This window comes from Pipistrellus hanaki (assembly GCF_964339955.1).
Source record: "Pipistrellus hanaki genome assembly, chromosome: 3".
In the NCBI taxonomy this organism is placed as follows: Eukaryota; Metazoa; Chordata; class Mammalia; order Chiroptera; family Vespertilionidae; genus Pipistrellus; species Pipistrellus hanaki.
Genome location: NC_140505.1, coordinates 25,241,044 through 25,362,613, shown reverse-complemented (window position 1 = coordinate 25,362,613; position 121,570 = coordinate 25,241,044). Strand labels below are relative to the sequence as shown.

Here is a 121,570-nt window from a genome sequence, read left to right as displayed (position 1 = left end):
GCCCCATGTATTCACACATAGGCAATCAAAAGTCACTTTCTTTTTAAAAAACTTTTAAGCCCAGCCAGTGTGGTTCAGTGGTTGAGCAACAACCTGTCAACCAGGAGGTCATGATTTGATTCCCAGTCAGGGCACAATGCCTGGGTGCTGGCTCAGTCCCCAGAGTGGGGCGTGCAGGAGGCAGCTGATCAATAATTCTCTCTCATCATTGATGTTTCTATCTCTATCTCTCCCTCTCCCCTCCTCTCTGAAATCAATAAAAATATATTTAAAAACAAAAATACACACCTTTAAAACAAAATTTCACATAGGGAGAACGAATTCTGGATGCCCAGTCAATGACGATACTGTGACACCTAGAGACGCCCCAGAGGTGCAAGAACCAGGACCCTACAGGCACCCCTCCCAGCCCGGTGCCCCCTCCCTGCTGCTCCCCTGCCCAGAGGTGACCACGCTTCTGCCTAACATGAATTTTATAGATATAATTACCTTACATAAGCTCAGCCAGACTGAGCCTTAGAAAGGCTAAGCACTGGGGAGCATCTGTAATAGTGTCAACAATAAAAATAAAAACAAAAAAAAAAAAAGAAAGAAAGAAAAAGAAAAGAAAGTTTGGGCACACCTCCTTTATCTCATAGCAGGGTCCTCCCCTCTGGTGAGGGTTCAGACACACAGTGGGCCTCAATGGGAAGCAAAACACATATTGCAGGCATTGTGCCAGCTGATAGAACAGTTTTGAAGGAGAAAAAAACTCAATTTGAAAACATCAAATTGAAAAATGAAAAAGATAGACACTGAGGTAATGCCCAACAATTTAAAATGAAGATAAGAGGGCTTGATTTGATTGTATAAAAATCAAACCTCAGTTCCCCAGTTACAGTAGAAAAACGTTCTTTCACGTTCAACCCTCTCACTTGGGAGATCAATGGGCGGAGGGATACAGGTTATTAAGGGCGAATGCATGGGGTGGGGTTTAATGGAAACACATGGGGAGTGCTGCAGCCTGACTTCAGACCTTCCCTCTCTCCCCTCCCCAGGCCTGGGTGAGAGTGCTCATTGTCCTGGTTCCTGTCCTGTCCCTGTGGTTCCGGGGAAGCTTGGGGCATCTGTCCCTCCTGGGCACAGTATTCAATCTGCCTGTAGGTAAGGGGGGTGGGTGTGCAGGGGGCATGGTTCTCTCCTTCCAACAGGGCAACTATCGGGCTGCTGAGACGTGCCCTTGGCAGTTGTTTGACTAAAACAGGAGACACTGGGCAAGCCTGTGATTGCAAATCCAAGACCAGGAAGGCACTCTTGCTCCGAGGAGTCATGGGAGGTCTGACTTGCAACATGAGATGTCTTGGACAGTAGAACCTTCCTGCTTGGGCTCATTAGAGCGATCTGGATCCGGGAGATCATGGTTACAAAGCCTTCTAGCAAAGCCAGGGAGTGTTTTTAATTTAAAAAATGTATGTCTCTGAGAACATCTCCCGTCTCGTCTTTGCTGCCTCACCCACCTCATCTGCGTGGACAGACCAGCGGGGGCCACCTGTCGCTTCCCTCGTTGCTTGTCTGCATTATTCATCCCCTGAGCATCCTCTCGGGGCTATTTGGTTACAGGAAGGAGTCGTGTTCTGTTCTCTGCGGTCCACTAACCCTTGAGAGCCCAGGGTCGGGCTGTGTACACACACACACTCCCTTGATGACTCGCACCTGCCCAGGGACCACGAGGCCGGTGGTTCTGGAACAAACCGGACGGACCAAACTATGCCTATGGCTGACCAAGGTGGCCTTGGGGTTCATTCCTCTCTTGGTAGAGCCCATGTCCTTGTTGTGAGAGCCCGTTGACCCCTCTCTGCTCAAATAAACAAGTTTTCCCATCAGTCAGACGGAAGTGATGGCTCTTCCAACGAGTTCTCCAGCCGGTGGGTCTGAGGAGGTGAGGCTGCAGGTGGGAGAGGGCCGAGGTGTCCAGCATGTGGCCCGACCTGGCAGGGAGCAGGTGCTAAGTGGTGTTTGGGAATCCGGTGTATTCAGTCTTCCTTCCATGTATTTTTATTGAGTGCCTGCCATGAGCTGGACAGGGTTTGAAGCACGGGACCAAAGGGCACAAGTCCCTGCTGTCGGTGAACTTATTTTCATAATAGAACTGAGTAAGTGTTGCAGCCATCCCTGCCCACCACCCCCTCACACCTGCTTTTATCCAAAAGGGGCAAAGCTTTTCGTTCTTACTGTGTGGCAAGGCCCTTCCCTGGCTCTCTGTCAACTGTCCTGGCCAGCTTCTGCCTTGGCAGTGGCCGGGGCAACTGAGAGGGTCTGTGTGCATCCACTCCTTGGGTAGTTAATCCTATGTTTTTTTTTTTTGTTTGTTTGTTTTTTGTTTTGTTTTTTTAAATCACCTTGAGTTCTAAATTCTCTTCTACTTCCGTCCCCACTTCAAGCTGGAGCCTGTGACATTCATGGCTGTAGGGAGGAAGCTGTGGCTTCTAGAAAGCCTAAACCCAGGAACCTGAGGGCAGTGACAGAGGGGGAGGGGAGAGGTCAGTCAGAGCCCAGAGTGGTCAGTGCCCTGCTTCCAGGCCAGCCTTTCTGCAATAGGACTGGGCAGTGGGCACAGGGTCACCCAGACCCCACCCTCTCACCTGGCAGGGAGGATACAGAGGCATCTGGCCACAGCCGCCTGGGCTCAGGGGCAGGCAGGGGGCAACTGGTGAAGACTAATGGCCGGATATACCTCCTTCCCCACCCTATCATTCATCTGCCACTGTGACATAGCACTGTCTAGGCTGGAACTGGGGCCAACCTGATGTGTGTGTGTGTGTGTGTGTGTGTGCACTGACATGATTGTGTGGGGCCCACAAAGACAATGAACTGACCTGGGATTCAGGAAGATTAGTCTGGGTTGGAACTAGCCTCTCCTATCAGCTCTTCCATGCTCGACGGGTCTCCAGGGACATTAGCAGGCCACGCTGGCCTTCATCGGGGAAAAGTATACCACCAGGTGTGAGCAGGATGCAAGGAGACCTATGGCCCAGAATTGTGAGATTTAATGGGATTTTCCACCTCTCTGACTCAGCTTTGCTCCAGAGTCTCTGAAACTCCCCTCCCACCCCCCCACCCGCCACTACCCCTCCCCAACTCCATCCTCCAAGTCTGAAACAAACACCACCTCTTCCTGGAACCACTTATCCTCCACTTCTCTCCCTTAGCATCCTATCGGTCCTGAACGCAGTGGTTCCCAGTCCGGCTGATCATGGACCCACTCGGGAACTTCAAGTGCTTCCCACCTCCAGAGGCTCTGGTCGAATTGTTCTGAGCACCAGGCCAGTGGGAGGCAAGGTTGAGGATCACTGTGCTGGTCACCAGAAAGGCCTTGGTCTCTGCACGTGCAGGGCCATGCCCAGGGGGATGCTGGTAGTGTTCTCATAAGGTAATTGCACTTACAGATGCTATCATCACTGTCTGCTTTATAGTATAGCTAGTGGCCTGGTGCATTAATTCATGCACATTGAAAGAAAATTAATTAGAAGAAATATTTTACTATCACTATTCACCCTTTCTCTATAATAGAAGTGTCAACTAAATTCACAATTGACAATAACAGATGGAAACACATGTGTGTGATTGGTGCCAGTGAGAGCTTTGTATGTATCATGCATGCACAAGTCAACTTAGCCATATATATATATATATATATTAAACTTGCTTAATTAAACCTGCTTTCTGATTTAGCTAAACTTTTTCCAGTCCAGTGAAGCACCCCAACTTCTCTTTCAGGTAATTGTCAGCAATACAGCAGTAAATATCAACATGAAGCAGATTATTATTGTAGATCATGCAGGGAGAACAAAGGGTGAAATATTTAAGTACAGCAGTGTTTGGCTATATTTTGCACAATGAGAAAACCTAAAGTCATTTTCAAGGTCCACCATTTCTTACTTTTTTTCAGGCGGGTCAAGTTTCTAAGCTTTCTAAATCTCCATTTTCTGGCTATGAAAAGAAAGTAGGATTCCACTGAGTCTCCTATCCACCTACTACAGGACTTCTGTGAAGATCAAATGAGATGAGGCACTGGAAAACGCTTCACAGACATTTGGTTACAGTGCAAAATGTTTCCACCTGGTAATAAAGCAAGCCATGCTCCTGGGCTGAAGAAACTGCAAGGAGGCTAGTTGCCAGGGAGAGGAAGTTGGGCGTTGCTATGTGGCATCATTACCTGGACAGACACTTAGCATATTAGCCTTTTATATATACAGGTAGTACATTGTTTCCCCCATTTCTCACTTTTATTTATGAATTCCTTAAAGGGCATGTCTGTATGATTCATCTTTTCAGCTCCTTTAGTATGTTGCATATAGAGGAAATGCAGTAAATACATGTTGATTGCATCAATTAAAAATTAAACTAAAGGTCTGTACTCAGGTAAATTAATACATTCTTTCCCATTTGGAAGATATAATTGTGCTTTGAAATTATACTGACCTGTTTTATATCTTGTTTCTGTCATTGACCAGCTATTTGACTTTGGAAAAATTATTTAAGTTCTCATTGCCTCAGTTTCTTCACCTGTGAAATGGGAATAATACTGCATGGCTTAAAGAAGGCAGCATTTGAACAGTGGCAATTACATTGCAAGACATAGTAGGTGCACAAGAGTAGGCACAGGGTAGTCCCACCCTCATTCCTATTGGACAAGTGCCTCCGGGTGAGAGCCTCAGAGGAGACTGTTGTTTCTGGGGCTGGCTGGGACCTGTGTTCATGTAAGGGCAGTCAAGGTTGGACACTGTAGGGTATTTTACTTCATTAAAAAAATATATATTTTATTGATTTTTTTACGGAGAGGAAAAGAGAGGGATGGAGAGTTAGAAACATTGATGAAAGAGAATCGTCGATCAGCTGCCTCTTGCATACCCCCTACTGGGGATATGCCCGCAACTAAGATACATGCCCTTGACTGGAATTGAACCTGGGACCTTTCAGTCCACAGGCCAATGTCTATCCACTGAGCCAAACCGGTTTTGGCCACTGTAGGGTATTTTAAACATTTACTCTAAGCAGGAGGAATTTGGTATTAGGGAGGACAGCAGACATTTATCATAACTGTGTTAATAGGTTATCTTCATGTCAATAATAATTTGTTCAGTCCCTCTGATTATCCTCAGACTAGTATAAGACAGATTTCCTCTTCTTTTCATAATTGCCTTTGTAAGAGCTAAATTACATTACATTTTAAAAATAACCTGGTCCCAGACTACTGCTCCTTGCAGAGTTCAGTCTGCTACAGGCCTCCTGTGTCGGCCCGAGGCAGTGTGCAATACCAGCTGTCAACTGGTATAACTGGCAGCAACGCACCTCACACACGTGGGGCAGGGAGGGGTTCTAAGGAGTAAATTCTAACTGATGTCCCTCCAATAATTAAACTCGCAGGCTTTGTAGGAACTCTGGATCTGCTCTTGGTCACACCAGTTAACCCCCTGGATCCTCCTTTTCCTCACCTGTGAAAGGGGAATGATCCTGAGATTGTTGGAGGATGAGGGGATGTAGGTGAGGTGGGGCCACTGAACTTTGGGGTGCACTTACACCTGCCACGGCCCTTTAGAGTGAGATTCGTGGCTCATTAGCCCAAACACATTTTCAAAACCTTGCTCCTTCAAGTTTGCATCTGAGATTTTCTGTGACAAATGTATTCGTTGGAAAAGGATATCATTCCTGGCGATACACACATTTTAAAAACGTATTTTCAGTAAGCCTTTGGGAGCCCCTCCCGCTTCTGGAATAGGCTGTGCCCAGCGGGGTGGGTGTGAGCTGGGCCGGCCTGCCTGGGTCTCAGGGCTCTGCTGCTTACCAGCTGTGTGGCCTTGGGCTACTTACCTGGAGCCTCAGTTTCTTCATCTTAAAATGTTACCAGTTATTCAATCCGGACAAGTGGGCATCTCCATGACAACCACTCACTTCTGAATTTACTTCTCCTGGCCCCAGGGGTGGGCACACAGGCCGGAAATCCACAAGTGTGCTCCACCCTGGGTCTGTCTCCGGCTCCCGGCACCCAGCTGGAGGGTCTGATTCCTTCCTTCCTTCCTTCCTTCCTTCCTTCCTTCCTTCCTTCCTTCCTTCCTTCCTTCCTTCCTTCCTTCCTTCCTTCCTTCCTTCCTCCCTCCCTCCCTCCCTCCCTCCCTCCCTCCCTTCCTTCCTGAGGAAGAGAGGGATAGAGAGTTAGAAACATAGATCAGCTGCCTCTTGCACACCCCACACTGGGAATGCGCCCGCAACCAAGGTACATGCCCTTGGCCGGAATCGAACCTGGGACCCTTCATTCCGCAGGCGGAAGCTCTATCCACTGAGCCAAACCGGTTTTGGCGAGGGTCTGATTTCCGTAAAAGCTAGAGGGGGCTGGAGGCTGGGGCCAGAGGAGAAGGCGGAGGAGACCTGGGGAGAAAGGGGGAAGGAGGAGGGGCGGGGGGAGAGGAGAAAGGAGGGGACCGAGGAAGGGGCGGGGAGCAGGTGGGAAGGGAGCCCACAGACGCGGACAGGCAGAGAAGGGCGGCGCTCAGGGGCGGCAGAGCTCCAGCCACCGCGCAGCACCTCCACCGTCGCTGTCGCCTTGGGAGAGCCAACCCCGAGGAGCAGCCGGGGATGCAGCCGCCCCCGCTGCCGGTGCCGGGGCCCCTGGCCCTGCTGGACACCACAGGTGAGCGGCCCGAGCATTCTCCAAGGCGCCCGCCGGCCCCAGCCCCCGGGGAGTGCAGGTCTCGTCCTTCCCGCCTCCGTTAGCCGCGGGACCCTGGCACCCGCACAGGCCCCTCTTCATTCATAGTCTCTCTCCTCCCGCTCTCTCTGTGCGTCTCCCCCTGTCTCTCCCTACTATCTTTCATCAGGAACAATGGACCACCCGATGTAGGAATGGGATCACCCACCCTGCCCTCCTCTCCCTCTCTACCCTGTTTCAGCCTCTCAGCATTTCTTCCCGGTCCTTCCGAGGAGCCAGTCAGCTTCTTCTTGCTTGAGAGCGACAGAGGCACCACTTTTTTCTTTTCTTCTTTTTTCTTCTCCATTGCAATGCGCCCTCCCACAGACTTCAACCCCACCGATTCTCAGAATCTCTAATCCTTGAATTTCTGGAATCAAGACCGATGCAGGCTGGAAGGCAGGCGTGAGCAGGAAGGCAGGAAACCTGTTGCACATCGCAAGTTGGGGAACTGGCCTAGATTCTCCACTGGGAAGTGGCTGATAGGGGGTCATGTTGAATGTGTTTTCCTGGAGGGAAGAGGGCAGAGAAGATTTTGAAAATAAGGGGGAAATGTTGCACAGTGAGGGATGCTCTGACAGCTGCAGTGAGGGGCCGCGGGCGGTCTCCTGGGGCCCTGCCCCTTGCTTCAGAAATGATCGCATTGAAAGCTATAGGTTTTTAACCTCATAATCGTGTTTGGGGTATCTATGGAAAATCTCTTTTTAAAAACCAGATTAGAAATGTTGTTTGATTTTTAAATAATAGTCAAGGACTCCGGCTTCTTCTTCAAAGAAACAATTCTATTTCCCCCCCACTCTCTAAAGCAAAATACTCTATTGCAAAACTTATGTACATGCATTTTCATCCTCCAGGAAATGAATTAGTTATTAATAGCTTTGTGTTATTAACTAGTTATTATATATTATTATACTAGAATGACTTGATAGTTTAAAAATAGCATTTGACTTTTTTTTTTTTCTTGTGAGGAAGAATTATAAATTTTAAGAAACACTAGGAGTTGGTCTTTTATGTCAAAACACAAAACCTTAGTGTAGCTGGGTGGGATTATGGGTATTTTCTTTCTTACATTTCTGTGTTCACCATCTTGGGCACATATTACAGTAAAATCAGGAAAAAAAAGGGGGAGATTGATGTCTGGGGGTGTATCATTTCGCCTTGGTCTACTTTCCCAGGGACTGTCACTTCATCTCCACAACTGGGTATCCCCCCATGATTAAAAGAACTCATTCGGGGAGGCCTGGGCCCTGCCAGCACATAGGCCATGACTTTGAACACCCCTACTACCCCCCCCCCCAAAGTCTTTATGAGGACCCCCCCCCCTCCCTTCCTGCTTTACTAAGTGGAGAAAGTGCTGTGACGGAGACAGATTCTGTTCTCCCACTTCCCCACCCCCAGCCTTGCACTTCTTCCAGACCAGACCAGGTTGTCACAGGAGCCATGGTTTGGCAATTCTGGCCAAGGCTGGGTGTAGGGACAGGTAGGGGCGAGAGAACTGGGAGTGACAAGGTGATATTCTGAGATATTCTAGATAGGACGCACAGGGGGACAGTCTGGAGTTTGGAAAAACAGGGATCAAGACAGGTGAGACGTAGCTGTTGGCCCATTCAGCGTCACACGTCAGAAATACTTCCCTCAGCTCCCAATTGGAGAAACACTGGTTAAGAACAAGTGCTATGCCATCTTAACATTAACACTACCATGATTAATATATTTATTAACGCCATGATTAATATATTCATTACTCTCATATAAATATATAAGGACCTTTCACATATATGCTCTCACTGGATCCTCGTAACAGTCTTATGAGGTGGGCAAAGTAGGTGGTTATTATTACCTCAACTTCACAGATCATCCAGTATGAGGAAACATGCTATATCCTAGGGGGAGCTCGCCCTGGAGTCCAGCACGCAACAAGACAGACACAGCCCCTGCTCTCATGGAGTTCTCCTTCGGCTGGGCTCAGAGAGGGTGGCTGGCTGCCTAAGATCACACAACTGGTCTGTGTAAGCTGTCACCACAGTTACACACTTAATAGTAGGTACTTTAGTTCACAGGCACTGTCTTCAGAGCGCTTTAATTGTAGCAATGCACATAATAATGGTCTTGCTAACGGGATAGGGGAATCTAGGGAACAATTCAGGTAATTCTAGTTGTCTTTCTCCAATTCAAAATCTCCTTTCTCTCCAAAATCTGATCTAAAAATGAATCTGTCGCCGAAACCGGTTTGGCTCAGTGGTAGAGCGTCGGTCTGCGGACTGAAAGGTCCCAGGTTCGATTCTGGTCAGGGGCATGTACTTTGGTTGTGGGTACATCCCCAGTAGGATGTGTGCAAGAGGCAGCTGGTCGATGTTTCTCTCTCATTGACGTTTCTAGCTCTCTACCTCTCTCCCTTCCTCTCTGTAAAAAATCAATAAAAAAAAGATAAAAATGCATCTTTCTTATGGTAATTATAAGGCAATCTCAACCTATTCTTACCTTTTTTGAACTAATATTTTGATTATTATTTTTTTTGCACTATCCTATATTTATAAAGAATAAGGTTACGATTTTTCTTTTTGTTAGCTCTGTTGTACTTGGAGTCTGCATGTGACATTATGTGTGAATAGAAGATTGTCAGAACCATTTGTCCCCAGCGTCCCATATGAATTATGCTGGCTCTCTTTCCCAGCCTGGTATGAACCTGGGAACCTGTGATAGAAATGCTGATAAAAGGGGATAGCTTACACCTTCTGCTTTTTATCATGTAGCCACTTCAGATGAAGAGTCCAACTTGGGAAAAAGTGGTGAAATAGTAAAGTTATATTGAAAAAGACTCATGGGAAGATTTTCACGAGCTCAGAGTTGTGTTTAACATTTTACTCTGTGATTAGAAGTCAGGATGTCACTAATTAATTTGACAGGGGCTGACCAAACGCTGCTAGCTTAGTGGATCTGATCCTCAGTCATCAGGCCAGCATCTCTGAGGGGATGAATAAGAAACAGAATTACAAACTTGAAGAATCAGGATGTTGTCGAGGGGCTTCTGCAGACAGACTTCTAAAGGAGCTAAGAGATGAGGCACAGAGAAGGTTATCACTGTGGTTTGAAGTAAATGCTGGGGCACTTAGCGAATTATTTTGGGCATAACAGACATGCAAAGCACTTAATTAAGAAAACTAACAAAACAAAATCCTTTGAGGAGGAGGGCATTTGTCTGATAATTTTCTCAAATACTTAGTCCCATAGAATTTAGTTTACAAGTCCTATGGATCTTGAATCACATTTTAACCATCACAACATTAAAATGCGAAACTAAGGGAAAAAATAGTCAAGGAAGAATAGCTGAAGAGGAAAGTGCACCAATTAAAAGCCATCAGCATGTGGCTCTGTTCACAGATAAGTGGAGGCTGGGAAGGGTAGCACTGGAATCAGGAGAGATTAATCCTCTCATCTTCATTGAATGAGACGAGAGTTAGAGAAAAGCCGAAGTTGCTACCCAGTATTGTTATTGTTAATATGATTATTTTGTGAACATTCACAAGAACAATCACATTAACTTCCAAAATGTAAAAGATATATTTTTAACTTTTTAAAAAATATGTTCTTGTTGATTTTTAGAGAGAGAGAGGAAGGGAGAGGGATAGAGAGATAGAAACATCAATGAGGGAGAAATATCATTGATTGGCCGCCTCTTGCACCTCCTCCCTATCCCACGGCCTGTGCTGGGGACCAAGCCCGCAACCCCGGCAGGTGCCCTGACCAGGAAGCAAATCGGTGACCTCTTGGTTCCTGGGCCAACACTCAATTGCTGAGCCACACCAGTTGGCATATATATTTTTAACTTTTGTGTCCTTTTTTTTTTTTTTTTTTAAATGTTCCTATCATTCTAAAATTAATAATCCAGAGCAGAATTTCACCCCCGGGGAGGTTTCTTTCTTTTGCTTTCTCTATTGGCCACTTGTTCTCAAAATGGCATTGCCATTTCAGGCCTCTGTTTTCCCACAGATGCCCCACATCTGCTGCCACCATTCTCGGAACTGCTCATCTATCTGACTCCCAGGCACACTACCTTGTACAGGTGGCCTTGGTTTCAGGCTTTAAACAAATGCAAGAAAAAAAGGGTCATTCTATCTGCACGCACCCTTCTTTGCAAGTAAGATGCTATAAATGTTAGTCAAGGGAAAGTCCACTATAGGGAACTCCCAGAGCAGATGCAAATGCAGTGTCCCAAGGACATCGAGTATCTGCTTGCACTTGTGGCTGTGTTTTCCCATGGAACACTCCCACACATGTGCCACCCTCAACAATTCCATGTTTGTAGTAAAAACTACTAGAAAACAACAATGAGAGCAGCAATTTAACAACAACCAGATAAAGCCATATACACTTCTCTTGCTTGTAAACGAAGGATTCTGTGGAGCCACAGAGAATTCTTTCCAAAGCTTGTACTAGGACTGTAGGATTATCTTCTGCTTTGTAAAGTTAAGTTTTACTTTAAAACTTTTACTTTGTCCTTCAAAATATTTTGCTTTCTTGCCATAAAATTCCCTTTGTAGAAATTTATCCTAAAAAGGTGTTTATCATATTGTGTTTTTCTTTTTTAAAACCGTATTTCATTTTTTGGAGCAGTTTTAGGTTTATAGCAAAATTGAGGGGAAGATACAGAGAATTCTCATATGCCCTCGTTCCCTCATATGCACAGCCTCCCCCCGCTATCAACATTTGTTACAATCAATGAGTCATTGATACATCATTATCACCAGAATCCATACTGCACATTAGGGCTCACTCTTGGTGTTGTACATTCTACCGTTTTGGACAAATTTATAATGACATGTATAGTATCTTTCAGAACAGTTTCACTGCTGTCAAATCCCCTGTGCTCTGCATTGTGTTTTAATAATAACCAATTAGAAACAACCCAAATATACAACAGTAGGGATAGGTTAATTGACACATCCATTTAGTGGAATACACATTATCAATAAAAATTATGTTTAGAACAGTATTTTAAAAGCTGGACAAATCCTTATAATTTATTAGTTAAAAGAAACATATTTTTTTTTTATTTTTATTTTTTAAATATATTTTATTAATTTTTTACAGAGAGGAAGAGAGAGGGATAGAGAGTTAGAAACATCGATGAGAGAAGATCATTGATCAGCTGCCTCTTGCACAACCCCTACTGGGGATGTGCCCTCAACCAAGGTACATGCCCTTGACCGGAATTGAACCCGGGCCTTTCAGTCCGCAGGCCGACACTATCCACTGAGCCAAACGGTTTTGGCTTTTATTTTATTTTTTAATTAAATGTATTGGGGTGACATTGGTTAATATGATCACATAGGTTTCAGGTATGGGTTTCTATGTTACAAGATCTGTGTATGGCACCGTGTGCCCACCACCCAAAGTCAAATTGTCTTCTATCATCATATATTAGGACCCCTTCCTTCCCCCTCCCCATTCCCTTCCCTCTGTCAACCACTGCACTGATGTCTGTGTTCATGAGTTTCAGTTTTATATCCCACATATGCGTGAAATCATATTGTTCTTAGCTTTTTCTGACTGGCTTATTTCACTTAGCATACTATTCTCCAGGTCCATCCATGTTGTTGCAAGTGGCAGTAATTTTGAAAACATTTTGGTCCCAATTTAAGAAAGACCATAAGGCTATATGCCTACTTGGCAAATTTGGGTCTAAAGATACTGGGCCAGGGCTTGCAGAGCAGAGTCTTGCAGGCGACATCAGGGACAGGGCCACTGTGCAGAGGGGAGCCCCTCCTGACTCCGCCCTGCCATGCCCAGGTCCTGGGTGCTGCATCTGGGCCCAGACCTTCCGCTCTCTGGTAGTTTATTCTCTTAGTGAATGAGTTGATCTCGTCCCCTCCAGGGTGAAGGTGATAGGTGGTTGAGGATGAGATTCTTGGGAGAAGTGTCTTCCCAAGAGTCTGGAGGGAGTGGGCTGTGCCGAGGGCTGGGTTGAGTCTGGCAGAGGTGCTGGTGAAGGGAAGGGGGGTGGGGGCGGGTCTTGCATGAGGTTCCCTCTGCCTCCGGAATGAAGTGTCCTTCCTAAGACATATACCCTTGCTAGGTGTGTGAACTCAGTTGAGCTAAGTTTTTCTGAATTTTCGCATCGATTTACAGTTTCGTGCAATCTGTTCTTGGGTGTTCTAACCTTGAATTAACCTTAAGCTTTGCTGTTAGGACTGCAGAAGTGCAAATCTTTGGAGGCAAACCGTCTAGAGCCAGGGATGGGGAACACCCAGCCTGCAGGCTGTGTAAGGCCCGGGAAATCATTTGGTCTGGCCCTGCCAAGGCATTAGGGGTGAGTTAATTAAATGTTTGACCAAATGTAGCAGGCTGATTTTTAAGTTGATAATTTTATATGGGCTGCAAATGATGTTATAAATATCCAAATGGCCCTTGCAGAAAAAAAGTTTTCCCACCCCTTCCTTATAGTGGGAACAATGTCTGCAATTCAGGCGGTCATCTGAGCTAGTGGTTGCAGTCAGATATTAAGTTGTTTTCCCCATTAAACACATGTGTGTGGTTAGACACCTTTGGCACCAGAAGAAACACCATGTGTTTCTTTTTTTAAATTTTTATTGATTTTTTACAGAGAGGAAGAGAGAGGGATAGAGAGTTAGAAACATCGATGAGAGAGAGAATCATCGATCAGCTGCCTCTTGCACACCCCCTACTGGGGATGTGCCCACAACCAAGGTACATGCCCTTTACCGCAGTGTTTTTCAACCGTTTTTGGGCAAAGGCACACTTGTTTCATGAAAAAAATCACGAGGCACACCACCATTAGAAAATGTTAAAAAATTTAACTCTGTGCCTATATTGACTATATATAAAGTAATTCTCTTGAATAGGAATCAAATAAACACAAAGAAAGTATTTTATAATTACTTTATTATGAAATATTAAGTAAACAAAATAGTGAAAAATTATAAAATTCTTGTCTTGTCTGCACCTACGGCACACCAGGCAACATCTCGCGGCACACTAGTGTGCCGCGGAACAGCGGTTGAAAAACGCTGCTTTACCGGAATCTAACCTTGGACCTTTCAGTCTGCAGGCGGATGCTCTATCCACTGAGCCAAACCGGTTTCGGCCCATGTGTTTCTTTCATTTCCTGTTTTGTGGGGTTATAGGGATTGAGATGGTTAAGCTTCAGTGCCCCTGAGGTGGGCCCTGACAAAGGAGAGAGCAGTGGGCATGCGCCGCTGGCTTTAGGACAGAGAGGCCTCCCAGAGCCTGTAGGGCTCAGAGACAAATGCAGACACCGAATGCGCTCATGTTTCCCCTCGGAGCCTGCCCCCTACTAACAGCTTCCTCGTTTATCCTCCTCCCAGAAGGGTTTGGGAGAAGAAAGAAGACTTCCCTCTGGTTTGTGGGGTCTCTGCTTGTGGTGTCTGTCTTCATCCTGACCATCGGCCTCGCTGCCATCACCAGGACGGAGAATGTGACCGTGGGGGGCTACTACCCAGGGATCATTGTGAGTGACGGGCCCAGGGGTCTGGGGGGGGGGCACTGGGCACCACAGATGTCTGTGTGGTGGTGACACACTTCGCTCCAGCCCCCCAGAGCTGGAGGTTTAGGGCTTGGAAACTTGTTTTGGTGGTTATTGTTGGCAGAATGATGACCTCAAAGGATCCTGGGTCCTATTCCTTGTGAATGTGGTGGGCTACACAGCAACGGGGGTCCAGGGTGTGGACGATGATCCTGCATCATCCAGGTGGCCAGTGTTAGCACAGGGTCCTTAGAAGTGGGGGAGGGCACAGGAGAGGCCTCACCGTGTGATGGGAGAAGTTGATGATGGATGAAGGGCCATGAACCAAGGGGTGCATCAGCTCTGGACATGGGAAAGGCATGGCCAGATTCTCCCACAGAGCTTCCAGAGGCAACCAGTTCCGTGACACCTAGATTTTAGCCCCGTGAGACCACGCTGACTGAACTAGTCCTCAGAAAACGGACATGTAGCTTTAAAAGATACCTGCCAAGAAGTCTTGATGGATGATTACAACTGATTCTCAGGAGCCTCTAGGCACCCTCACCCCTTCTTCCTCTCTTCTTCCCCAAGGTCATCTGCTTGTCTGCTCACCTGAGTCAAAAGCTTATCTGTGAGTGGTGTCAGCCATGTCCACAGGTGATGGGTAACCCTTCTTCTGAAACACCCATAGTTCTAGTTTCCTGATATCTTACTGGAGGAGTCCTTCTCTGACTACGGGACTTGAGACAGGCCCAGTGGAAATATCAGGTGGGCCTCTCCCCTGAGGCCCAGATGCAGAAGATGAGCTGTGAGTGGTCTGGGCTACCATAAAGAGGTTGTCCTCCATGAGGAGAAAAGGGGGCACACAATGCTATCTTTTCCTGTAATCTCTTCCTGACCTAAGGGTTAAAATGTTTGAACATAAAAGATGAGATGGATCCAGTGGTCCCACTTCTAGGAATATATCCCAAGAAATCAGAAACACCAATCAGAGAAAATATATGCACCCCTATGCTCATTGCAGTGCAATTTACAATAGTTAAGATTTGGAAACAGCCCAAGTGCCCACCAACAGAGGAGTGGATAAAAAAGCTGTGGTAAATCTATACAATGGTATGCTATGCACTATAAAAAAGAAAGAACTCCTACCATTTACAACAGCATGGATGGACCTGGAGAGTATTATGCTAAGTGAAATAAGCCGATCAGAGAAAGACAAGTATCATACGATCTCACTCATATGTGGGATCTAATGAACAAAATTAACTGATGAACAAAATAGAACGAGAGACACAGGAGCATGGAACAGACTGTGGAACCTCAGAAGGCAGGCAGGGGAGGGTGGGTAGGTGGGAAGAAGTCAACGGAAGAACTTGTATGCATATATGCATAACCCATGGACACTAGGGTGGTGAAGGCCTGGGGTATGGAGCAGGGGTGGGGTAGAAGAGGTTAATGGGGGAAGAAGGGGAGACATATGTAATTCTTTCAACAATAAAGATTAAAAAAAAGAAGAGATGGATCATGACTCCGAAGTTTCTATTCCAATCACTGGCTTCCATTGAGCCTGAGGAGCCCACCCAAATGTACATGGATCCATCTGCCACTTAGTGGTCAGAACTTGGAGAAGTGGCTCGCCTTGGCCCTTAGATAAGATGTTTTATGGGCAGCAGTCTCCTATGCACTCTGTACTGTTAAAAGTCAGCATCAAGCCACCAGGTGTGCTAACTGGGTGCTTTCTCCTTGTTTTCCCCTTGCTCTCAGCTGGGCTTCGGATCTTTCTTAGGAATTATTGGCATCAACCTGGTGGAGAATCGAAGGCAAATGGTAAGAAAATACATTGTTATGTTCAAATGGCAATACTTCATCTCTTTCTTTCTTTCTTTCTTTCTTTCTTTCTTTCTTTCTTTTTTTTTTTTTGGCTGAATAGTATGGATCTGTTTTCTTAACTTCCTTTTTGGGGTTGTTTATTGCAAATGTATAAAAATACAATTGGTTTTTTTATTTAGTCTTGTTATCAATGAGACCTAATAAATGTTGAATTCATTTATTAGGTCACATAGTTTTTATTTTTAGTGGATTTCTTAGAATTTTCCATATATAAGATTAGATCACCTGCAAATATAGATAGTTTTGCTTATTTTTTCCCCACAGTCTGGGTACTGAAAGTTCATTTTTATGGCTTTAGTAGAAGAAATGTGAGCCTTGGAATGGAAGGATGAAAATCTGGAATCGATAGCAGCTGCCAAAGCAGTGTGGGCTCCCACTCCCCTATTAGCTTCCCTGTACACCCGGCAAGTTAGGGTCCCCCAGGTTCCTCAGAGCACAGCCCTCTGACTGGCATTGTCTGCGATGCCTCCACAATCTGATTTCTGCCTTTTCAAGGAAAGCTTTCTTCCAAGGCTAACTTTGAATGATACACATATATTTCACCATCTAACACTTAATTTAATGGCTGTAAAGCTAAAATCTGTGTCCATCACCAGCAGCGGCATGATCTAGGGAAACTTAACTTGGCAGACTTGAACCCCAGTGCCCGCATTCTCAGGGGTGCCTGGAGCATCTGAGCTAATGCACGTGAGGATATCCAGCACACGCTGGTCAATGGCAGGTGTTCAGAGAATAGTAGCCATGGTTGAATATCGTGTTTAAGCACATAGGTTAGTCAGAGCAAGTTTTTTTCAAAAAGGGACAATAGCAGGCTGAGAAAATGTTAGCCGAAGAGAGAATACTTGTGTTTCACATGCTCCTAAATATAAAGAATGCTTTATTTTTCTCTTGAATAATTTTAATTTTTTACTACAGAAATATTTAAACATATTGCAAGCTAGACAGACTGGTAGAATGAGCCCCACTGTACTCATCTTCCAACATCATCAACTGTTGACTCAGGGCCAGTCTTGCTTCGGCTCACACCCATTTCTTCCCTTCTCATGTTATTTTGAAACTAATCCCAGACATGGTCTCATTTCGTCTATAATGATATCATTACGTGGTATCATTTCACCCTGTTCAATCTAATCATTGGAAGTGGCTTCACCATTATCTCTGCCCGTTATTATGTTGGTCTCCAGTGATATCTAAAGAATGCTCCAAACTGAGTCAGCTTTTGAGACTTTTCCATTGATGAGTGAGTTATTACTTTGTAGTCACCAAAACAGACACATGAATCACTGGTTTCACTAATATCCCCGTAGCTTAACATGGTCCCAAAGGCAGAGATGGAGAAGTTAAAGGCCTAAAAATGGGCTAGCTGCTATCTTCTCCCCACCATATGTGCATACACACACACACACATACACACACACACGGATCTTCCTGGATTATAGTTTAAAAACCACTGAAGTAGAAGAACCAATAAGGACTAGTAAGTAACTTATAGATGAAAAACATTTCCTGGGAATGGTTAGGGCATCATCCTTTGTCTGTCTGGTCTAGAGACACCATTATTTTTTCTCTTCCACTGAGTGTTGTGTGAGAGAGGCTCCTGTTGTCTCCTCTCCTCTGCCTAAGGTCAGCTTTTGTTCCGTTGGGGAGGGGCTGAAGAACAAGGGACCCTGAGGGATACCTTCCCCTGAAGATGCTGCCACCTACACCTTCCAGAAGTGTGGTTAACTTCAGGAGAAGGCGGGGAGAGTTTGGGGTGAGGAGGGTGAATGGAGAAGCCACCGGAGTGGCCCACCTTTCCTGCCATCTGGCCACCTGGGGCGTGTGTGACAGAAACTAGATCTGAATATAGAAAACAGGTCAAGTTCCAGTATGTAAGCACCCGAGTGTTGGCGCTTTTGAGTGTGTGTACCTGCTACCGAGGAGGCTCAGCACTCTGTTCACACAACAACTATTGCTTTGGTGTCACCTGTCTTCTCACACTTGCTGGGGTGTGACCTCTGAGGACCAGCCTTCATCCCACCCTCATGGTCTTGGCCTCTGCACCCTGGGCCCTCTGTTCCTTCTTGTTTGAAGGATCCAGCCACAGGGGCTGAGGGCCATCCTTTCCCAGCACGCGAGGCTGGCTGTGCAACGCAGAACATGGTTCGCTGCACTAACCTGGAGCTCCCCACGCTGCGGCTGTGAGTGTGTGTCAGGATGTGGCTCTCTGGCCAGCAGCTCCCTAGCAGCCCGTTCTTTTTTCCTTTTCTGCAAAAAGCTTTAGTGTTTCATTTGGTCCAGTGTGTGGGAGAGGGCTCCAGGGTGGTTGAAAGAATGGCTAGTAGTTTCTGGGAGAGGCTCAGATAAAAGCCAGAGACACCCGGGGAGATGCAGAGGGGCCTCTGGAAGGCCTCTGGGCCCCAAAGGCTCCTGGTCGTGCTTGAGGGTGAGCCTTTCGAAGAGATGCTCGCCCAGCCTGGGGGCCGGCAGCCTGGGATGTGAGTCAGGTGTCGCCCATCTTCTTGATCAGTTTCACCTCCTCATCCAGGAAGTGGTTCTCCAGGAAGTCACAGAGCTGAGGGCCTGCACAGGTAGAACCCAAGGAGCAGCTCCAAAAGGGCCTGGTCAGGTTCCTCTCCACGGCCAGGGCGGCCTCCATGGCGTCCTGAGTTTTCCCCCTCATCTTGGGAAAGCTTCGGCACTTCCTGGAAGAGAATGCGGCTGCCACGCTTGTTTTGCTACTTTAAGAGATGCTCAGCGCCCTCGTGCTTCTCCGCCAACTCAGGGAAGAAGTGGTCCACACCCTGCAGAGCCACATCGTCAAGGTCAAAATAGAAGCCCAGAGAGAGGAGGGGTGGGAGGCCCGCAGATACAGGTTGGCCAGGCGGTTGACCGAAGCCTCCCCCTCGGTGGAATAATTCTGACGAATTTGGGAGCTCATGGTTGTTCAGCAATAAGGAGTTAAGAAAGAAAAAACAAAACAAACAAACAAACAACACCCAAAACTGGTGTGTTGGCTGGTCCTGGCGGTGGTTCTGAGGGTGGTGACTGGGTAAGGCACAGGAGAGTGTCCGGAGGCTGGAAAAGGGGCGTCCCTGGATCTAGTCCTGTCCAGACACCGTGGAAGCAAGAGACAGATCCAGGACTGTCAAGGGCACTTCCAGCCTGTTCTTGGTCTCCCCTTGACCACCAGCTCCTCTGAAGCGACATTGTCCTGAAGTCCAACTCAGAAGGGCGAAGGTGGACAGGTGGGCGTGAGAGAGTGCCTCACTCTGTGCTCCGCGGGGGACCTGGGAGCATACCTCTCAGGAGGCAGTGATGAGGTCTATCGTGGCCACGTGGGGAGAACTTATGTAGGGCCACATGCTCTGGATCCCCTCTGTTTGTGCAGCCATGAACTCACAAAAGTGCTCTGTCTGAAACAAATGCCGGAACTTTTATTTTTACTGCTATGTAAGCCATGTCCATGAGTGGCCTGTTGGGAAAAACTAATCAATTTCTGGATGGATCCAAGTATCTGCCTCTTAAGAAAGGGCCCTGGGAATTTGCTGATGCTAAGCTACAACCAGGTCTGTTTTTGCTGCCGCTCCACCCACAATATCAGGCAACTACAGCCTCCTGTCTTAGAAGTTGCAGGTGTGCGCATGAGCATATCTGGAGGGAAAACAAAATTATTGATTCCACCCCAAAGGGCGTGGAAGGGCTCCCTCCCCAATCTCAGGAGGGTTTCATGACCCCACTGGCATCTTTTCCCATTTATCATCTCCTCCTCTTTGACCTTGACCCTCGTTATTACTTCAAATGTCAGCTGAAATCCTCCTTGTTCCATTTCCTGTCTCCCTTCACCTGTTTCTGTGATTATAGACAAGATCCCACTTCAGGCAACTGATCATTGCAAAGATGTCATCTCTATGTCCTATAAGAATAATACATAGTAGATTAGATAAGACAAATTCCCATGACAGATTATCCTAGGGAACATATAGGAGTGTTTGGTCTCCTCTCAGGTAATGAAAATCCTCCATCTTATCCTACAAGACAGGTTCTGCCTTTGACATGTGTGGTCAGTTCTGAAGAGGGGGAGGGTGGGAAAGACAAGAGGAGGGCCACCTCCAGCTTCCTTTCACCTTGAGCAGAGCTGACTGAGCCTTTGATTTATTCCTGTTAGGAGTTTTACTTACAGGCTTAGGTCACCAAAGCCACCTCCTGGGAGAGCTGGAGAGGTCAGGGGACATTCCAGGCAGTCCTCCTGATCGTCTCTGTGTGCTGAGGGAAGGAATAAACACTTAATGAGTGCCACTCCTTGCCAAGCTCCTGCTAGCTGAGCTGTCTCCCTCTCTTGTTTCTCCCTCTCTGTCTCTGTCTCTCTCTATGCCCCATCCTCCACCTCCACCTTCTTCCAGTTAATTAACTCCAGTTCCTTCTTCATATCTCAGCAGTTGAAAATCAATTGGACATAGGTGTTTGGGTTTATTTCTGAATTTTAATCTCTGATATATAGACTGGAGTCTATATGTCTAGCCTTATGCCAACATCACATTGCTCTGATAACTGTAGATTGCTAGCAATTTTTGTAATCAGGAAGCATGAGTCCTCTCATGATGTTTTTCTTTTTTAGGATCGTGTTGTCTATTTAGAGCTCCTTGCATATGGCTTTTCCATTTCTGCAAAAAGGCCATTGATATTTTGCTAGGGGTTGCATTGAATCTCTAGATTGCTTTGGAGAGAGTATTTCCATCTTAGCAATATTAAGTCATCCTATCCATGAACACGGGATTCTTTCCATTTAATTAGGTCTTTTAAATTTTTTCTCAGCAAGTTTTTGTATTTCTTTTTTTTTTGAAATATATATTTTATTGATTTTTAACAGAGAGAAAGGGAGAGAGATAGAGAGCTAGAAATGTCGATGAGAGAGAAACATCGACCAGCTGCCTCTTGCATACCCCCTACCAGGGATGTGCCCGCAACCAAGGTACATGCCCTTGACCAGAATCAAACCTGGGACCTTTCAGCCTGCAGACCGACCCTCTACCACTGAGCCAAACCAACTTCGGCAAGTTTTTGTATTTTTTAGAGTGCAAGTCCTTTACCTCCTCAATTAAACTTATTTTTAATTATTTTATTTTTTTGGATATTATAAATGGATTTTTTCCCTTAATTTTATTTTTAACTTGTTCATTGATGGTGTATAGAAACCACTTATTTTTTGTATATTGATCTTGAACCTTGCAACTTTGCTGAATTCATTCATTATTTGTAGTAATTTTTTTTGTGGATTATTTGGTATTTTATATACTTGGGATCATGTGAATAGAGATAGTTTTACTTCTTCCTTTCCAATGTAGGTGCCTTGTTTTTCTTTTTTTTTCTAATTTTTCCTGGTAAGGACTTGCAGGAAAATATTGAACATTAGTGGTGAAAGTGGGCATCCTAGTCCTGTTGCTTAAATTATGGAGAAAGCTTTTAATCTTTTACCATTGAGTATGATGTTTGCTGGAGGACAATACCTTTTATCATGTTAAGGGAATTCTCTTCTATTTCTAATTTGCTGAGTGTTTATATCATAAAAGAATTTGGATTTTGTTAAGTGCTTTTCCTGTATTAATTGAAATGACAATTAAAAAATTTTTTTGTCTTCATTCTTTTATTTATTTTTATTTTTATTTTTTAAAAATATATTTTATTGATTTTTCACAGAGATGAAGAGAGAGGGATAGAAAGTTAGAAACATCGATGAGAGAGAATCATCAATCAGCTGCCTCTTGCACACCCCCTACTGGGGATGTGCCTGCAACCAAGGTACATGCCCTTGCCTGGAATCAAACCCAGGACCTTTCAGTCCGCAGGCCGATGCTCTATCCACTGAGCCAAACCGGTCCTGGCTGTCTTCATTCTTTTAATGTGCCACATTACATTGATTGGTTTTCTTGTGTTGAACCACTCCTGCATTCCTGGACCTGGGATGTGATCCTTTTCATGTGCTGTTGGGTTCAGTTTGCTAGTATTTGAGTGAGGAGTTCCATAAGGGATGTGGTCTGCTGTTTATCCTGTCTTTGCATATTTTTGTCTGGCTTAGGTATTAGGCTAATGCTGCCCTCACTGAGTGTCAGGAGTGTTGCCTCCTTTCCTACTTTTGGGAAGAGTTGGAGTAGGATTGATGGCATTCTTCTTTAACTATCTGGTGTAATTTACCAGTGAAGCCACCTGGTCCTGGGCTTTTCTTTGTTGGGAGGTTTTTGGTTACGGATTCAACCTCTTTACTTCTTATGGGTTTATTGAGAACTTCTATTTTTTTCTTAAGTTAATTTTGGTGATTTGTGAGCCTTTCATCAATTTGTCCATATCATTTGGATAATCAAATTTGTTTGTGTATAATAATTCATTGTATTTTCTTACAGTTCTTTTAAAGTTGGTATAATGCTCCCACTTTCACTTCTGATTTTAGTCTTTTGCTTTTTTTCTAGTTTTTGTAGTCAGTTTAGCTAAACATGTGTCAATATTGTTAATCTTTTCAAAGAACCAACTTTTAGTAACATTGACTCTACTGTTTTTCTATCTTCTATTGTATACCTGCTTTATCCTTTATTATTTCCTTTCTTTTGCTGGCTTTGGGTTTAGTTTGCTGTTATTTTTCAAGTTCTTAAAGTGTTAGATTACTAATTTGAAATCTTTCTCATTTTTTAATGAGCGTTGTGTTTGCTATGTCCCTTGAGTTTGGCTGTTTTTGTTTTCATTTTTGTTCATCTCAAAGTGTTTTTAAATTTCCCTTGAGATTTCTAAATTGAGCCATTGGTTTAAGAGGGTGTTTTTAATTTTCACATATTTGTGGATTGTCCATTTGTTATTGATTTTTAGCTTTATTGACTGTGGTCGAGAGGAGGAAAGGTAGCGGCAAAGATGAAGAGACAAAGGGTGGGGGTACAGATGGAGGAACGAGTGCAGGGGTGAAGATGGAGTAGACACGTGCAGGTGATGGCTAACAAGGGACAGACTCTGGTGTGCAGACAGCAACATCAGCAGCTTTTTGAAGGTTAAGGGAAGCTGAAAGGAGGAGGAGCTACAGGGGAGTGGACATCAAGGAAATGGTTTGTGGTTTGAGAAAGGAGGAATCCTGGCATGTCTGTGCTGAAGGAAGGTCTAGTGGAGGTGAAGACAGGAGGCTGTAGGGGAGGAGGCAGGGCTGGTGGTGCGGTGTTTGTGGAGCAGGAAGGCGTGGAGCTGCTGGTCCTGGTAGGCGCGCAGCCCTGAGTGTGGGGCCGGTGCAGGGCTGGCAGGTACAAGTTCTCTTCTGATGGCTTCTGCTTTCCCAGGGAACTGAGCAAAGGGTCATCTGCTGCTGGGAGGAGGGATGTGTGGGGCTGGTTGGAGGAGTAGGTATGGTCCTCAGATATGTGAGGACAGGTCCCCATGCTCACCTGTTTAGGTGTGAAGTGGGAGAGCAGTATTTAACTAAGTTTGGGTTTTGGCAAGTGAATACAAGACTGCAAGGGAGGAGCAAGGGGTTGTGGGTATTCACAGCGTCTGTAAGCTGGGAAATGTGTACACAGTTCAGATGGTGACCAGTGTGGGACCAGGGTGAAGGGCCGGGTGGGTGGAGGGTTGGTGCCTGTGTGGCAGTGCTGAGTGGGAAGTAAGACCGTGCAGGGCATGTGGCCAGCACTGAGAGGGGCTGTGTGCTGAGGAAGGCCGTGAACATGGGCCAGGCGCTGAGAGCCAGGGCAGTGGAAGGGTCACCCTGGGCCTCAGAGTCACCACGGAGCGAGGCTGTGGTCACACTGGTGAGGGTGACTGAGAGCCAGGAAAGAGAGGGAATGACCTGGAGGTCTGTGAATGAGAGCTACCAGGAGGAGTGAGTCAGGGACCTGGACTTACATCTGGGGTGGTGGGAGGTGAAAAGAGAATGGTCTCCATGGTGATATGTGCCAAGGGCACCAAGAATGGGGCACAAGGACCCAATCAGAGCCAGTGGGGAGAAGTTACAAAGGGGCTCGGGCTTATTGGAATTTACCAATGATACCAGAGGGCACAGCGGAAAGTTTTAGGAGGCTGGTTTAGAGAAAAAGATGGAGGGCTACCTAGGGGTGAGGGGCATGCAGAGTCCTGACCGCCCCAGTGACAGCCTTCCCAGCAACACGTTCTCACTTTCCTCCGTTTTCTTTCTGACCCCTCTTATCACCACAGCCTTATCGGTCTATTTGGCATTTGTTTTTTTAATCTACTTTCCCTGTTGAAATGCAGATCGGTGAGCCCAGCAGGGATTTGAAGGTGACTTTCCCCTACGCAATAACCTGGTTGCCCTTCTCCCAAGAGAAGAGACCCCTAAATGGTGCAATGAAATACTAATAAGTAATTATCAAAATGTTAATAATTAAATTAAAATATCAGTCTAGAGCCTTTCAGAGTTGCTAGAGTAACAGACAGTTTTTATTTGCAAAATCCATAGGTTCTGGCAGTCCTCACATATGGGAAATGATTGGTTTGTACTTTTAAAGAACTGATCAAGTTTCTGCTTTGCATTGTCAGACTCATTACTAGCTTGAAGGAGAGTTAGAGAAGGAGTGAAGTAGCTGTTACAGGAAACCCACCTCAGTTTTCCCCAAGAGGCAGCTCTCCCGTTGCTGATTCTGGCAAGTTCTCCGTTTCCATTCAGAAGAGTTGGAGGTGATAATTTTCAGCGTCCTTCCCAACACTCTCACCCAGACTCTGGGGCTTACCCACCAACGAAGTTCTTCGTGTGTGATCATCCCAGCACTGTATTGATGATGCATGTGATCTTGCTAGCACTGAATTTATCACACATGTGATCATGAGTTTACCATGTGAATGGTCTTGCTAGCACTAAACTTGACTTTTCTGGTGGTTGGAGCAGGAAAGGCCACAAGGTCAGACCCACTGAGAATTGATGGGGACAGTTTGTGCAAGACCAAATCAGAGCACGGTTATAAATCTGCACAGTTGAGGGCAGTCCTGCTGTGTTAAAGGATACTTTGGACATTTTGTGCTTTCTGTGAATTTCTGGATGAAATTGGGTGAAGGTAGAGATGAGTGTCTCTCGACAGTCCCAGCTGTGACCAGGCATGTAGGGCCAGGGCTGGCCACCTGACCAGGACATGTGAGGTTCTCTGAGGAGTCATTGAGTTGGTTCATCATAAACTCACAGGGCAGCAGGTCTTGACATGGCTCAGAAAATGACAGGGCATTAGGTTGGGGGAGGGGAGGTCATGTGCAGTGTTGTTTCTGGAAGTTTCTCAGGTAATAACATCACAGTTGTCAGAATTAGATGGGATGCTCTGTGCTAAAGGACTTTGGGAACTCCAAAGTGATTTTGTTCATCATTGAGTCTCTTCTCCTTCACCCTCTTTGGCTGCAAATTCTGCCCAACAAGAATTAGGGGTTGGGAATGCAGGTTGGTGCAGCCACTGTGGAAAACAGTATGGAGTTTCCTCAAAAAATTAAAAATGGAACTTCAATTTGATCTAGAAATCCCACTTCTAGGAATATATCCCAAGTTCATAGCAGCACAATTTACAACAGCTAAGATTTGGAAACAGCCTAAATGCCATCAGCAGATGAGTGGATTAAAAAACTGTGATACATCTACACAATGGAATACTATGCCCCTATAAAAAAAAGAAAGGACCCTTACCATTCGCAACAGCATAGATGAACATGGAAAGCATTGTGCTAAGGGAAATAAGCCAGCCAGAGAAAGATAAATATCACATGATCTCACTCATCTGTGGAATATAATGAACAACATAAACTGATGAACAAAAATAGATCCAGAGAAAGAGAAGCATCAAATTGACCATCAAACTTCAGGCAGAAGGCAGGGGAGGTTGGTGGGGATAAGAGATCAACCAAAGGACTTGTATGCATGCATAAAAACATAACCAAATGGACACAGACATAAGGGGGTGAGGGCATGTGCTGGGGGATGAAGGTGGCTCAGGAGAGGTCAATGGGAGGAGAAGAAGACATATGTAATATTATATGTAATACTTTAAACAATAAAAAAATATAAAACAAACAAAAAACCAAACCATGTACAAGAGCTTAAATTCAAGCTCCGAAGTAAAACAAACAAACAAACAAACAAAAACAAAATAAAAAGAATTAGGGGTGCCCTTATGGGACAGTGTGAGCTACGTCTGTCCCCTGTGCTGTGTTGAGGGCCCTTGCGTTAACCACAGAAGCATCCTTGGCAGGAATAATGGTGACATACCACCATTCTCTCCCAGCTGATTAAAATGAGCTGCAGTGACCTGGGATTCAAGGCCAGTATGAAAGAAAAGCATAGATCATGGCAATGCCAGTGTGTGTTTCTCGGCATCTAGAAGGGTTCAAAAATCTGGAGAAGTAGCTGTGAGTAAATTAATGAAGAATACAGAGATGAAACATAATTTGGAAGGCATTTGGGGAGCTGAAGAAGACTTTGCTAAAGGAACTAAGTTCTTCCTTGTCTTAGGATCCCTTGCTTTTTATTAACACAAATTGTCCTAAGACAAGGTAGATGTACACATCAAAGGGTAAAGTTTGGTATACAGAATTCATCGTCAGATTGGAAAAACTGCCTAGGGCTATTCAGATGTTTGGTCAGCAGGAGGCAATAACATGTAGATTGAAATGCCCTCAGCTGTTTGGCAGCAAGCAATCATTTATGCACCCTTTTCAAGTCTGGGGAAATGCCTCAGCCATTCCCAGATGATTCAGCCCTATTGACATGCTAGAATTCGCTTCCAGCACCATGGGGCTTCGTCTTTCATCTTTGAAGGGTGTGCACTGAGTGAGGACAAAAATCATCCATTTGGAAGTAGCAGGAAGGTCAAAGGAAGAGGCTGGGAGGACAGGCCGCCAAATTAGAGGCAGGCTTTTTTTCTCCTTCAGAAAAGCAAAGGTCCCTGACCTCCCACTGGGAAATCTAAAAGTTGCCTTCTGAATCTTTTAAAACAACAAGTTTTATTGTTATTTTAAAAATAACAACAATACACATGTGGGAAAGTTAGGCTAGATATAATTCTTCAAAAGATTCTTACGTAACTCTTTACATCATGGCAGCAACACAGGATGGGGGCAGGAGTCGGGGGTGAGGGAAGGGGCTGTGTCCAAGGCAGGCCTGGGAACCAGCGGGCCTCCTTTCACCTTGGACAGCAGCATGGATGGCACTGCTTGTCTCGGCATCTGTCCCCTTGTTCACATCAAAACTGAACTCAAAGTTCTGGGGTGTCCGGGCAGGCAACGTTTCTGACCAACTCCCTGTATACTTTGTTGGATATATAAATAATGCAGATTCACAAGGATGGAGAGGGAGAGGGCCATATGGACTATATCACCTGTGAGCCTGACTGCATTATTAATGATAACTCAGCCACAGGGGAGGGAACCAACCTGTCACGCTGGGAAACAGGTTTTGACCATATTCTCTAAGGCTGGAGGCAAAAATAACTGCACACAAATATTGGACTCTAAGTAGTAGCTTGTTTTTCACAAGGTTTGGGTTTGTAATTCCAAAACTAGTGCACATTCTAGGGGCAAGGAAATGCATATATTGTGGCTCACAAAAGTGGGGTTCTCATTGAGGGAGAGAGGAGTTATGATAAGGAAAGTCATTAAGGTGGTTTTGAAAGGGTTGGAATTGGAGAGAAGGACACAGGATCCCTTGTACGGTTGTTGCTATTTGTTTTGGTGAACTTGAAATTATTTCACAAGCAAAAATTTAAAGAAATGGCCAACAACTGTAAAAAAAAAAAAAAAAAAAAAAAAAAAAAAAGATCATCAACCTCAGATTGGTAAAACATAAAAGGTTAATACTATGAAATGTTGTTTGGGATCTAAGGAGATGGGTGATAGGCTATCAGCGGGAGGGAGTCAAATTGGCCAAGCCGCTTTATAGGGCAATGTAGCCTTCTCACTCAGAGTCCAAGGCAGAGATCCTAAATAGATCCCATCTAAAAGTATGGGTCCTTGAATGTTCTAGGAATCTATTCTACTCATACATTAATATGAATAATACTCATACAGATTTTATATAGGGAACAAATTTAGGGTATTTGTAGCAGAGTGTGTAATAGCAAGAAATTGGAAACTGCTTAAATACCCATTGTAAAGAAAATAAATAAATAAATACCCATTGTAGGCGCTGGTTAAATAATCTGATTATTCGTGAGGATTGTGCAGAGGGGCGGGGAACTGCAGATCCCCACCCACACAGCAGCCTATTTATTGTGTGAAATACAATCAGTAAGAATGTCCCTTGTAGGGGGTGAGCGCTGGCCCAGGGTCTGTATGAGGCTGTGAGTCACTGAGGACAGAGGTGGCAGTGAAGAAGGGAGAATTCTGCAAAAGGCAGGGCTAACATCAGGGCGGGACTTTGAACTGGTCTGTATTTGAAAAAAGGTTTTTGCTAAGCACTGGACGCCCACACCCTCCTCTTGTCTTCTGCTTCCAGCTGGTGGCAGCCATTGTGTTTATCAGCTTCGGCGTGGTGGCCGCCTTCTGCTGTGCCATCGTGGACGGCGTGTTTGCCGCTCGGCACATAGTGAGTTCCATCTTTTTCATTTTGTTCTCAATCCCTTTCCTGGGTTCGAAAGATCTATATACAAAAATAACTTCCCAAAGCTCAGAGACCTTTGTTGTTTCTCCCTCCATTTCTGTTTGTCAACTGATGTCCTTCCTTCTCTCACTTTTCTTTATTGCCTGCAACACACACACACACACACACACACACACACACACACACCCCATTCTATCAGTCAGAATCAAATCAAACTTCCCAAGTAACTTTCCTTAGGTTGTTCTCTAACAAGGTGAAATACATCCCGAAATCTGCTGACTCATACCTTCCCAGGTTTTTATAGTTCAAATTTGTTTCTCTTAAAAGGTTATGACAGAATTTTCCAGCTTGACCCTGTAGCCTGTGAAATCCTTATAGGTTTACGTAATGGTGTGGAAGCCCGAGATGGAAGATGCTGTCCATGGTACAGTCACACACCACATAATGATGTTTCAGTCAGTGACCGGGTGCATGTATGATGGTCTCATAAGATTACAATGGAGCTGAAATGTTCCTATCACCTAGTGACTTCATAGCCATCATCATGTCATAGTGCAACGAAGTACTCACATGTTTGTGGTGATGCTGATGTAAACAAGCCTACTGTGGTGCCTGTGGTAAGACTGAGGCTGAGGAAAACACAGCAGAACCTCCCAGGGAGCCATCCTCCTGCGGAGTGAGCTGGGTCCCTGCAGGGATCATAGAGAGGCCCCAGGTCCTGTGGGCTAGAGAGCCACCTGGAAGAGGTGGAGGCCTAACACCCCCAGCCAAGGTCAGAACTGTACCACAAATATCCTTCTAGGTTATTCACTGTCTGTTGAATATTTACATTTATAGCACTTTTTAGGAAATGATGTATACTTTGTCCCAGACTCCCCGATGTTTCCTATTTTTTGAAAGATAATTGAACTAGGTGTCCCCGGCCCATATTTGTTGTCATGGTTTCAGCACACTGTTTGGTTGGAACTGAAAGCATATTCTTTGATCTGAACCTGATTTCCCATCCAGTGCTAAGTTACTAAGGTCAGCAGGTTGCTTTGGTGTTGGACTGTCTTACCTGCATTTTTCTCAAGTGTCACTCAATCAGCAATATTGATCCAGGGCCTCACCTGAGCTGAGGGTGCAAAGATGGGCATGCCTGGGCCCTTTCCTCGAAGAGCAAGTGTCCTAGTGCTCAAACCCATGCCAGCTGGGGGTTGACAATCCCAAGGTCTTCTACGAGAAAATGCCATGTCTGCCCTCAGGATGCTGGTGTGGGAGGAGTGCCCGGAGCCCGATGTGTACTTGTGGCAGTGTTAGCGCATGGACCTGGACATCTGCTTACAGGGGCATACGAGTGTTGCTACCTGACCTCGAGCCAGCTGGTTACCTCTCACCACGAGGCAGCCTGTGTGAAGCCCGAGTGGGACATGAGGACCCTTAGTACCAGGAGCAACTCTGACCGTGTGTCTGTGGCTGCTCACAAACCCATCCCTCGCTCTCAACGGAGATGGAGAACAACTGGTCAATGTAATTTCGTAAGAGCATTTCCAAAATGAGATCATTTTAAGGTTTTTACCCTCCCCACCAAATTGAAGGCTTGGGTCTGCAAGGTGGTTTTGGAAACTCTGGTTTTGAAGGAAAAACCAGCCTTGCCTTCCTGAGAAAAGGTAGTTTTTTATACTCTTTTCTTAGGTCAGAAGTAGGACTGCTTTGAGAATTACAGCTAACATAATACAGTATTAGGCCTAAATATGGTTGTTGGGATTCTAACTCATTTTATAACTTACAGATTATATAGTTTCATGGCATTTTATAGCTGTTCTCTACCAGAGATTATAAGCACTTTATAATTATCAGTGTTTTTGTTTTGTATTGGTCTGTCTTCTTCTAATTCCCTAAGGGCAGGAACTACACCCTTATAATTTGGCTCTGAGTCTGCTTGATGGATGTTAGGGAGAGACTGATGGATGAATAGTTATGTAGGGCGATAGGTGGATGTATGCCTGGGTGGTTGGTGGGTGGATGGATGGAGATGATTGGATGGATTGATAGAGAATAGATAGGTGAAGGGATGGAGGATAGATGTATAGATGCATAGATAATTAAATGATTAAATGATTAGGTGGATGGTTGGGTGGGTGGGTGGGTGATTGGCTTGATGAGTAAATTAGTCTGAAATTCATCTTGCTCCCTTCCTAGTGGAAAAGTATATTTTGCTTTCTGAGAAAGAGACAGGAGCCAAGGGGTCAGCTTGTTGAGAGTGTACCTCAAAAAGTCCTGCAATCCCCTCCCGTCAGCTGCCCTGTGCTGACCGATGAGAGCTGTGTCAGCCCCGCCTGCAGGGATAGGGTGCCTGCTCTGCTGGGAGCTTCTACTCACCTGCCTCCCGGATGCAGGAGCCGGCTGCTCTGGAGCGAGGTGTGGCATTTCCTGCTGGGTGCTCTGCGTGGGCAGGCTGTTGGTTGGCATTGGCGTCTCTCCTTTAGAGAGGCCTGAACACGGCAGACAGGTCTGAAATTGCCTCCGGCCACGGGCGATGTAGAGATGAAACTCTGAATTCCATCTTGTGTTTGTCTCTAGGACACAAGACCCCTCACCACGGGAAGATGCCAGTTCTACTCCAGTGGGGTGGGATACTTGCCCGACGTCTACCAGACCGAGGTAAGCAAGAGCACTGGCTGGTGTGTCTGGCTTCACCCTGCTCCTCCGTGGATCCCTCCGCGCCTGCATCCCTATTAAAATCCAAACGTCTGGATTCTTTCCGTTCTCCCGGTCACATCGGCCCGCTGTGCCTCGGTGAGACTTTGTTTTGAGCTAGCTTTGACATCTTAATGTGTTGTATTTATGCTGGAATCACAGCTGCTGACTTGGTTGCTTTGACACACAACAGTCCTACAATTCACTAGTCCAGTGCGTTGTGACCTATCTGATGAGCCTTTTTATTGACTTAATCGCTGCAATAAAAAGCTGGTACACTGCACTTGCATTGGCCAAGGAACTCCTCCACGGTCCCTGGGCCAAGGACATCTGCAGGGTGATTTCATTTCTATTTCTAGCCGCTTGGAATGCCAGGAGTAGCAAAATGCCCCACGGCGTGCTGTCTTCCCTCAGGCCCAGGAGGGTATGTCTCCCTGTGTCACTTCAGCTCTGCGCAGATTTGCTGGCTTACCTCAACACGGGCTCTCAAACTGCATACAAATGTCAGAGAAGGGACAGAGTAGCCAGGAGAAGCAGGAGAACACCGGAGAGCAAACAGCATGGTTAACGCCCTGCAGGGTGGATGAGGTGCTCTGAGAACCATGGGAGGAGAAGATGCATTCTGGATGCTGTAGTGTGAGTCCTGAGTGGCCAGTGGCCAGGTCCCTGCTGCTGGCCCGAGGCTCCCTGTTGCCCTCTCCAAGCAGGCAGCCCTGTACTTCCCCAAAGGCCAATCCTGGCACGTGTGGCCTTTCTCCCAGCCGGCCGGAGCCTTGGGACCTGTCCTGTTCAGAGTGGTCATGGGCTCCCAGGCCCTCCAAGTGCACCCCTGCCCCTCAGAGGCCCTGGCGCTGCTCTTCCCCTCCTTCTACTCAGGTGTTCAATCCAGTTCAAGGTCAACTTTCCCCTCTGCTCCTGGGATCATGGAGGAGCATGGCGCCCTCCAGACCAGATTTGTCAGACCTTTTTTTATTTTATTTTTATTTTAAAAAAAATATATTTTATTGATTTTCCACAGAGAGGAAGGGAGAAGGATAGAGAGCTAGAAATGTCGATGAGAGAGAAACATCGTCCAGCTGCCTCCTGCACACCCCCCACTGGGAATGTGCCTGCAACCAAGGTACATGCCCTTGACTGGGAATCGAACCTGGGACCTCTCAGTCTGCAGACCGATGCTCTATCCACTGAGCCAAACCGGTTTCGGCTTATCAGACCTTTTGACTACAAGCCCATGTGCGGGGCTGGCGCAGGTTCACCTCTCCACCAGGGCTTCTCAAAACCCCTGCCCATGGGACTCAGCCCAGGAGCTTGAGCAGGTCCTGATGCTGAGTCTCATCCTAGGGAGGAAGGTTAGGGGACCTGGGGATTTAAAAGCTTCCCAAAGCCTGGATGGTGTGGCTCAGTTGTTGAACATCCATCAATGAACCAGGAGGTCACAGTTCCGTTCCTGGTCGGGACACATGCCCGTTTTGTGGGCTTGATCCCCAGTGGGGGTGTGCAGGAGGCAGGCGATCAATGATTCTCTCTCTCATCATTGTTGTTTCTATCTCCCTCTCCCTCTCCCTTCTTCTCTGAAATCCATAAAAATATATGTTAAGCCAAAACCGGTTTGGCTCAGTGGTAGAGCGTTGGTCTGCAGACTGAGAGGTCCCAGGTTCGATTCCAGTCAAGGGCATGTATCTTGGTTGCGGGCACATCCCCAGTGGGGGATGTGTAGGAGGCAGCTGGCCGAGGTTTCTCTCTCATCGATGTTTCTACCTCTCTATCCCTCTCTCCCTTCCTCTCTGTAAAAAATCAATAAAATATATTTTAAAAAATTATCTATATATATTAAAAACAAATAAATAAAAATTCCCCGAAGATAATGGGGAAGAAGCCGCCCACATGGTTCCAACAAGGGGTCAGCAACGTTCTCCATAGAGGGTCAGTAGTATTTTAGGATTTACAAGCCAGCTACTCTGTCGCAGTTATTCAGCTCCATCTCTCCGTCTCTCCCACAGGAGTAGCCACGGTGATGCAGCCACGGAGGAGTGTGGCTGTGCAGAGCTCCACCTGAGAGAGTGGGTGGACTGGGCTTGACTCCAGACCCCTAGTGGCTGACCCTGGTCTAAGCCACCGTACCCTGCCGTTGCTCTCCACACTTGCCAGGAGGGCACACCTCCCAGGAGGGGGCACTTAGGGTTAGTGTCAGGCCTTTGGACCTCCAACTCCCCAGGCCGTGGCTCTGACCTTCCCGCGAGCTGGTTGCTGGGCTCAGAGCCACACCTGGCCCCTGCTCCCTCCTTCCCCGTGCCCTGTGCCTGCTCGGGACTGTTGTCTTTCTAGTCCGCCCATTTGACCTGTCGTCACACCTCCCGGCCCCAGTCTCCTTCCGGGTCTGAGTCACATCGGTGCTGCTTTCATGGCTACTCCCTGGCCTGTCTCTGGTGTCCACCCCGTCGGGACTGTTTCCCAAAGCCATTTCCAGATTAATCTTTCTGCAGCGCTCCTCAGGAGCTCCAGAGTGCCCATTGCCAGTGCGGGTGGTTTCCAGAAGTTAACCCCCGAACTCTGAAGGAAGGCCGTGTGCCCAATGGGTCGCTTGAGCTTGCTGACCCATGGGGCCCCAGAGCGGCTCTGAGGACCTCTAGGGTGTGGTGTGCCCAGGGCTCTGCCCCTCAGAGCCACGTCAGCTCCTGCGGAAAGAGGGTGGAGAGTTTGCTCAAACCTCCATCCATCACTCGGTGTACGATCCTCCCTTGGAAGCTCTTTCCCCCCAAATGCCACTGTCTTCTTTCCGAAGTGAGGGTGGTCTCTGCCCTGCTTACCTCCTAATTGAGGGTGGCGTGTCTCAGGCCCCCACATTGAATAGCACTGGGGGAAGGAGAAAGGCATCTATTTTCCCCTAATCTTGCATTAAAAAAAAAAAAAAATCAAATGTCCTCCAAACGTTTGTAGCCTAAGGGGAGGCCTCTGTGTGGCTTAGGCAGCGGGCGGTCAGATCAGGCTGCTGGGAGTGGTTCTCTGTGTTGTCAGGAAGGGGCCTCCCTGGAGGGGTCTCACCGGGAGGAGGTGCACCCTAGCTGGAGGTATCCCCACGTGCAGAAATCCCTTCCTGGAGGGCTCTTTCCCTGCAGGAATCTCTGCCTGGAGGCCCGGTGCTCAGAACCCTCTCCCTTTCCTTATCTATCAATCGTTGTCCGCCTGGACACCCTGGTGTGACTGAGCCTGGTCCTCTAACTCCTCCTGCAGGCCAGAGTCCTGTCATGTCCCAACTCCGAAGCACCTGGGACAGGGGGATGAAGGGAAAGGCCAAGAAATGTGAGCTCATGCCCTAACCGGTTTGGCTCAGTGGATAGAGCGTCGGCCTGCGGACTGAAGGGTCCCAGGTTTGATTCTGGTCAAGGGCATGTACCTTGGTTGCAGGCACATCCCCAGTAGGGGGCTTGCAGGAGGCAGCTGATTGATGTTTCTCATCGATGTTTCTAGCTCTCTACCCCTCTCCCTACCTCTCTGTAAAAAAAATTAAGAAAATATATTTTTTTTAAAAGAAAAAGAAATGTGGGCTCAGGAGGGAGAACTGCCTGACTGACCAGGGTGCAGCCCTGCTCACTGTGGGGAGAGAATGAGCGGGCGCACAGGGGACAGGCCTTTCTGCTTGTAGGTCACCTGTCACTCCCTGAACGGCAAGTGCCAGCTGAAGGTGAAGAGCAACACCTGCTATTGCTGTGACCTCTACAACTGCCAAAGGTGAGTCCGGCAGGGAGTGGGGTGGGGGAGAGTGCCTCATGGGAGGAGGGGGGCCCTTTTCCCATGCCTCCCTCCTCCCCGCTCCTCTGCTCTTCCCTGTCCTCGGACACTGCTCCTACATCATCGCCTTCGGTCTTTAGGTGAGGGAAGGGAGTTAGCTCCATTTCGCAGATGAGAAAACCGAGGCTCAGTGATGTGGTGAGGTGTGGGGAGGGGAAGTGTTCTATAAGCCCCATGATTATGTCTCTGTAGTGAGCCTGTGCCTCTGGCCTGTGGAATTCACCAGCCTTGCTTAGTGTCGTCCCCCTCTCCCCCCACCAGCTGGGACAAATGGCTAAACAGGGCCGGAGTTGGGTATTTCCCTTGATAACACTCCAGCAGGTTAGGCCCTGGGTACCAGCGCCCCCGAGGCCAGGCCTTGTTGAGGAGAAAGCAGCTCTGGCTGGTTCAGAACTGTCCCTTTCCCTCCCCCTGCTGGAAGCCCGAGAGCATTTTCCTGGGTGTTTCGTGTGGGAACCAGGTTGAGCTCCGGAAGGTGAATCTCACAGCATTGTGGGGCCCCATGACCCGGTCCCCGCAGGTTTCAACGCTGACTTACTCACAGCCCCTCACTCACTGCAGGCCCGCTTTCTACCCCGGCCCCTGGGGCCCAGGGGTTTCCGCTCTGGGTGTCTCTCCGGGGAGCAGGGTTCCCTGTACCCGCCTGTCTGCATCTCCAATCTGGGAGCAGCCGTGAGTCCTGCATCCTCCCCTCTTATGACTCAATCGAGTTGTTGATTTTTCAGGCTGTTCGGCTTTTTACTTCTTGTTGGGACCGAGTGTGAGTTCCTAGCCGGAACTGGAACCCTCCCCACATCGTCTTCTACATTTGTATTAATAGCCTGAACACTTACGTGAAAGCCAGAGGGAACTTTAATGCTTGCTCCTGGGGTACTCGCCCCTGCATTGTTGGAAATTCCCAGGGTTCAAGCTGCACCCCCTTCCCCGAGAAAAGGGTCCATCCTATTTCCAAGCCGAAAAGGAGGAGCAGCGTGTGTGGGTCACGGTGACAGCCCAGCAGCTTCCTGTAGCCAGGATGCAGGCTCACGGCCAGGAGGCTGGTTCGGATTCTCCCTGTACAGCCCCTCTCAGCCCATCAGTGGGCGCCAGGACGAACCCCTCCACCAGCGTGGCCGCTTGCTGAAGGCCGACTCAGCTGGGGCCCCACTGGTGGGGCGCTGGGGTCTGCATTCTCCCTGGGCAGGGCCTGTGTTTGGGGCGTGGGCAAGGGGATGGTGCCATCCTCTCTGCTCGGAGCCCGGGGCTCCTTCCCTGGGTGGGGACAGCCTTGCTCAGGGTGCCATTGGGCTGCTGCCTCTCTCTGGCATGGCCAAGGGGGCCCTCGGGGCCTTGGAGAGCAGAGACCGCGGCCGGTCTGGATTCAGTTCGCCTGGCCCAGCCCCGCATCCTCCCAGCCCGGCTGTCACCTGGCAGGTCCTCTCCTCGCAGGCGCAGGTGACACTCCCGTCTCCTCCCCGCGTGCAGCACCGAGTACTCTCCCACCTACTACGAGTTCGTGGGCGTGAGCGGCTGCCACGACGTGCTCCACCTCTACCGGCTGCTCTGGGCCTCGACGGTGCTCAACGTGCTGGGCCTGTTCCTGGGCATCGTCACCGCGGCGGTGCTGGGGGCCTTCAAGGACATGGTGAGCAGTGCCGCCCGCCGGGCTGGGCAGCGACGGCGCTCGGGACGGACCAGGGCTTTGGGCCCACGTCCTCAGAGGCACACAAGGCAGGCCTCCAGATCCCCCTTCACAGCTGGGGAACTGAGGCTCATGGACACGGCCCGCCATACATTTTTTTAAAAATATATATATATATATATATTTTATTGATTTTGTACAGAGAGGAAGGGAGAGAGATAGAAAGTTAGAAACATCGATGAAAGAGAGTCATCGATCAGCTGCCTCTTGCACACCCCCTACTGGTACCAAGCCCGCAACCAAGGTACATGCCCTTGACCAGAATCGAACCTGGGACCCTTCAGTCCCCAAGCTGATGCTCTATCCATTGAGCCAAACTGGTTTCGGCCCGCCATACATTTTAATGGCAGCCAGCCTTTGCGGTCGTTTCTGGAAGCAGAGTCTGTTCCGGCACTCGCCTCCACCCTCTGAGGAAGAGCCTGAACTTGACGCTTAGAGGTGTCTGTCTCCACCCCCTCTCACCCCGACTGCATGTGGAATCATTGGTAGGTCCGATTTGGTAGATCTGGGTGGGTGGGTGGGGGTGGTTCTGGGGTCTGCACTCTCCAAACACATAGGTAATTCTGATGCAGGACCTCAGAGAGCAGGTGCTTAGCGTGTGCCAGAGCTCCAGGAAGGGCAGTGACTGCAGGCCTCACGTGAAGGCTGCTCTGAGTCCTCACCTCAACATGTTCCCTTTTCATAGGCAAAGAGCCCTGCTTGGGGCTGGGCCCAGCAGGATTTCCCTTCTCCAGTCCTCTCCCTGTGGCACCTCTTTGTTTCAAACTAGAAATTCTCACACCTATCACCTCCTGCAACAACCCTCCCTTCATCCATGAGGTGCCGCAGGCGCAGGGCAGTCCCCCGAGTCCCCAGTTGCGAACCCCACGGCATGCACACAACAGCTCAGAGAGAGCAGCTACCCACCCGTCACCCAGTTTTAGTTTTAAGACCAGTGTGAACACACCTGCAGGCCAGTCACCTGCCCCCATAGTAGCCAGAGCTCTTTCTGCGTCTCTTGCTGCCCAGCTGTTCTGGACACTTTGGTCAGTGACCATTTTTAGTAGCTGAGCCTGGAGCCCTCCCGAGATCTGTGATTTTTCTAAAAGGTTTTGTTTCTCTAGATAAAATCTGAAATAACATGGGGCATCCGGGTATCCCCTAGGGCAGTGGTTGGCAAACTCATTAGTCAACAGAGCCAAATATCAACAGTACAAGGATTGACATTTCTTTGGAGAGCCACATTTTTTTAAACTTAAAATTCTAACACCACGTCTTCAAAATAGACTCGCTCAGGCCATGGTATTTGTGGAAGAGCCACACTCAAGGGGCCAAAGAGCCGTGGTTTGCAGACCACTACCCTAGGGTCCAAACCTTTCTCCTGGCTGCCACCCTGGAGGGGGCAGACCGCCTAGCCAAGCTTTGGCTGTGGCCGTAAGATTCTTTACGTTCATGAAAAAGACAAGCACCCTCCAAGAATGAAAGTTGCTGGGCCCCATGCCTTCAGCAAAGTTTCCAGTGGGTGTCCCAGCTCTCCCAGGGGGCCTGGGGTCTGCAGAGGGTCCCTCAGGGCGCCCTCTGTGAAGACCCTCAGTAGAGGTGTTCTGTCGGGAATGTAGCAATGCCCCCAGAAGGGCCACTATTTCCCACCCGACTGCGGCGTTGTGCCTAAACTCTGCTCTGGACAATCTCCAACCCAAAGCTCTGCGGTCCTGAGGGAAGCAAAAAGCGTGGTTCCTTTAACATGTTACACCTACCGAGTACATACCCTTATAAGTTTAATGTGTCTTATAATTTAAAATTATTTTAAGGAACGCAGGCCCTTCAGGAACCAGCCCAAAGCTGTGTGTGCCCTCTCAGCGTCCGAGAGCTTCCTATGCAGGTCACGCATGCTCCTCACACTGGGTGCAGAGGAAGTCCCTTTGCCCAGCAGGGGGCGCAGGGGAGTCTGGGGTCTGCAGCGGGGCTCCTGCGTCCGGAGCCCGGGTACCGTGACTAGGCTTACAGACACAGTCGTTTAAACCCTGCCTGGAAGATTTGTGGACTGTGGACTGACAATTCTCAGGGGGAAGGGGGTGTGAGGGGTTCGGGAAGAGATTGGACAAAAATCTTACACCTTTGGATGAAGACAGTGGCAGGGGGTAAGGGCATGGGGCGGGGTGGGGAATCAGGTGGAGGGGAGCTATGGGGGGTAAAAAAAGAGGAACACCTGTAATAATCTGAACAATAAAGATTTATTATAAAATAACATTAAAAATTAAAAAATTAAAAAAAATAAATAAAATAGTCATGAAGGCCAAATGTAAATAATAATAATAATAATAATAATAATAATAAAAATAAATGAAGCCTGCCTGCACTGAGCCTCGGGTGTACTGAGAAAGGAGGTGGACAGTCCTGCTGGCCCAGTTTGGGGCTCCTGGAGGTCACCCACACAGAAAGGTAGACAGGGGGTCAGGGCAAGCCCGGCAGATGCAGGCAGCCAGGGCCACATCGGGGCGGGGCCTCCCAGCGCCTCCTGCAGACAGAGGGAAGCGGCCCATGCCAAAAGGTTTAGCTCCCTCAGGGGAGGACCCCCAGCCCTGGCCTGTCTTTCCTAAAACCCCAAGTGGCAAAAATGCGGAACAAGGCCAGGCGGGTTCTTTTTGGGCCCATGAGATCACCTATGAACCTTGACCTTCAACCTCCATCACCCCTGCTCAGACCAAGCCCCCAGGCCTCTGGCTGCAGCTGTTTCCTCTGGCCAGGAGGCTCCCCTCGCCCCCTGCCCTCTGTGGGGCCCAGGACCTGCTGTGCCAGCCCAGAAACCCCTGGGCTGTGTCCCCGGGGCTGGCACATGAGGGAAGCAAGCCTTGTACCGTGGCCGAGCATGGAAGCCAGTCCACCCGCTGTGACCAGAGCTGCATGGGAGATGGGTGTTACACTGCATCACCCGCAGGGGAGGGACCAGGGGTTTCCGTGCTTTTTCAAAAACAGCACCAAAGAGGGCCTGGGCCTAATCTGGAATCTTGGGGGATACCTGAGACAAATTAAAAAAATAAAAAGCAAAAATAAGTCCTGCTTTTCAGGTGTTGAGTTCCGGTCCGAGAGATATTGATCTGAGGACTCGTGGCCTCTCCCCCTGGCAGATCTGATAGGACCTCACCTTCCTGGATGGCTTGAGGATGGGGCTCCCTGGAGGGACTGCTCGGGGCTAAAGGTGCCAGGCTTTGGGGGGCTGGCTGATGCACCTCCATTCTCTGTGGCAGGTCCCTCTGTCCCAGCTGGCCTACAGACCCTCTGCTCCACCTCAGATCCTCTACAACCCTGCCCAGCAGATCCTGGCCTACTCCGGCTTCTGCCCAGCACCGGCAACCCTCCCCACCTGCTCGTCCTACCCTCTGCCGCTCCAGGTAGGCTGAGCATCACCTGCCAGAAGCCGGGGCGCTCACATCGCGGGCGGCAGTCCTGCAGGACAGCGCTGGTCAGAGGGGACGTGGAGAGGGGCTGGGGTGGAAGGAAGACCAGGGCTTCCCCTCTCCTCATGCGGGTGGTGTGGGGGCGGAGCAGGCACGGACTGGGAAAGGGGCTGGGATCATCCGAGGGGTGATCTGGCTGGTAACACCCGGCCTCTCACGGGGACGTTCCAGTCAAACTTGGCAGTTTGGACATCTTTTGCTCCCCACATGGTCATGATCATGGCGGCCAATTGTTGGTATCCTTCGAGACTATAACCTTTTCTTTCTTTTTTAAGAAATATGTTTTTATTGATTTTAGACAGAGAGGAAGGGAGAGACAGGGGGAGAGAGAGAGAGAGAGAGAGAGAGAGAGAGAGAGAGAGAGAGAGAGAGAGAGGCACGTAGATCAGCTGCCTCTTGCATACCCTTTACTGGGGATCAAGCCCACAATCTGGGCATGTGCCCTGACCAGGAGTGGAACTGGTGACTTTTTGGTGTAATGGGACAACACTCAACTGAGCCACTCACTTCCACCGGCCAGGGCTAACCTTTCTCAGTTCACAAAAGTTCACTGCAATTTCCTGGCCAGAGAGACTGGGAACATACCACCATGTGCCCATGTCCCGTCAACATAGCACAGTTAGGCGGAGCCATGTGAATTTGCCAGTGTCCAACCACACTGCCCACAGCAACAACGATGTCGTAGATTCACCCTAAAATACCGCTGCTGGCCTTGAAGTGGTTGTGGGGCACCTGGTGGGGGCGAGACCTTGTTTGTAGAGCGGCGTTTGCTTTGCCCTTCTGTTTCCATTTGTGGTTTTGGCTTTTTCCTTCTTTATATGCTGGGAAGCTTCTGGTTGAAATAGACCCTAATCATCTGTCACCTTCATGTACTCCAGACCTCAACTGTGGCACTACTGACACTGGAGCCAGATATCTCCGAGGGGTGACGCTGCCATGTGCACTATAGGATGTTGAGCAGCGTCCCTGGCCTCCACCCACCAGCTGCCAGTCTAAGGTGACCAGACGTCCCGCTTTTGGCGAGACAGTCCCTATTTTTAACAATCTGTCCCGTGCTCCTTTTTTAAAATGCCGCAGGACGCGGGACATGGGACAATTTGTTAAAAATCGGGACTGTCCCGCCAAAAGCGGGACGTCTGGTTACCTTATAGTACACCCTGTTGTGACAACCCAAAGTGTATCTAGAAGTTGCCCAGTGTCCTCAGGGGGTCAAAGATGAGAACTACTGGTCCACACAGCTCACCTAGGTTTCCATTTTGGGGTGGGACAAGCAGATGGGTTTAGCATTCTCTTGCCTAAACTAACACGCCGGAAGCAAGTGCGAGTTGTGTTTCTGTGCTTGGTTGGACGATGGGGTGCTGCGGGGGGGCTCAGACCCGATCCCTTGCTATGAAGTCAAACATCTTTGTGTGTCAGCTGGTGGATGCATGAGCGGTCCTTGGGGGTGGGCCGCAGCCAGGGCTCTCGGCAAGCCTGGAGCCTGATTTCGGGGTGCCGGGCGATGTCCTGCTCTCGCAGGCCCGCCGTGTTCCCCCAGGAGATGGCTCCTCGCAGGAGTGGGATGTGGCGGATAGTCTTCCATCCCTAAAACCCGGTGCTGGCGAGTGGATCCGCTCAATTCCAGTGTCATATTCCGTCCTTCGGGGGCTCTGGCTCTTCACAAACAGCAGATGCCCCCGCTTCACCCCCCCGGGGGAGGCCTGGGCTCTCGTCCCGATGGCCTAATCAGCCATTATCGCCAGCACATGCAGGGGCATAATTACATATATGTCCATAATTGGGTTTTGAGGAGAGGACAAATCAATGAGGTTCCTGTGTTTCCGTAGCAGAAAAACAACAGGACGGATGCTCCTGTTCCTGCCCACAGCCGCGAGGGAGGGAACGCTGGTGTCCTGCGGACGCTCCCGCACAGCGGGGGTGGGACGGCTGGCTGCCGGGCTGTTTGGGGCAGCTGGCCCAAAGACAATCTTCTGAAGAGAACCCACCGTCCTTGCTCCTAGGAGATGATTAGTCAGGAAAGTCAGGGAAGGGGTTGGTGTTGATGAGTTTTGTGAACAAGGACACAAGGAGAGATCTCACTCCCCTCCTGTGGTTAAGGGATTTCTTGTTCACACCCCTGATCCAGCCCTGCCTGTCGGTGTAGTTTACTCTATAGTTACTGGTGGTTTACACCACAGTTCATGGTGCTTTATCCTGTGGTTCGTGGTGGTTTATCCTGTGGTTTGTGGTGCTTTATTCTGTGGTTTGTGGTGTTTTACTCTGTGGTTTGTGGTGGTTTACCTGTGGTTTATGGAGTTTTACTCTATGGTTTGTGGTTTTTTACTCTGAGGTTTGGGTGTTTTACTCTGAGGTTTGGGTGTTTTACTCCGTGGTTTGTGGTGGTTTACTCTGTGGTTTGTGGTGTTTTACTCTGTGGTTTGGGTGTTTTACTCTGTGGTTTGTGGTGTTTTACTCTGTGGTTTGTGGTGTTTTACCCTGTGGTTTGTGGTGGTTTACCCTGTGGTTTGTGGTGGTTTACTATGTGGTTTGTGGTGGTTTACTCCGTAGTTTGTGGTGGTTTACCTGTGGTTTATGGAGTTTTACTCTATGGTTTGTGGTTTTTTACTCCGAGGTTTGGGTGTTTTACTCTGTGGTTTGGGTGTTTTACTCTGTGGTTTGTAGTGTTTTACCCTGTGGTTTGTGGTGTTTTACTCCGTGGTTTGTGGTGGTTTACTATGTGGTTTGTGGTGGTTCACTCCATGGTTCATGGTGGTTAAGTCTGTGGTTCATGGTGTTTTACTCTGTGTTCAGGTGTTAGTTCCTGGTTCCTGGCAAGTTACTCTGCGATTGGTGGTGGTTTACTTCAGGGTTCCTTCTGGTTTACTGCCTGGTTCCCGGTGATTTACTCTATGGTCTGGGGTGGTTTATGCTGTGGCTTTCCTAGGTGCTCATTTCCAGTGAAGGCTGGACACACACATGGTGGGGTCTGGGAGCTCCCAGCAGACCCCAGAGAATGTTCTCTAGAGGTTTTCTTTGTCCCTGTGGTAAGAGTGTGAGTTTGAGAGAAAGAGAGAAACAAAGGTGGGCAGGGGCCCTGGGCTGTCAGATCCTGGAAACTCAGGCTGTTGACCCTGAGCAAGGGGACATTCTTGGCTTCAGGGACAGCTTGTGGGGAAACCCTCCTTTCAGAACCCCGAGGTTCTGGGGCTCCTGGACTCCTTTGTGGGGAAGTCTCCAGGGAAGGAAAAGGCAGACAGGTCGGCCTCTCGGGGGCCCTGAGGCACTTGGTGGGCCAAGAGCAAAGGAATTACACAGCACTGCCAGGAGACAGGGCCCTACACCCTCACCCTGAGACATTTCACAGAAGGGCCTGTGTGCTTTGTTTATTTAAATACGGTTTTAAGTAGGCATTTCCAACTCTTAGAACTTGAAAAAGAAAAACATGTAGGAGGTTTGTTGGCAGGTGGAGAAAAACTGGAAAAACATTTTTCTTCTCAATCACTTTTACTTGAGTCTACGTCAGGGTTCTCCAGAGAAACAGAACCAATAGGATGGATGGATGCACATATAAGTAGACATAGATGTAGATTAGACATGTAGACAGAGAAATAGAGAGGTAGGCACAGAGCCAGGTGTCCTGGGTGGGACAGAGCAAGGTCCTGAGCAGGGCAGGACTGCAGGTGGGAGACCCAGGAAAGAATGGATCTTGCAGTTTCAAGCCCAAGGTCAGTCTCCTGGGAGAATTCCCTCTTTCCTGGAAACCTCAGTCTTGTTCTCTTAAGGCCTGCCACTGATTGGAGGAGGCTTACTGACATCATGGCGAGTGACCTGCGTTACTCAAGTCTACTGATTGCAATGTCAAAATACCGTCACAGCCACATCTGGGCACCGAGGCCTGGCCACGTTGACACATAAAATTAATGGTCACACTAGGTGAAAAATGCTGAGCTCTTGTTTTTTTCCTTAATGTGTGACATGTGGGGTGAACCCAGGGGCCCCCAAAGGAGCCAGGCAGCCTTCTCCTTGGACATGCTTGCACTGGTGTGCATCATGGTGTCAGTTGAGTAAAAGGCCACCCCCTTGAAAGACAAGACTCTCATGCAGAGCAGGCGTGAGGGCTGGGAAGTCTGAGGAATTCCCCAGCTGGGTGTCTCCACGGGCGGCTGCAGGAGCGGCCTTTGTGGAAAGGAGGCCCCCGCTGGGCAGGGCCAGGCCCTCCCCCTGGCCTCCCTGAGAACACACTTTGGTCAGGGCATGTTCCCACCTGCAGGGCCTTGGTCAGGCGGGCGACCCTGGATCTGGGGGAGCCCAAGCCCCAGGTGGGCTCTGTGAGGGGTGCCCCGCGTGGACTGCGTGTGGCAGGGCCCTCTCCGCAGACTGAGGAAGCCTTTTCTGTTCCATTGCAGCCATCCAGCAGCTTCCCAGCCTCGTCCTCCACTGACCTCTCTCTGTCTGAGGACACGCAGCCTCCGTCCCAGTCCAGCTCCAGCTTCGGGCTCCCGCCCAACGCCCCGCCTCTCTATGCTCCAGCCCCTTTACTCCCCGGGGAGAAGCCTCCCCCCTACGCCCCATGACAGAGGGCGTAGATTGAAAAAAACTCCCTTTTGATTTGTGTTTGCAAAAAGCAGCCTCCACAACGCCTGCTTCTGTGGCCAACCTCCTGGAGACACCAGGAGGACGTTTCTGAAGTCTGTGTCCTCCTTCCCTCCCCGGGCACTTGTGAGGCAAGGAGAGGCCAGGACCAGGGTCGGGGACAGAGCCCCAGGTGACCCAGGTCCCGGTGGCACTTCTGCTTGGTCGCTTTGCCCAGCCCAGCGTGTAAACCAGACGCCAAACAGCACTGAAAGTTCTACCCGGGGCTTCCTTGCTCTGGTGTCTGTCACCACTTACAAAAAACCCGGTCCCTTGTCCCTACACATTCTCATCTCCTCCTACCTACCTAGTTATTTCTATTATTATTTTGCGAAGAGAACACGACCGGGGCATCCATGTGTGAGGACCATTTTGAAGGAAACGTGTTGAATGTTTCTATATTGACGTGAGTCCTCCAGAAGGGGCAGGGTCTCCGCCCCAGGGCTGTGTTCTCCTGGCATTTATTTGCTCAAATGAAAAGACGCTCTGGCTCAAATATAAAGCGCTATTTCCAAGGCCTGCGGTGCCTCTGGTCTGTGTGTGTGCCTCTGTCTTTTACAGTTTTGCCATCACACCTGGAGGGTTTTGCTACCTGAGGCAGCGTGCTTCCTATTTAACTTCTGGGCTTCCAATGGCCATCCTTCATGGGGCGCTCCGGAGGCACCTGGTGCAGGGGGGCTGTTTCTCTGTTTTCCGTGTCCATCACGAAAAACGACAGGTTCCTGAGTGGAGGAGCCGGAGATTAATAAATTAAAGAAAGAAAGAGACCAATAGGCCGAAATAGATTCATCAAGCTGGGCGCTAGGTGGGCGCCATCCTCTCTGATGGAGAGGCAGCGAGCGATGAGCCACGCAGCAGGTTTATTTTATAGGGTCAAAAGAGCTTATTTGCATTCTTAACTAGACCCTAGCATTACTGGATTTACATATCTAGACCCGCCCCTGCTGACACCTGGACAAAGGTACTCTGCCAGTGCCTCAGGCTCAGCTAACAATTTAAAGAATGTCCATGTGCCTTCTCAGGCGGCCCTCTACAGCCTGGTCTGCTCCCTGGGCACCCGGTGTGGTTACCCTACTAGAGTGGGTGGCTTCTGAGGCCCCACAGCCAGAGCCTGGGGTGCATGCAGCCCCGCCTATCACAGACCAACAGCTAGTGGCTCAGGGCTCAGTGTGTATCCACCTGCTGCCAAACACACCTGAGGCAGCAGGTGAGCACAGTCCTTGGACGTGACCCAATCCTTGCTGAGTGACAGGCCAGAGCCCCTATATGCCAGTCCTGGGTCACTGGGGGAAAGAGCTAAGGGAAGGGGAGAGAAAAGAGGGGGAGAGAAAGGGGTGAGGAGGGGAGCGTTTTAAAAGGACAAGGTCTCATGCTCCCTGTTGCTGGCTGTGAAGGGAAATCTGGCTAACAGACAAGACATTCTCAGCCCCACACAGAAGTATCTCATTTAATTTCCTGAGCATAGAGGACGCTTCCTGTAAAGAAGGTAAACACACTCGTCACACAAGGAAGTGATGCACATGGAATATTGCAAACTCGGGTAGTTTACAGACCAGGAAGCGAAAGGCCGGCTGCTGGTCTGGTGAGCCATCTTTAGTAAGAGTGCCATTTTGTTAAATTTAGACTCACATGCCCTAGTGTTTGTCCAGGAAACCCTGATCTGATGGTGACCCAGCATAGCACTGTTCTCTGCAGGACAGGTTTGAGGCCCCTCACTTCCCTTTTGCAAAGACAGGTGGGGCCCACCCTCGGGGTTCCTACATAGGAAAGAAGGCACTGTGTCATTAAGAGGAAAATCCCTTTATTAATAAGTGAGACCATGGAGAGTGGAAGTGCAGCCCATGAAGACAGACTAACACAGTGTGAGAGCTCAGGAGCCAGCATCTGACCAAGGGTCTGGGGAGCAGAAACCAGAGCAGGGCCATGAGGCACAAAGGGCTGACCCTCGCCTCTGCCCGAAACACCCGACTGGATGTTGGCAGTAATGGGACCCTGGCAGAGCCACCAAGCTGCCCTGGGGCTGGCACGTCTGGGCTCACACAGCAAGTGCCTCAAAGAGCAACACTCCTCTGCCCTGAGTCCACGAACCAAACTGCTCACCCGAGTCTGGAGGCCTTTGCGATCTAAACGCTGAACTCACGGGGTGAGTTTCCTATTGCATGAGCCCCTGGACAGGGAGAAAGGAATCCTGAGGCCACAGGAATCCTGAGCGTGCACCGAGCACCCGCTGGGCCTTGGGGGCAGCATCAGGCCCATGCGGCCCCGCTGCTGACAGCAGAGAAGCTGAGTTGCAGATCTGGCAGCGAGCCTGTGCCGACTGGACAGGCCACCAACCCCGGGAGATGACCGGGAGCCAGAGATCACGGGGACAACCCGTCCTCCACACATGCCCCTGGCCAGAGACACTCAGCGGCGTCACTGTCCCCAGACTGCTCACACTGGCGTCGCCCAAACCCGCTCTGTCTGTCCTGCAGCCTTTTCATCTAACCTAGAGCCAAGACTGATAAACGGTATTAAGCTCCAAGGCCAGCAATGTTGCTCTTGCCCACAAAAATGTCTTTCTCCCTTGATCCAGCCACAAAAAAATGTGAACAATTCAACTTCCAGTCTGGGGGTGGCTCCCACACAACCAAGCCCCACCCCCCCTGGTCCCCAGAACACCTCCCCCACGCCCTGCACCCTGCAGACACCCAGACCTGGTTGCCCAGTCTGCAGGCACAGCTTCTCCACCCCTGGCACACGGCGTCTGGCCACACCCGGCCTGGCCCTGTGCTCTGGTGCCACGCCCCGGTGCGTGTGGGGGACCATCTCTGCCAAAGCCGTTGCCTCCGTGCAGCGGATCCTGACCTGGCTCTGCCTGAGTCTTGATGCTCCACAGAGCTGGACCGAAGCTCTGAGGGGCTCCTCCATGGGGCGGGTCTTCTGTTGAATTTATCCCTCCTCATTCCTGATCACAGATGGCCGTGGGTGCTGGAGGCTGGTGGGGTGGGGGTGTCAAGAAGGCTGCTAATGGGCGCAGGGCTCCCTTGTGGGGTGATGGAAACATTCTGGAACTAAGTAGTGGTGATGGGGGCACAATCGTTAGTGGGTGAACTAGAACTCACCTAATTGTATGCTCTTAAAGGGTGGATATCATGGTATGTGAATTGTATCTCCATGAAAAAGGGTGGGACAGGAATGCAGGTGAAGCACTTAGAGCAGCCAGGGACCAGCACATGCTGTGTTAACACGCCACTTGCCATCATCGTCACCGTAAAGTACCACCTCTGAGTGGGTCTCAGCAGCCTGTCACCCAGCACTGTTCTGCCTCCCCACTCCCGCCTGGTCCCAAACTTCCGCAGCTTGATTCCCTCACCTCTGGGCACGGGGATGAAAACACCAGGTGGCAGGAGCAGAGATGGCCTCTGAATTTTGGGGGAAGTGTCCGGCTGAGCTGTTTTGACCACAGAAGCAGAAGAAAGTCCAGGAGGCATGGCCCTCACTCAATCAGCAACTTCTTGAGGGGCAATAGCTATCTATGCAGATATATTTTCCTTTTCTAAAAACTTTTAAATCAATGAACCTACATTGATGCAGCATTATCACCCAAAGCCTGCAGTGTACGCTAAGGTTCACTTTTGGCGTGTGCATTCTGTGGGTTTGGGCAAATATATAATGACACGCATCCGCCTTGTGGTGTGATGGGAATGTTACAGGGTCATGCAGAATATTTCCACTCCCCTAACAATCCTTTGTGTTTCACCAATTCATCCCTCCCTCTCCCCTCACCCCTGGTGATCTTCTTGCCGTCTCTGTAGTTTTGCCTTTTCCAGAATGTCATAGAGTTGGAATCACAGAGTACGTAGCCTTTCAGATTACATAAGATCCTTTCACTTAGTGACATGCATTTAAGGATGCTCCATGTCGTCACAGAGCTTGATAACTCATTTCTTCTTAGCACTAATAATATTTCATTGTCCAGATGCACCACAGTTTATCCACTCACCTACCGAAGGGCATCTCGGCTGCTTCCAAGTTTGGGCAATTAAGAATAAAGCTGCTATAAGCATCCACATGCAGGTTTTTCTCTGGACATAATTTTCAACTCCTTCGGGTAAATATTAAGGAGTGTGACTGCTGGACCATAAGGTGAGAGTATGTTACGTTTGGTAAGAAACCACCAGCTGTCTCCTAAAGTGGCTGTAGCATTTTACATTCCCTCCAGCAATGAATGGGAGTGCCCGATGCTCTGCATTTGGTGTTGCCAGGATTCTGGATTTTGGTTATTCTGGTAGGTGTTTAGTGGTCGCTTGTTGTTTTAATTTGCATTTCCCTGATGACATAGGAGGTGGAGCATTTTTCTTCATGTGCTTATTTCTCATCTGCATATTTTGTTTGGTGAGGTATCTGTTAAGTTCTTTGGCCCGTTCTTTTTAACTGTGTTGTTTGTTTTCTTATGGTTGAGTTTTAAGAGTTCTCTGTGTATGTGGGGTAACAGTCCTTTTTCATATATGTCCTTTGCAAATGTTTTCTCCTAGTCTACGGCTGTCCTTTTGTTTTTGTAATAGTGCTTTTTGCAGAGCAGAAGTTTTAACTTTAATGAAGTCCAGCTCATCAGTTCTTTCTTTCATGGGTCATGCCTCTGATGTATTTAAAAAGATATCGCCACATCCAAGGTCATCTAGATTTTCTTCTATGTCATCTTCTAGGAGTTTTATGTTCTTTGTGTGTTTATTTATACATTTAGGTCTGTGGTCCATTTTGAGGTAATTTCTATGAGAGGTATAAGGTCTGTGTCTGGATTCATTTTTTTTGCCTGTGGATGGCTGTCCAGTTGTTCCAGCACCATTTGTTGAAAAGACTGTCTTTGTTCCATTGTATTGTCTTTGCACCTTTGTCAGAAATTATTTGGCTATATTTCTGTGGGTCTATTTCTGGAGTTTCTATTCTGTCTGTTCTTTTTAAAAAAAATTATTCTCTGGGACACTTTTTAATAATTTTTAAAATTGGTTCTAGAGAGAGAGTGAAACACTGAATGTCTGCCTCCTGCATGCCCATCAACCAGGGGTCAAACTCACAACTTGGTTATGTGCCCTGACTGGGAATTGAACCCGCCACCGTTTGGTGCACGCGATGACGTTCCTACCCATTGAGCAACACGGGCCAGGGCTAGTTGTCTATTCTGTTCGTAATACTGGGATGTACTGATTACTGTTGCTTTATAGTAAGTCTTGAAGTCAGGTAGCATCAGTCTTCCAACTTTGTTCTTGATTTTTTTGTTTTTTGTTCTTGAAATTATTACTTTTTGTTTGTTTGTTGTTGTTAATCCTCACCTGAGGATATTTTTCCATTGTTTTTAGATAGAGTGTAAGGGAGGGAGGATGGGAGGAAAGAAAGGAGGGATGGAGAGAGGGAGAGAGGGAGGGAGAGAAACATCAATATGAGTGAGACACTGATGGGTTGCCTCCCACACATGCCCTGACTGGGGCCGGATCGAACCTGCAACCCAGGTACATGCCCTTAACCAGAAATTGAATCTACAACCCTTCAGTGTGTAGGGCGGTGCTCTAAACAGTGAGCACACTGGCCAGGGTGAAATTCTTGATTTTACCATAGCCCAATTTTATAATCTTTTCCCTTCTCATTAAAGCATTCATCTACACAGTTCACACCCAGAACCCTCTAGCTCAGTCTCCACAATGCACATTCAGAATCCTCCCAGCTCTGCTGAAACCGGTTTTGCTCAGTGGATAAAGCATCGGCCTGTGGACTGAAAGATCCCAGGTTCAATTCCGGTCAAGAGCATGTACCTTGGTTGAGGGCACATCCCCAGTAGAGGGTGTGCGGGGGGCAGCTGATCGATGTTTCTCTCTCATCAATGTTTCTAACTCTCTATACCTCTCTCTTCCTCTCTGTGAAATCAATAAAATATATTAAAAAAAAAAAAAAGAAAGAATCCTCCCAGCTCCATGTCCATAACTCACACCCAGAACCCTCCCAGCTCCTTGTCATAGCCCACCTTTGGAGGATATGGGACTCTCTGTCACAACCTCCTCTGCAGTCTGGCCCTGTCTGGGCTGGAGCGTGGCAAGGACGCCAACCTGGCTGGCACAGCTGGGGAATGTATTGCAGCATTTGGTTCTGTACTTGCTATAAGCTTTTTCTTGGCAATAGTTAGAATAACCTCTGGCAGCCAGTGGAGGGCTAAGGAAGCCACACCAGGAGACATAGATGTGCCTAGCTTGTCCTGGACAGAAAGCCTCTAAGATGCTGGTCTCTGTTGTGTTTCTGTGGGGGTTCCAAAGTGTCTAGTCCAGAGCTCAGCATGTATCCTTCCTGGTCTTGGCCCTTCTGGCCTTCTCGAGAGAACTGGGGCTGGCTGGAGGAGACTCCTCGCCGGCCAGGAGAGCATTCCACAAGAAGGGACAAAAATCAGAGAACACCGCGGGGAATGCTGCAGTGACAGGGCTGAGAAATGGATGAGGCCCCCGAAGTGGCTTGGGGCTCCCATAGCTTTATGAGCTGGAGCTATGCATCCCAAGCTTCTCAGAGCTGTGCTTCTGGGTTGGGGTGAGACCTCCTGCTTCTTGAGCAGAGGGCATCCCTGCCTGAGTCCTCCTGTTCAATGCCAGAGTCCTCAGGAACTGAGCTCTCATGCTCTGATGGACAGCTGGAGGCTAAGTCCTTCAGCTCCAAGCTCTGCCCGTCCAGAGCCAGCACCCGGTGCCTGGGCTTGGGGCCCACGTACAGTGTGAGCCAGCACACACATCCACCTGGTCACAGACGGAGAGTGGGGAGACCCCAGAGCTGGGAGAAGAGGCTGGTGAGGACACTCCTTCCACAAGGACCTTGGCTGGTGATGGGTATTTCACAAGGACACGGTGGGTTGAAGTGGCTCAGGGACAGCCTGCCTGCCGCGCTCTCTGCGTCTTTTATTTCTCATGCACCAATGTGGAAAATTACCCGGAGAACCTTTTAGACTCGTTTTCTGAAGACCCGAGTCAACAAAACTTCCAACCAGATGCTGCGTAAAGGGCTCGGCCAGCACAGCCTGAGCGAGCTGTGCCCCTGATGGCGGGGCAGGGGGACATGGTGCCGGACATCCACAGGGGGTTGTAGGACGGGTCAGAAAGCAGAAATGTGGGTGTGAGCCAGCAGGAGCCCCAAGGACACAGTGAGTGTGTGAAGGACCCACAGTGACCCTCAGTGGAGGGTCAGCCCTGTCGGGACCTGGGGGCCTACACACCTCTGCCTTCCTGTGTCCTTGCCAAGTCACCCTTGTGCCTTCATGCCTCAGTCTGGTCCTCTCAGGTGACCTTGGCCCAGGAGGTCCCTCGGGATGGGTGTCTGTGCTTGCCAACTCCTTCCAGTGACACGGGGACCCCTGCCCCTTCAAGGGGGAGCCAGGCCTCTGGTAAAAGGGACTATTGCTTCCCCCCACGAGGTGCACTCGGGGTCACCCACCTGGCCCACCCAGCCAGGCGGGGCCTCGCACACCGTCCTCGAGGCCACCCTCCTCTTCCTCAGAAAGTCAGAGGGGCGAAACCCACTGCACGTTTCACGTTCATTATTTAGCTGTGAGTGGATTCTTCAGGCTCCGTCCACCCTCCCGAACCCTGCTTATCTCTGAGTCAAGTTGTGACTTATAAACTCACGCTCAGCGGCCAGGAGGACGCAAAGACACCGACACCTGAGCCGCCTGACTCTGTGCTGGGCTAATGCGGCTTTTGGGAGCTAATTCCATCCTGGAGGAATGACGGAGCCATGGACACTTGGCTGCCATCTGAGGAACAAGGTCTGAAAGGAAGCACAACCCGAACCTGCCCGACCTCCTCCTCCGACCACACACTGGAGTTTGGTACTAAAAATAAAAGAAACTCAGTCTTCCAGTGCAGCCCCCACCAGATGTCGAAAGCTCCTCTGGGGCCCTCTGCTTGAACATCACTGTGATGGCGCCCCCGGCTGTCGGGATCAGGTACAGCATGGACATGTCCCACTGTACTCTCCCAGGCTGGGTCCTGGTCTCCTGCTCAGGACCGCAGGCCACAGTGACCTCTGCTGTGTGTGTAGGGCTCCCGGCACCCACGTGCACTTCCCCACAGCTGGCGTTGTCATGGCTCCTGGCTCTCCCGGGGTCAAGGTGAGGTCTGTCTGCTCCATCCCCTGATGGGCCAGGGGCACCAGGAGCGAGGCCCAGGGGGAGCCGGATGCAGGGCCCACCTCCTGGCTCCGTTCCAGCTGTTCCCAGCCTCAGAGAAGATATGGGACGGAGGGGCCGGCCCTATGCTTCCATTTACCCCACTGCCCTGCTCGGGAGGGCGCCCAGGGCCAGCCGGTCCCTTCCCCAGCGAGGTGGGCTCATTTCTCTTACAGAGCCCAGCTCCACCCAGGACTGGAGCTCAGGTGGGCACCAGGGAGATGCCGGTGAGCGAGCAGAGGTGAGGTCCGTGCACGAGGCCTCCCTCGGCCTCAGACCCTTGATTCCTTCAGTCGTCTCACCCCGAGCTGTCGAGCACTGAGGCTGCAAGGAGCAGAGACCGCCAACACAGAGTTAAAAAGGTTTCTGTAAATAGTTTATTTCCCCATAGTTTTAGGTCAGAAAGAAGCATCTGGTAATAAAAATAACAGAGAATTATGTTCCTGGGTCCCCTCGGGCCGGTGCGGGCCCCCTACCTCCACCCTCAGGCCGGCTCCTCCGAGCCCAGCTTCACGCAGGACGCTCTGGGGGGTCGGGGTGTGCTTCTGGGTCATTAACATTAGTCTTCTCACGTATTTACACATATATTACAAGGCAAAGAAGGTCTCCAAAGGAACTCAGCTGGCGAGGAGGATTCAGTGTTTCAGGGAGCTAGCTGCTCGCGGGGCGGGCTGGGGTGACTGCCGCCTTCCCGTCTGGCTTGCTTTGGGAAGAAAGCGTGATGGGGGCTCTGGGGCCGCTCCCCTCGCAGCAGCCGTCACTCTAGGGGCTGGCCGGCTTGACGGGGGGACAGGAGTGCGACGAGATGTCGCTGTGCTTGTAGGAGGCCTCGTCCAGGTCCAGCGCCTTCTGGTTGACCTCGAGCGTCATGCAGCCGTGGTAGAAAGCCGTGACCGGCGCTGAGGTCACCGGCACATCTGGGCAAGAACAAACACTGTCTCAGGAGGCTGGGCTCCCCACCCTGGCGTGCCCACCGCAGCCACAGCGCTCAGTCCCGGCCTTCCTCCTCAAGGACACCGATTCCTTTTCTCCAGGACATCACTGTCCCTCGTATGTGCCCACAGGCAAGCACGGACCATCTGCCAGCCAGGCTCTGGCAAGAAACCCTCCTCTGCCCCACAAGGAAGTGCACTCAGATAATCACGTCGGTTAAATAAATATCATCTCCTTGGCCCGAATGAATCATTCATGCTGCAGGGCCGCCGGGCCCTTTCTCTGTTTAAAAAAAGCTCTGTTTATGAAAACTAGATGGGAGTTTGTGTCTGGTAGCCAAGACCGAAATCTGCTGTCCCCAGCATGGGAAGACAGGCCGGGGCCACGGGGGCACACGGAGACCGGCTTACGTCATCGGCACCTGGCTCTCACCTGCCCTGATCATTTTGCCCTGACCATTCGGCTCATGGCAGGCCCCAGGGGCAAGGCCACTCTCCGTCTGATCAGAAACAGGTCCAGCCCCTCCTGTGGGCGGCAGCTGTGCACTGCCCTCCCCACTCCGAGCCCTCTGCCCGACTCAGGAGGGGTTGGTGATTCCTCGGCTCACTGCTGCAGCAGCGGGGCACCAGGACCCAGGGGGAAACCGGCCTGGGGCACTGGCACCTGGCTCCAGCCTGCTTCAGGTCAGCTGGGCCTTCCCATGGGCATTGGCTGGAGTCACCGCCTGATGTATGTTCCTAGGGGCATGTTCTCAACCTCAGCCAATAAGCTGCTAGGCTGGTGTTGGTGAACATGCATGCTCACAATGCCAGCCGATAAACCCACCTGTATTCTCTCTTGTTCAAAAGCAAAAGTGCATCTTCGTGCAGAAACTCCTAGGCTGTTGGGGGCATGCAAGTCGGGGGTGGTCAGAACAGCCAGTGCCCCCACCTCTGAGCCCGCAGCCCACAGGGAGCCCTACCTGGCAGTCCCCCGACGAAGGTGAGCAGAGGGCCCTGCAGGCGCCTCCCGAGGACAGCCAGCCTCTCCTGCAGCTCCACGGGGCTCACTTCACTCTGGCCTTTGGTGCCGTCCACAGCCAGGGTGGCCCCTCCCTCCGCCACGGAGATGTTCACCACATGCTCTTGGCTGTCACAGACCTTGATCTCCATCAGGGCCAGGGTGACGTTCTCCACAGCCAAGATGACCAGCTGCAAGGGAGAAGCACACCTGAGCACCCAGGGGTGGGTGTATGTGGGGGTGCAACCCAGCAACAACCCTGTGTGCCTTGTCCTGGGCTGGAGGCCTGCTGGCCTTCCCCATGCCCTGCCCTCTCCATGGGGGCAGGGGTCACCTGTTGGCCAGGAGGCATCACGGGAAGCCACCAGCACAGAACAGCAAGGGTGGGCAGCAAACATAAACAACCCAGCAGGCAGTGGGGCTCTGCAGTCTGGGATGCTCATGGCAGACATGCCTCTGACAACACGGGCCAGAAACACTGACAGCACAGAACAGAAACACACTCTATGACACGGATCAGAAACACACTCTATGTCATGGGTCAGAAACACACTCTATGACATGGGTCAGAAACACACTCTATGATATGCGTCAGAAACACACTCTGACAGGAGAAACCCTCCATAGCACAGGCAGTCTTGCCCTCTCCTCCTTCACTCTCCCCGCCTGGGTGGTCACCACAGCTGTTTATTGCGAACGCCGGGGACTGGTGTGAACGTGCACCTGTGCTTGGTGGTGGTAAGTGCGTATGGGCGTAAACCAAACCGGTCAGTGCCTAGTCCTGGTCAGCAGAAGAGCCTGACTGCCTTTGAGGACAGGGTGACTTGAACCCGCACCCCTGAGGGTCAGCCACGGCCCCCCCCCCCCCCCCCCCCCGCCGCCTTTGGACAGATACGAGTGAATAAAACCTACTTCCAGGGCCTCCTCTAAGAAAACAGTCAGCCCCAAGACCAGAGATAGTTGGCTTAGAGTCGGGGGGCAGTAGGGAGTGGTGGGGTCTGCGTCGAAGTGGACAGGGCAGGCTGGGTGGAGGGGCAGCTGTACTCAGAGCTCTGTTATAGTGTGTTTCTGACCCACGGTGTAGACTGTGTTTCTGTTCCGTGTTGTCAGAGGCCTGTTCTGCAGCACGAGCACCCTGGCTGCAGGGCCCGGCTGCCTGCTGGGATGTTTATGTTTGCTGCCCACCCTGCTGTTCTGTGGTGGTGGCTGCCAGAGAGCAATGTTCTCAGAGGGTTCGAGCTGTGTTTGCACATCTGACTTTTCAAGAGAAACTGGAAATCTGAGTTTGTTAGAGAAATCACCCGATTTAAATATGAGCAACCAATTCAAACAGTTCTAAACCGCAGAGCTGGCCAGCTGTATAGGCAGGACGGTCATCCCATCACACAGCTGCCTCAAAGGCCCCTGAGCTCCCCAGCCCACACTGCTCAGACGGACACTGTGTCAGGGGATCTATGTCAAGTGTCCCCAAGCCATGCACAGCTGGTTAGACTCTGGTGAGAGATGTGTGAGGTGGGTACAGAACTCCCAGGGCAGGGGATAGGTGACTGACCCCAGGAAGGACGCTGGGGTCCTGTGGGTGGACAGCCCTGGTTGCTTGCTGGACGCTGGGGCAGCCCCTCCACCCTGGGGGCGGGATGGGGGGTGGTACCTGCTTTTTGAGCTTCTTGGTGGAGTGGTAGTCGACCAGGGCCACGGAGAGGGCGACGGTGTGGTTGTCACCCACCAGCGCGAACAGCACCCCCGTGTCGGTGGCAGGGCGGATCTGAGCCACAACCTCTATTTCCCAGGTTGTTTCGGTCCCAACGTCCGGGGATGTTCGTGCTGCAATGAAGGCGGCGCATCAAGAGGCCATACAGACGCGGGAGAGGTGGGAGTGAGCAGAGAGCACCCGCAGCAGCCCCAGCCCTGCCTGGCGCCGCAGAGCAGCTGGGAAGCCGACCAAGGACTCAGCGCTGAGCTCTTAAGAAGCCATCACTGTTTGAGCCAACAGCCCACTGCTGGGAAGGGACAGGACAACCCAGGCACTTGATTCAGTCAAAAGGCACTGGGGCCACTGCTGGCAGCTGCTCCTTCCTGGGCAGGCCAGTGCCCTGGTCTCCCGAACGCCCCGGGAGTGACGGACTGACCACCAGACTGGACAGGCAGGCGTGCTGTGCTGTGTGGGCCTGGGCTCCCTCACTGTCTCTCCTGCAGGACTCAGCTCTTCCACAGAACGTGTTGGAGGCCACAGCCTCAGCACCGCTGCATCTGACCTGTGGCTTTCAGGCAGTTCTACAAGGTTGGCTGCACTTTGAAGGGTTTAAACTGCAATGCAAATGTGAGCTGCCACGAGCATCATCCCAACAGACCACATACAATTGTGTATTGTGAGCTGCAGCTTTCTTACTATTCCAATGCCTCAGTGGGGTGATTTTTATTTACATGCATCGTATGTCATATAAAAGTGATATGATATACCATATTTGATGCATCTAAAGGAAATCTAGAATAAAAGAGTGATATGCTAATTAGACCGGACAGCCAGATGATCTTCCAGACAACCTTCTGGATGAAGCCGGGGCTGTGAGAGTAGAGGCAAGCCGCTGTGGCTGCAAGGGCTGAGACCCTTGCAGAAATTTTGTGCATTGGGCCTCTAGTAGGTATATAATATGTCTATATCTTGCACAAACAGTTCCAAAAACCCCATTTTGGTGGGAAGGGCTGGATTGTGGTTCTCGGAGGGCAAATACCACCCCATGCTTCCTCCTTATGTTTGAATCACCTGCTCATGAAGAAGCAAGAGGAAGCCTCTGCCCTCTTGGTTTTAAGTGTTTCTATCTCACAAGAACTTGAAAATCCTGACGGAGGAGGGTGTTCAGGCAGAATGACACTGAAGCAATGTTGCACGCGTCCGAGCTCAGGTGAACCAAGGGTGAATCATGATGCTATTTTTGTCTCCCCACTGGACTGTGAGCTCCTCGGATTATCTGTGGGTCCCATCCCTAAGTGGGGTCAGTTCTCAATAACTGTCCATTGAATCGAGTGCACACAGAATTTAAAAATAACTATAAAATAATTACATTATACATTTTATACACACACACACACACACACACACACACACACACACACACACGTTCCTCTGTTGCCAAGTTTCCTTTTAGCTGTGAAGGGAGAGAGAAGAGTGTTCTCTGGTGTGTGAGTTTCTCCTCTGATGGTGTTTGGGCCCACGGCTGGTTGTTGGAGCATGTTGAAGGCACCAGTGCCTTCTGGGAACTGTTCTCAGACACCGGCTTCTCGGACCTCGAGACCTAGTGAGTCCACCCGGACTTTGAACTACTGCAGATTGAAAGAAAGAGTACGGAACCTGTGATTTCCCAATGAGTCCGTTATAAAGTGGACATTGATGGTATAGCTCAAGACTCATTAAAAATGCATAGATTCTGAATACTGTTTGGACTTGGCTGTCACAGAACTTACAGATAAAAACCACACAGCAAAGAGGGGAAGCAGACCAGGACGTGCACAGTAATGGGAATATTTGTAGTCACGGGAAGTTATGCCTGTAATGTCTCCGTTACACCTTGAAAAATGTTTATAATTCAAGTGAAAAAAGAAGTAAGCGTTTTATATTATATGATTTGATATTGAACATGATGATGTCCTCACTTTGTATGTATAAAGATGAAGACTAAAGGAACAATGTATGTATTATACTAGGAGGTACGATTAGGAGTGAATGGTTCTTTCTTCCAAAATACCTTTAATGACACGGTCGTGCTCTGGTCCTTAAAGCAAAGATACAAGGGGGCTGGTGATACAGGGTCCCGAGAGGAGGGCCTGTCTTGCTGAGGAGGAGAAGCAAGTCTCACCTCCTCCGAGCTGGATGGGCCCTCCTTTACCCAGAGGCCCCTCGGTGTGCTGGAGGTGATGTGAGGAGGTGAGGTCTGGAGGGAGCATGCTGCCGGCCCTGGGCTGAAGAGCAGGGGAAAGGCCAAGTATGGAAGTTTAATTATAAAAGGCCCAGAGTTTAGGGACAGAGAGGCTGGGACACCCCCATGGGACTCGTGCAAGGTGGGAATGAGAGTCAGGGCAAAGCCAGAAATGGCCCCAGGAGAGATGGCATTGCCATGATGCTGGGACCCTGGACCCGGTGGACTGTGGAAGAGAGAACATGAGGAATTCCCACAGAGCCTGCTTGGACCAGGTGTGGGCCCGGAGCCAGAGAGATGCAGGAAGCACCGGTAAGAGCCATCACACAGAGAAGGCTCTGGACGGGGTGTCCTGCGGGCTCCAGGGGGCCAATGAACCCACTTGCACAATTCTGTGTGTATTTTCCTGGGCCAGGATGCATGGCTCTCCTAGCATTCTCAAGCTCAGAGCCACTCAGGCCTATGAGCCCAGGCATAGTGACGAGAAACAAAGGTTGATTTTAAACCTATCTAAGGAGAAGATTAGGGAAAACCGGAATCAAACCACAGAGTTGCTTAGCCATCCAGCACCATCCAAATCACTCATGCCACATTCTGAGGATGGCATTTCTATCATCGGGCAATCCATAACGTGACTTGGGATGTTAATTCATGTCTTATAAAGTTTATGTTTAGGGGAATGCTCACTTGTCAGCATGTCAGGATCATTTGTTTTTACTGTAAATTGTCACTCATTTGATAATAAAAGGAAAGATAGCTGTATTGTGTTTTGTTTTAAGAAATTGGGCCCTGCTTTACAGATGCCAGGAGGGCTTCTGGGCCCGCCCTCTGCAGCTACCATCCTTAGTGAGTTACTGATGAATGAGTGGTTTCCAGCTGACCTCAGCCCCACCCCCTCACCATCTCCACCATCCCCACACAGCTCAGCGTGTGCCACTCCTGCCTGCCTCTGTCTGCCCCATCTCCTGCCTTCTTCCTGCTGTGCAGTATTGCACAGAGATTCACCTTCCTTTCATGGCGCTGTCTGTCGCCAGGTGTCAATGGAGAGCTCCTTGGTTGCTTTCAACACTGGCTCGGGAGCCTCAATTCTTTTGGGAGCAACAGCCTTCTGGGCAGTGTCTGGGCCTGGCTTACCGGCTTCTAGTCATCCTTCCCCCATTCTCCTCTTTCTTTAAAACTTGGGCTCAAGCAGCTGCCAGGCTGGGAGCGGCCAGGCCCGGAGCAGCCGGGTCTGGTACGGCCAGGCCCGGAGCAGCGACTGCCAGGCTGGGAGCGGCCAGGCCCGGAGCAGCCGGGTCTGGTGCCGCCAGGCCCGGAGCAGCAGCTGCCAGGCTGGGAGCGGCCAGGCCTGGAGCAGCCGGGTCTGGTGCCGCCAGGCCAGGAGCAGCGGCTGCCAGGCTGGGAGCGGCCAGGCCCGGAGCAGCAGCTGCCAGGCTGGGAGCGGCCAGGCCCGGAGCAGCCGGGTCTGGTGTGGCCAGGCCAGGAGCAGTGGCTGCCAGGCTGGGAGCGGCCAGGCCCGGAGCAGTGGCTGACAGGCTGGGAGCGGCCAGGCCCGGAGCGGCCGGGACCGGAGCAACCGGTCCCAGAGCAGCCGGGTCGGGTGCGGCCAGGCCTGTAGCAGCAACAGCCAAGTCCAGAGCAACTAGGTCGGGAGCGGCAGTGACCAGACCCGGAGCAGCTGGTTGTGGAACGAACCAGAGCAACAGAGGCCAGGCCCGGAGCAGCCAGGCCCGAAACAGCTCGCTCCTCGCCTGTACCTGCCCATGGCTGCCTCTCAGACATGGCTGGAAACTTTTGCGGGAACTTGAGGGTCTGCTGAATCAAGTGATGAAGGCTTAGATCTGGATGTGTTGAGTTAGTATAGCGCTGGGGTGTTGATCTGTGAGTGCCTTGGGTGGGGCCTGGATGAGGCTGGTTGACCTATTTGAAAATGTCTTTTGTGTGAAGTGTATCATTGGGCATGTGGAGGTATTATTGATATGAGAAAATGCTAAGCAACAGATTTACTATCTGAAAAGGGATTTACTATCGGGGAAAGGGAGGGAGGAAGAGACTGAGCATAAACTGTGCACCTATGGATGAGGACAATGGGGGATGGGGAGGGGGCAGAGGGTGGGGTGGGAACCTGGTGGAGGGGGGAAGAAATGAGGAACCTTTGTAATAATATGAACAATAAAGATTGATTTAAAAAAAAAAATAAATAAATAAAACTTGGGCTCACTGGAGTCCCTGAATCAGCCGCACTGTGACTTTTAGATTCTGCCCCCTTTGAATGCCTCATGAGTCCCTGGTGGTGGCAATGCCGCATACACTTTGGGAGCTTCTCCATCCACTTGGACAAACCCAAGGTTGTCTTCCCTCAGAGCCCTCTGCAGAGGCCCTCTTAGAGTCTTCTGGCCCTCCTCAGTCTCTCCAGCTCAGCCACCACCACACCAGCAGCGGGGCCTCTTCTCTCCGTCTCTCCATCTGCCATTTCTTCCTCATGGGCCAACACAAAACAGGCCCGAGAGGCAGGGCCTGCGCCCCCCGCCCGCTGCCTCCTACCCCACAGCCCATGGTGGGCCCCGCTTGCCCCTGACATTGCCATCCCAGGTAAGAAGCTGTTCCTTGGTTTTCCATTGCCTAGGTCAGTGGTCGGCAAACTCATTAGTCAACAGAGCCAAATATCAACAGTACAACGATTGGAATTTCTTTTGAGAGCTAAATTTTTTAAACTTAAACTTCTTCTAACGCCACTTCTTCAACATAGACTTGCCCAGGCCGTGGCATTTTGTGGAAGAGCCGTACTCAAGGGGCCAAAGAGCCGCATGAGGCTCACGAGCCGCAGTTTGCTGACCACGGGCCTAGTGTATATTGGCTTCCCCACCGAGGAGCCCAGACTCACTGTAGTCGAGGCTGTAGAAAGCAAACCCACTGCCCGGGTAGAAGGAGCCTTTCTCGGTCACAGAGAAGCACTGCATCTTCGTGTTCATTTTCACTGTTTCTTGGATGGTGGTGTCTTCGCCATTCATCAAGTTCCAGCTCCTCATGCAGCCATCCAGGCGGGGGTTTATCTGGAAAGATAGAGAAATCCCAGTGGTTTCCCCGCAGCCACGGTCTCCCAGACACCACGAGGAGAGGACACCTGGCGGGTGCCACCCTCGTCAGAGGAACGGGGTACCCCCTGGCCAGGCCCATGAAGATTGGCTGCAAGACGGCCGAACCCTACGTGGGGAGGTTGTCTGTCTCACAAAGGGGCGCTGTCCTCGACAAATGACTGACTGCAGAACCCCTCTGAGTGTGGCACCCACGGTGGGCCCCCCTTCCCTGCAGTCTGAGAACGCGAATTGTGTTGTGAACCCCACCTGCTCTGTCTGCATCGGTGTCCCCATGTGTAAAACAGAGTAGGGAGCACTGGCCACCAGCTGAAAGGATGTGCAGCACTTATACCACAGCTGTGCCTGGTCTTCTTACCCGGCACCCAAAAAAGCACCACGGATGTAAAAAATCAGTATTCTTGGGGCCAGGAATACTGATTCCAGCCCGGCCACCCACTTTCTAGATGGTTTTAAGCAAATCAGGGCACTTCCGCTTGGATCTGTAGAATGAGGAGGCATAAGGGTTGCAACTGGTAACTGTGGGATGGAACAGGGCTGGTCCTGGAGGCCGTGGGCAGGACAGGACGTCCCTCCCCTCCCCTCTGGAGGGAAGATAGTGCTAATACCACCCACCGTGCAGAACACCAACTCATGACTCATATCTGGTGTGGAAACCATTGTCGCAGTGCCAACGATCCTGGCCCCGGACATCAGCATGCCGGGAGAGGGAGAAGCACAGATGAGGGGCAAAGGCACGTGGTGCGGGGAGGGTGGGAAAGGCAGGACACTAAATGTAATCAGTGCTGACCGCCCCGTTAGGCCTTTTCCCCTACAGAAACCCCGGCAGGGTCAACAATCCAAATGTTCTTAGGAATTGCCCGAAAAAGCGGATTGCTCTTTTTGTTCAAGAATAATTTCACTGTTTTTTTTTTTTAATTTTATTTTAAACTTTATACAAAGTGTATCATTTTATTATTTATTTATTTATTTTTAAAAAATATATTTTATTGATTTTTTTACAGAGAGGAAAGGAGAGAGATAGCTAGAACGTTGATGAGAGAGAAACATCGACCAGCTGTCTCTTGCATACCCCCTATAGGGGATGTGCCCGCAACCAACGTACATGCCCCTGACCAGAATCGAACCTGGGACCTTTCAGTCTGCAGACCGACGCTCTACCACTGAGCCAAACCGGTTTCGGCAAATTCACTGTGTTTTTGTCTCCACTGCAAAACTGACACTTTTGTTATCAATTCAGAGGAAAGCTCACGTGATTCTCATAGGAAATGACGGTGAGATAGATGCTATCAGTTGCACCTGCTGCTTGTTCACTTCCGGGAAAACTTGATCTTTCTCTGGGACCTTCACCCAATGTAGTTAACCAGCACAGGGCAGCTCACAGCTAACCCATGTCTCAGCCCGACCCCAGGCCCTGACCCTGACCCCAGGGGCGAGTGACACACTTACAGGCTGGACAAGGTCTTTCTCCTTGAAGGGAATGCCTCCCACGGTGAGGTTGAGGTGGTACAGGCCCCTGACCTGCTGAAACAGATTCCCGGCCACCACGATCTTCATCACGGCATCCTTGTTCACCTTGATGACCAGACTCTGCTCCAGCTCCTCAATGGAGACCTGGGGAAACCGGCTATGAGAGTGGGAGTGTGCCATCTGAGGAGCACAACCTCGGGGGACCACGCTCATCACCACCCAGGACCACAGGACACCCCACCTCAGGATAACATGCCCATCATCCACACCTCCTCCCTGCCTCCATGTGCCCATACAGCCTCCATGTGGGCGGTGCCCGGAGGCCGTGGGCAGGACAGACATTCCTCCCCTCCCCTCTGAGGGAAGATAGTAATAATACCACTCCCTATTCCTCGCCCGTCCTCTCCCTATAAGGGAGTCCATTTGGAGCCATTTTTCTCATCCACTGTCTCATAGCACTTCCCTGAACCTCAGCCAGGGAGTGGGAACTGTGGCTGACATCACACCCCACTGGGCCAGCCCTGATGTCACCACCCCACTGGGCCAGCCCTGATGTCACCACCCCACTGGGCCAGCCCTGATGTCACCACCCCATTGGGTCAGCTCTGATGTCATCACCCCAGTGGGGCAGCCTGATGTCACTGGGTCAGCCCTGATGTCACCACCCCACTAAGTCCATCACTGCACTCCCATTTTGGTCCTTCTTATCTTCAGCCGTGCACCACTGAAGGCAGGAGAACACATTTTATTTCTAAATCTCCAACACTCATCTCAGAACCTGGCATCCACTAGATGCTAAATGAACACATGAGTTCATCCTAAGACTTTTCATTCTTTTCCACTTTCTGTGTAGAAAATGTTTTAAAACCTATCCCTCTATATATCGTGTATCTCCCTCATCTTCCAGAAATCGACCAGTCTCCTCTTTGGCTAATGTGGAGAAACATTTAGGTACTTGGGTCTGAGTTTGGTCAAAAGAGCGTGGTGTCTGTATGTGGGGTGCTGTGGTGGCAGGGACTGGTTAGAAACGGTGGACAGATTGGAAAGAAATCCTCAAGGACCAGCTCCTTGTCAGGGTAGATGGTACCTCTGTTGACTGACTGGCCATCCTGCCCCCACTTCCTCACCTGGGCACCGTCTCCAACCACCCAGGACCCCTCACACCCACAACCATGGAGGGAACACCTGCTTCAACCTGTGCTGAAGGTGGCTTCCTTCCAGATTTGGTGTTTTATCTGCAGCGTTGCCACGTTGGCACTTTAAGAGGTTAGGAGAGAAGGAACTAAGCTGTACTTGACAGGACAGAAATATTAGCAAACATCCAAGTGTTTTCATTCACAAAGGCTGGGTGACCTTTTCCATTTTATCTCCACTTCTAAAGGAAAAGAGAACGTTTTCTTCATTTCTCGTCCAAGTGTTTACTTTTAAAAGCCCACTTCCAATGATGGAGCCTCTGAGCTGTTGGAGGGAGCCTGCAGCTTCCCAGGCTGCTTTGCTCCGGGTGTGGGAGGCAGGACAAGACAGAGTGCTCCAAAGCTAACATCTGGCGGAACAGCTGCCTCCAGGTCAGGTCTCAGCAGGACATTCTCCATAACAAGGCACCCGAGGGTGAGTTCAGCAAGAACAGGGCAAACACCAGAAGTCAAAGCCCGGGACAGAGTCAGTGTGTCCATCTGAGCCTGCCTTATTCGGACAGGTGAGCTCCTGGAGCCTGGACAGGCCACGTGGAGACGGAGCAGGTGCCTGGACCCTGGCCAGGGTTTCTCAGCCGGAGCACTATGAACAGTCTGAACTGGAGGGTTCACTGCAGTGGGGCATTCTGTGTGCTGCAGGGTATCCAGCAACCTCCCTGGCCTTGACCCAGTGCCTTGGTCCTCTACCCACAAACTGTGACTCCAGATACAGACACGTCTCCTGGTGGAATTTCCCCTGCTGAGAGTCATGGCTCTCGAGGTGGGAGCTATGCTCTGATTACATGATGAGCTAATGCCCCATTGGACTGCAAGTTCTGGGGGCGGCAGGGGCGGGGGTGGGGGGAAGCGCAGGATGAGAGGAGGGAGAGCAGAGGGCCTGTCCTGCCAGGTGCAGTCCCCACCAACTGTTGAGTGTGTGAGCGAATGAGTAATTGCCTGAGCCTCATCCCAGGGGACCCAGGAGGGGTCGTGGGCCACACTCACCGTCTGCCACATGCCGTGGTTGATGATGGGCCCGCTGCTGGTGACGCGGCCGACGCCCTGGTAGCGGAGCTGCAGCTCCAGCCGCCCGGCCCGCAGGCCCAGGACGATCCAGTTGCTGCCTTGATGGCCTCCAGCAAAGAAGAGGATGCCTTCGGGGTCAAAGGTCCTGAAGTCAAACTCGGCCACCAATCTGAGTGCGGCATCGAGACACAGAGTGGTTAGACGCAGGCCGGTGAGAGCTCACACTGGCCCCAGCAAGAGAAACAGGAAAGCAGGCCAGCATCCTGTGGCAACCCCTGCCACGGCCCCCACCCCACAGGCACCCGGGGCAAAGTGCCTACGGGATGTGTCTTGCTGGTGTTGACCCAGAGCCCAGCACCCAGCACGAAATCCGCCCTGTGGCTGAGTCAGTGCCAAGACTGAGCTGATAGCCAGGGCAGCCAGGACCATTCTGGGTGTCATCCTGGGAACCTGGGGAGCTGAGCATCATATGGCCATTTCCCAGGGGCCTGCTGGGTCAGCCACCTCCTCACCTCGTGGGCTGCAGCCTTTTGAAGCGCAGCCTGATCACTGGCGTCCCGCTGAACATGCGGCCCAGGTACAAGGACTTCATGCTTTTGGCCACATTGAAAGGCACACAGGGCAGAATGTCCTGTGGGAACGGGAGCGCGTCAGGCAGGGGCATGCCCTGGTTCAGCCCCTCTTCCGGCTCTGAAGGGCCCGCCAGACGCAGGCCCAGCCCTCTGTGTCCTGCCACTCACCCCGCCCGGCGAGGGCCCTGGCACACACACAGGTAATGCTTGGTGTCAGGGCTCAATTCCTGCTAAAACCCCTCAAGACTCCGTGAGAGCCCACCCACTGCGTGGGGCTCCCAGGAGAGGCTGGACCCAGTCTCCCCAGAAGCCTCGGGCTATTGCACTCCCAGCGGGATCCCCTTGGTCGGCAAACTCATTAGTCAACAGAGCCAAATATCAACAGTACAAAGATTAAAATTTCTTTTGAGAGCCAATTTTTTTTTTTTTTTAACTTAAACTTCTTCTAACGCCACTTCTTCAAAATAGACTCGTCCAGGCTGTGGTATTTTGTGGAAGAGCCACACTCAAGGGGCCAAAGAGCCACATGTGGCAATTTGCTGACCAGTGCCCTAGAGCACTTCTCCCTGCTCTGCCATAGCCATCTTCCCTGCCAATGTTCCTTTCCCTCTTATTTAAAAAAACAACAACTATGAAATATTTCAAACCTACACAAAGTGTAGGGAATAATAAAAAGCAACTATAAAATACTGTAAAATCAATAAAATACGGAGGCTTTGGAGGCTGGTGTTTCTGGATAGTTGCCATCCACTAATTTGGTTTCCCAATGTCCTAGGGGCAGTAGCAAAAATGTTAGCATCTGGTAGCTGGAAAGCACTTGTATGCTTTCGTTGATTAGTCAGACCATTTTCTAGGTTTTGTTTTACTTGTCTGGGCATGCATTTTATTTATTGGAAGAATTCTTCATAGATAATGATATGGTTGAAATTAAAAAAAAATCAGTTGAGCAGTATTTGGAGACTCCAGCTTCCCTGAAGCTCATCTCGACCAGGTGACATGAGTCAGGTGTGCTTTGTTATTCCTATTGTTCCTCTGGTTACTGGAGGCTGCTTTACAGTGCAGCTCCTCCCTGCCAGCGGGACACAGCGGTGTGAGCCCCAAGCGGGTGGTCAGGGGCCAGCCAGAGTCAGGAGGCATTGACTGCACACCTGAGGGACCCCAGAGTCAGGGGGCATGGAGGGCACACCTGAGGAACCCCAGAGTCAGGGGGCATGGAGGGCACACCTGAGGGACCCCAGAGTCAGGGGGCTCAGAGGGCACACCTGAGGGACCCCAGAGTCAGGGGGCTCAGAGGGCACACCTGAGGGACCCCAGAGTCAGGGGGCTCAGAGGGCACACCTGAGGGACCCCAGAGTCAGGGGGCTCAGAGGGCACACCTGAGAGACCCCTGAGTCAGGGGGCTCAGAGGGCACACCTGAGGGACCCCTGAGTCAGGGGGCTCAGAGGGCACACCTGAGGGACCCCAGAGTCACGGGGCTCAGAGGGCACACCTGAGGGACCCCAGAGTCAGGCGGCTCAGAGGGCACACCTGAGGGACCCCAGAGTCAGGGGGCTCAGAGGGCACACCTGAGGGACCCCAGAGTCACGGGGCTCAGAGGGCACACCTGAGGGACCCCAGAGTCAGGGGGCTCAGAGGGCACACCTGAGAGACCCCTGAGTCAGGGGGCTCAGAGGGCACACCTGAGGGACCCCAGAGTCACGGGGCTCAGAGGGCACACCTGAGGGACCCCAGAGTCAGGCGGCTCAGAGGGCACACCTGAGGGACCTTCAGGGCAAGGATACATCGTTTCCGTGCCAGCGATGCACACTGCAGATCCACACCACCCGGTCCGTGGTGGTGTAGGGAGCTGCTGTAGCGACCTCATAGATACAACCAACCCCCTGGGTGGGACCAGCACGTCTTCCACCCCACCTCTCTCCACGTAGCCCCAAGCACACCAGGCCTTTCAACAAAAGCATTTTTCCCAGCAGCCCTGTCCGCCTGTTTGGACAGCTCAGTCAGTTGAGGACAAGGCGGAGCATCCCGGCTACAGGTGGGTGCTACCTCGCAGGTGTTCATGTCCCGGGACAGCTTGAGGCCCCCGCGTCCGTTGCAGTGGCAGGTGTAGGTTCCCGGGGCGTTGACGCAGGCCTGCTCACAGCGCCCCTCCGTGCACTCGTCCACATCTGTTGGCCACAAGGGAAACGTACCCACCTCACTTTGTGCAATCACACATGCTTGCTCTCTGAGGGCATCCATGGCGTGTTCGGTGACTTGGGAGGCACTCACCTCCAAGCCCCCACTTCCAGAGGCCCCACCCTGGTCTCCCCGCAGCCCCAGCATCCCACCTGCTCTTTCCTAGAGGAGCAGTGTCTGTACAAGGTGAGGGAGGGTGTTAGGACGAGTGAAGCCTGCCACACACTCGCGGGTCAGCAAACAATGTTGTACGACGCTTGGCTTGAAGGTTCTGGGGCAGGTGTGTGCATGGACAGTAGTCCCTGGAGTGTTTGGGGGTCTCAAGAGAGATCTGGGAGAGGAGGGCGCAGGGGCTGGAACCACCCTATCACCTCCCTCAAGTTTTGGGCAGCTGCCAGGGCACCAGGCAAGAAGCTGGGGAGAGAGAACATCTCTCTGAGCTCCCCGAGGACATGGCTGGACTCAGCAGGGGAAGTGAGAGCTCACAGGCCTGACCCCAACTCCAGCTCGTTGAGCGGAGGCTGGAGAGAAGCCCCAGGGAGCCGCAGGAGCACATGTCCTTGTGTATCTATCTCTGTGCCCGTGGCATGTTGGAGAAGGTGCCCAGCTGCATTGAGAAGCCCGTGTGTGTACATATGTGTGTGGTGCACACATGTGTGATGAGCATGTGCACACAAATGCATGTACACACAGTGTACGTGTTTACATACCTGCAGTGCACGCATGTGTGTGTATGTATGTGTGCGGTGCCTGCAGCGGCTGGGATGGGTACCTCGGCAGGCCTTCTCCTGGGAGCTGAATGCGTAGCCCTCATCGCACAGGCAGGAGTAGGAGCCGGGCAGGTTCCTGCAGTGCGCCTCCCCGCAGGCGTCCGCATCTGCACACTCGTCTATGTCTGCAAAACAAGCCAGAGGACCACAGCTGTGTCCAGACTGACAGGGAGCAGGCAGCCGGCCTAGGCCGCCAGTGGGGAGCCAGGAATGTACTGCCGCCCTGCTGGCAGGCTGGCCACAGGCCCCTGAGAGCATCCTGGTCCCAGGTTCCTCCGGTCCTGACCCTGCCCTCTTCCTCTCCCTTCTCACCCCTCCCTGCCTGTTCCCTTCCTTCCATCCATTGGACTTTTCAGCTCTAGGCCCAGGAGCAGGCACTGAGGATGTAGGGACTTTCTGATCAAGGTCCTGACTGAGGTCAATTTCTGACACTGGAGAGAGCACTGCTTGGCCAGAGGTGTGCACAGACTTGTTGTTTAATTCAAATAATTGCAGCACAGGGAGGTAAAACAGTACCCCCTGGGAGCCTTCTGAGCTACAGCTCTGCCCTGTGCCCTTGAAGCCCCCTGCTTCCCTCTGGGCACCCTGGACTCAGCCTCCACGCCCCTCACACTGGGCTCTGTTCTTTGGAAATCAAACCCCAGTAATGATACATCCCCAAGGCTCTGTCCTGTATTTCCATCCACTCTGCCACTTTGGCAACCAAAACCCTGCTGTTAAAAACCCATTCCCGCTGAAGACGGTTTGGCTCAGTGGTAGAGTGTCGATCTGCAGACTGAAAGGTCCCAGGTTCGATTCCGGTCAAGGGCATGTACATTGGTTGCGGACACATCCCCAGTAGGGGGTGTGCAAGAGGCAGCTGGTCGGTGTTTCTCTCTCATCGACATTTCTAGCTCTCTATCTCTCTCCCTTCCTCTCTGTAAAAAATCAATAAAAATATTAAAAACAAAAACCCATTCCCTTCAGCAACAGAAGGAATATCTAGAAAGTGTTGGTTCTAGAAAATGTGATTATTTCAAATAACATGTGATTCCTCCTATGGCAGTGGTCGGCAAATTCATTGGTCAACAGAGCCAAATATCAACAGTACGATTGAAGTTTCTTTTGAGAGCCAAATTTTTTAAATGTAAACTTCTTCTAACACTACTTCTTCAAAATAGATTCGCCCGGGCTGTGGTATTTTGTGGAAGAGCCACACTCAAGGGACCAAAGAGCCGCAGGTGGCTCGCGAGCCGCAGTTTGCCTACCATGGTCCTATGGCAACATAAAGCCCTGTATTACAAAGCTTCCCAACGATTCCTAAGTTTTTTACAAGGATAGTTTACCAACAAACACAGGCTTTCAAACATGAACACTGTAAGACAAGCATGTCAAACTCAAAGGCTAACACGGGCCAGACAAATGAGGCATGCGGCCCTCGGCCCGGGAGTTTGACATGCTCGCTGTAAGACCTTGCTCACAGATGTCAGAATGAGCCAACACCAGCACGTGTTCCCCCAGAGCAAGTGTGTGAAACAGCCGGGTTCTCCTGTGTCAGACTGATCTGTGGTGACGCTTCAGAACCCGTGTTTCATTTCGGGAGCCAGGCTGGCCAACCCCACATCCGGGAGCTCAGAAACCCGGCTTCCCCTCGGCAAGTGCAGTGGTGGGTGCAGACTGGCACCAGCCGCACCAGGGACACGGGCAGAGCCCCCGGGAGCAGGAGGAGTCGGCTCTTCTGGGTGAGCACCCCGTGTACACTTGCGGCTCCATGGCACTGTTAGGAGGCCCAGCAGCCGCACTCCCTCGGGGCCGTGGTCTCCACCTGCGCGGGGCCAGCCTCGTCCACAGACACAGTGACTCATCCCGTCCGTGGTGCCGCCGAGATGGTGCTGGGCAGCTCCCTCGGGCTGCAGGCATGCCCGGGCATGAGCTGCTTCTGCAGAAACCCTCCTCCCTCCTGCCCTCCCTTCCAGAGCCAAAGAGGCAGCCACTGCCAACAGCCTCTTGCAGAGGAGCCAACGTGACTGCCAACTTCAGCAACTTGGCAACTGCAAAAGTGAAGGAGGGGAGGAGCCACGAGGAGAAGGGCGTGGGAAGAAGAAGAGAGTGTGGGGAGAGGTGGAGGGAGGCGGGGAAAGCCCCGGGCGGACCCAGGCCTTACCTTGGCAGATCCGGCTGTCCCGGGAGAGCTCGTAGCCGCTGTAGCAGGCGCAGTGGAAGCTGCCCGGCTTGTTGAAGCATATCTGGTTGCACCCCCCGTTCTTCTGGCTGCATTCGTTGACATCTGGGCACACACAGGACACAGAGGGACTGGGGACAGCCCGGAGGTGACGCACATCTGCCTCGAGCACGTGGCAGTGTCTGTACGTCTCTCCCCACTGCACCCGCCCCCAGGCCAGGGGCGGCGGGTCCAGGGAGCTCGCCCGTGCCGTGGGTGGTGACAATCCAGTGCCAGCTCTGTGGCCGTCCGAGAGCGGATAGGAAGAGGGCAGAAGGCTAACGTGCCCGAGGGTGGGTATGGCCAGGCAGCCGCAAGGCCCAAACACAGTGTGGCCAAGCCCCACGCAGGCTGAGCTGAGCCCTCGCGGACCACCTGTGGGCAGGGCCTCCAGTTCTGCTCAGCAGCCCCAGGAGGGGACCCCAGGAGGCCCTGAGGTCAGGCCAGACCGGAGGGAGAAGAAAGTACCCTCGTCCTGTTAATTCACTGGGGTCTGAGGCTCGGTGGGCAGCCACTAGGCTCCCGTGCGGGGTTCTTACAGCCTGCGGTGGCCCCGTCCTTTGCTCCAGCCCTGCTCTTGAGGGGAATCCCTCTGCTCCTCCCCAGCTCTCTCAGGAGTTGACCCATGGCCTCTCCCGCCGGACAGTGCCCCTGTCCCAAGAGGCAAAGCAGGGCCTCCAGCACTGATTAAACATTCTCTCTTGGGGATGACTCTCGTGAGGGGCCGGGGATGCCCTGCCACCCATCTTCTCCCTCCTTGCCCGGGAGCTGAGTGGAGGCTGACCAGTGAGGGGCCTGAGTCCTAGAACAGCCTGCAGGCACTTCCAAGCCTCCCACTCCGGTCTCAGCCAGAACGGACCAGCATGGCTGTGTCCCCACGGGGGGGCAGGATGGGAAAAGAGGGAGGGGCCCCGAAGGGAGGTCCCAATCCCCACACCTCATCCCCTGTCCCGCGGCTGTGGCGGCCTTACCTTTGTCACAGAGCCGTCCCGCCCAGCCCGCTTTGCACTGGCAGAAGAAGTTGCCCATGAGGTCCTGGCAGACTTGGGTCCCCTCCTTACTGCAGGGGTTTGGAGAGCACTGGTCAGGCAGGTCTGAGATGAAAGGAAGGAGGAAACTGTCCTGAGCTGCTCCCGGCCAGCTTGGGGGGTAAAGGGGTGAGGGGGTTCAGTCATGGTGGCAGCAGTACAGCCTCTTGCTGGACCCTTGGGCACACTGGCCTTTGGCAGGAGCACTCTGAGGCAGGTCCTGGGCACCAGTGTCTCCTCCACTGGCCCAGGCCGGCCACGTAGAACCCCACCTCTGGGCAGAACTAGGGTCACAGAACAGGCTGGCCAGACCTCTGGCTGGGTCCAGGAGGGAATGGATGCCCACACACAGGGCCAGGGTGTTGGGGTCTTGGCCCCTCAGGGAGCAAGGGAGAAGGGAGTGAGCCTGGCCCGGCCCCATGAGCTCGGACCTCCCAGGGCGCAGGTCAGCAGAGCCCTGGCCGACCCAAGGGCCTTCCAGGCAGACGTCCCCGGGGGACATCTCCACCCTCTCAGGCCAGGCCCCCTGCCCACTGAAACCATGAGCCCATCACCCTTCGCCAACATTCTTTCCACTGGGCTTGGCCTCAGTGGGAGCTCCACCCCGTCTCCTCATAGAAATCTGCCTGCACAGGACAGGGACTGCCCCTGGCCCCGGCTGCCCCGGCTGCTCCCACAGTGTTCCCAGGGTGGCAGTGCCCAGGCCGACGTGCCGGACCCACTGGCTTGGGAAGCCACCTGCCTGGGATAATAGCATGTCCATCACCAGCATCACTTCCCCCCGTTTTAGGGACCTCGGCTAAGAGACTGTCCCAGTGGAGTGCCTCCAGAGGGCTCTCCACATGACGAGGAGCTTCCATAAACACGGCTGAAGCTCCCACGTACCCCGTCTGCGTGGCGATTACACACTCCCACACTTCCAGCTGCAGAGACCAGAGTCCTGGGGGAAGCTATGCTTGCACCCAGAGTTCCAAGAATCCTCCCACGAGGCTCCTGGCCACACCAGAGTACTTCCGTCCCTTTTTCTGCCATCATCGCCACTCACTCAGGACACCGTGGAGAGGCCGGACTCCACAGACCTGAGGAAAGTTCATGCCTACAGACAACATGATGGCTGGGACACTTCTGGAGGTGGAGGAACCCCACCTGGGCTGGCCAGGCGCAGCTGGTGGAGGCACACAGCAGGTGCTGGGAGCAGCAGGCCCTGCATCCACCGCTGCTCACCTGCTGAGATTTTCCAGAGACTCTGATCGAGTGAGGGCAGGTGTGTCCTGACTCAGCCCACCACGGGCTGTGTCCACTCCGGCCTCCGACAGCATGTCCCATCCAGCTCAGCCAGAAAGCACCATGATACTGTCTGTTCCTGAAAAGCCCTTTCTCTTCCCTCATTTAAAGCTGCTTTCGCCTTTGCTCCTTGCAAGAATCTATGGTCTACAGACATTAAACATCTCCTGTGGACTCTCTGCTGTTTTCCGATCTCTCACTCCTCCAGTTCTTATCCAGGCCCTGAACAACACGAGGTTCCTGGCTGAAGCCCAAGCTGAAGGCGGAGACTATCTCGTTCAGTCAGACGTCTCCTTCAGGCAGGAACCCAGACTGCCCTCCGGAAACTTGTCAGTGCCCCTGGTGAGTGGATTGTAGCTGCACTGACAACCGATAGCAAAATTGGCTTCTCGGTTTTGTTTTTAGTTAAGGGCAGCTAGGTACACTCCCCCAGCAGCCCTAGAGACTGCGGTCATCCAGGCCAATTGCCTGTTACAACCCCCAGGCCCAGGCAGGTGGCACACCAGGCAGCAGCAGGGCAGGTGCCACCAGGGGCTTGCCAAGCAGGCGTGGCTCACACCAGCTACGCTGACATCCTCTCTGACACTCAGCACCCACTGTCCTTCACACCATGTCACTTGTGTTGTTTCCAAGGGCCACACACCCATCGACAGCACGTGAGTCAGATATTATCACCTTTTATTTTACAAAGTGAATAGCCCGGCTTAGGTAATGTGGCAGGTGGACAGAAGATCATCTGACCCCCAAGGACCTATGATTCAATGGTCCTTCAGCTTTTCCTCTCTGTCCCCACCCCATCCAGATCTGCAGACAACTCTCATTCCACTGCCTGGCCCCTGAAACAGGCCCAAGTTTTGTTCTTAAAATGACTGATGTTTCCAGCCTGCCTCCAAATTTGGGGCCAGCGTTTCCACCGCAGAGCTTGCTCTTGTCACCACAATGAGTCCTGGTAGACCTGCTCTCCTGCCACCAGCACAGGAAGGCAGTGGTCTCTGCGTTCCTCGCAGGACCCGGCCTGGGCCCCTGTCGTTGTGCTTTATGTTCTCGGCTGCCCACACGGTCTGTGCACCCCGATCCTCAGGGAATCTGCATAACCTTGTCTAAAAACTGGAACCCAAGTCTCTCATCCTGTTTTTCTTGTGACCTTCCCATGGCACACCTCAAAGTGGGCTTGTTTTGCATGGTCACGGCCAATACCCAATACTCGAGAGTGGAGACCGGTCATGTCTCCCAGTATTTGTGAGGCACTGCACAGTTGTTTTTGGCAGGGACCTGTAAACCCCTTCTACGGATAAGCAAGTAGGAACAGGGTCCAGCGATCACAGGAATTTGGTCATGGAATAGTGGGTCTCCCACAGCTGCCTTGGATCCACCGAGGTCAGCCCTGAGGCCCCACATGCTGCATGGATGCCTTGCCGTGCTGCTGCACTTGCTATAAAGAGGGTTATACTCTGGGGGCGGAAGGGATAGGGCTGTGAGGTCAAGTCCAGCCCCAGGACTAGAGAGATGAAGGAACAGATAAGCTTTCCTGACTTCGGCCTGACAGGAAGGGGCTCTGATGGCAGGAGGGTCAGAGAGACTGGAGGTAGGCGACATATACCGGCCTGGCCAAACCTGAGTGAGCCCAGGAAGAGCAGCTGGTTCACCTGATGCCTCCCACAACTCGATCCAAGGCCCAGACGGGCCCCCACAGGAGAAAAGGGTCCAGGAGGTGGTGTGGGTCTCCACTTGACATATTGGTTAAAGATTTAAAGTTATTTCAGAATACACACATGTACCTTTGACATGAAGGGCTGGTTAACTTTTTCTAGGATTTGCCTAGAATGCCTAACCCCTCCTTAACAAAAACCTCACAGTCCCCAGGGCTGAGAGGACAATACTAACTTCTATTTGGGCGGGGTTTTCTAGGAGATTCCTATACAACACTCATCCCAGAAGAAAATTCCTCAGAGCCCCTTCCTGCCCAGATATGTCCCTTCATCTCTCTAGTCCTGGGGTTAGACTAACCTCACCCTCCCCATCCTTCCTGCCCCCAGAGTATAACTCTTGTTACAGTAAGTGCAGTGGCATGGAAAGGCATCCAGAGCACACGTGGGACCACAGGGCTGACAGTGGGTAGTATTGAGGCAGCTGTGTGTGACCCACTACTCCATGACTAAATTCCTCTGATCGCTGGACCAAGTTTCTACTTGCTTACCAGTAGAAGGCATTACGGCTCCCTGCCCCCGCCAAAAAATGTGCAGTGAAGGAAGGAAATAATAACAATCACAGCAAAAATAAAATCTAGCAAAAACAATACAAAACAATAAAACCAAATACTGTTTCTTTGAAACGATAAACAACATTGACAGCAAGAAAAGAGAACCCAAATAAAATAAAATCAGAAATGAAAGAGAAGTGACAACTGACACCAAAGAAATATAAAGGATTGCAAGAAAATATTACGAACAACAATGTGCTAATAAATTAGACAATCTGGAAGAAATTAATAAATTCCTAGAAATATCCAATCTTCCAAAACTGAATCAGGAAGATTCAGAGAATCTGGATAGATTACAACTAGTGAAACTGAAGCAGTATTTAAACAAAAACACTCCCCCAAAAGAAAAGTCCTGGACCAGGTGGCTTCACAGGTAAATTTTACCAAACATTCAAAGAACTAAAACGTATCCTTCTCAAAGTATTATAAAAAATTAAGAAGGAAGACTCCCAAGCTCATCTTATAAGATTAGAATTATCCTATTTCCAAAACCAAATAAAGACACTACAAGAAAGAAAATCATAGGCCAATCTGATGAACACAGATGCTAAAATCCTCGACAAAATATTTGCAAACCAGATCCAGCAATACCTTAAAAAAGATCCTATACCATGATCAAGTGGGATTTATTCTGGGGATGCAAGGTTGGTACAATATCCGTAAATCAATGAAAGTTATACACCACATAAACAAAAAGAAGGATAAAAAACACATTATCATGTCAATAGATGCAGACCAAGCATTTGATAAAATCCAGCACCCATTTTTGATAAAATCTCTCAAAAAGTGGGAATAGATGGAACATACTTCAACATAATAAAAGCAATATATGACAAACCCACAGCCAATGTCATAGTCAATGGGCAAAAACTACAAGTGCTTCCCTTAAGATTGGTAACAAGACAGGAATTTCTGCTTTCACCATGCTTATTCAACATTGTAGTAGAAGTCCTAACCACAGCAATCAGACAAGGAGGAGGAGGAGAAGGGAGGCATCCAAATTGGAAAGGAAGAAGTAAAGCTGTCATTTTTGCAGATGACATGATATGGTATATAGAGAACCCTAAAGATTCCACCAAAAAACAATTAGAACTGATAAATGAATTCAGTAAAGTAGTAGGATACAAAATAAATTACCAAAAATCAGTTGCATGTTTATACACCAATAATGAACTATCAGAAAAGGAAACTAAGAAAATAATCCCATTCACAATTGTTTCAAAACAGACAAAATACCTAGGAATATATTTAAGGATGTAAAATACCTGTACTCAGAAAATTATAAGATACTAAAGAAAGAAAGTTAAGAGGATATAAGTGGAAGTATATACCATGTTCATGGATAGGAAGAATTAACATAATTAAAATGTCCATATAACCCAAACCAATCTATAAATTCAACACAATTCCTATCAAGATATCAATGGTATATTTCACAGATCTAGAACAAATATTCCAAAAATTTATATGGAATCACAAAAGACCCAGAATAGCTACAGCAATCGTGAGAAAGAAGAACAAAGTTGGAGGAATCACAATACTTGATATCAAACTATATTACATGGACAGAGAAATCAAAACAGCATGGCACTGACATAAAACAGACATATAGATAAATGGAACAGAAATAAACCTTTGCCTTTATAGTCAATTAATATTTAACAAAGGAAGCTACAACATGTAATGGAATAAGGATAGTCTATTCAATAAATGATGTTGGAAAAATTAAACAGATATGTAAAAATAAAAAAATAAAAAAACTAGATCACCTTCTTAACCATGTACAAGAATAAACTCAAAATGGATTAAAGATGTAAATGTCAGAATCAAAACTATAGACATCAAAGAAGAAAACATAGGCAGTAAAATTTCAAGCATTTCTCATAGCTATATATTTTTTCTGATATATCTCTTCAGGCAAGGGAAATAAATAAATAAATAAATGGGACTACATCAAACTAAAAAGTTTTTGCACAGCAAAGGAAAACATCAACAAAATGAAAAGACAACCCACTGAATGGGAGAACATATTTGCCAATGATAAATCTGGTATGGGGTTAATACCCCAAATTTATAAGAATATAAAGAACTTATAAAATTCAACACCAAACAAACAAACAAACAAATACAAAACAAAACAAAAAATACACACAATCCAATTAAAGAAAGAAAAAAAAGAAAGAAAAAAGAAATGGGCAAAGAACCTGAATACACACTTCTCCAAAGAGGACATACAGAAGGCCAGTAGATGTATAAAAAGATGCTCAACATCACTAATCATCAGAGAAATGAAAATACCTGTCTGAATAGCTATCATCAATAAATCAGCAAACAGCAAGTGTTGGAGAGGATGTGGAGAAAAGAAAACCCTCACGCACTGTTGGTGGGAATGAAGATTGGTGCAGCCACTATGAAAAGCAGTATGGAGTTCCCTCAAAAAAAATTAAAAATGGAACTGCCTTATGACCCAGTGATTCCACTTCTGGGAATATATCTGAAGAAACCTGAAACACTAATTTAAAAAAATATATACACTCCTATGTTCATTGTAGTGTTATCAATATTAGCCAAGATCTGAAAGCAGCTCAAATGCCCACCAGTACAAAAGTGAATACTACTCAGCTGTAAAAAAGGAAACTTTATGTTTTGTGACTGCATGGAGGGACCTGGAGAGTATTATGCTAAGTGAAATAAGCCAGTCAGAGAAAGACAAGTACATATGAGTTCACTTACTCGTAGAATAAAATTAATTAACAAAGTAAACCAGATTCATAGGTAGAGAGAACAGACTGATAGCTATCAGAAGGGAGGGGCTAGGGGAGCTGGGTGAAAAAGGTGAAGGGGTTAAGCAAAAGAAACAACTCATAGACAGAGACAACAGTATGGTGATTACTAGAGGAAAAGGGGGCAAAAGAAGGTAGAAGAATGTATAGGGGGATTAATAGTGATGAAAGAAGACTTGACTTGGGGTGGTGAACACACCATACAATATACAGATGATGTATTATTGAATTATACACCTGAAACCTATAACTTTATTAACCAACTAGAGGCTCGATGCATGAAATCCATACAGTTGGAGGGGTTGGGTCCTTCAGCCCAGATTGTGAGAGGGCACAGGCCAGGCCGAGGGACCCCACTGGTGCATGATTGGGGCAAGGGAGGGATGTGGGAGGTTGGCCAGCTGGGGAGGGACCACTGAAGAGTTCCAGGGCATGTCCGGCCCTTCTTGCTCAGTCCCGATTGGCCAGACACCAGCAGCAAACTAATCTACCAGTTGGCGCATCTGCCCCCTAGTGTTCTGTGCACATAATAGCGAGCGGTTGAGAGGTCTAGCATATCATTAGCATATTATGCTTTGATTGGTTGAATGACTGACTGGACAACCAAACACTTAGCATATTAGGCTTTTATTATATAGGAAGGATGACAACTCAATAAATTCAATAAAAGAAGAAGAAGAAGAAAAAGCAAAGTTTATCCCCAAGACAAAAGGAAGGAGGAATGAGCATCTGAGAGCCTGACACTCAGCAGGTGCCCAGCAAACCTCTTTGGAATTGAGACAAACCTTTGTAGGCCCAAATGCATCCACCTAGGTCCCCATCCTTGACACCCCCTCCTTTGCGCCCCCCACCTTCACCCCCCAGCAAGCCTGCAGAGGGTTTCTGAGTTGACAGGTGATCTGTGCCCTGATGTCAGGCCTCTGAATGGAAGGAGCCGTTTAGGAGATAATGGGCTTATCTTGGCCTTGAGACGGCTGTGTTGAAGGAGAGGGAGGAAAGGACTCCTTTGTTGTTAAGGCTGGAATGTGAAACATCTGCTGACATCCAACCCACCACTTTCTCAGGTGCTTTTTACTCCCCCCAAATTGGAAGGTAATGACAAGTTATAACCCAGACAGCATACTTCCATGGGAGGCCCATTGTTTTGACTGAAGAGAAAGGGCAAAGGGTTCCTCCCTCATGAGGAGAATCAGGCCTGGATCTCCTCCAGCCCGACCTGGGCAAAGCAGGGAAACCCAGGCCTCAGAAACAGACCACAGGCCCTCCTGCCAGAGGCACACCAGCATGCTGAGGGAATCTGTGAGCAGGGAAGGTGGAACTGTCCATGGGAAAGTCTGTCCCAGGCCTGGGGCTTGTCTGGGATAAACACTTTGAGGTCATTTGTTTTAATTTTAACAATACTTGATAATCAAAGCACTCAGCCATAAACTGCTCATCATCACCAGATCAGACTATTTTTAGGAAGGAACAGATGAAAAGGATCTATAATAATAAAAGCATAATGTGCTAATTAGACCTATGTCCTTCCGGACAACCTTCCCAATGAAGCCAGGGCTGCAAGGGAAGTCTGGTCCGAGTGCCAGAGGGAAGCCGATGCTGGCAGCCGGGGGAAGGAAGGCCTACACTTGCACAAATTTCATGCATCAGGTCTCTAGTACTGTAACCTAGTTATTATTTAACAAGAAAGGAGCAAAGGGAAGGCTAGATAATATAGGCATGCCATTTATACAGCTTTGTCAGGAAGCTGTAGTTAACATTCTGCAAGTCTGTTCCCTGTAGATCGTTGGATGGACTAGACCAGTGTTTTTCAACCTTTTTTGGGCAAAGGCACACTTGTTTCATGAAAAAAATCACGAGGCACACCACCATTAGAAAATGTTAAAAAATTTAACTCTGTGCCTATATTAACTATATATAAAGTAATTCTCTTGAATAGGAATCAAATAAACACAAAGAAAGTATTTTATAATTACTTTATTATGAAATATTAAGTAAACAAAATAGTGAAAAATTATAAAATTCTTGTCTTGTCTGCACCTACGGCACACCAGGCAACATCTCGCGGCACACTAGTGTGCCGCGGAACAGCGGTTGAAAAACGCTGGACTAGACAATAGATGCATGCCCAGTAAGGTCTAGGTGACGTGGGAAGATGCTTACCTGTCAGTCACACCTGGGAATGTATCAGTGGTCAGAATTGGCATGATGTATTCTATAATACATGATCTGTTTATTGTATGTATGTTCATCACTGCAAGGGTTCAAAATCTGAGAAACAACTCCAGAGCAAAGAAAGTTCCCTCTCTCGCTCTCTTAGGACTCCTGTTTCAGGGGGCATGCTCTCCCACATCACCATTGTCGCTTACAACCACAGAGGACCCACACAATGGTTTATAGATGGCAATTAGCCTGATGCTACGTCGGACTCTGCTCCACCATGGAACGGAAACTCTGGACACTGGCTTTGCTTTTGGCTCTGCTCGAGTCCCAGCTACAACTTTTCCAGGACTGGATTAAGGGACGTGACACTTTGCAAACTGAGGATGTAACTCCACACAAATAAAAACCACTCCTTCTCCCCTGCAAGTCTTAGAAAATTCCTTTTTTTCAATATATCTAAGAACCCCATTCCCACTAGTGATGGAGAAATTCTACCCATTCAATCCTCTGGCAATAAAAATAGTGCAAAGTTGCTTGAAGTGACCCCATATGCACTCATGCTAAGAAGGCACATCGTTGGGGCCCACAGATAGGGTGTGCATATTTCCCTGAATGACACCCCAACTCCCTGCAGTCTTTACAGTATCCCCCTGCAAGGACAGCCGATGCATTAGTGCAGGGCCTCAGACTTCAGAGACTCTTGTCATGCCCAGGAGCCACCTGAGAAGCCCAGTGCCCTGGTCCAGTGCCTGAGGAAGGAAGGGAGGTGAGAGGCTTGCTCAGGGTCAGTTGGGTCCTGGGCTGGCCAGAGAGACCAGGCATGGAGGCAGCTTCTTAAGCTGCTAGGAACTGCATTTAAAACATCCGGCATAAGAAGCAGCTGCACGAGATCTCCCTTCTAAACATCAGTTCAGGAAACAGCTCTGAGATTCTCCCTCCTTCCTCATTTCCCAGGCTGCCCGCCACCCAGGAGGAGAGAAACTCTCAATCCCATTAAGAGTTCACCTTTGTTGTTCAAACAATTTAAGTCACTTTAATGCCATGAAATCTCTCACATAGGAACAGTGTGGCCCAGGATTGTGGTGGCCTTTCTCTGAGCAAAACCCCAGGGATTTTACAAAAATGGTGCTGGGACAAGGGGCTGCTATCTGGGAAAACATGAACATACCCAGATTCCTCCCCCCTCAGGAGAAATTCCAGTTAAACATAAAACATTAGATAACTTGGTTATAAACTCAAAAAAAAAAAAAATGGGCAATTTAAAACTCAGGAACTAAAACAACCTAATGAATTTGAGTACATTATTATAAAATAAGAAACTGATTTAACAAATGGACAGAAAAGTGCTAACTACAGTAAAAACAAAACTCCAAAATTGCAGGAAGCCAATTCCTGCATGTCAGCAGAGCTGAATTATCTGGAACTGGCTGAGATCATTTCCCCAATCCTGAAAAGGATCCATAAAACGATTGCTTGCTGCCAGATAGCTAAGGGCATCTTAATCTGCATGTTATTGCCTCCTACTGGACAAACACCTGAACAGCCATAGGCAATTCTTCCAAACCTGACAGTGGATTCTGTATACTAAACTTTGCCTTTGATGTATATCTACTTTGCTTGAGGACAATTTGTGTTAATAAAAAGCAAGGGGTCCTGAGACAAGGCAGAACTTAGTTCCTTTAGCTAAGTCTTCTCTGCTCCCCATAATGCCTTCCAAAATTATATTCGTCTCTAGACTCTTATTTAATTTACACACAGCACTTCTCCAGATTCCTGAGCCCTTCTAGATGCTGGATTAAGACTACCGGCATTACAAAATGACACAAAGCTGACCTCCTCCCACATCTGCCTCAGGCCCCAATAGGGTCATGGTTGACCCCAGAGAGGCTGATGTTATGGTTTAACCTTGAGGGGAGGGGCTTGCTACAGGTCTCCCTCCATGCATGGCCATGGTTTTGGCTCCTCTGAGTTAACAGGTGCCTCTGCCCTGGCATTACTCTCTTTTCCAGATTAAATCAATCATTTCCTCTGTTCATCTGGGCTGGGGCTGGGGTCTGTGATGGGAGCAAGTCAGGTGAAGCACAGGGCCGGCATGTGGATAGGAGGGTGACTGGATACCACAGCCCTCCCACCCCCTGAGCCCCTGCCAGGCAGATCTTACGAGCAGCTCTGGGTCGGGCCAGTCTTCTAGGCTATCCCTGCAATGGCAGGCCTGACACCAAGTACAGGAAGAGTCCTGCTACGTTCCGACTGGCTGTGCCCTTGGAAGCCCAGTTTTCCTCACCTGTAGAACAGGTGCAGAAACATGGGCTGTACTTTGAAACACTCAGACCAAGGAAGGCCCTGAGCTCAGCTCAGCGGAGGTGGTTACACAGTTCTATGAGTGGGTTAAAATTCATGCAACGAGAGTAGCATTTTTACCATATGATAAGTTAAATTAAAACAATAAAAAGAAGCATTGTGACTCGAGTAAAAAATACTTGCTACCTTTGGTACAAATGGCAAATTTGCAAAAATCTAATCAAGAGCTCCTGTAAACTGAGAAAAATAGGTAAAAAATGTGAACAAATTGTTCACAGAAGAAAAACAAGGTCCTAAAAGACACGAAGGTTGCTTCACCCATTAGTAAGGAAAACGGAAACGGAAATGACTGAATAAAGTAAAATATAAAACCAAACGCCATTTTCCACCACTTATATTGGAAAAGATAAAAGAAAAGTTAAAAAAAATACATTAGATTGTTGAAAACATGGGGGATGGTCACTCCTGCTCACCCCTCTGCTGAGGGGGTGATTAGGGTCAGACCTTCGTCAAGAGGAAAAATAAACATAGGTTTGATTCTGCAATTCCATTCCTGGGAGGTTATTCTGCAGATATACTTAGATGTGTGAGAGGTGACAAAGGTACAGGATGGCATTCTGGTTTAGTTTATAATAATAAAAAAAAAAACACCTGGAAATAGCTTAAAAGTCCACCAGTACACTTGGTTAAATTGTGCCCCTCACCCACGGCCAATGCTGACAGCGGGCAGCTCTGTATGTACTGATATGGGAGGTCTCCACAGTATCTGGTGGCAAAAGTGGGGTCAGATCATGTGTAGGGGGAGCCACCCGTGGCACTGCTCATAGTATGTGTTCTTAGAGCTGGTACCGGGGTGTCCTCTGGGAAAGAGAACTGACAGGTCCACTGGGAGGCAGGGCCAGGGATGTGCTTTCTCTTCACACCCCCGGGAAAGGTGGACAATTTATACCCTGTGTGCTTCTCGCTGATTCAAAACCAAAACGTACCTGCTTGAACAAGACAGTTTATTGAAAAGGGAGACCTCAGGCAGGCGTGACAGCCCCTTCAGATCATGGAAACATTCAAGACCCCCCAAAAACCACCACAAAGCTTAAAGTTACCCAAACTCACAGGGCTCTGAGGAAGACAGAAAGGAGACGGACTTACTTTGAACGCACTGAACAAAGTTTGGGTTTTTTGTGTACGGAGATCCATGTTTAGTAATGCAGTCTGCAAGAGAGAAACGGGAGGCGTGTCATTCTTCAGTCAGGAGGTGAAACAGGCTTTAGAGACAGTGCTACAGCCTCCCGGGACTCCTGGGAAAGCAGACTATGCACGCTGACCGGAGTGCGACAGTCCGCCAGCAATCATGCAGTTCAGCTTTGGTTAATACACTGTAACGGAATAGTTCAGCACTGACCCAGGGAAGTGCCCTCAGCGAGTGGCAGACTGTGCACCCAGAGAGTGGCCACACGCACTGTCCGCAGCTCCTCTGGTGGGTTCCCTCTGCCCGTGTACGGAATAATCACTGAGAACATTCAGTACGTTTTCTGACCATGGTCAGAGAGCTAAACTTCCATTTCAAATGGACCCCCCGTTTGGAAACACTGCCCTTATTGTGAAAGTCAAGCTGTCTGAGGTGCTGGACACGGAGGACACTGGCCGTTCCGCACAGGCAAGGGGATGGGGACGGGAGGCTTGGCCTCTTGAGCACATGCATCCTGGGATACCAGAAGCTTGAAGTGGTGCAGAACGGGTGTTGAACCGATTCATCTGGTCCTTCCCGTTGTCCCTGCTACTTCTCCCTGCCTTAGGGGACACTGGCACGGCAACAGATGGTCCCTAAAGGGTGGACTCATGGGATAACAGGTCATCCTTGGCCTCAGGAAACAAACCTCGCATACCCAGGAGCGAGGCCAGCAGAGACCAACAGAATGCCCAGAAGCAGGTGGATTCCGAGCTTTTCAGGGCCGGTCACCGGTCCAATTGGCCTGTTGCCAGATATGGACCCAGAGGAGGTACCACTGAGAGAATGGAAGGCCAGCGGAACATTTACCCACGTGGACTTTACAAAATTAGCGAGGAAGACCCAGAATACATTTCTCTCATTGTAAGCGATATGCATCCCAAACTATCTTAAAACTGTATTAGTTAAAGGAGAATTCTCAGGGGAACCCAGGGCCCTTCAGGCTGTTGGGGAGATCAATGTCATCGCCCTGATAGGACTCAGTTGTCGTTTGCCCTTTACTCTCACTCTCCCCCCAGCGTCCAGCAGAGCCACCCTCACACAATGACATCTCTGCTCGGGGGCCAAGAATGTTTACTTGTGCATTCGTTTTATTCAAATGAAATAAAAACGTTCTTTAATGTTCCCAGTTTTAATGACCAGCATCGCAAATATCAATACATACAGCCCACGTGAATAAAAAACTCTTTGGCATCCTCAGTCATGTCAGAAATGCAGAGTCCTGACATAAAAAAGTCTGAGAATTGCTGAATCAGTCATATTCCCAAATAATAAGCTAAGCCTGGACTCAGAGCAGAAAAGAGGTTTGCAGATAATGGCATTGGATTGAGGTGAAGTTAGCATGGATCATCATGGTACAAAAGACATAAGTGTTTTGACCCACGTGCTCTGGATAGTTTCAAACTCTCCATATAATTAAGCAACCTTCCCTCCAGGAATCACTTGGTCAGTGATGTTCTGACCCATTGTTTCTCTGACATGTAACAAATATCCCCCAACTATGCCTTCATGACGACTAAAGGAAGCAGTGATTTAAACTTACCTAAGTATCTGGGATAAAAGTATTCCTGCGGAAAAAGAAAAAGGGCAACAGTTTACTGGCACAATCTGAGGCTTCCTACACCACACCGTCCCCAGCTGGTTCACCGAACCTCGCCTGTCTCCCCAGTGGATAGAAACAGACTCTCGGGGAGCAGGTGTTTGAGGACAGCGGAGAATTTCTCCACAGATGACTCAGTGACAGGACCAGCAGAGTGAGAACCACCCAGAAAGCCACTTCCTGCCTGGAAGACGGAGGCACGGGGGAAGTGAGAGGGGACAGCCCAGGCGGCTTCTGCAGAACCGTGACTGTGGTTAGACTTTCTGTAACCAGCAACAGCGAACTTAAAAGGCGCCACTCGAAGTGTCTCAGGGGATGAGAAATAACCCAAGGCTGGCCAGGTCTTAGGCAGGCCCTTGTGGACGTAGGGGTTCTCACGGAAATGTGGAGACCGTGTGGGACTATCCACACATGGGCACTGATGTGCACGTACTGTGTTTGTAAACCAAAGTGGTGCTGGGTGAGTTATGGAGGGTATAAGCGAGGAGTCTCTTGTCCATCAACGCAAGCTAAGGCTTCTGCACTGCACAGGGGACAGCCATATATGAGAGCCACCTGCCCTCCCTCGGCGAGCAGCAGGGACTGCTGGGAAGCCCTTCAGGCTGTGGCTGGTTCAAAGTAGCCCCACCACGTCCACTCTGATCTCCCTTTTTGGGCCAGTCCTGGGGCAGTTTGGCCCTAATTCCCCCCCTTAATGGAACCACGTGGCTGACTAAGCAACGCCAGCCACTAGATATTGGGTGTCAACTGCATGCTGATCACATCCCACATTTTTACATTATTTTGTTTGATTCTCACAACCACGTCCAAGGAAGGTCTTTTGTATTAACCCATTATCACAGATGAGGAAACTGAGGCTCGATGGGGGCGGTGGCGTGTGACTGAGGCCATGAAGCTAGAAAGGGCTCCCGATGGCACACTGCGTCCCGAAAGAGCATGGACGGGAGCTGGTGCGTGGCATTTGATAGGCAGAGGTGCCCCCAGGGCCACCCACACAGGGCGTGGCGCTGCTCTTCCACATATTTGCCAGCTGCATACCCTGGTCCTGGCACAGTCTCATCTGTCACCTTCACTCGGATGCGTGGCCAGAGCTCCCGCCTCGCTGATTGTGAAAGAGGCGGGCTGGGCAGTGCCACGTGAGGGTAGAGTTCTTGGACTGGTGGTGCTGGGGACACTTTGCTAAGATGCACTCAGATGAGATTTCAGAAAGCCAAGTTCTAATAAAGATGTGACTTTAAAAAACAAAACTCTTAAACCTGTTAAAGCAAGTTTGCTATTTCAGCGTGCGTGACGGTTGCAAAGATGAGGTTCAGAGCAGATGTGACAGAGGCCAGGTTTGGAGGTCAGAGCTACATGGTCAGGGGGGATTGCCTCTCTTTGCCAGCATGGAAAGGGCCCTGGCATGCCTGCTTTCACTTCCTTCTCTTGCTTTGGGTCAGGGATTGGCCAACTTCCGAAAAGAGGCCGGGCCAGGTGCGCGCTGGTGAAACCTCTCGGACCAGAGGGTGGAGGAGGCCATGATGTTTTTCTGGGTTTGGAGGGAGAGCAAAGGCCACAGAGCTTTGTCACAAACGGAGAGGTGTTGGTTCCGAAAGAAAAGACTGAGAATGACCGCAACAAGTGTGCACTCCGGTTTAGGAAACCCATCATTAGGTTAAGAAAGAACTGAAAACAATGAAAAACTCTGAGTAAAGGAACCTAATTATACATAAGCATGTACACAATCACAACTTCCCAGCAAGGTGTATCATATTGTTCAAAATAGCGCTTAGTTTATAGTTATGCGTAGTATGGTTTAATAAGGAGTTCTACTGTTGTGTAAACAACAACACATTATTCATAGAAAAACCGCACTCATTTCTCCTTACTGAACCACACCTAAGGGGAATGTGGTTACTGAAACCACAGGGTCATAAAACCTGGTGACAATTTATCCTAATTTGTGCGTTAGATTTATTTGGGGTGGGAGAGGGCTATAAACCATGTGCTAATTTGCCTGGTAATCTAGGAGAGGGTTAACCATGAATAAAAGCAAAGCTAGCACAAACACACATAAAAAGTGAATAAAAGGCACCAAACACAGAATGTAGAGCCGGCCCCACCTGCATCACAAGTTGGTCGGGGCATAAACCCTGGCCTAAGGCCCAGGAGCTGCGTTGGCTCAGTGAGCAGCATGCCATGGGGATCCACCGGGCAGAGGCTCAGCCCATGGGGATCCACCGGGCAGAGGCACAGCCCATGGGGATCCACCAGGCAGAAGCACAGCCCATGGGGATCCACAGAACAGAGGCACAGCCCATGGGGATCCACCGAACAGAGGCTCAGCCCATGGGGATCCACCGAGCAGAGGCTCAGCCCATGGGGATCCACCGAGCAGAGGCTCAGCCCGTGGGGATCCACCGAGCAGAGGCTCAGCCCGTGGGGATCCACCGGGCAGAGGCTCAGCCCGTCCCTGACTGCAGGGCCCGTGCGGCATGCAGTCCCCAGCTCCAGGCACCCCTCCTCCTCCTCCACAGCCATCCCCTTGGGCCTCACACACACGGTGGGGCACACAGTGGGGCAGGGAGAGGGGCCTACACCAGCAGGGAGCTCGGGAGTGGCTGTAGCCCACGGGAAAGCCAAGTTCTCCAGGCTCTTTTTCATAGCCAGTGATGGGACAAAACTGGAACACGAGTAACCAATGGGAGATGATACATGCTCTTCCGGATGCTCAGGGCTCTGGTATGAACAGCAGAGGCGCTTGGGCATGTGAAAACTCTGGTCCCCTCACTAATTCCCAGTGACCACGTTCGCTGCAACCCGTACCTGCCCACAGCCTGTCCCTCTGGACAGTGCACATGTGCCTCTCATGTGCTATGGGCACCCAGCACCTGCAAGGAGGCCTGAGTGGAGTCCCCGGGCTCCTCTCTGGCCACGCTTGGGCCTCCAAGGATGAGGGCTGCAGCCCTCCCCTCATTGGCAGCTGCAGGTTGGAAGGTGACTGCACAGGCCCAGCGTGGGACACCAAGGGAAGTAGAGGGGAGGGCTGGTCCCTCCACCAAGTATTGCATTTAAAGGTACAGCACAGATTGTGTGAGTGTAGCTGGCAAGACCTGTGTAAGAGGTCGGCTGTGCAAAAACTCTCAAACACAGCTAATTACAGTGTCTATCACCAGGCATGGAACTATTCACAGGAATGAACCACATAAAAGAGGTTTGTCCCCAAATACCTCTTCCCCGTAGCAGAGATACCCAGAGATACTCCTTCCATCCTTAGTAACAGAATGTTGGGCTTATTTTAGAGCTGCATTGTACACTACTTTCCCAGCTTCCCTTGCAACGAGGGGTGACCATGTGACTACATTCTAGCCAATAAGATCTGAGCACAATGTGAAACTGAGCAAAGAGGGTTGGGGGAGGGGAGCTGTGCTTCTCCACCCTCCTTGCTGAAGTGCAGATGGGATGTCTGGTGCTCCGGCATCTTGGCAGGCGTGTGAGGAGCCTCTGAAGACAAAAGCCACGCACCAGGATAGCAGAGCAGGAACAGGTCACGTGTGTCTGTGGGCACTGCTGAGCGGCACTCCTCAGCCTTCCTCCCACCTTTCACATGAGAAATACACTTCTATCTCCTTGTTTACATTTTTCAAATGGGTGCAGCAGAAAATACCAGGCTAGCTGAATTTGACAAATGAGTGCCAGCAGAACTGTAATCACCACAAAGTGAAATTAATCATAAATCTACTCAGGGTCAAGACGTTCTCATGAGTTCATGAGAACGTCTGGGAGCCACCCAGTGCAGAGGCATTGACACATCAGGGTTTAGGCCAAGTAACAATACGAGAAGGAGAAGTCTGCGAGTGTCATAGGATGGCTGCTTCCAAGAGAAAAACCTGATGATTAAGAATGTGGACAGCCCTAACCGGTTTGGTTCAGTGGATAGAGCATCGGCCTACGGACTGAAAGATCCCAGGTTCAATTCCAGTCAAGGGCATGTACCTTGGTTGTGGGCACATCTCCAGTAGGGAGTGTGCAGGAGGCAGCTGATTGATGTTTCTCTCTCATCAATGTTTCTAACTCTCTATCTTTCTCCCTTCCTCTCTGTAAAAATCAATAAAATGTATTTTTTTAAAAAGAGAATGTGGACAAAGTCATCACACTTTTTGTTTGTTTGTTTGTTTGCAAAAATATCTCCATTTATGGTCAGAAGAACATTCTAAAAATCACTGTTTTCGGAAAAATTGTGCCTGGCTCCCTCCCCAAATTCTTGCTTCCATCTCCCTTTGTTCTAAACATTTAGTGCCTAATTGCATTTATACTCTGACTTTTATGAAGTAGGAGACGGACCAAATTTGTTCCTACAAATGTTACGGTTTCATTCCCCAAGATTAATTTTTATACTCACTGTGTAAGATGATGTGTTTGAACTGGAGTCCCTTTCAAAGGCCTCTCTCCCTGCACTCGTGTGCTCTCCTGGCAAAGCCTCTCTCGCTTTGCACAGCGCTGGCTGCTCCTCAACAGCTTTGCTCAGCAAACTCCTTGGTTCGCAAGGCCAAAAGCAGCCATGTCACTCTCTGGGCGAGGAAGACGTGCTGACAGGAAGGAGCAGGAAGCAGCGCGTGGTGGTGGGCCCTGCCTGCTGGCCAGCCACCTTCTTGTTGGGGAAATGAGATTTACAGGGGCGAACCAACAGAACCTTATTCAAATTATGCCTATACTATCCTCCCATGTGGCAGAAGGCAGAGAGAGGACCAGAAATGGCAGCTGTGGAGGTGGAGGAGGGGCTGCCAGCCAGGGACTGTGGCACCTCTAGACGCTGAAAAGTGAGTGAGGATGGATTCTCCCTGGGAATTTCTCGAAGGAAGCAGCAGTGGGACACCTTGGTTTTAGCTGCAGGGACCCATTCCGAGGTCAGACCCCAGAGCTGTAAGTTTATGCTGATTGGCCACAGCCCCAACGAGGAATCAGCTGTAGTCCCTTTGCTTATGTCATCCTCACCAAGTCACATAAGGCGGCCACTCCCATCTCCAGCGAAGTGTGGAGCTTGGAGAGCTCCAGCCTTTGCCCTGGCTGCACAGCCCCTGGGCTGAGATTTGAGCGCTGTCCACCTGCTGGAATCCAAGACCACACCCCGAGGGCCCCAAGCAGGGGGCCTGCCGGTAGAATACACACACAGCCAGGAGCCTGGCTGGAGCAAAGAAACAGAGCGGGAAATCCCGTCTGTCCTGGACAGGGGAGAGGCCTGCGTGATCTCGGGCGCTGGAGAGGGCGTGCTGCCTCGACAGGCCCGGTGAGAGCGTTGGGCTTGGTCCCAAAAGGTTCAGGGGAGCGGCTGTGCTCCTTGTTGGGGGTTGTGACTGGGCGCAGACAGGCCAGAAGGGGAGCTTTACAGATGCGATGGAATGTCAGCCTGTCCCTGAAGGCCCAGGGCAGTCAGAGAGGCGATACGCAGGAGACATGCCCAGGAGGAGGCCTCAGGACCAGGCCGCTGATGACAGGCAGTGGCGGGAGGGGATGGAGAGCACAGGGGACGTGAGACTTTGACTCAAGGCCTGAGAGGCTGAGCAGCATGGACCAAAATGGGGAAGGAGGAAGAAACCAGTGTGAGGGAGGAAAAGACGGGAGTGTGGTGGGGAGCGTCGCTGGCACCCACCCACAGCTCACAGGCTTAAGGTGGCGGGAGGAGAGCCCGTGACCACCTCCCCGCCCCCTTCACCCCTTGGGTGGCACACTTCGCTCTGCTTAAGGGAAACCGGGCAGGTAGCTAGGAAGACACACCCACATCACAAATGCAAAAATCGCACTTCTCCTTTTATGTTTCTTTGGGAAAAACAAAACGATGCATTTTCCCATCACGTACAATAGAATAAAATACCTGCCAGAGTCGGGGGCAAAGGTATTTTTCTCTAGAAGTCACCATCTAGCCGGTTGTATAGACCATTATACACGCTCATCTTCTGAAGGTCTCCATCCCTTCAGCGTTTGCATGTCAAACTTGCAGTTGGGGGACCTGAGTTTCCATCTGAGTCCTCCCACTCCTGAGCTAACGTGGACAAGTCCCTTCATACATTCTTGGGCCTCGGCTTCACGGCAGTGCTTAGAACGAGAGGATGCCCAAGACTCATCGGCCGCAAACATTCCTGCGAAATTCTTGCTTGTTCCTAGCTTAAGAGGGGGAAATTTACGAGCACTTGGGTGCCTCCCTGGATCCAAGCTAAGCCACAGCGTGCATGCGGTAAGCGCGACGTGGGCAAGGTTAACTCGGAGAATGCGTCTGGTGATGACGGCCGTAGCAAGCACACAGTGCAGACCCAGGCAACAGATTCGTGCATCATCAACGGTGGATTTAGCCTTTGAAGTTGAGGAGCTTGCTATCCGATGAGGCAGGAGGGAAGCACACACCCACATGCCTCTGTCAGCCCCTGGACAGCTGCCAACAGGACCCTCCTCGGCAGCCTCCCATTCCTTCCTGAGGCGTCGTGCTAAAGAAATGTGTGTCCGCAGCACGGGGTTCCAGGCAGGCTGCACCTGCAGCCGCCAGTCACCCAGCCAGCCCAGGCAGAAGGCCCTGGCCAGCCCCAGGGAGGCCCAGGGCCGGGCCGCTGAGTGTGAGGCTGAGGCAGTGACCAGGGCACCCCGCCCAGGAGCGGGCGGGGCCCAACCGTGTGATTTCCAATGAGCCCAACATTCCAAGAAGAGATCTTTGAAAAATTAGATTGCAGGCTTTAGAGACCAAAGTGGGAAAAAATGTATTTTATTATCCTGGGCACTAACACCAGAAAAAAAAAAAAAAAATTCAGCTGCTATAAAAAAAAAAAAAAAAAAAAAAAAGCCCAAGAAAACAAGCATGGTATTAAAAAGTACAACAGTGCTATGTTACTATCTCCCGGGAATATTACACTTTGAATCCCTGCCATCAGTCAAAGCAGACCTGTCGGAGGGAGATAAAGCACTGATGACGTCCTTCTGAACTTCTTCCACTTCCAACTCCGCTTTAAAAATTAATCCAGAGCTTTTAATGAACGACCGTGCCAGGGTCAAACGCACAAGGCATGTGCACCAGGTGTGCAATGAAATCACTGGCCGATAATAACCACCAAGGAGGCCCAGAGGATCTCCAACATCAAATACGAGCCCTTAACCCAAACGACGCTGCACTACAGAAACAGCTCCGGCGTGACCTTAGAGAAGCCAGGGGGAACGGAGCGTGAAGGAGCTGGGACACCTGCCGGTGGGGCTGGAGCCTGTTCACCTGGGAAGTGTCTGAAACGTCCTGGCCAAGCCCCTTGGAATTTCAAGAAACGGGCCATCGGCATCGGTTTCTTAAAAGGGTGTTTTGTTCCTAAATAACAAAGACAGGCGTTCGGTGTTTTGTGAAATGCCTTTAATTGGTTTTCCGCAGATGTTGAGCCCATTGGCAAGGATGAGGTGTAATTTATGGGCCTGGCCTGTTATTACTCTGGAGAGCCTGGCGCTAAGTCCCTGCAGGCTCCTAGGATTAAAACAAACATAGGTAGGCACAGGGACAGCAGAAGGCGACTGCGGGGAGCCAGGCAGGGTTTGCATCTCGCTCGAGGCCCACCCCCAGCGAGCGGCAGCCTGGGTGCCAGGGACCTGTGGGTGCCGGCTCGGGTCTAACCAGACGTCCTCTGAGCTGTGCAGGAGCCAACTCCAGGGAAAGCACAACCGGTCGAACAACAATTCAGCAGCCCAGCCCCTGTGACGGCTTCCTCAGGCCTCCAGTGGCAAAAGCCCAAGTGGGAGAGGTCCCAGGAGAGGAGGCCTGGGCCCAGAGCGGCCAGTGGGAGCAGAACCACTCGTTCTGCAATCAGGATGCTCTGCAAGCAGCAGAACCCGTAGGAGAGGGGGCAGGGGCCGCACAGGGTGGTGGATCTGGGCTCAGTATCTACAGTTGCAGAGAGAAGAGTATGTGCCTGTGTGTGAGTGTGTGTGTCTGTAGATGTGTCTATGTGTCTGTGGGGTTGTACTGTGTGTCAGTGTGGGTGTATGTAACTGAGTGCATGCATATGTGTGCATGTGTAGGCAACCCAATAAATGCCAATTCTGATGTAGCCTTTCACAATTTTTTCCTACCAACAAGCTGTGTCTGTATGTATCTGTGAGTCTGTGGTGTGTGTGTGTGTGAGTGTGTGTGTGTGTTGGGGAGGTAGAGTGGGACGGAGAGGGCAGGTGGGGGGCAGGAAGGCGCAGGTGAGCAGCAGCTATCCTGGATGTCACAGCCAAGGTGTCACCACCCCGGCTCAGGGTCCTGTATTTCAAACGCAAGTCACTGGGGCTGACAAGGTCCCCCTCCAACCTTCCTGCTGGAACCCCACTTCTGCCCCCAAGACATCCCTTAGGCCACCCCAAAATGGGGTAACTTGAGGGAGGGGCTTTCACTTCTGTATGGCGGTGCTCCTCCCCAAGCTGTCCCCAAAGAACCTGGGATCTCAGGAAGACAGGTGTTCTGGGGATGCAGATGCAGTTCAAGCACACAGCTCTGAAACTGACTGCCCCCCGAAACTCTGCTCGGCAGAGAACCCATCACAGCTGTATTTCCCGGCATTTGCAAGAGCTGGGGGTGGGGTGAGAGAGATAGGACATGAGTCAGAAAGAGTGAGAAACAGAGTCAGAGAGAGAGAGGCAGAGAGGCAGACAGACAGAGAGAGACCAAGCTAGAGACAAAGAGAGACAGACAGAGAAAAAGAGAGATGCAGCTAGACAGAGACAGAGACAAAGATGGAGAGACAGAGACACAAATGCACTCCAGCACAGGCCAGTGGCCAAGCATGCTGTGAATGAAGTCCTCAGGGTGTGCCACTAGCCAGCTGAGAATAGTGTAAATATTATTGTTTGTATCTCAAATTAAACCGGGTGGTGGGATAAGAAACTGCAGCCTGGAATTTTTTCCAACAAGCTGATGGGCAGGGGCAGGGGCAGGTGCTGCCAGGTGGTGACGTGTACCCGGACAGCAGGTCGGGCGGGTAAGCCTTTTGTGGAGAATCCTTTCAGAAAGCAGAGAGTGGTTACTGAGATGGTGTCTTTAAGGCGTCCGGAACCACTTGCCTTAAGGGATTTACGTAGGAAGGTGACCTGCTGGGCTGGCCCGGGTGACCTTTGGGAAGAATTCAGGAGAACCCCTGCAGAGACAGCTGGGGGATGGACTGCCCAGGGCGCTAGAACAAGGAAAAGCAGGGGAGAGGGAAATGCCAGGAACAGAGAGTAACAACACCAAAGGAAACGAGATAAGGAGGGAATGTAATCACCCCTTGGGCTCTGGAGAGGACAAACATGATTAGCAGCCTCAGCGGCAAGGTGGCCTGGGCCACTCTCCTGGGCCCTGGCCACTCTCCTGGGGCCAGAAAGAATGTGGGTGGGAGACAGTTTGTCCCCAGGAGGGAAGCAGGTGACCAGAATGCCCGAGAGTCCCTTCCTTTCCAGCTGGTGTGTGTGATAGCCCCAGAAATGAGGAAGAGCCATGGCACTAACAGCTATCTGCTAAAGAAGAGCTTTAAGATATATATATATATATATATATATATATATATATATATATATATATATGAGATTTATTTCAGAGAGGAAGGGAGGGGGAGAGATGAAAACATCAATGATGAGAGAGGATCTTTGATTGGTGGCCTCCTGCATGCCCCCTTCTGGGGATTGAGCCCGCAACCTTCGGCATGTGTCCTTGACTGGAATTGAACCTGGGACCCTTCAGTCCGCAGGCTGATGCTCTATCCACTGAGCCAAACCAGCCTGGGCAAGAAGAACTTTGAAGATCAGACTCCTTCCCTTGTCCCAAAGAGGAAAACAACCCAGTCTGGAAAGATTGAGATCAGAGAGGAAGACCTAGCGCACACCCAGCACACAGCGCATGCTCAACAAACATACACCTCTGAGCTCCTGGAAGAGGGTCTGCAGTCCGGAGAGCTGGCTCCAGGGGCCCATGTCTACCTCACCCCATTCCCAGCTTCCCCTGTTCCTCCTGGAGGATTCCTCTACCAGGGGGTCCCCAGAAGCCCAGGAATGGGAACAGAACACGCAGCACTGCATTCTCAGCCAGCAGGAAAGAGCAGTGTTGCAAACCCCACCAAAGGCAGAACCCAAATCGGGCAGGTGTGTGATTACAAAGGGCCTGGCACCGCGGACAGGCGGGCTGCTTCCAGCATCCTAACCCAGTAGACAACAAGGTAGGGCAGGTGGAATCAGCACTAAGGTGACCCTGGCCTCTGAGGACTGGCACTGCCTACAAGCACACCCATCAGAGGGTCAGGTGATTACAACCCAAGAAGTGCCGATTCTGTTGTGGCCTTTCACATCAGGACACTATGGCTCTGGAGGTCCTGTGACAGTCACACGGCCAGGTCCAGGGGACTTATTAGACGAAATAAGGCCAGTGTTCATCATCCTGGGTCACTCCATCAGCCTCAATCAAAAAATGCAAATGAGCTACCTTTAGGCATGCAAGGAATAACTATTTCCTAGCGAGAGTCCTAAACTTTTTGAAGCAGAACTCACAGGACTACCTCTTTCAACAGTGCTATATTCACTAAGGCACATTAGCAGTGCATAGTGTTTGGAGGACCTCACCACTGCCAGGGAGATGAAGGTGGAAACCTGGACACATCCAAGTGGACAACTGGCCTACCAGAACAGCTGGGACTCAAATCAGCCCCGAACCCTGACCCCTGACCCCTGACCCTTAACCCTAACTCAGCTCCTCCCAAGCATTCCACGCTGCCTCTCAAGGAAAAGGAAAACAAGCCAAGGGTCAAAACCAGACAGTAAAGCGCATGGTCTCCACAGGATGCAAGGTGCAGGTTAAAATGCGGGGCTTATAATCCGACTAACGGGTTACAGAGGTAAGTAGTCCAATTTGGGAAGCTGATAAATGATGGGGGGGAAAATGTAGTATTTGGGGGTGGAGGTTGGGTTGGGAAGGAGGACAGAATTCTAGGGTGTTATAGAAGGTGTTGCTATGAAAAGAAGTTTACAAACTTCTGATGGGACTGGAGTGTAAGAGAGGACAAACCCCCTCCCCTCAACCCCTCAACCCAGCACTGGAGCAGCTCAGCTGTGCCTTGGAAAAGGGGGGCCAAGACCTCACAGGGATGTGCAAACCAGTCAAGTATTGGGTTAGTGAACACGTTCTATTTTTTTTTTGTCTCCACTCCATACACGTGCAAATAAAATTAAAATTACAACATAAGAGCAATTAAAGTGAGAGAGGGGATCGACATTCTGGGAAGAGTGGCATGATGGTTAATGCCCAGTATGTCAGGCAGGAAGGGAAAGCCAGGTCAGGGTTTTTCTGTTCTGGGCAGGCAGGGGCTGGGGTGGGTAGGGCAAGCTAGGGATGGTTGGGTGGGTGGCAGCCTTGTTGCTCTCCACTCCTGTCGCCTACAAGTGCCATCACACACTTTCTGCAGAGTGAATGTTCCAGGCTAGGCATGTGGACGGAGAACACTGCACCTGTCACACAACCTCACAGCTGGGCAGGGACCTTGGGTGGCCAGGCACACAGCTCTGCCACTAGGAGCTTCAGAAATCCTCTGCAGAGGCATGAGTCATTGGGCTATTAGGATTCATTGTCAAAGGAAAGGGACAACAGTGCGGCCGGAACAGACCCGCAAAACTGCTCCATAGGACAGGGCTGGAACTGTGTGTCTATTGCCACTGAAGGCAGTAACGCTGGAGAAAATAACCCTATCATAGCAGAGGCGACAGCTAACGGTGCCAGAGAGAACCACACTGTGGTGGTCAACCGTTTTAGAGCTTGTTTCCAGAAGGGATTATCAAGTCAACTGATCAGAAACACAAGTCCAAAAGGAGCCTGCATCGGTCACACAGAGCCATCCGTTGACTGCATGAGACATGTATTTCATTCCAGAGAATTCTTTAAAAGAAAAAAACCTGGTAGGACCAAAAACAGCTGTGAAATCACCCTGACCTCACAGCACAAAGTGATGTAATGTAAGTCCACCCTATTTCTTTCACTACTACTTTCCCAAGTCACTTTCCCCGGAACAGACAGACACCCAGGGCTTTCACCGAGTCCCTCAGGTCACAATTACCACGAATGCTCTCACACATCCCCTCTCCCTAAGATCGCACGGCTCCTGCACAGACGCCAGGTCCACACCTGGGCTGCTCCTGCCTGCACTTGGCTGCCTGGCGCCCTACAGTCTCCAAGGACATTATTAATAGAAATATGTCCTAAGCCAGCACCATGAGGCTTCTGCAATCACCGGCTGTTTCTAAAAGAACACCTTGCTGAAAAGGGCTGGTGTGTGTGTGTGTGTGTGTGTGTGTGTGAGTGTGTGTGTATGCTTACTATTCCTGTAATCATATTTTGGGACCTACTGCTACAAGCCGTTTCAGTCTATATATATATATACATACATACATATATATATATACAGTTGATTATATATAATATATATAGTTGATTATATATAATATATTATATATATGTAAAATTGATTTTAGAGAGAGAGGAAATGAGAGGGAGAGAAAGAGGAAAATATCAATGTGAGACAGGCTGCCTCCACATGTATCCCCACTGGGATCAAGCCTGAAAGCTGGGCATGTGCTCTGACCGGGCAGCAAACCACGACCTTTCAGAGCACAGGACAACTCTCAACCAACTGAGCAACACCGACCAGGACCCAGCCCTCACATCTTTTAATTCCTCTTTCAGGCAAACCCTCTACTCCTCTTCATGAGGATCAAGAAGCTCCACTCCTCCGATCCAGTTAAGGGAGAGGAGAGGTAGGAAGCTGTTTTATAACCATGGTATTTTTTTTACATTTTAAAAACGGCCTCTCGTTTATTCTGAGGAGGTGTCCTAGATGGCATATTTCCCTGAAGGTGGCTGCCTTGGGGGTCTACTGTAGAGAATGCAGGGTCTCCACGGGACCCCCGCTCCAAGATCTGTTTCTGCCTCCAGCTAACAGGAGCACCTGGGGATCACCTAGACCTAGAGCATTGGGGCTCAAAAGGTGTGGAGGAGAGGCTTGAGGGCGAGCCGGAGTCCAGATACCCCAGATTCCTGACCTTCCACATTCCCAAACGCAATGTCCCCGTATTGAAGAGTTCTGGGCGTGACTTGCAGCAACGTCCCCACGTCCCCACGTGAAGGAGACTCAGCTCAGACTCTGCAAAGGGACGTCTGAGGAACTCGGGGACTCCGTACAAGGGCGCGCACGGATGGATGTTCGCAGAAACGCAGTGCTGCAGGGACAGCACTCAGGTGACCTGGCCGCTCCCGTCCCGCCCCGGCGTGGAATCCCCGAGCGCCAGGGGCACACCTCCCCGCTCCTCCGCCTCCCTCCCCCGCCGGCGCCCGCACTCACCGTCTCGGGGTCGTTCTCGAACACCTCCCGGGCCTCCTCCTTGCTGCACAGCTCCTCGACGCACTCCCTCTCCAGGTGGCCCTGCTTGGCCTCCTCAAAGACCTGGTACGCGCGGCGCTGCCTGGGCCGTAGGAACTGCGCCGCCTCGCGCGCCCGCAGCATCACGGCTGCCGGGACGCGAGTGGGAGGACGGCGCGGGGAGGCGCGCGGAGGAGGAGCGGGGGGAGAGAGGGGAGAGAGCGGGGGCGCGCTGTCAACCGGGGCTCCCCGCGCGCTCCGTCCTCCCCGAAGCGGGCCCGGGGATGCAGCGGCGGGGCGGGAGCGCACGGAGCAGGGGCGCACGGGCAGGGCTGGCACGCGGGCACTGGCGCTGCCCTTGCCCCCCGGGCGGCGGGGTCCTTTGGAGAGGGTCCCCGGATCGGCCCCAGCCGCGGCACCCCGCGCGGTACTCACTGTGCGCGGACTCCGAGGCCAGCAGGAGCAGCAGCAGCACGGTGCCCAGGGCGGCGGCCGGCCCGGGCGGCGGCGGCATGGCGAGGCCGGGGACCGGGGACCGGAGACCGGGACCGAGACCGGGGAACGGGAGCCGGGAGCCGGGAGCGCGCGCGGTCAGAGTGCCGGGGAGGCCGTGGCGAGCCGCGGGCGCCGCGGGGCGGTGGCTCCGGTCATCCCGTGCGGCGGCTCTGAAGGTCACATCCCGGCGGCGGCGGCGGCGGCTGCAGCAGCACCCGGACTCGCGGCGGGTCTGGGCGGCGGCGGGGAGGCCGGGGTGGCCGGGGCGGGGCGCGCGGCCGGGGGCAGGACTGGCCTCGGGGCCGCGCCGGGCGGGCGGGGCCGATAGCTCCCACCCGCAGCCCGGCGCCCGAGCTGGTTTTAGCTGGGAAGATCAAAGATTGAAGGGGAAACCGGTCACGGGGCGTAGCTACTTCTCACGCCGGCGCTGCTGAGACTGCTAGGGGAGCTTCTACCAAATCGGCAATGGAGTGTATTAATCCGAAGGGGGTAGAAATAAATAACACCCAGGTACAACGGTGACCAGGTACTAGAATGTGATCATTTATTACTATTAAACCTCTTTCCCACCCCACCACCCCAACTCAAATCGACCATATCCTTTTTGGATTCTTCATTCTTAGGCAATTTTTCTCAAGACTTAAAAACCACACACAAACACACACACACACACACACACACACACACACACACACACACACACGACAAACTGAGGTCAAATTGAATCCCAATGAGGGCCAGGAGTGACATTGAATTATATTCCCTTCTGTAATCTGTGTTTTCCATAATGATGACATTGAAAACATTGAGGTTTCCCAGTGGACATTTAAGCTGAAAGCAACATTGTGCTTGTTCACAGAAACCAAGACTTTCTGTCTCTCCTTCCCACCGTTTCGGAAAGTTATAGGCAAACACACACAAACAAAATCAAAACACAGCAGACCACTCAAGGGGGAGTGTGTGTGTGTGGTGGTGGGGGGGGGGGGGAGCAGGCAGTGTGGGCCCAGCATGCAGGAAGAGGGGGTCCTGGAAAGGGACTGGCCTCCGGAGAATCCTAGTCTGATACCCCTCGAACCCCAACATGATGAGAAAGGGGCAGCAAGTCACCTCCTCCTCAAATGGTTGGTCATTTTGCTTGTGGGTCCAGACCCATTTCTTCTCCCCTTTCACAATACGAGAATGAAATGCCATTGTTGGTTCAATTATTTTAGGTCATGGGTTTAAAAGTAGGTTGCCAGAAGCCAGTTCCAGCAAGTCATAATTTCAAGAGTTTCATCAAAGGGTTGATGGAACATGGGGACACAACAAGGGCTGAGTCACATATGTTATTGCCTATTGGAAATGGCTAAAGGCTTTTCCCCAAACCTAAAAAGGATGCATTAAATTGCTTTCTTGTGCCAGACAGCTCAGGGCATCTTAATCTACATGTTATTGCCTCCTCCTGGCCAAACTCCTGAATAGAGGAGATAATTCCCGACCTGACAATGGATTCTGTACCTAACCCTGCCCTTTGAAGTGTATATCTCCACCTTGCCTTAGGACAATGGTGTTAATAAAAAGCAAGGGGTCCTGAGGCAAGGAGATCTTGGTTTCTTCAGCCAAGCTCCTCTGCCACCCCACCCCTCCTCCTCCAAATGCCTTTCAAAATTAGGTTTCATCTCTGAACTCTTTATTAATTTATGCAAGGCCCTTCTCCAAATTTCCTGAACCCTTCTAGATGCCGGATCAAGACCATCAGCGTTAAATGGTGCCCAACGTCCGGCATTAGTAGGTTAATGAGCATTAATACATTAAATTCGGGGAAGTGAATTCACGTGAGGACCATCTTCAAATAGAATTAACAATTTCATAGACAAGTCATCTGCATCTGTGTCTGAACCAGTCACAAAGCACTCCCTTGTCAGCTAGCAACTCATGCAGCCTAGTGATGAAGGTTCTGCAAACACTGCAGAACTTAGAAAGACTTGTGTTGGGGCACTTCTGTTCATTATTTCTTAGGGTTCTAAACCAGTGGCCCACAGATAGATTTCAGGAAGTGTGCAAATTACTAGAGATTGTTAGCAATTAGTTTCTGCATCATTTGTGTGTGTTTGGAAAGGAGATTTTTTAGAGCGCGTGTAATTCTCAGAGGCTGATCCTAGTAAGAGTGAGTATCCTGGCCTCTGTTATGTCCCTCTAGAAGGGTCTGTGTGGGTGTGGGCTCACTGCTTCAGGTGACCAGGCATCAGTATGGTCCCACTGGATGGAGCTTTTCAAGTCCCCTGACCTGTTAGCATGGACCTTCCTCTCTTTCCCCATTCACCCCTTCCACTGAGTTGGTATCCCTATAATTACCATACCTCCCATTATGCAGAAACTTCTTTTAATAAAATGCATTCACACTTGCTCATTGTGGTTTTGATAACTATGGAATGCAGAAAGCAAGCATGGGGAGTAGTGGAGGAGATCCGATCCATGCTAAAGTCCACAATTTTCTTTCTTTTAAAAAAAATATATTTTATTGATTTTTTTTTTTTTTTTTTTTTTTTTTTTACAGAGAGGAAGGGAGAGAGATAGAGAGCTAGAAACATAGATGAGAGAGAAACATCGACCAGCTGCCTCTTGCACAACCCCCACCGAAGATGTGCCTGCAACCAAGGTACATGCCCTTGACCGGAATCGAACCTGGGACCCTTCAGTCCTCAGACAGACGCTCTACCACTGAGCCAAACCGGTTTCGGCTAAAGTCCACAATTTTCAACCTAGTTACCAATGCAGGAAAATAGATAAGAAGTAAATTGGATAATGTATTCCGAAATTGGAAAGAGTTGTTGGGCACTGTATTATATTGATATAAGCTGAAGTAGCAATGATGAAGTAGACAGCTTACCTCCACAAGGGGCAGGTTAGACCCAAGGCAATGGATGTTTTCTGTGGACCACCAGCCTGTGGTCAGGAGGTGGAGAGCCAGTGGCTCTTTCTAAGGATAAATACTGGGATGAAAGTGTAAAGGTGGGGTAGGAGGTGGAGTTGGAAATGAGGTGTTTGTAGGGAAATTAAAGTTCTGTATTCTTCTGTCATCACACCTGTGGGTGATGATTTCAAGGCAATAAAACCATTTATTTAGGTGTGCACTCAATAAATGTGAATTGAGTACAGCTGACCCTTGAACAACTTAGTGCTGACCCTCCCCACATATAGTCAAAAACTCATGTATAAATTTTGATTCCCCAAAAACTTAACTACAGTCAGCCCTAGGTATTCAGGGGAGATTGGTTTCATGACCCCCGACTCAGATACCAAAGTCTATGGATGCTCAAGTCCCTTATATAATATACCACAGAGCAACGCAAAGAATCAGCTCTCTATATCCATGCATTTCCAACCAGAGATCTAAAATACTGTTTCCTACCCAAGGTTGGTTGGGAATCTATGGATATGAAACCCAGGAATATGGGAGGCTGACAGTATATTTATTTCAAAAACTCTGTAAGTGGACAATTCAAATCTGTCTATAACAGCATAATTCAAACCCATGTTGTTCAAGGGCCAAGTGTCTTAAAAGAAGACATTGTGCCGTGTGCTGATCAGACCATTCACAATTGGTTTTCATTTGTTTGATTTTTTTTGAACAGCTTTATTGCTGTATAGTGATAATACAATATATTGCTCACATAAGTTTTGATAGATCTCTGATGCATGTATATCCCTGTGAAACCACCACCATAATCAAGTTAGGAGCATGCCCAACCCTCAGAAACATCTCCTCATGCCTTTTGGTAAATTCTTCCTCCTGAACATAAATCCTCATACCCACCACTAGGCAAAACCACCGACCAGCTTTCTGTCACTATAGAATAGTTTGCATTTTCTGGAGTTTTACATGAAAAGTCGTAGAGAATGAAGACTTTTTTTTTGTCTATATTCTCTCACTTAGCAAATTTATTTTCAGATTCATCTACATTGTTGCATGTTTTGATAATTTATACCTTTTATTACTCAGTAGTATTCTTGTGTATGGGTGTTAAAATTGGTTCATCATTTACCTGTTGTACATTTGGCTTGCTTTCAGTTATTGATTATTACCAATAAAGTGGCTATGGACATTTGCATACAAGATTTTGTATGCATATAAACTTTCATCTCTCTTGGGGATATATATCGAAACAAAATGATTGGGTCATATGATAGGCATTTAACTTTTTAAGAAAGTGACAAACTGTTTTTGAAAGTGATTTGTCATTTTACATTCTCACCAGCAGTGTATGAGTTCCAGTTGCTCCACATCCCCACCAACGCTTGAGATGGCTAGTCATTTTAATTTTAGCCATTCTAGTAGGTGGCTTGAATTTGCACTTTTCTAATAATTAATGATGCTGTTAATAACTAATGATGTTGTTTAATGTGCTTATTGGCATCCAAATATATATACTTTTTTATGAGGTCTATGCTTAAGTTTTCTCTTTTTTTCCCTTTCTCTTGGGATGTTTGCTTTTCCGAATAGTGAGTTATTTGTTGAGTATTAAGAGTTCTTTAAATATTCTTGATATAAGTCCTTTATCATATGTGTGATTTGCAAACAGTTATTTCCAATCTGTGACTAGTCTTTTCATTCCATTAAAGAATGAAAACTCTGCTTTACCATAAAGCAGAGTTCTTACTTTTGAAGTACAATTTATTATTTTTAAGAGAATCCTACTTTTGGAATCACATTTGCCTAACCGAAGGCCACAAAGACTTTCTTCCCGAAGTTTTGTAGGTAAAAGTTTTGCATTTGGGATTATCATGCATTTTGAATTTGTTTCTACATATTTTATAGTTTCATTCTATTGTAAATGCTTTTTATTTCAATTTCTGATTATTAAAACACTTGATTATTATATATTTACCTTCTATCCTACAACTTTGCATAACCAAATTGTTTGTTTCATTGCTATTTTTGGTAAAGTCACTAAAATTTTTTACATAGATGATCATGTTATTTGTAAATATAGACACTTAACTTTCTCCTTTTCAATCTGGGTGCTTTTTACTTCTTTTCTTGCTTTATTGACTGTCTACCAACCTCCACTACAATGTTGCGTAGAAATAGTGGTAGTGGGTATCCCAGTCTTGTTTCTGGTCCTAGAGAAATAATTCACCATTAAGTGCAATGTTAGCTATAGGATTTTCATAGATGCATTTTATCAATATGAGGAAGTTTCTTCTATTAATAATATCATGTGAGATTATAAAAATTAGGAATGGGTATTAGATTTTGTCAAATGCTTTAGCTGCATCTATTATAACAGTCCTATGGTTTTCATTTTTTTCATTTATTAATATGTGAATTGTCTTGATTGATTTTCAGATATTAAATAAACAAACCTTGCATCCCTGGAATAAACCCCACTTGGTCATGATGTATTTTTTTTATTTTTATTTTATTTTTATTTTTTATTTTTTTTAATATATTTTATTGATTTTTTTTTGACCCCCTTCTTCCCTCCCACACATCCCCTCCCTCCCCAGAGTTTTGTGTCCATTGGTTGCACTTATATGCATGTATACAAGTCCTTCGGTTGATCTATTATCTCCCCCAGAGCAATTTACGAAAGAATAATACATCTTGGTCATGATGTATTATTCTTTTGTAAATTGCTGTTAAGTTTAATTTGCAAAAACTTAATTAAGAATCTTTGCATCCATGTTATGATGGTATTTCCTTTTCCTTTATTATCTTTATCTGGCTTAGTATCCAAGAAATGCTGGCCTCATAACATTAGTTTGTAAATGTTTCTTTCATGGTTTGCAACCCACTGGTAGGTCTTGAAATCAATTTAGTATTTTGTTAACCCACAGTATTTTTAATGATACAGAATAGATGGATGATATCAGAGTTTATTAGACATGAGTTCGTCATTTCCACTCTATCTGTTTTCTGAGTGTGCACTGGGTCATGATGTAAAATGTAATTATAACTGTGGATGTGGTAAAAAAAAGTTTGAAACCCTGCTCACCAGAGTGAATGAAGGTGGTCAGATCTTGTTAAGGTGAAAATCCCTTTGTGGAAAAGTCCTTGGGAGCCTTTGCTCAGGGTGACCAGCTTATTCTGGTTTTCAAGGGAAGATTTGTTTTTAACATAAAAAATCTTTCTGTAGAAGAAGATTTTAGCTCTCCCTACCCTGTGCCCTTGGGGTTCCTTTGTAGCCTGTTACTGATGGTGGTATTGAGTACTGAACATAAGTGGTTGTAAGGAATGCTGTAGAGATCTTCCCATAGAAGCAACACCCATTTCCAGGCAAGGCTGCCTACCATAGCCTGGTTTAACCCCTCCCTAGTCTGAAACGTAGAACCTCACCTTTGTGAGTCCTGATTCTAGTCCTGGTGAGTTTGCTGAGCAGGTGCAGGGAAAGGGAAAAGGGGGAGGGATGAAAGAAGGGAGGGGAGAAGATGGGGCAGGGCTGAGGTGCATGGTGGGAAAAGGAGGACCTTTAAATTGGAAATACACAGTTCACCTCTTCCTCTTAATGTGACCTTTCCCAAGTCACTTTTATTCTCCACCCCAAACTTCCTTATCTGCAAAATAGCATGACACGTCCTAATAGTTGGGGCGTAGCATGGCAATTCAATTCAGTGAATGGCAACTGCTTGGCATGTCCAAACAGAAGCCATGTCTGTGACTCCCCAGCCTTGCTACAGCCACACGGCTTCCACTGCCAACTCCCTGCTGGTTTTAGAAGGAAGGAAGAGGGTGACGGTCTCATTATTGAACACGTCTACTGTAGAGGTTAGTTCATTCCAAAACCTTCTTATGCTCAGGTCTAGTACAAGGAACTGCCATAACGAATCACCCTAGAGGCATCTTGTGGGAGCAGAGGATCATGGAAAGGGTGCGGCTGGATGGATGATGATGCCAAGTGGGGTCACCGAGACATCCAGCCAGCTCCATGGCTTGCCAGTCTGTGGGGACCCCAGAAGCAGGGATGACGAAGGGAAGCATAAACATTTTGCCACAGTCATCCTCATGCACCTGTGTTTGCACAAAGCCTGTGTCCTGGGATGCTGTTGCCCAGGGATAATCACAGTAAGACTTGGAGATTTCAGTAAAGTGTTGCTTAGGGCCAGTTTGGCTGCATGAGCAGAAACTCAATGCCAACATGCTTACACTGCAAATGGGAATGCATTGGTCTGAGTAACTGAGAAGTCCAGCTTGCGCTGACCTCAGGGTTCAAGATGGGATTTCTCCTGAAGTTCTGTTTCCTCTGGGAGTTGGCTCTGTTGGCACAACCGCTCTCAGCTTGCAATGTCCTCATGTCCGGAGGAAGCTCCCATGGTTCCGCTCGCTCCCACTGTGATCCAGGGATGAGTCGGCTGGCCTTGCGTGGGCTGCGCCCCCACTCGTGATCTATGGGACGCGCATACACTGGCTCTAACTGGAAATACGCCATGTGATCAGCAGCCCTGAGCGGCAGGGCAGAGCTCCAAAAAAGAAAGGTTGCTGGGCAGATAAATGCAACAGATGCCCCTTATTTAGAAGAATAACGTTCTGTATTGGAGGTGCAGATAAATGTACTGTGATATAAAAGTTTACATTTTTAGAGCTTTCAGTAACTTTTTTTCAGAACATTTTTTCCCTTCTGGCTGATAAGAAAAAAAATACTTGTTAGAAAAGCTTGTGAATCAGCTTAGACGTGTATTTTAAAATTCTGAAAACTTGGCATTATTTTGTAGGGCTTGATCTGTCTACTCTTTGCTGCTGTGTGAAGAGGGCCTCCTGGGAAGGCACATGGACATTCTTTAAATTGTCAGCTGAACCCGAGGCACTGGCAGAGTCGTGTCTGGGTAACCTCCCTCCCCACAAGAGGTCGAGGGGTGTTATTCAGTTTCTGACTTACCTTTGTCCCGGTGTCTGCAGGGGCGGGTCTAGATATGTAAATCCAGCAATGCTAGGGCCTAGTTAAAAATGCAAATAAGCTCCTTTGACCCTATAAAACAAACCTGCTGGGTGGCTCTGGTGCCTGCTGCCTCTCCATCAGAGAGGATGGTGCCCACCTAGCTCCCAGCTGGATGAATCTATTTCTGCCTCTGGTCTCTTTCTTTCTTTAATTTCTTAAGCCCCAGTTCCTTTACTCAGGAGCCTGACTGTTTCCTTTTCTGTGATGGAGATGGACGCGGAAAGGAGAGAAACACCCCCCACAGCTGTGACCATCTAATGGAATCATAGTCCCCAGGAAACGGCGTCATGGGGTGCTGGACTGTGGCATCTGGCACTGAGCGATGTCACCGTGGAGGTGGGTAATGTCACATCCCCCATTCATTACACCACATACCAGGTGACCTTTTCCTTTTATAATTGTGACAAAGATCTGTATTTTTGCAAAGACAACCAAAACATGTACTTTTTGCACCCATTTAGCGCCCCCAATACATTTTGTTAGCTAAGTAACTCCGAACAAACATACTTCAAGTAGATTTCAAACTGAAGTCTCCCCTCTGTAAGGGGTTCCTTATCAGTCTGGCTCTATGAAGGCCCAGGAGGGGTGGGTATGGAACTTGTTGGTCGAAAGCAGGAAGGTCTTTGATGCCGACAAAAACTCTTTTTGGAGGCCTCTTCCCCAGCCCTGAGGTGGAAGAGAGCCAGCATAGCCAGCATACCTGCTTTTACCGCCAAGGCTTCGTCAGAGGCAGGGGTAATCTTGGCAAAAGGCCCTTTGGCCAAGAGCAAGAGCCTGGGGCTGCTGGCTGTAGCTGGGCCGCCTGCACCACACTTTCTCTTTCAGGAGGGAAATCAGCCAGATCTACACGGAAAGCAGGTATGTTCCAGAAGCTTGACCTGGATACTCTGCAGCTGGGCCCGCAACACCCAGACATTCGGGTCTTGTGACCTCAGGAAATCAGGCGCTGCTTTCAAGGACAGGAAGCCCCAAACTGCCCCCACCATGCTTGGCACCACTGGTACTTCCTTTTTCTGAGACTCTAAGGCTGAGTTCGCAGATGGGCAGAGAGCACCCTCCCCCTTCACCCAAGGGTCGTCTTTGCTGAAATCCTTCTCATTTGAGATATGAAGGGTGAGGACCGAACATGTCCCCATGAGACGCAACAACACATGAGGGCTTCTTGATGATAATGTTCTGAGGACCAAACACTCCCGCCGGGTGGCCTGCCCCTGGAAGAGGCGGCCTCGAGATGTCCCAGAAGGAAGTCAGAGCACTCCGCAGCACTTGGCAGTGCTCAGCCGGCGTCCCCACTCCCCAAGGGACAAGGCTCATGCCCTGGAAGTCTGGATTCACATCCTCCCATTGAGACTGCTCAACTGTCAAAGTTATGACTCATGGCCTCTCACCACCATCCTTCCAGACTGGGCCAAAGCAGGGACACACACACACACACACACACACACACACACACACAGGCATGAAACGTGTGGTGCGTTCAGCACAGGAGAGCTGGGTTTGCTTTGAGCTGCTGTTTTGCTGGACCTGCTGCTTGGAGCTTGCTCTTGCTCTTCTGAGGCTAGATCTGGTCTCTCCCTCCTCAGAAGTGCTTTAGTGTTTCATTTGTGGATTCCTTCAGGTGCTTGAGGGGTTGGTGAGAGTGGGGAGAAGAGCTGAAGAAATGGGGGGTGCAAGGTCCTGCTTTGGCCATACCGACTGGCATCCCTCGTGTTGATGTACAGAGGTGCCCAAGGCCGTGGTGACCCTTGGGGCTGGAGAGTGTGTGGAAGTCGGGGGTGCTAAACGCCCTGCCTTGTGCAGACAACCTCACCCACAAATTCACCACACGAAATGACACGTGTGCCTCTGTTGATAAATTCTGGAATGGGGGCGGGAGGAAAGCAGAGGAAAGTTGAGGGGTTGGTGTTCTCAGCTAAGGCATTTGGACCTTCTTTTGATGGAACAAGGGAGCCATTGAGAGTTGTGGGGAACTGAAGTGCCATGTGACTGTCTTGGTCTGTATGGGACCATCCTTTCAGTCCCAAGTTTGACCGTGAGTGAATGCCCAAGCCCAACAAAGGGCCTTTCGTATCCCCTCATGGCCCACGTGCAAAGGACAAGCGTTAGATGATGGGCCTCCTGCATCTCTTGGGTCCCCCCAGAAATGTCTGGCTCAGGTTTCTTTGAGGTTCCTGAAGGAAGGAGGCACCTGCTGGGAGGCCCAGCCTATGGGAAGCTCTGGAAACAAAGGCCCATCAAGGCAGTGGACAGCTAAAGGCTTCACCTAGACGGCGGCCCCAAACAAGATGCTTAGAGTCTAAGGCACATGTGTCAAACACAAGGCCCGTGGGCCAAATCCAGCCCGCCAGGCCTTGCAATGTGGCCCGCACCGCGCTGTCATCACTGCACTCCGCTGTCAGTTTATGACATTGTCAGTTTATGACTGTTCAGTAAACCATTCGGCCCGCGATTTAGGCTGGATTTTAGATTTTGGCCCCTTCTCTGATTGAGTTCGACACCCCTAGCTAAGGGAACCGCCCACGAACCATGGTTTCTAGGATAATCGGCAGCTTTCACAGAACCTGAGAGAGAGAGATGCCATATTCTAGGGAAGGTCTTTTTTGAGGATAAGCTGTGAGCACTTGTTTCTAGGAGGGGCCTCAGAATGTCCTGGGTGAAGCTGTAAAAAGGAGGGAGGAACTGCCGTATGCCTCGAGTGGGGGATGTGTGTGGAAAACACCATCTCCGTGACTGGGTGGTAGTCGGCCCGGGGACATGCTGCTTACAGAAGCTAAGGAAGGAAGGGGGAATTCCCTATTTGCTTTATTCATATCTTTCTGCACTTACTGAACTTTTCACAAGGAGCATGTATTACTATAACTAGTAGAGTTTACAAATACCAACGAAGCCCTCTGGGGGTGAGCATTCACTTTTGCATAAAGAGGAACTTTTATAGAAACTTAGAGGCTTTTGAAACTCCTAGGGATTCCCTGAGTCTTGTTTTTTAAGACTGTCCATGACTTCTTTTAGGTAAACATTCAATGACAAAGCAGACCTGGGGCCTGGCTGGGCATGCTAACTCTTCCACCATTCTCCCCAGTTTCAACCCATCAAGGGCCCAGGGTGGGCCATGGCCCCTCCACGGCAGGGGGCAGAGCAGGGGCCCCACTTTCCCCCCTAGAGACTACGGGAGCAGCCTCTGTGACCGAGGCACAAGGATATGTGAGGCCTGGGGCTTTCCACCCAGACAAGACCCACGCTCAGCTGAAAGCGTCTTTCCTGAGTTGTCTCTCTGACGTTCCGAGGCCAGCTGTGAGGCCAGCTGTGTGCACGACGTGCATGCGACATGCCAAGGTGGCTCAGGCTAAAGCAACCTAATTGCAGGGTCATTAGGATTGCTTGGTTTGTTGGGGTGAATTACCTGATTACTCACTGGACGGCTCCCTCCTCTTATCTGTAACAGTCATCAAGGATCTTTGAAAAGTCATATAACTTAGTTTGTTCACTTGGAAAATTACACCGATAACCATCTTCCCTGGCAAATGGTCTCTGAAAACAGAGGCGGCTCACTTTGTTTTGACAAGAATTAGGAGGTGGTTCCAATGTTTCTGGAGAAGGCACTGATTGGTACTGCTGAGCCCAAGCCTGGCAGCATAAAGGAGCAGGTGATGGTTAGGGTCTCTCAGGGGAAGTGGGGCGCCCGCTTTGCCCCCTGCCTTGGAGGGGCCATGGCCCACCCTGGGCCCTTGATGGGTTGAAACTGGGGAGAATGGTGAAAGAGTTAGCATGCCCAGCCAGCCCTTATGTCTGCTTTGTCATTTAATGTTTATCTAAATGAAATCATGGACAGTCTTAAAAACAAGACTTAGGGAATCCATAGGACACATGTGTCAAACACAAGGCCCGCGGGCCAAATCCAGCCCGCCAGGCCTTGCAATGTGGCCCGCACCGCGCTGTCATCACTGCACTCCGCTGTCAGTTTATGACATTGTCAGTTTATGACTGTTTAGTAAACCATTCGGCCCGCGATTTAGGCTGGATTTTAGATATTGGCCCCTTCCCTGATTGAGTTCGACACCCCTACCATAGGCGTTTCAAAAGACTCCTCTCTTCAAGGGGGGAATGGGGAAGAGTTTTTAGGGAAACCAAGTAAAGGCGTAGAAAAGGAGTTTAGTACTCGTCTCTCCCTTTGAGTCTAGGAAGGAAGTGTGGTTGCATGATCTGGTAAAATCAAAACTGGGCTTCAGCATGGATGTCGGCTCCCCACTTTTTCTCTCATAGGTGTGTCCCAGATGCCTTTCTCCAGGAGAGGAAGGATTTAAATGCAGCTCAGTACCGTCAGCCGTGGGGATGGCAGTGGAGTATTTTGGTCGGATCCGCCTTCAGGGCTGGCTAGAAGCCGAGGAAAACGTGATGGAAGGCGGCCTTGGGAGGAACGGAGTCATGCCGTGAGCTCAGTGGGAACACACCCACCAGTGCCGACAGAAACGGAATCCTGGACGTGAATGCTGGTGACACGTAAACAAAGTTATTAAAAAAAACACAAAAAACCTGTGGCACACATCTCCTCACGGGTGCTGATGTTTGCTGAGCCCTGCAAGTTTAAAACAAAATGATGAGCTCTGCCTTAATTAATCTAAAAAGAGGAACTGTTTTCACGTGGAGCTTGAAGAGGTCTAGAAATGTTTGGAGAGTATCCAAAATATTTATAGGAGCTTCCCGAGCCTGTAGGATTGACTCAGCTATTTGAACACATGAAGAGTCAGTTTTTAACCTTCACTGACCAGCCAGTTGTCACGCTCAAGGCACCACGGTGGAGCTGCCACGCCCCTCTCAGCACAGCCAGCCAGACTCAGTCCTCAGGAAGGCTGTGCACGTTGGGTGTCAGTGTCCTGGCCACCAAACAAGGATCAAGATCGTGGTGTTAGAGGCCCCATGCCCCTGGAGGCTTCAGGGGAGGATCCTTCCCGCCTCTTCCAGCGCCTGGAGTTTGCCAGCAGACCTTGGCTGGTAGACGTGTAACTTTAATCTCTGCCCTTACACAATCTTCTCTCTGTGTCTCTTCTCTTCTTATGAAGACACCAGTCATATTGGAGCAGAACCTCATCTTAACTAGTTACATCTGCAAGGACCCTGTTTCCAAAGAAGGTCCCATTCTGAAGTACTGTGGGGTTGGGACGTTAGCACATGCATTTGGGGTGACACCTTTCACCCATTACATTAGGTGATGATGGCAATGCTGGGAGAGCTTCGCAGGGACATGTCTGCCCCCCTGCATGCTTCAAAGGGGAGATCGTGGCTCTCCGTTTCCCTAGGAGCCAAGTGGACCCATCTTCTGGGTACTCCCGCCTGAGCTGCTTTCAGGCAATGGTTTGTTCTTCTGGCTTATGGGTGTGACATCATTTCAAAGCCTGACTCTTACTCAAATATAGAACGAACAAGTGTCAAAGAGTTAGTAACTTGCCCTAGCCTGTGTTGCTTAGTGGTTAGAGTGTTGGCCCACACCGAAAGGGTCAAGGGTTTGATTCCCAGTCAAGGGTACATACCTGGATTACAGGTTCAGTCTCTAGTTCCAGTCAGGGCTTGTGCTGGAGGCAACCAATCAATGTGTCTCTCTCACATTGATGTTTCTCTCTCTCCCTTTGTCCCTTCTACCCTCTCTAAGAATCAATTGAAAAATATCCTTGGGTGAGGGTTAATAGAAAAAAAAAAGAGATTAATTAACTTATTAACAAGGGAACCAGGAGGTTGATAAAGCTTGTTTAAAGAGTATTTAAGGAGCAGGGCATTCACAGATGTTAAAGGAGGAAGCTGAGAGCAAGCAGACAGGGTCAGATACAAAATTGGTAAATATCTTTCAAGGCCATTTATATAAAGTGAATGTATCTTTTCCTGTGGGCAGAAATTATTAGCCTCTTTACCAGAAAAGATCAGAGTCCTCATGTAACTGACAGAGTCTGAATCTGTAATTCATAGTAAATAGCCATGTGAGGCCAAGCATTTTGCTGCGATGATGAAACAGCCTGGTGGGGCCTGGGAAAGAACATCCCAGTGTGACAGTGGAGAGACTCACCACCTGCTCTCTGACCTTATTTCCAAGCGTGGAGATAAGCACTTACCACAGATGATGGTATGGCCTCTGTGGAGAGGCCATCGTGTGCATCAGAAAGTATCTTGGAGAACTCTTCACCACGAAGGGCAGTGGTCCTCAACCTTTCTAATGTCGCAACCCTTTGATATAGTTCCTCATGCTGTGGTGACCCCCAACCATAAAATTATTATGGTAATAATAACTGTAATTTTGATACTATTAATGAATCATAATGTAAATATCTGTGTTTTCTGATGGTCTTAGGCTCTACAGCCCACAGGTTGAGAACCGCTAGCAGGGTCACCTTACAGTTACACCATAGGAAAACACAGATATTTACATTATGATTCATTAACAGTAGCAACATTACAGTTATGAAGTAGCAACAAAAATAATTTTATGGTTGGAGACACTACAACATGAGGAACTGCATGAAAGGGTCGTGGCATTAGAAAGGTTGAGAACCACTGATGTAGGGTGTTATCAATCAGCCTTTAATCCGCTCTGTACTCATGCTGCATCCATGATTCTAGATAATCAGAAAGACTGCACTTGGGCCAAATTCCTTTACAAAGAAATGCTCGGTGGATACATGCCAGCACTCGGTTGGTAGACCACTGAGTGGATTTGGGCAATGTGAGCCCGGAGATGCCTCCCCTGGGACCACTCATGTTCACAAAAGGTCAGTTTGTTGGGCAATTCGCATTTTGGTATTTATCGGAGGAGGGAATTCTTATTGAAATTTCTTTTGGGGAGCCAAGAATAGGCACTTGGACTGTGGCATTTATGAAACAAATTCCAGGTACAACCAATAAATTTGGTCAAGTTCTTAGAATTTATAGTGAGAATCAACCCTCCTCTGTTACGCTGCCCTTTGGGATATGCTGATGGGATGTGCTTATATTTCATACACAGGGCACCCCAGGCCTCAAGGTGGGGCTTTCCCTGAGTCAGGCAAGTAGATGCAGGTCATGGAGGTGGGGTGTGAATGCAGGCACCCTTCCTTCTAGTTCCTACAGGCTAATCCTTTGAGTCTGCCAACACACCACATGACCTGTCTGAAGGTGGAAGGTAAAGCACAAGCTCTCTCGGGATCTGTTCCTAGAGTTTTGGGGCTCAAAAGTGGAACCAGCTTCATAGCAGTTAGTGTGCAGTCTCCTGATAAAGACCGCCTGTCCTCTCATCCCTGGTACTTTCCTTTGTTGAAGATCCTCTGGTATTTAGTCACTCCTCATCCTCCTGCAACTCAAAAAACCCAAGGTTAGAATTGCCTATTTGCATGACATAGGACATCTCCCAGGGATTGGGCCAAGAGTAAACCTGGCCAGTACTTGACATTGCTTCAAGCAGTATTGATTTACTGGCCTTTACACAACCAGTGTCCAGTTAACCGTCCCAGGAGGAGCGAGAAGCAGCTCTTGGAACTTTGTGACGATCCGTGTGTGTACACGGTGTGGCAAATGGTGGGCACGTACTGAAGATGGACATATAAGGAGAAGGCCTGTGTCAGAATGCTGAAGCCTTCCTCCCATTCCAGGTTTGTAGGGTTTGGAACAGGCATGATTTACACATCACACAAAAATGGATTTTCTTTTACTGGCTTTTTATTGCAAGAGGCAAGGGGAACACAACCAATTAGTTATGGTCGGTCAGAGTTGCCAAATCCTATATGATCACAGAGGAGAGAGAGCTAAGTAGGGCTTAGGAAAGCACATTTCATTGGCCCCAAAGGCAAGGAGATCAGTATATTCTGGTGCCGAGAATGAGCTAATGATGTCCAGGGATTTAACAAAATAAATGGCTTGTTGAAGTTATACCCGCTAAAGTCATGGTTTGCCAAGTGTGATGCAGGCAGCCCTGGAAGCTGCTACATTTTGGAGGGAGGATGCAGAGGCCGGAGCCAAGGAGACAGAAATGCCTGCCTGCTCCTCTCCAGGCTGCAGAGGAGTCCGGTCTCCCCTCCCACCGCCTGAGAGGGTTCACTTCAGGGGGCTGACACCCCTATTTACTGTGTGCTTGTTAAGGATCATAGACATGTAAAGGGATTTAGGTTTGATTTCATGCACCTGCATGTGAGTCGATTCATGTTGGAAATGCAGAAGGAAAGTGGTAGCACTACCCTCCTTGTGTGTATTTGTAAACTAGAACTACTGGTTGAGCGGAAAGCTTTAATTTTTATGAAACTCAGGTTGCAAACATGGTCTAGTGTGTTACTGTCACTGTCATTTACACATAAGATCCCTGTCTTGATGCATTTCTCTGTGTGTGTAGGTTCAGAGGAAAAGAAGTTATTTTACAGAAGAAACATGTTGAGTGCTTACTAAGGGCCAAGCATTGTGCTAGGTGCTGGGAACCCCAGATCTGTGGGCATCTGAGAATCATGAGGTGCTGTTGGCTGAGGGAGGGCCTGGTACACAGCTACCTCTTGAGTGTCGGTTGCATTGTTTAAATTACTTCGCTTTGTTACATTGTGCAGATGAGGAATGCCACGCTCAGCGAAAGTATTTTGCTTAGTGTTCGAAGCAGAAGTGGTTGAACTGAGTTTGGATCCAGTTCCATGGGCTCCAGAGTCTCTCCAGTCCTCTTGCAACGACCCTTCCTGTGATCCGTGGGGTGGTGGGGAGGTGCTCTCATCTTTTACATGAAGAGAAATCTCCATGTCATGTCACTGCTAGGTCATGTTACTGACTGGTCCATATCGTTGGGACCGCCTTCAGAGGGCCCAGCATCCATCACGCAGCAGAACCAGGCCTAGGCCAAGAGTGTGCAGAGGGCACCCCCAACCTCAGCTGCTCTGAGGACATAGTCACATAGCCAGGAAATCATGGAGCAGCAGGAGTGGAGGGGCCTGGGTCCACGCGCTGCCTCATGAAGCTGTTATCCCAACAACTTTGATCTACCATGAGCAAGAAATGGACTTCCTAGTTCACTGATAGTCATTGTGACTTTGGGGCTCTTTGCTGGAGCAGCTTAGCCTTGACCTCCAACCTGGTACAGGGTGGAGGTGGTGTGTGAGTCCAGGTATCTTTGACATAGCAGTTGCTTTTTTTTTTTTTTTTTTTTTTTAATATATTTTATTGATTGTTTACAGAGAGGAAGGGAGAGGAGAGAGATAGAGAGCTAGAAGCATTGATGAGAGAGAGACATCGACCAGCTGCCTCCTACACATCCCACACTAAGATATGCCCGCAACCAATGTACACGCCCTTGACCGGAATCGAACCTGGGACCTTTCAGTCCACAGACCGACGCTCTACCACTGAGTCAAACCGGTTTCGGCTACACACACAGCAGTTGCTTTCAGGATGCTGCAGGGACTTCCCTTGCAGGTGCTCAGGGTCGCGGGGACCACCAAACTGCTCCCAGGCCTCTCACAGGCATGTGGCCTCTGTCAGTGTCAGCAGGCCCAGTCCCTGTCTGCCACATCTCCCGCAACCGTGGCACTTTTGTGGGTCCCTCCTCCGTTCCCCTGTGCCCTGGGCTTCCCGCCAGCCTCACCCTGGTACTGACATCACAGTTGAGAGACTCTCTCTGGGAGGCTGCTGTGGGAGAGTTTATTTCAGGTCGTGCTTGTCTCCCAGGGCTACAGAAATCAGGGTCATGTCCTGATCCAAGGCTCTATTTGACACTTCTGGTTTCTGTTTCTAAGCGATGGATAAAATGCAATAGAGTGAGAGTAAATAAAGGGACATTTGACCTTTGCCAACATTTGGGAGGGAGGGAGGCGGGAGAGGAAGAGCCTTAATAGTGTGTAAAGTGAGAACAAGGGCTGTAAAGACTTTACAGCTTGTTTGACATTGTGGGCTTGGCCTTTACAACCCCCGGGGCTGGCCTCAGGCACAGCTGTGTTTCCTCTGAGGGTGACTCCGAAGAATGCAGTCCACCGAGTCACAGAGCACAGAGTCCCTGGTCAGTGTAGCACCCTGGAAACATTGAGAAGGTCACCTAGGTTCTCTTAACTTTTCCAAAAGGAGACCAGACTCTCAGGCCAAGCAAAAAAATAGGGAGTGCCGGCCAAAGAAATGTTTTGTCCAACTCCATTTATCTGATTTTACCAGCATGTAGCGCTGTCTTATCAAAACAAGTCGTTTCCGCTCTGTGAAACGAGACAGAAGTCTTGATAAATGTGGTGGGCGCTGGATTTAGCAAAAGACGGGTGTTGCTTTCCCTTGCCTTGGGTTGGTCAGTCTGTGGAAGGTGACCTTTTCTGTCCTTGGTTGGGGGTGGGTGGGTGGGATGTGTGGCTTGGGGTTGGGACTGTGAAGATGGAGGTGACACAGGTGAGCAGGCAAGCACAGACTTCCATGATCACTGGGACTTTCGCTTTTGTCCACCCTTTCTGTGCTTAAGGTCTTTTGAAGCATTGTGTATTTCATGTTTGCTCCTAGACTCCTCTAAAAAAATGGAAGGTGTGCCTGAAAAAAGTTGATGATTTTTTATTTTATAGAAGAGGAAAATGAAGGCAAACATTATACAGGTAGACATGGAGATGGTCCTTTAAAAAACATGTCCCGCTACGGCCTGAGGTTTAGACAGACAGCAGCAAATTGTTGAAGGTGAAGTGTTTTCTGTGAGCTCCTCCTCTTCACTATGAAGAATGGGCACCGAACACTGTGCAGAGTCACCTCCTGAAGTTTAGAGCTGGGATCAGAGATGTCCCACCTCCTGGCTCAGGCAGTTAGCTGTTAAAAGACAATACAGGGGAAATGAATTCACAAAACCTTTTGGAATTCACACATTTGTGATGTTTATTATTCAAACTTTCAAGCATACACAAAGCAGGGGACAATGTCCGGAGCCCTATGAACTATGATAGTACCATGGCCATAATGCCAGCCCATGACCTGCCTTGTTTAGTCTGCACCACACCCATTTCCTCCCTGGGTTATTTTAAGCCAGTCCTGGATGCCGTGTTATTTTATCTATAAACATATCAGAAAGTATTTCTAATAGATAAGAACTTAAAAACCCACACACAGCCACAAATCCATATTGGCAACTAAGATAATTGGCAGACTCCTTAAAGTAATCAGACAACTGTGATCAGAAGTCCCTGCTTGTTTCACAATATTTTTAAGTTGCTAGTTTGTTCCTCTTCCCCTCATTAGGATCTTGTAATCGTTTCATCTCTGGGCCAGGCCCTGGGCTGGACACAGCGAGGGGATATCAGGGAAGAGGGACAGACGGTACCTAGTAGCAGGTCAGTGCTGTGGGAGGCACATCTGTGAACAGGGGCACGTTGTGGCAAGACATAGACCCTTAGGGAATGTGGTCACCCTCCAAGCATGGTGGCGTTTGACAAAGAGAAATGCAGTCCACCTGGAGGCATCCGTGCACAGAAACGCAAAGTCGACCATGTGTGCTGGAAACTAAAAGGCTCATCGGCCTGAGAGGAGGATGTGGAGGCTGGAAGCCCTGCTATTGGGTCGGCAGCTAAGTAATTGCGGATTTTTTAAAGAAAATCAAAGACAATTTTTTCATGGAACTAAATAACTTTATTCTTTAATGCATTGCCCATTTTGATCAATGACCTTTTGCCATCTTTCAGGCAGCATCATAATCCCACGTTCAAAAAACTTCTGTTTTTTATTAGCAAAAAACTGAATCAGGTACGATTTGACATCATCATCATTATTGAAATTTTTACCATTCAAGGAGTTTTGTAAAGATCGAAACAAAAAGTAATCAGATGGTGCAAGGTCAGGACTATATGGTGGATGTGGCAAAACATCCCAACCAAGCTCCATTAATTTTTGCTGAGTGACCAAAGATGTGTGTGGCCTTGCATTGTCATGATGGAATACAACACCTTTTCGATTTGTCAATTCGGGCCGCTTTTCTTCAACTGCATTGTTTAATTTCGTTAGTTGTTCAATGTAGACATCAGAATTGATCGTTTGGTTGGGTGGTAAGAGTTCAAAGTAGACAATTCCTTTGTAATCCCACCAAACTGATAACAAAACCTTCTTTTGATGAATATCAGCTTTTGATGTTGTTTGAGTTGGTTCACCTGGCCTGCTCCACGATCTTTTCCGCTTGATATTGTTGTAAACAACCCATTTTTCATCGCCAGTTATCAGTCGTTTTAAAAATGGATCATTTTCATTACGTTTCTTTAGCAAATCGCAGCTGCTAATGCGTTGCGTTAACTGTGATTCTTTCAGTTCGTGAGGAACCCATGTATTGAGCTTTTGAACATAGCCAAGTTGTTTTAAGTGATTTTCAATGCATGTATGTGATACATGAAGCTTCTCTGCAATCTCACGTGTTGTACTGTGACAGTCCGAATTGATTATTGCTTTGATTAGGGCGTCATCAACTTCAACTGGACGACCAGAGCGTCTTTCATCTTTGAGTGAAAAATCACCAGAACGAAATTTGGCAAACCAATTTTGACACTGCCGTTCTTTTAAGGCTTCGTCACCATAAACAGCACATAACTTTTTATGAGCTTGTGATGCGTTTTTCCCTTGCGGAAATAAAAAAGCAAAATATGACGAAAATGTTCCTTTTGATTTTCCATTTTTCAACGAAAGCCAAACAAAAACTACAAAACAGATCAAAAAACTTTTTTTACTGATTAACAGCTGAATAGCCAACTATCAAATACAAAATGTGTTTTACATTTGTACTACGTCTGCAAACCTAAAAATTCAACTGAAGCCATATATGTGTGAAACCCGCAATTACTTAGTTGCCGACCCAATAGAATTTGGACTGTATTGGGATGTTGAAGTGTTCCAATAGGAAACTTGCTAGATGGAAGCATTTCCTCCCAAGGGTCTGCATGTTTCTGGCTTTGTGAGCCTCAACACCCGCCCTCTCTCCCGCCCCGCCCCCCCACCCCACCGACACACACACACACACACACACACACACACATAGACACCACCACCACCATCACCACCACCATCAGTGTGGTACCTCTGCCCAGTCTTCTATCTACACCCATCCAACCCCATAACTGAACTTGCCCTCTGGCCTTGGGTTAGCCCAGGGATTGAATCCCATGGTGTAGTCTCTTACTTTAATAGAAAGGAGACACATGGAAAATTTTAAATATCTATGTGCAACTATGATCTGTATTCTGGCTTGTAGGGATCTCTGGTTTATAGCCCGATCTTTAGCATTGGCCTGGAATATCATTGACATCCAATAAGTATGGAATGAAAAAATTAATTTTGGGGTGTGGGTGGGGTCTTAAAACAACACAAATTCATTATCTTACCGTTCTGGAGATCAGAAGTCTGAAATGAAAGTGTCACAAGACTGCTTTCTTCTGGGGGCTTCAGGGAGAATCCACTTCTTGCCTTTTCCAGCTTCTGGAGGTGCCCATGTCCCTGGGCTAGTGGTGCCTTCTCCATCTTCAAACAAGCAGCACAGCATTTTGCAGTCTCTCTCTTGCCTCCTGGCTCCTTCTTTCTCTTATAAGGACCCTTGAGAGTTCATTTGACCACCATAATAATCAAGATCATCTCCCATCTCCAAATCCTCAACTTAATCTCACCTGAAGAGTCCCTTTTACATGCAGGGTAACATAGTCACCAGTTCTGGGTATTTGGATGTGGATGTCTTAGGAGAGTATTATGCTGTGACCACACAAAATACATAAAACTTGGTACTATTTGGATCAGAGACACATTCCCAGGGTAGGGTCCAGGTACTTCAAGCTACACTCTTTCTTCAGATGGCTTGTTAGAATTCTGTTTTAGTGTTGTAATATACATTTCAAACTAAAGTTCAGATAAACCATTCAATGTCAACAAT

The 121,570-nt window shown here is 49.6% G+C and overlaps 2 protein-coding genes, 1 long non-coding RNA gene and 1 pseudogene across 6 annotated transcripts; 1 reads left to right on the top strand and 3 right to left on the bottom strand.

The window, feature by feature from the left end:
• Positions 1-6,574: 6,574 nt before the first annotated feature.
• TMEM255B (transmembrane protein 255B) lies at positions 6,575-45,494 on the top strand. Of its 3 annotated transcripts, XM_084879886.1 has the most exons (9): positions 6,575-6,667; positions 14,071-14,213; positions 15,972-16,034; positions 28,525-28,614; positions 31,192-31,272; positions 34,952-35,037; positions 36,562-36,721; positions 40,006-40,149; positions 44,601-45,494. In XM_084879886.1, exons 1-9 carry the CDS (start codon positions 6,613-6,615, stop codon positions 44,766-44,768), a joined length of 990 nt encoding a protein of 329 aa, XP_084736012.1. In that variant the 5' UTR covers positions 6,575-6,612; the 3' UTR covers positions 44,769-45,494. The 3 variants fall into 3 exon arrangements, with proteins under 3 accessions (XP_084736012.1, XP_084736013.1, XP_084736014.1); XM_084879887.1 differs by lacking the exon at positions 15,972-16,034; XM_084879888.1 differs by lacking the exon at positions 40,006-40,149.
• LOC311618546 (ferritin light chain-like) lies at positions 18,109-19,017 on the bottom strand (annotated as a pseudogene). Its single transcript has 2 exons — positions 18,457-19,017; positions 18,109-18,220 (listed from the first exon to the last, which is right to left on the bottom strand). The product of its transcript is annotated as a ferritin light chain-like (transcript).
• Positions 45,495-53,356: 7,862 nt separating the features above from the next.
• GAS6 (growth arrest specific 6) lies at positions 53,357-100,074 on the bottom strand. The gene is made up of 15 exons (XM_084879838.1): positions 99,758-100,074; positions 99,305-99,471; positions 85,914-85,938; positions 84,292-84,354; positions 72,301-72,423; positions 71,273-71,395; positions 69,132-69,254; positions 68,228-68,349; positions 66,124-66,242; positions 65,591-65,780; positions 63,393-63,557; positions 61,733-61,901; positions 56,586-56,758; positions 54,897-55,125; positions 53,357-53,919 (listed from the first exon to the last, which is right to left on the bottom strand). Exons 1-15 carry the CDS (start codon positions 99,834-99,836, stop codon positions 53,765-53,767), a joined length of 2,025 nt encoding a protein of 674 aa, XP_084735964.1. The 5' UTR covers positions 99,837-100,074; the 3' UTR covers positions 53,357-53,764.
• Positions 66,254-68,221, bottom strand: LOC311620476. Its single transcript, XR_014794699.1, has 3 exons — positions 67,940-68,221; positions 67,712-67,749; positions 66,254-67,331 (listed from the first exon to the last, which is right to left on the bottom strand). It is a non-coding gene; the product is annotated as an uncharacterized lncRNA (long non-coding RNA).
• Positions 100,075-121,570: the final 21,496 nt, after the last annotated feature.

Excerpts from the sequence above, each read along its gene's own strand:
- TMEM255B (XM_084879886.1), top strand. The coding sequence starts at position 6,613 with ATGCAGCCGCCCCCGCTGCCGGTGCCGGGGCCCCTGGCCCTGCTGGAC. Across the intron at positions 14,214-15,971 it reads GCTACTACCCAGGGATCATT|CTGGGCTTCGGATCTTTCTT; the intron begins GTGAGTGACGGG and ends CCTTGCTCTCAG. Across the intron at positions 36,722-40,005 it reads TGGGGGCCTTCAAGGACATG|GTCCCTCTGTCCCAGCTGGC; the intron begins GTGAGCAGTGCC and ends TCTCTGTGGCAG.
- GAS6 (XM_084879838.1), bottom strand. The coding sequence starts at position 99,836 with ATGCCGCCGCCGCCCGGGCCGGCCGCCGCCCTGGGCACCGTGCTGCTG. Across the intron at positions 65,781-66,123 it reads AAAAGGCTGCAGCCCACGAG|ATTGGTGGCCGAGTTTGACT; the intron begins GTGAGGAGGTGG and ends TGCCGCACTCAG. Across the intron at positions 55,126-56,585 it reads CCAAGAAGCTCAAAAAGCAG|CTGGTCATCTTGGCTGTGGA; the intron begins GTACCACCCCCC and ends TCTCCCTTGCAG.